The following is a 144,179-nucleotide window of genomic DNA, read 5'->3' as shown; positions in this document are numbered from 1 at the left end:
TCTTCTTCTGCCGCCTGTCGCGGCTCGGAGAAGGGCTCCTCGTGCTCCGCGGGGATGGGTGAGGTGGGCGGGTGGCCAGAACCCCCACGCAGGGCAGCACTGGAGGTGCTGGGCAGCTCCTCGAGGTCAGAACCCTCCGGGCTGCTGGAGGACAGCAGCATGCTGACAGGAGTGTCCCGGGGGGAGGCAGCAGGGCTGGGGGTGGCCTCAGGGCTCTCTTCTGGCTCCCAGGTGTCTTGGGAGCCCTGGAGCTGTGGCTCCCAGGTGTCTTGGGAGCCCTCGAGGTCCAGCTCAGGGCCGTTGTAGAGCTGGCTGGCAGGACGCGGTTCCAGGAAGCCCACGTGCTCCAGGTATTCCTCGCTGCACGTCTGCAGCATGATGGGGATGAGCCGCTGCACAAAGCTCCGCGTGTGGCCCTGCAGCAACGGCCGCAGCTCCTGCACCAAGGCCTGCTCATCCAGCCCGCAGCGGCACAGCCAAGCGATGACGGTGGCCTCCAGCATGTCCTGGTCCCACCAGGCAGCGTCGAACAGCTCCCTGGCTTGCTGTCGCACCCAGGAGCGCAGCGGACCGAGGACTTCCAGGTGCTCCCTGAAGAGGGCCGCCCATTCCTCGGGCAGGAGGCGTCCCACGGCAGGCTGGGGCAGCGGCTCTGCAGCCCCCTGCTCGTCCTGCTGGCTGTCAGCTTGGGCCTCGGCGTCGGGGGCAAGCTGCACCTCCAGGAAGTCATCTTCCGCCCAGATGGAGTAGCGGATGGAGGTGATGTGCTGCCTGCAGAGGGGGCAGGTGCTGCTTCTGTTGGCCCAGCGCATGATGCACCCGAAGCAGAAGTGGTGCAGACAGGGGAGGATGTAGCTGGGCTCCTTGGGGGCCCCCTGGCACACAGGGCAGCTGACGTCCTTGGCCTCACTGGCCATGGCGTCGGCTCGCTGCAGCGGGCTGGGGAGAGCTGCAGATGGGGAGCTGCTTCCCCTGGCTGGCGCCGCTGCCACAGGTGCTGTGTGCTGCAAGAAGGAGAGAGGCCAGGCTCAGTGGCTGTGCCGGAGCGGGCAGCGGCACTGCCCCGGCCCCTCAGCAGGACAAAACCCCAACGCCAGCCCCGGGGCACGTGTCCCCGCACAGCTCACCTGCACTGCTGCGAGCACTCCGCGCACAGCCCCGGCTGCCTGAGCCAGGCAGGGCCGGGGAAACGCAGGCACTGGCTGTGGGGATGGGCACTGAGAGCAGCTGCCAACAGCCCCAACAACAGCCCCACAGCACAGCTCCAACAAATTCTCTCCAGAGATCCTTGCTCGGCACTCCAAGCCTCGCACACACGCTCAGCGGGAGTCCAGGCACGAGCCAGGCTGGGCCAGGCTCTGACGGCGCCCCAAGATAAGCAGCGAGGCCCGTGAGGTCACAGCCCGTTGCCGGCTGACCTCAGAGCCCGTTGCCGGCTGACCTCAGAGCCCAGCGCTCTGGGTGACCTCAGAGCCCATTGCTCTGGGTGACCCCCCAAAACCAAAGCACGTGTCTGAAAGCACTTCCCAGACAGTTTGTGAACTCCAGCACGTTTGCTGCCATGACCACTTCACTGGGAGGCCAGTTTCAGTGGCCAAGCCCCGTGTTGGTGAAAAATCTTTTCCTCACCTGCAGCCAGACCCTCCGCTGGCCCATCTCCTTGCCATTCCCTCGAGTTTTGTCAGTGTCCCCAGAGAGCAGAGCTGAACAAACACGGGGACCTCATGTGCTCCTCATCCATCTTACTCTCCAGAGCCTTCACCACTTCGAAGCCCTCCTTTGGACACTCGCCAAGAACTTGATGTCCTTCTGTTAGTGTGCTGCCCAAAAGTGCACACACGACAGGACTCGAGGCGATGCGGAAAGAGCGCAGAGCAGAGCACAGCAATCCCTGCCCCCGCCCGGCTGGCGATGCTGTGCTGGAGGCAGCCCAGGATGCGGTTGCCCCTCCTGGCTGCCAGGGCCCGTGCTTGAATCACGTTCAACTTGCCGTCGACCCAAACCCCCAGATCGCTCTCTGCAGGGCTGCGCTCCAGCCTCTCGTCCCCCCGACTGTCCGTACCGCCAGGGTTGCCCCTTGCCAGGCGTGGAATGCCTCACTCGCTCTTGCTAAACCTCATCTGCTTGGGGATTGCCCAGCTCTCTGATTTGTCAAGATCTCTCTGCAAAGCCTTCCTCCCCTTCAGGGGCTGTCCTCCTGAACAACCGCTGAACAAACTTGTTGAGGCCCTGCTTCCCAGGACATGCGTGGCCAAACATGGCTCGTTGATGGGAAGTAGAGAATATTTCTTTTTCCTTCTCTCTGTGCTTCCGCGCAGCCTTATTGTTTCCTTGGTTTCTTTTTCTCCCCATTCCCCCTCGCTTTCATTAAACCATTCTCATCTCCAACCTCGAGCTCTTTGTGTTGTATTTTCTCCCCTTTCCTCTTTGAGGAGACGGAGAGTGAGAGAGCGCTTGTGGTGGAGCTCGGCTGCCCACCCGAGAAAAACCACCGCAGTCCTTTTTGGCACCCAACGTGGGGCCCGAGGGTTGAGAGAACAGGAGAATTGGTTGAAGTATTTACAAGTAGCATACACTAGTCACAATGATCGGATTTCTGTTCATCGTCAGCTTGTGAGTCCTCTAGATCAAGTGACTTGGACAGGAACGCTTTTGAGTGAGGCCCCGAGCAACAAGAGGCCTTTGAACAAGTCAAACAAGAAACAGCTCGTGCATAAGCCCTTGGGCCTGTCCGTACTGGGCCAGCTGTGCAAAACACACCTTACACTGCAGCTGGGGAGCATGGGCTCACCTGGAGCCTCTGGCAGAAGACCCCAGGAGAAACTCGAGGTCCACCTCTGGGGTTCTGGAGCCGGGGCTATCAAGGATCAGAAGCCAATTACACCCCAACTGAGAAGGAAATATTAACAGCATATGAGGGGATACGAGCCGCTTCAGAAGTTGTTGGTACAGAAGCACGACTCCTCTTGGCCCCACGGCTACCTGTGTTACATTGGATGTTCAAAGGGAAAATCCCCACTACACACCATGCAACCGATGCTACGTGGAGTATGTGGGTAGCGTTAATTACACAGCAGGCTCGGATGGGGAAACCCCAGTGCCCGGGAATCCTGGAAGAGATCATGGACTGGCCGGAGGGCAGGGATTTCGGAGTGCTGACAGAAGAGGTAACTCGTGCTGAAGAAGCACCAGCGTACAATGAGTTGCCAGAAGACAGGAAGCAGTAGGTGTTGTTCACTGACGGATCCTGCCGTGTGGTAGGGGGCCATCTGAAGTGGGAAGCTGCCGTGTGGAGTCCCACACGACAAGTTGTGAAGGCAGTAGAAGGGGAAGGCGAGTTGAGTCAGTATGCAGAAGTGAAGCTCTACAACTGGCCCTAGAAATTGCTGAAAGAGAAAATTGGCCAGCACTGTATCTGTACACTGACTCCTGGATGGTGGCAAATGCTCTGTGGGGGTGGCTGCAGCAATGGAAACAGAACAAGTGGCAGCACAGAGGTAAACCTATCTGGGCTGCTACCCTGTGGCAAGATAGTGCTGCCTGGCTAGGACACCTGGCTGCTAAGGTACGTCATGTAGATGCCCACATGCCTAAGAATCGTGCCACTGAAGAACGTCAGAACAAGGAAGAAGTGGCTCGAGCTTTGAAAATTGAAGTGGCTCAGGTGGACCTGGACTGGGGACGTAAGGGTGAGCTGTTTGTAGCTTGATGGGCCCATGAAACATCAAGACATCTAGGGAGGGATGCCGCATCCAGATGGGCTCGTGATCGAGGGCTGGGGTGGACCTGACCGTTGAGGCCATCACAGAGGTTACCCAACAGTGTGAGATCTGTGCTGCAATCAAACGAGCCATGAGGGTAAAGTCTCCCTGGAACAGGGGCAGATGTCTTGGATTTCGGTGTGGTGAGGCCTGGCAGATTGACTACATCGCACCACTCCCACCAACCCGCCAAGGCAAACGGTCCATACTTGCCATGGTAGAAGCAACTACTGGGTGGCTGGACACATATCCAGTAAAGCATGCCACGGCCCAAAACACTAGCTTGGGCCTGGAAAGGCAAGTGCTGTGGCGACATGGTACACGAGGGAGGATTGAGGCCGACAATGGGAGTCACTTCCGAAACAATTTGGTCACCGCCTGGGCCAAGAGGCATGGCATTGAGTGGGTGGATCACATCCCTGATCACCCACAAGCCTCTGGGAACGTGGAGAGGTACAATGGACTGTTAAAAACTATGGTGCGAGCATTGGGTGCTGGGACGTGGAAACCTTGGGATAGAAATCCAGCAGAGGCCACTTGGCTAGTTAACAACAGGGGGTTTGACAGCCGTCCTGGTCCTGCCGAAACAAAACCCCTGCACACTGTGGGAGAAGCTCAAGTCCCCGCAGTGCACGTGGGGAAGTGGATGGGGAAGGCGGTGTGCGTTGCCCCTTCCCCTGGAAAAGGCAACCCCACTCGTGGGATTGTCTTCTCCCAACGACCAGGGTGTACCTGGTGGGTGATGCAGAAAGATGGGGATACGAGGTGTGTGCCCGAAGGAGATTAAGCATTGGGAGACAACTAATCTGTAATCCAAGTTATGTGGTGTAGACGGACACTGCAGAAGCAGCGACGGGTCAACTTTGCAAGGAACCTGGCAGTGCAACAGCGATGTGAGCTGAGCTGGGGCTGGTGTCAAGGAAACCAACTTCGCCTGCCCTGTTTGACCACTTTGACAGATGAAGCGGAAACCATCATGTTTCCATGTTTTGAAGATTCTTTTTGGGAAAGACCTGTGGAATGAAAAGAAGTGCAGATGTATCCGTACGTTAATGGCCAGAGAACACTGGTGATGAGTGTATCTATATCCTAATCCGTGTGGGACCTGAGTGTGACACGCATGTTCTGGACTAAGGGGTGGAGGTTGTGCTGGGTCTGTCTGGGCTGGAGTCACCTTTCCCTGCAGCAGCCCACACAGTGCTGTGCTCTGCACTCGTAGCTGGAACAGCACTGCTGTCACTGCAGTGTTGTGCCTATTGCTGCCCAGTGCTGGCACAGCATCAGGACTCCTTCCAAGCCCCCAGGAGCCAGCAGCCTGCGGGTGGGCAAGTGATGGGGAGGGGCCATCGCCAGGGCAGCTGCCCTAAGCCAACCCAAGGGACATTCCAGAGCACCTGATGTCACACTCAGCAATGAAAGGGGGGCTCTCGTGGGGGAGGGGGCTGTCCTCCTGAACAACCGCTACGCGTTTTGAGGCCCTGCTTCCCAGGACATGCGTGGCCAAACATGGCTCGTTGATGGGAAGTAGAGAATTTTTCTTTTTCCTTCTCTCTGTGCTTCCGTGCAGCCTTATTGTTTCTTTGGTTTCTTCTTCTCCGCATTCCCCTTCCCTTTCATTAAACCATGCTCATCTCCAACCTTGAGCTCTTTGTGCTGTAGTTTCTCCCCCATTTTAAAAGCCACTCCTCTGTGTTCGCAAGAAGTGAAATAATTTGAATTCCTACCTTACTTTTTAAATGATTTTCAAATAGCTTCAGCAAGGTCTGTGGGACACCAGAACACCCAAATCATTGCCATCTCCCCTGGCTGATTTGTAGCACCCATGACATGAGTGTGATGTATTAGATACAAAATTTGTGGAAAGGTTTAGGTGAAGTGGTCGGACCGAAGTGCTTCCCCCTGCTATTTGTAGAGGTGCTGATATCTCTGAGAAAAGCAAACTCTTGGAGCTCAGGCAATTTCCCAGACAGACAGCTGATGAGATCTTTGTCTCCACAGAGCTTTTCCCCATAAAAAGAAAGCGGTTTGTGCCTTTTGCAAGGCATTGGCTTCTAGCCAATGAGCTGGTGAATGCGGAGGAGGATACGCTAGTTGGGTTGGAAGTGACTGCAGAGGTTTCTGCTTGAAGCTCCCGCTCAAAGCAGAGTCAGACCCAGTGTTTGAGGGCTTTATCCCGTGCCATCTCCAAGCCCTGCCCTGGATGAGGCTGCACGCTCTTTCTGGGGTCGATGGCGTAGCAGCCGGATCAGTAAAGGAGCACGCAGCTCCCTCACTGTCTGGCAAACCACACGTGTCTGACTGTGGGCCCACATGGCTCTTGAAGGCCTCAGAGGCTGCTCGCCAGGTGCCGAGCAATCCCGCTGCAACCTTGTCGGTTTTAGTTGCGCAATCCCACACCTTGAACTCAGTTTGGTCCCATATTTCAGGCTCATAAACTGTCAGATTGGTAAGAAGGAGAATAAGCTGTAAGGTTGCCAGGACAGTCTTTGTTCCTAAGGACGTCCGATTCCCCCTAACGCGCAACTGCTGACCAGCGAGGGGCAGTTGTGTGCGCGGCTGCGCTTCTCTCAGCTTGAGCTTCTTCCCAGCTCCGGTGCGCCCATTTGCAGCGACTTTCTGGACGGGCTTCTCGGAGCTGTTTGCTGAGTTTGGCTGAAGCCATCTTCATGAGGCGATCAGTGTGCCTGTTCGCATCCTGGTGTGCGTCCCGCTAGCCTGTTCCTTTTCATTCCTTCTTGCTACTTCTCTGTTGATGCCCTAACTTCATCGGGTTGCCTTGTTCGTCTTGAGGACAGGCTCCCCTCTTAAACCCTTCTCCCCACAGCAGTCCTTTTCCAAAACAGCTTTTCATTGGTCAAACAACTTTGCATCTAACAACAACGGCAAACACCCAGCAACATCCATGCCTTAATGGCTGGACAACAAGCAACCCGAGACTGCATGGAGTCTCCTGAATCACCCTTCCGTATCCCCTCTAACCTCTTTTTCATTCCTGATGGCCTCATCTTTAAGAGTCGGATGTTCCCACCAAGCATGGGGCTTGCCGACCCCCATGGCCACACTCCCCCATCCCCCCCTTCTTTATTAATATCACCCATCTTCTTGACACGAATTACTATGCCGTATATCATCACAGTGGCATCCCTGGCCATGGCAGGGGGAGTGCAACTAGGTGATCCTTAAGGTCCCTTCCAACCTGAGCCACTCGGCGTTTCTATGGCTGTAGGATTGCGTGATTCTACGAAGAAGACCAAGACACTGTCTGTGTCAGGGTGACAACTTTTTATTTGTATGACAAGCCCAGATGTGCCCTGCTAAAGGCGCGGGGGCCTCTTGCAGGGCTGGGGAGAGTCCGGGTTGCTGTCGGCCCTCCTCTTCCTCCTCCGCCGGGGCCCCCCAGGTGAGCTGTCCCTGCCCTGGCCAGGAGGAGAGGGCTCGTGGCTGCAGCCCGGCACCACGGCATCTTCTTCTGCCGCCTGTCGCGGCTCGGAGAAGGGCTCCTCGTGCTCCGCGGGGATGGGTGAGGTGGGCGGGTGGCCAGAACCCCCACGCAGGGCAGCACTGGAGGTGCTGGGCAGCTCCTCGAGGTCAGAACCCTCCGGGCTGCTGGAGGACAGCAGCATGCTGACAGGAGTGTCCCGGGGGGAGGCAGCAGGGCTGGGGGTGGCCTCAGGGCTCTCTTCTGGCTCCCAGGTGTCTTGGGAGCCCTGGAGCTGTGGCTCCCAGGTGTCTTGGGAGCCCTCGAGGTCCAGCTCAGGGCCGTTGTAGAGCTGGCTGGCAGGACGCGGTTCCAGGAAGCCCACGTGCTCCAGGTATTCCTCGCTGCACGTCTGCAGCATGATGGGGATGAGCCGCTGCACAAAGCTCCGCGTGTGGCCCTGCAGCAATGGCCGCAGCTCCTGCACCAAGGCCTGCTCATCCAGCCCGCAGCGGCACAGCCAAGCGATGACGGTGGCCTCCAGCATGTCCTGGTCCCACCAGGCAGCGTCGAACAGCTCCCTGGCTTGCTGTCGCACCCAGGAGCGCAGCGGACCGAGGACTTCCAGGTGCTCCCTGAAGAGGGCCGCCCATTCCTCGGGCAGGAGGCGTCCCACGGCAGGCTGGGGCAGCGGCTCTGCAGCCCCCTGCTCGTCCTGCTGGCTGTCAGCTTGGGCCTCGGCGTCGGGGGCAAGCTGCACCTCCAGGAAGTCGTCTTCCGCCCAGATGGAGTAGCGGATGGAGGTGATGTGCTGCCTGCAGAGGGGGCAGGTGCTGCTTCTGTTGGCCCAGCGCATGATGCACCCGAAGCAGAAGTGGTGCAGACAGGGGAGGATGTAGCTGGGCTCCTTGGGGGCCCCCTGGCACACAGGGCAGCTGACGTCCTTGGCCTCACTGGCCATGGCGTCGGCTCGCTGCAGCGGGCTGGGGAGAGCTGCAGATGGGGAGCTGCTTCCCCTGGCTGGCGCCGCTGCCACAGGTGCTGTGTGCTGCAAGAAGGAGAGAGGCCAGGCTCAGTGGCTGTGCCGGAGCGGGCAGCGGCACTGCCCCGGCCCCTCAGCAGGACAAAACCCCAACGCCAGCCCCGGGGCACGTGTCCCCGCACAGCTCACCTGCACCGCTGCGAGCACTCCGCGCACAGCCCCGGCTGCCTGAGCCAGGCAGGGCCGGGGAAACGCAGGCACTGGCTGCGGGGACGGGCACTGAGAGCAGCTGCCGACGGCCCCACAGCACAGCTCCAACAAATTCTCTCCAGAGATCCTTGCTCGGCACTCCAAGCCTCGCACACACGCTCAGCGGGAGTCCAGGCACGAGCCAGGCTGGGCCAGGCTCTGACGGCGCCCCAAGATAAGCAGCGAGGCCCGTGAGGTCACAGCCCGTTGCCGGCTGACCTCAGAGCCCGTTGCCGGCTGACCTCAGAGCCCAGCGCTCTGGGTGACCTCAGAGCCCATTGCTCTGGGTGACCCCCCAAAACCAAAGCACGTGTCTGAAAGCACTTCCCAGACAGTTTGTGAACTCCAGCACGTTTGCTGCCATGACCACTTCACTGGGAGGCCAGTTTCAGTGGCCAAGCCCCGTGTTGGTGAAAAATCTTTTCCTCACCTGCAGCCAGACCCTCCGCTGGCCCATCTCCTTGCCATTCCCTCGAGTTTTGTCAGTGTCCCCAGAGAGCAGAGCTGAACAAACACGGGGACCTCATGTGCTCCTCATCCATCTTACTCTCCAGAGCCTTCACCACTTCGAAGCCCTCCTTTGGACACTCGCCAAGAACTTGATGTCCTTCTGTTAGTGTGCTGCCCAAAAGTGCACACACGACAGGACTCGAGGCGATGCGGAAAGAGCGCAGAGCAGAGCACAGCAATCCCTGCCCCCGCCCGGCTGGCGATGCTGTGCTGGAGGCAGCCCAGGATGCGGTTGCCCCTCCTGGCTGCCAGGGCCCGTGCTTGAATCACGTTCAACTTGCCATCGACCCAAACCCCCAGATCGCTCTCTGCAGGGCTGCGCTCCAGCCTCTCGTCCCCCCGACTGTCCGTACCGCCAGGGTTGCCCCTTGCCAGGCGTGGAATGCCTCACTCGCTCTTGCTAAACCTCATCTGCTTGGGGATTGCCCAGCTCTCTGATTTGTCAAGATCTCTCTGCAAAGCCTTCCTCCCCTTCAGGGGCTGTCCTCCTGAACAACCGCTGAACAAACTTGTTGAGGCCCTGCTTCCCAGGACATGCGTGGCCAAACATGGCTCGTTGATGGGAAGTAGAGAATATTTCTTTTTCCTTCTCTCTGTGCTTCCGCGCAGCCTTATTGTTTCTTTGGTTTCTTTTTCTCCCCATTCCCCCTCGCTTTCATTAAACCATTCTCATCTCCAACCTCGAGCTCTTTGTGTTGTATTTTCTCCCCTTTCCTCTTTGAGGAGACGGAGAGTGAGAGAGCGCTTGTGGTGGAGCTCGGCTGCCCACCCGAGAAAAACCACCGCAGTCCTTTTTGGCACCCAACGTGGGGCCCGAGGGTTGAGAGAACAGTAGAATTGATTGAAGTATTTACAAGTAGCATACACTAGTCTCAATGATCGGATTTCTGTTCATCGTCAGCTTGTGAGTCCTCTAGATCAAGTGACTTGGACAGGAACGCTTTTGAGTGAGGCCCCGAGCAACAAGAGGCCTTTGAACAAGTCAAACAAGAAACAGCTCGTGCATAAGCCCTTGGGCCTGTCCGTACTGGGCCAGCTGTGCAAAACACACCTTACACTGCAGCTGGGGAGCATGGGCTCACCTGGAGCCTCTGGCAGAAGACCCCAGGAGAAACTCGAGGTCCACCTCTGGGGTTCTGGAGCCGGGGCTATCAAGGATCAGAAGCCAATTACACCCCAACTGAGAAGGAAATATTAACAGCATATGAGGGGATACGAGCCGCTTCAGAAGTTGTTGGTACAGAAGCACGACTCCTCTTGGCCCCACGGCTACCTGTGTTACATTGGATGTTCAAAGGGAAAATCCCCACTACACACCATGCAACCGATGCTACGTGGAGTATGTGGGTAGCGTTAATTACACAGCAGGCTCGGATGGGGAAACCCAAGTGCCCGGGAATCCTGGAAGAGATCATGGACTGGCCGGAGGGCAGGGATTTCGGAGTGCTGACAGAAGAGGTAACTCGTGCTGAAGAAGCACCAGCGTACAATGAGTTGCCAGAAGACAGGAAGCAGTAGGTGTTGTTCACTGACGGATCCTGCCGTGTGGTAGGGGGCCGTCTGAAGTGGGAAGCTGCCGTGTGGAGTCCCACACGACAAGTTGTGAAGGCAGTAGAAGGGGAAGGTGAGTTGAGTCAGTATGCAGAAGTGAAGCTCTACAACTGGCCCTAGAAATTGCTGAAAGAGAAAATTGGCCAGCACTGTATCTGTACACTGACTCCTGGATGGTGGCAAATGCTCTGTGGGGGTGGCTGCAGCAATGGAAACAGAACAAGTGGCAGCGCAGAGGTAAACCTATCTGGGCTGCTACCCTGTGGCAAGATAGTGCTGCCTGGCTAGGACACCTGGCTGCTAAGGTACGTCATGTAGATGCCCACATGCCTAAGAATCGTGCCACTGAAGAACGTCAGAACAAGGAAGAAGTGGCTCGAGCTTTGAAAATTGAAGTGGCTCAGGTGGACCTGGACTGGGGACGTAAGGGTGAGCTGTTTGTAGCTCGATGGGCCCATGAAACATCAGGACATCTAGGGAGGGATGCCACATCCAGATGGGCTCGTGATCGAGGGCTGGGGTGGACCTGACCGTTGAGGCCATCACAGAGGTTACCCAACAGTGTGAGATCTGTGCTGCAATCAAACGAGCCATGAGGGTAAAGTCTCCCTGGAACAGGGGGAGATGTCTTGGATTTTGGTGTGGTGAGGCCTGGCAGATTGACTACATCGCACCACTCCCACCAGCCCGCCAAGGCAAACGGTCCGTACTTGCCATGGTAGAAGCAACTACTGGGTGGCTGGACACATATCCAGTAAAGCATGCCACGGCCCAAAACACTAGCTTGGGCCTGGAAAGGCAAGTGCTGTGGCGACATGGTACACGAGGGAGGATTGAGGCCGACAATGGGAGTCACTTCCGAAACAATTTGGTCACCGCCTGGGCCAAGAGGCATGGCACTGAGTGGGTGGATCACATCCCCGATCACCCACAAGCCTCTGGGAACGTGGAGAGGTACAATGGACTGTTAAAAACTATGGTGCGAGCATTGGGTGCTGGGACGTGGAAACCTTGGGATAGAAATCCAGCAGAGGCCACTTGGCTAGTTAACAACAGGGGGGTTGACAGCCGTCCTGGTCCTGCCGAAACAAAACCCCTGCACACTGAGGGAGAAGCTCAAGTCCCCGTAGTGCATGTGGGGAAGTGGATGGGGAAGGCGGTGTGCGTTGCCCCTTCCCCTGGAAAAGGCAACCCCACTCGTGGGATTGTCTTCTCCCAACGACCAGGGTGTACCTGGTGGGTGATGCAGAAAGATGGGGATATGAGGTGTGTGCCCGAAGGAGATTAAGCACTGGGAGACAATTAATCTGTAATCCAAGTTATGTGGTGTAGACGGACACTGCAGAACCGGCGACGGGTCAACTTTGCAAGGAACCTGGCAGTGCAACAGCGATGTGAGCTGAGCTGGGGCTGGTGTCAAGGAAACCAACTTCGCCTGCCCTGTTTGACCACTTTGACAGATGAAGCTGAAACCATCGTGTTTCCATGTTTTGAAGATTCTTTTTGGGAAAGACCTGTGGAATGAAAAGAAGTGCAGATGTATCCGTACGTTAATGGCCAGAGAACACTGGTGATGAGTGTATCTATATCCTAATCCGTGTGGGACCTGAGTGTGACACGCATGTTCTGGACTAAGGGGTGGAGGTTGTGCTGGGTCTGCCTGGGCTGGAGTCACCTTTCCCTGCAGCAGCCCACAGAGTGCTGTGCTCTGCACTCGTAGCTGGAACAGCACTGCTGTCACTGCAGTGTTGTGCCTATTGCTGCCCAGTGCTGGCACAGCATCAGGACTCCTTCCAAGCCCCCAGGAGCCAGCAGCCTGCGGGTGGGCAAGTGATGGGGAGGGGCCATCGCCAGGGCAGCTGCCCTAACCCAACCCAAGGGACATTCCAGAGCACCTGATGTCACACTCAGCAATGAAAGGGGGGCTCTCGTGGGGGAGGGGGCTGTCCTCCTGAACAACCGCTACGCGTTTTGAGGCCCTGCTTCCCAGGACATGCGTGGCCAAACATGGCTCGTTGATGGGAAGTAGAGAATTTTTCTTTTTCCTTCTCTCTGTGCTTCCGTGCAGCCTTATTGTTTCTTTGGTTTCTTCTTCTCCCCATTCCCCTTCCCTTTCATTAAACCATTCTCATCTCCAACCTTGAGCTCTTTGTGCTGTAGTTTCTCCCCCATTTTAAAAGCCACTCCTCTGTGTTCGCAAGAAGTGAAATAATTTGAATTCCTACCTTACTGTTTAAATGATTTTCAAATAGCTTCAGCAAGGTCTGTGGGACACCAGAACACCCAAATCATTGCCATCTCCCCTGGCTGATTTGTAGCACCCATGACATGAGTGTGATGTATTAGATACAAAATTTGTGGAAAGGTTTAGGTGAAGTGGTCGGACCAAAGTGCTTCCCCCTGCTACTTGTAGAGGTGCTGATATCTCTGAGAAAAGCAAACTCTTGGAGCTCAGGCAATTTCCCAGACAGACAGCTGATGAGATCTTTGTCTCCACAGAGCTTTTCCCCATAAAAAGAAAGCGGTTTGTGCCTTTTGCAAGGCATTGGCTTCTAGCCAATGAGCTGGTGAATGCGGAGGAGGATACGCTAGTTGGGTTGGAAGTGACTGCAGAGGTTTCTGCTTGAAGCTCCCACTCAAAGCAGAGTCAGACGCAGTGTTTGAGGGCTTTATCCCGTGCCATCTCCAAGCCCTGCCCTGGATGAGGCTGCACGCTCTTTCTGGGGCCGATGGCGTAGCAGCCGGATCAGTAAAGGAGCGCGCAGCTCCCTCACTGTCTGGCAAACCGCACGTGTCTGACTGTGGGCCCACATGGCTCTTGAAGGCCTCAGAGGCTGCTCGCCAGGTGCCGAGCAATCCCGCTGCAACCTTGTCGGTTTTAGTTGCACAATCCCACACCTTGACCTCAGTTTGGTCCCATATTTCAGGCTCATAAACTGTCAGATTGGTAAGAAGGAGAATAAGCTGTAAGGTTGCCAGGACAGTCTTTGTTCCTAAGGACGTCCGATTCCCCCTAACGCGCAACTGCTGACCAGCGAGGGGCAGTTGTGTGCGCGGCTGCGCTTCTCTCAGCTTGAGCTTCTTCCCAGCTCCGGTGCGCCCATTTGCAGCGACGAGCTTTCTGGACGAGCTTCTCGGAGCTGTTTGCTGAGTTTGGCCGAAGCCATCTTCATGAGGCGATCAGTGTGCCTGTTCGCATCCTGGTGTGCGTCCCGCTAGCCTGTTCCTTTTCATTCCTTCTTGCTACTTCTCTGTTGATGCCCTAACTTCATCGGGTTGCCTTTTTCATCTTGAGGACAGGCTCCCCTCTTAAACCCTTGTCCCCACAGCAGTCCTTTTCCAAAACAGCTTTTCATTGGTCAAACAACTTTGCATCTAACAACAACGGCAAACACCCAGCAACATCCATGCCTTAATGGCTGGAGAACAAGCAACCCGAGACTGCATGCAGTCTCCTGAATCACCCTTCCGTATCCCCTCTAACCTCTTTTTCATTCCTGATGGCCTCATCGTTAAGAGTCGGATGTTCCCACCAAGCATGGGGCTTGCCGACCCCCATGGCCACACTCCCCCATCCCCCCCTTCTTTATTAATATCAACCATCTTCTTGACACGAATTACTATGCCGTATATCATCACAGTGGCATCCCTGGCCATGGCAGGGGGAGTGCAACTGGGTGATCCTTAAGGTCCCTTCCAACCTGAGCCACTCGGCGTTTCTATGGCTGTAGGATTGCGTGATTCTACGAAGAAGACCAAGACACTGTCTGTGTCAGGGTGACAACTTTTTATTTGTATGACAAGCCCAGATGTGCCCTGCTAAAGGCGCGGGGGCCTCTTGCAGGGCTGGGGAGAGTCCGGGTTGCTGTTGGCCCTCCTCTTCCTCCTCCGCCGGGGCCCCCCAGGTGAGCTGTCCCTGCCCTGGCCAGGAGGAGAGGGCTCGTGGCTGCAGCCCGGCACCACGGCATCTTCTTCTGCCGCCTGTCGCGGCTCGGAGAAGGGCTCCTTGTGCTCCGCGGGGATGGGTGCGGTGGGCGGGTGGCCAGGACCCCCACGCAGGGCAGCACTGGAGGTGCTGGGCAGCTCCTCGAGGTCGGAACCCTCCGGGCTGCTGGAGGACAGCAGCATGCTGACAGGAGTGTCCCGGGGGGAGGCAGCAGGGCTGGGGGTGGCCTCAGGGCTCTCTTCTGGCTCCCAGGTGTCTTGGGAGCCCTGGAGCTGTGGCTCCCAGGTGTCTTGGGAGCCCTCGAGGTCCAGCTCAGGGCCGTTGTAGAGCTGGCTGGCAGGACGCGGTTCCAGGAAGCCCACGTGCTCCAGGTATTCCTCGCTGCACGTCTGCAGCATGATGGGGATGAGCCGCTGCACAAAGCTCCGCGTGTGGCCCTGCAGCAACGGCCGCAGCTCCTGCACCAAGGCCTGCTCATCCAGCCCGCAGCGGCACAGCCAAGCGATGACGGTGGCCTCCAGCATGTCCTGGTCCCACCAGGCAGCGTCGAACAGCTCCCTGGCTTGCTGTCGCACCCAGGAGCGCAGCGGACCGAGGACTTCCAGGTGCTCCCTGAAGAGGGCCGCCCATTCCTCGGGCAGGAGGCGTCCCACGGCAGGCTGGGGCAGCGGCTCTGCAGCCCCCTGCTCGTCCTGCTGGCTGTCAGCTTGGGCCTCGGCGTCGGGGGCAAGCTGCACCTCCAGGAAGTCGTCTTCCGCCCAGATGGAGTAGCGGATGGAGGTGATGTGCTGCCTGCAGAGGGGGCAGGTGCTGCTTCTGTTGGCCCAGCGCATGATGCACCCGAAGCAGAAGTGGTGCAGACAGGGGAGGATGTAGCTGGGCTCCTTGGGGGCCCCCTGGCACACAGGGCAGCTGACGTCCTTGGCCTCACTGGCCATGGCGTCGGCTCGCTGCAGCGGGCTGGGGAGAGCTGCAGATGGGGAGCTGCTTCCCCTGGCTGGCGCCGCTGCCACAGGTGCTGTGTGCTGCAAGAAGGAGAGAGGCCAGGCTCAGTGGCTGTGCCGGAGCGGGCAGCGGCACTGCCCCGGCCCCTCAGCAGGACAAAACCCCAACGCCAGCCCCGGGGCACGTGTCCCCGCACAGCTCACCTGCACCGCTGCGAGCACTCCGCGCACAGCCCCGGCTGCCTGAGCCAGGCAGGGCCGGGGAAACGCAGGCACTGGCTGCGGGGACGGGCACTGAGAGCAGCTGCCGACGGCCCCACAGCACAGCTCCAACAAATTCTCTCCAGAGATCCTTGCTCGGCACTCCAAGCCTCGCACACACGCTCAGCGGGAGTCCAGGCACGAGCCAGGCTGGGCCAGGCTCTGACGGCGCCCCAAGATAAGCAGCGAGGCCCGTGAGGTCACAGCCCGTTGCCGGCTGACCTCAGAGCCCGTTGCCGGCTGACCTCAGAGCCCAGCGCTCTGGGTGACCTCAGAGCCCATTGCTCTGGGTGACCCCCCAAAACCAAAGCACGTGTCTGAAAGCACTTCCCAGACAGTTTGTGAACTCCAGCACGTTTGCTGCCATGACCACTTCACTGGGAGGCCAGTTTCAGTGGCCAAGCCCCGTGTTGGTGAAAAATCTTTTCCTCACCTGCAGCCAGACCCTCCGCTGGCCCATCTCCTTGCCATTCCCTCGAGTTTTGTCAGTGTCCCCAGAGAGCAGAGCTGAACAAACACGGGGACCTCATGTGCTCCTCATCCATCTTACTCTCCAGAGCCTTCACCACTTCGAAGCCCTCCTTTGGACACTCGCCAAGAACTTGATGTCCTTCTGTTAGTGTGCTGCCCAAAAGTGCACACACGACAGGACTCGAGGCGATGCGGAAAGAGCGCAGAGCAGAGCACAGCAATCCCTGCCCCCGCCCGGCTGGCGATGCTGTGCTGGAGGCAGCCCAGGATGCGGTTGCCCCTCCTGGCTGCCAGGGCCCGTGCTTGAATCACGTTCAACTTGCCATCGACCCAAACCCCCAGATCGCTCTCTGCAGGGCTGCGCTCCAGCCTCTCGTCCCCCCGACTGTCCGTACCGCCAGGGTTGCCCCTTGCCAGGCGTGGAATGCCTCACTCGCTCTTGCTAAACCTCATCTGCTTGGGGATTGCCCAGCTCTCTGATTTGTCAAGATCTCTCTGCAAAGCCTTCCTCCCCTTCAGGGGCTGTCCTCCTGAACAACCGCTGAACAAACTTGTTGAGGCCCTGCTTCCCAGGACATGCGTGGCCAAACATGGCTCGTTGATGGGAAGTAGAGAATATTTCTTTTTCCTTCTCTCTGTGCTTCCGCGCAGCCTTATTGTTTCTTTGGTTTCTTTTTCTCCCCATTCCCCCTCGCTTTCATTAAACCATTCTCATCTCCAACCTCGAGCTCTTTGTGTTGTATTTTCTCCCCTTTCCTCTTTGAGGAGACGGAGAGTGAGAGAGCGCTTGTGGTGGAGCTCGGCTGCCCACCCGAGAAAAACCACCGCAGTCCTTTTTGGCACCCAACGTGGGGCCCGAGGGTTGAGAGAACAGTAGAATTGATTGAAGTATTTACAAGTAGCATACACTAGTCTCAATGATCGGATTTCTGTTCATCGTCAGCTTGTGAGTCCTCTAGATCAAGTGACTTGGACAGGAACGCTTTTGAGTGAGGCCCCGAGCAACAAGAGGCCTTTGAACAAGTCAAACAAGAAACAGCTCGTGCATAAGCCCTTGGGCCTGTCCGTACTGGGCCAGCTGTGCAAAACACACCTTACACTGCAGCTGGGGAGCATGGGCTCACCTGGAGCCTCTGGCAGAAGACCCCAGGAGAAACTCGAGGTCCACCTCTGGGGTTCTGGAGCCGGGGCTATCAAGGATCAGAAGCCAATTACACCCCAACTGAGAAGGAAATATTAACAGCATATGAGGGGATACGAGCCGCTTCAGAAGTTGTTGGTACAGAAGCACGACTCCTCTTGGCCCCACGGCTACCTGTGTTACATTGGATGTTCAAAGGGAAAATCCCCACTACACACCATGCAACCGATGCTACGTGGAGTATGTGGGTAGCGTTAATTACACAGCAGGCTCGGATGGGGAAACCCAAGTGCCCGGGAATCCTGGAAGAGATCATGGACTGGCCGGAGGGCAGGGATTTCGGAGTGCTGACAGAAGAGGTAACTCGTGCTGAAGAAGCACCAGCGTACAATGAGTTGCCAGAAGACAGGAAGCAGTAGGTGTTGTTCACTGACGGATCCTGCCGTGTGGTAGGGGGCCGTCTGAAGTGGGAAGCTGCCGTGTGGAGTCCCACACGACAAGTTGTGAAGGCAGTAGAAGGGGAAGGCGAGTTGAGTCAGTATGCAGAAGTGAAGCTCTACAACTGGCCCTAGAAATTGCTGAAAGAGAAAATTGGCCAGCACTGTATCTGTACACTGACTCCTGGATGGTGGCAAATGCTCTGTGGGGGTGGCTGCAGCAATGGAAACAGAACAAGTGGCAGCGCAGAGGTAAACCTATCTGGGCTGCTACCCTGTGGCAAGATAGTGCTGCCTGGCTAGGACACCTGGCTGCTAAGGTACGTCATGTAGATGCCCACATGCCTAAGAATCGTGCCACTGAAGAACGTCAGAACAAGGAAGAAGTGGCTCGAGCTTTGAAAATTGAAGTGGCTCAGGTGGACCTGGACTGGGGACGTAAGGGTGAGCTGTTTGTAGCTCGATGGGCCCATGAAACATCAGGACATCTAGGGAGGGATGCCACATCCAGATGGGCTCGTGATCGAGGGCTGGGGTGGACCTGACCGTTGAGGCCATCACAGAGGTTACCCAACAGTGTGAGATCTGTGCTGCAATCAAACGAGCCATGAGGGTAAAGTCTCCCTGGAACAGGGGGAGATGTCTTGGATTTTGGTGTGGTGAGGCCTGGCAGATTGACTACATCGCACCACTCCCACCAGCCCGCCAAGGCAAACGGTCCGTACTTGCCATGGTAGAAGCAACTACTGGGTGGCTGGACACATATCCAGTAAAGCATGCCACGGCCCAAAACACTAGCTTGGGCCTGGAAAGGCAAGTGCTGTGGCGACATGGTACACGAGGGAGGATTGAGGCCGACAATGGGAGTCACTTCCGAAACAATTTGGTCACCGCCTGGGCCAAGAGGCATGGCACTGAGTGGGTGGATCACATCCCCGATCACCCACAAGCCTCTGGGAACGTGGAGAGGTACAATGGACTGTTAAAAACTATGGTGCGAGCATTGGGTGCTGGGACGTGGAAACCTTGGGATAGAAATCCAGCAGAGGCCACTTGGCTAGTTAACAACAGGGGGGTTGACAGCCGTCCTGGTCCTGCCGAAACAAAACCCCTGCACACTGAGGGAGAAGCTCAAGTCCCCGTAGTGCATGTGGGGAAGTGGATGGGGAAGGCGGTGTGCGTTGCCCCTTCCCCTGGAAAAGGCAACCCCACTCGTGGGATTGTCTTCTCCCAACGACCAGGGTGTACCTGGTGGGTGATGCAGAAAGATGGGGATATGAGGTGTGTGCCCGAAGGAGATTAAGCATTGGGAGACAATTAATCTGTAATCCAAGTTATGTGGTGTAGACGGACACTGCAGAAGCAGCGACAGGTCAACTTTGCAAGGAACCTGGCAGTGCAACAGCGATGTGAGCTGAGCTGGGGCTGGTGTCAAGGAAACCAACTTCGCCTGCCCTGTTTGACCACTTTGACAGATGAAGCTGAAACCATCGTGTTTCCATGTTTTGAAGATTCTTTTTGGGAAAGACCTTGGAATGAAAAGAAGTGCAGATGTATCCGTACGTTAATGGCCAGAGAACACTGGTGATGAGTGTATCTATATCCTAATCCGTGTGGGACCTGAGTGTGACACGCATGTTCTGGACTAAGGGGTGGAGGTTGTGCTGGGTCTGTCTGGGCTGGAGTCACCTTTCCCTGCAGCAGCCCACAGAGTGCTGTGCTCTGCACTCGTAGCTGGAACAGCACTGCTGTCACTGCAGTGTTGTGCCTATTGCTGCCCAGTGCTGGCACAGCATCAGGACTCCTTCCAAGCCCCCAGGAGCCAGCAGCCTGCGGGTGGGCAAGTGATGGGGAGGGGCCATCGCCAGGGCAGCTGCCCTAACCCAACCCAAGGGACATTCCAGAGCACCTGATGTCACACTCAGCAATGAAAGGGGGGCTCTCGTGGGGGAGGGGGCTGTCCTCCTGAACAACCGCTACGCGTTTTGAGGCCCTGCTTCCCAGGACATGCGTGGCCAAACATGGCTCGTTGATGGGAAGTAGAGAATTTTTCTTTTTCCTTCTCTCTGTGCTTCCGTGCAGCCTTATTGTTTCTTTGGTTTCTTCTTCTCCCCATTCCCCTTCCCTTTCATTAAACCATTCTCATCTCCAACCTTGAGCTCTTTGTGCTGTAGTTTCTCCCCCATTTTAAAAGCCACTCCTCTGTGTTCGCAAGAAGTGAAATAATTTGAATTCCTACCTTACTGTTTAAATGATTTTCAAATAGCTTCAGCAAGGTCTGTGGGACACCAGAACACCCAAATCATTGCCATCTCCCCTGGCTGATTTGTAGCACCCATGACATGAGTGTGATGTATTAGATACAAAATTTGTGGAAAGGTTTAGGTGAAGTGGTCGGACCAAAGTGCTTCCCCCTGCTACTTGTAGAGGTGCTGATATCTCTGAGAAAAGCAAACTCTTGGAGCTCAGGCAATTTCCCAGACAGACAGCTGATGAGATCTTTGTCTCCACAGAGCTTTTCCCCATAAAAAGAAAGCGGTTTGTGCCTTTTGCAAGGCATTGGCTTCTAGCCAATGAGCTGGTGAATGCGGAGGAGGATACGCTAGTTGGGTTGGAAGTGACTGCAGAGGTTTCTGCTTGAAGCTCCCACTCAAAGCAGAGTCAGACGCAGTGTTTGAGGGCTTTATCCCGTGCCATCTCCAAGCCCTGCCCTGGATGAGGCTGCACGCTCTTTCTGGGGCCGATGGCGTAGCAGCCGGATCAGTAAAGGAGCGCGCAGCTCCCTCACTGTCTGGCAAACCGCACGTGTCTGACTGTGGGCCCACATGGCTCTTGAAGGCCTCAGAGGCTGCTCGCCAGGTGCCGAGCAATCCCGCTGCAACCTTGTCGGTTTTAGTTGCACAATCCCACACCTTGACCTCAGTTTGGTCCCGTATTTCAGGCTCATAAAGTGTCTGATTGGTAAGAAGGAGAATAAGCTGTAAGGTTGCCAGGACAGTCTTTGTTCCTAAGGACGTCCGATTCCCCCTAACGCGCAACTGCTGACCAGCGAGGGGCAGTTGTGTGCGCGGCTGCGCTTCTCTCAGCTTGAGCTTCTTCCCAGCTCCGGTGCGCCCATTTGCAGCGATGAGCTTTCTGGACGAGCTTCTCGGAGCTGTTTGCTGAGTTTGGCCGAAGCCATCTTCATGAGGCGATCAGTGTGCCTGTTCGCATCCTGGTGTGCGTCCCGCTAGCCTGTTCCTTTTCATTCCTTCTTGCTACTTCTCTGTTGATGCCCTAACTTCATCGGGTTGCCTTTTTCATCTTGAGGACAGGCTCCCCTCTTAAACCCTTGTCCCCACAGCAGTCCTTTTCCAAAACAGCTTTTCATTGGTCAAACAACTTTGCATCTAACAACAACGGCAAACACCCAGCAACATCCATGCCTTAATGGCTGGAGAACAAGCAACCCGAGACTGCATGCAGTCTCCTGAATCACCCTTCCGTATCCCCTCTAACCTCTTTTTCATTCCTGATGGCCTCATCGTTAAGAGTCGGATGTTCCCACCAAGCATGGGGCTTGCCGACCCCCATGGCCACACTCCCCCATCCCCCCCTTCTTTATTAATATCAACCATCTTCTTGACACGAATTACTATGCCGTATATCATCACAGTGGCATCCCTGGCCATGGCAGGGGGAGTGCAACTGGGTGATCCTTAAGGTCCCTTCCAACCTGAGCCACTCGGCGTTTCTATGGCTGTAGGATTGCGTGATTCTACGAAGAAGACCAAGACACTGTCTGTGTCAGGGTGACAACTTTTTATTTGTATGACAAGCCCAGATGTGCCCTGCTAAAGGCGCGGGGGCCTCTTGCAGGGCTGGGGAGAGTCCGGGTTGCTGTCGGCCCTCCTCTTCCTCCTCCGCCGGGGCCCCCCAGGTGAGCTGTCCCTGCCCTGGCCAGGAGGAGAGGGCTCGTGGCTGCAGCCCGGCACCACGGCATCTTCTTCTGCCGCCTGTCGCGGCTCGGAGAAGGGCTCCTCGTGCTCCGCGAGGATGGGTGCGGTGGGCGGGTGGCCAGGACCCCCACGCAGGGCAGCACTGGAGGTGCTGGGCAGCTCCTCGAGGTCAGAACCCTCCGGGCTGCTGGAGGACAGCAGCATGCTGACAGGCGTGTCCCGGGGGGAGGCAGCAGGGCTGGGGGTGGCCTCAGGGCTCTCTTCTGGCTCCCAGGTGTCTTGGGAGCCCTGGAGCTGTGGCTCCCAGGTGTCTTGGGAGCCCTCGAGGTCCAGCTCAGGGCCGTTGTAGAGCTGGCTGGCAGGACGCGGTTCCAGGAAGCCCACGTGCTCCAGGTATTCCTCGCTGCACGTCTGCAGCATGATGGGGATGAGCCGCTGCACAAAGCTCCGCGTGTGGCCCTGCAGCAACGGCCGCAGCTCCTGCACCAAGGCCTGCTCATCCAGCCCGCAGCGGCACAGCCAAGCGATGACGGTGGCCTCCAGCATGTCCTGGTCCCACCAGGCAGCGTCGAACAGCTCCCTGGCTTGCTGTCGCACCCAGGAGCGCAGCGGACCGAGGACTTCCAGGTGCTCCCTGAAGAGGGCCGCCCATTCCTCGGGCAGGAGGCGTCCCACGGCAGGCTGGGGCAGCGGCTCTGCAGCCCCCTGCTCGTCCTGCTGGCTGTCAGCTTGGGCCTCTGCGTCGGGGGCAAGCTGCACCTCCAGGAAGTCGTCTTCCGCCCAGATGGAGTAGCGGATGGAGGTGATGTGCTGCCTGCAGAGGGGGCAGGTGCTGCTTCTGTTGGCCCAGCGCATGATGCACCCGAAGCAGAAGTGGTGCAGACAGGGGAGGATGTAGCTGGGCTCCTTGGGGGCCCCCTGGCACACAGGGCAGCTGACGTCCTTGGCCTCACTGGCCATGGCGTCGGCTCGCTGCAGCGGGCTGGGGAGAGCTGCAGATGGGGAGCTGCTTCCCCTGGCTGGCGCCGCTGCCACAGGTGCTGTGTGCTGCAAGAAGGAGAGAGGCCAGGCTCAGTGGCTGTGCCGGAGCGGGCAGCGGCACTGCCCCGGCCCCTCAGCAGGACAAAACCCCAACGCCAGCCCCGGGGCACGTGTCCCCGCACAGCTCACCTGCACCGCTGCGAGCACTCCGCGCACAGCCCCGGCTGCCTGAGCCAGGCAGGGCCGGGGAAACGCAGGCACTGGCTGCGGGGACGGGCACTGAGAGCAGCTGCCGACGGCCCCACAGCACAGCTCCAACAAATTCTCTCCAGAGATCCTTGCTCGGCACTCCAAGCCTCGCACACACGCTCAGCGGGAGTCCAGGCACGAGCCAGGCTGGGCCAGGCTCTGACGGCGCCCCAAGATAAGCAGCGAGGCCCGTGAGGTCACAGCCCGTTGCCGGCTGACCTCAGAGCCCGTTGCCGGCTGACCTCAGAGCCCAGCGCTCTGGGTGACCTCAGAGCCCATTGCTCTGGGTGACCCCCCAAAACCAAAGCACGTGTCTGAAAGCACTTCCCAGACAGTTTGTGAACTCCAGCATGTTTGCTGCCATGACCACTTCACTGGGAGGCCAGTTTCAGTGGCCAAGCCCCGTGTTGGTGAAAAATCTTTTCCTCACCTGCAGCCAGACCCTCCGCTGGCCCATCTCCTTGCCATTCCCTCGAGTTTTGTCAGTGTCCCCAGAGAGCAGAGCTGAACAAACACGGGGACCTCATGTGCTCCTCATCCATCTTACTCTCCAGAGCCTTCACCACTTCGAAGCCCTCCTTTGGACACTCGCCAAGAACTTGATGTCCTTCTGTTAGTGTGCTGCCCAAAATTGCACACACGACAGGACTCGAGGCGAGGCGGAAAGAGCGCAGAGCAGAGCACAGCAATCCCTGCCCCCGCCCGGCTGGCGATGCTGTGCTGGAGGCAGCCCAGGATGCGGTTGCCCCTCCTGGCTGCCAGGGCCCGTGCTTGAATCACGTTCAACTTGCCATCGACCCAAACCCCCAGATCGCTCTCTGCAGGGCTGCGCTCCAGCCTCTCGTCCCCCCGACTGTCCGTACCGCCAGGGTTGCCCCTTGCCAGGCGTGGAATGCCTCACTCGCTCTTGCTAAACCTCATCTGCTTGGGGATTGCCCAGCTCTCTGATTTGTCAAGATCTCTCTGCAAAGCCTTCCTCCCCTTCAGGGGCTGTCCTCCTGAACAACCGCTGAACAAACTTGTTGAGGCCCTGCTTCCCAGGACATGCGTGGCCAAACATGGCTCGTTGATGGGAAGTAGAGAATATTTCTTTTTCCTTCTCTCTGTGCTTCCGCGCAGCCTTATTGTTTCTTTGGTTTCTTTTTCTCCCCATTCCCCCTCGCTTTCATTAAACCATTCTCATCTCCAACCTCGAGCTCTTTGTGTTGTATTTTCTCCCCTTTCCTCTTTGAGGAGACGGAGAGTGAGAGAGCGCTTGTGGTGGAGCTCGGCTGCCCACCCGAGAAAAACCACCGCAGTCCTTTTTGGCACCCAACGTGGGGCCCGAGGGTTGAGAGAACAGTAGAATTGATTGAAGTATTTACAAGTAGCATACACTAGTCTCAATGATCGGATTTCTGTTCATCGTCAGCTTGTGAGTCCTCTAGATCAAGTGACTTGGACAGGAACGCTTTTGAGTGAGGCCCCGAGCAACAAGAGGCCTTTGAACAAGTCAAACAAGAAACAGCTCGTGCATAAGCCCTTGGGCCTGTCCGTACTGGGCCAGCTGTGCAAAACACACCTTACACTGCAGCTGGGGAGCATGGGCTCACCTGGAGCCTCTGGCAGAAGACCCCAGGAGAAACTCGAGGTCCACCTCTGGGGTTCTGGAGCCGGGGCTATCAAGGATCAGAAGCCAATTACACCCCAACTGAGAAGGAAATATTAACAGCATATGAGGGGATACGAGCCGCTTCAGAAGTTGTTGGTACAGAAGCACGACTCCTCTTGGCCCCACGGCTACCTGTGTTACATTGGATGTTCAAAGGGAAAATCCCCACTACACACCATGCAACCGATGCTACGTGGAGTATGTGGGTAGCGTTAATTACACAGCAGGCTCGGATGGGGAAACCCAAGTGCCCGGGAATCCTGGAAGAGATCATGGACTGGCCGGAGGGCAGGGATTTCGGAGTGCTGACAGAAGAGGTAACTCGTGCTGAAGAAGCACCAGCGTACAATGAGTTGCCAGAAGACAGGAAGCAGCAGGTGTTGTTCACTGACGGATCCTGCCGTGTGGTAGGGGGCCGTCTGAAGTGGGAAGCTGCCGTGTGGAGTCCCACACGACAAGTTGTGAAGGCAGTAGAAGGGGAAGGCGAGTTGAGTCAGTATGCAGAAGTGAAGCTCTACAACTGGCCCTAGAAATTGCTGAAAGAGAAAATTGGCCAGCACTGTATCTGTACACTGACTCCTGGATGGTGGCAAATGCTCTGTGGGGGTGGCTGCAGCAATGGAAACAGAACAAGTGGCAGCGCAGAGGTAAACCTATCTGGGCTGCTACCCTGTGGCAAGATAGTGCTGCCTGGCTAGGACACCTGGCTGCTAAGGTACGTCATGTAGATGCCCACATGCCTAAGAATCGTGCCACTGAAGAACGTCAGAACAAGGAAGAAGTGGCTCGAGCTTTGAAAATTGAAGTGGCTCAGGTGGACCTGGACTGGGGACGTAAGGGTGAGCTGTTTGTAGCTCGATGGGCCCATGAAACATCAGGACATCTAGGGAGGGATGCCACATCCAGATGGGCTCGTGATCGAGGGCTGGGGTGGACCTGACCGTTGAGGCCATCACAGAGGTTACCCAACAGTGTGAGATCTGTGCTGCAATCAAACGAGCCATGAGGGTAAAGTCTCCCTGGAACAGGGGGAGATGTCTTGGATTTTGGTGTGGTGAGGCCTGGCAGATTGACTACATCGCACCACTCCCACCAGCCCGCCAAGGCAAACGGTCCGTACTTGCCATGGTAGAAGCAACTACTGGGTGGCTGGACACATATCCAGTAAAGCATGCCACGGCCCAAAACACTAGCTTGGGCCTGGAAAGGCAAGTGCTGTGGCGACATGGTACACGAGGGAGGATTGAGGCCGACAATGGGAGTCACTTCCGAAACAATTTGGTCACCGCCTGGGCCAAGAGGCATGGCACTGAGTGGGTGGATCACATCCCCGATCACCCACAAGCCTCTGGGAACGTGGAGAGGTACAATGGACTGTTAAAAACTATGGTGCGAGCATTGGGTGCTGGGACGTGGAAACCTTGGGATAGAAATCCAGCAGAGGCCACTTGGCTAGTTAACAACAGGGGGGTTGACAGCCGTCCTGGTCCTGCCGAAACAAAACCCCTGCACACTGAGGGAGAAGCTCAAGTCCCCGTAGTGCATGTGGGGAAGTGGATGGGGAAGGCGGTGTGCGTTGCCCCTTCCCCTGGAAAAGGCAACCCCACTCGTGGGATTGTCTTCTCCCAACGACCAGGGTGTACCTGGTGGGTGATGCAGAAAGATGGGGATATGAGGTGTGTGCCCGAAGGAGATTAAGCACTGGGAGACAATTAATCTGTAATCCAAGTTATGTGGTGTAGACGGACACTGCAGAACCGGCGACGGGTCAACTTTGCAAGGAACCTGGCAGTGCAACAGCGATGTGAGCTGAGCTGGGGCTGGTGTCAAGGAAACCAACTTCGCCTGCCCTGTTTGACCACTTTGACAGATGAAGCTGAAACCATCGTGTTTCCATGTTTTGAAGATTCTTTTTGGGAAAGACCTTGGAATGAAAAGAAGTGCAGATGTATCCGTACGTTAATGGCCAGAGAACACTGGTGATGAGTGTATCTATATCCTAATCCGTGTGGGACCTGAGTGTGACACGCATGTTCTGGACTAAGGGGTGGAGGTTGTGCTGGGTCTGTCTGGGCTGGAGTCACCTTTCCCTGCAGCAGCCCACAGAGTGCTGTGCTCTGCACTCGTAGCTGGAACAGCACTGCTGTCACTGCAGTGTTGTGCCTATTGCTGCCCAGTGCTGGCACAGCATCAGGACTCCTTCCAAGCCCCCAGGAGCCAGCAGCCTGCGGGTGGGCAAGTGATGGGGAGGGGCCATCGCCAGGGCAGCTGCCCTAACCCAACCCAAGGGACATTCCAGAGCACCTGATGTCACACTCAGCAATGAAAGGGGGGCTCTCGTGGGGGAGGGGGCTGTCCTCCTGAACAACCGCTACGCGTTTTGAGGCCCTGCTTCCCAGGACATGCGTGGCCAAACATGGCTCGTTGATGGGAAGTAGAGAATTTTTCTTTTTCCTTCTCTCTGTGCTTCCGTGCAGCCTTATTGTTTCTTTGGTTTCTTCTTCTCCCCATTCCCCTTCCCTTTCATTAAACCATTCTCATCTCCAACCTTGAGCTCTTTGTGCTGTAGTTTCTCCCCCATTTTAAAAGCCACTCCTCTGTGTTCGCAAGAAGTGAAATAATTTGAATTCCTACCTTACTGTTTAAATGATTTTCAAATAGCTTCAGCAAGGTCTGTGGGACACCAGAACACCCAAATCATTGCCATCTCCCCTGGCTGATTTGTAGCACCCATGACATGAGTGTGATGTATTAGATACAAAATTTGTGGAAAGGTTTAGGTGAAGTGGTCGGACCAAAGTGCTTCCCCCTGCTACTTGTAGAGGTGCTGATATCTCTGAGAAAAGCAAACTCTTGGAGCTCAGGCAATTTCCCAGACAGACAGCTGATGAGATCTTTGTCTCCACAGAGCTTTTCCCCATAAAAAGAAAGCGGTTTGTGCCTTTTGCAAGGCATTGGCTTCTAGCCAATGAGCTGGTGAATGCGGAGGAGGATACGCTAGTTGGGTTGGAAGTGACTGCAGAGGTTTCTGCTTGAAGCTCCCACTCAAAGCAGAGTCAGACGCAGTGTTTGAGGGCTTTATCCCGTGCCATCTCCAAGCCCTGCCCTGGATGAGGCTGCACGCTCTTTCTGGGGCCGATGGCGTAGCAGCCGGATCAGTAAAGGAGCGCGCAGCTCCCTCACTGTCTGGCAAACCGCACGTGTCTGACTGTGGGCCCACATGGCTCTTGAAGGCCTCAGAGGCTGCTCGCCAGGTGCCGAGCAATCCCGCTGCAACCTTGTCGGTTTTAGTTGCACAATCCCACACCTTGACCTCAGTTTGGTCCCATATTTCAGGCTCATAAACTGTCAGATTGGTAAGAAGGAGAATAAGCTGTAAGGTTGCCAGGACAGTCTTTGTTCCTAAGGACGTCCGATTCCCCCTAACGCGCAACTGCTGACCAGCGAGGGGCAGTTGTGTGCGCGGCTGCGCTTCTCTCAGCTTGAGCTTCTTCCCAGCTCCGGTGCGCCCATTTGCAGCGACGAGCTTTCTGGACGAGCTTCTCGGAGCTGTTTGCTGAGTTTGGCCGAAGCCATCTTCATGAGGCGATCAGTGTGCCTGTTCGCATCCTGGTGTGCGTCCCGCTAGCCTGTTCCTTTTCATTCCTTCTTGCTACTTCTCTGTTGATGCCCTAACTTCATCGGGTTGCCTTTTTCATCTTGAGGACAGGCTCCCCTCTTAAACCCTTGTCCCCACAGCAGTCCTTTTCCAAAACAGCTTTTCATTGGTCAAACAACTTTGCATCTAACAACAACGGCAAACACCCAGCAACATCCATGCCTTAATGGCTGGAGAACAAGCAACCCGAGACTGCATGCAGTCTCCTGAATCACCCTTCCGTATCCCCTCTAACCTCTTTTTCATTCCTGATGGCCTCATCGTTAAGAGTCGGATGTTCCCACCAAGCATGGGGCTTGCCGACCCCCATGGCCACACTCCCCCATCCCCCCCTTCTTTATTAATATCAACCATCTTCTTGACACGAATTACTATGCCGTATATCATCACAGTGGCATCCCTGGCCATGGCAGGGGGAGTGCAACTGGGTGATCCTTAAGGTCCCTTCCAACCTGAGCCACTCGGCGTTTCTATGGCTGTAGGATTGCGTGATTCTACGAAGAAGACCAAGACACTGCCTGTGTCAGGGTGACAACTTTTTATTTGTATGACAAGCCCAGATGTGCCCTGCTAAAGGCGCGGGGGCCTCTTGCAGGGCTGGGGAGAGTCCGGGTTGCTGTCGGCCCTCCTCTTCCTCCTCCGCCGGGGCCCCCCAGGTGAGCTGTCCCTGCCCTGGCCAGGAGGAGAGGGCTCGTGGCTGCAGCCCGGCACCACGGCATCTTCTTCTGCCGCCTGTCGCGGCTCGGAGAAGGGCTCCTCGTGCTCCGCGAGGATGGGTGCGGTGGGCGGGTGGCCAGGACCCCCACGCAGGGCAGCACTGGAGGTGCTGGGCAGCTCCTCGAGGTCAGAACCCTCCGGGCTGCTGGAGGACAGCAGCATGCTGACAGGCGTGTCCCGGGGGGAGGCAGCAGGGCTGGGGGTGGCCTCAGGGCTCTCTTCTGGCTCCCAGGTGTCTTGGGAGCCCTGGAGCTGTGGCTCCCAGGTGTCTTGGGAGCCCTCGAGGTCCAGCTCAGGGCCGTTGTAGAGCTGGCTGGCAGGACGCGGTTCCAGGAAGCCCACGTGCTCCAGGTATTCCTCGCTGCACGTCTGCAGCATGATGGGGATGAGCCGCTGCACAAAGCTCCGCGTGTGGCCCTGCAGCAACGGCCGCAGCTCCTGCACCAAGGCCTGCTCATCCAGCCCGCAGCGGCACAGCTAAGCGATGACGGTGGCCTCCAGCATGTCCTGGTCCCACCAGGCAGCGTCGAACAGCTCCCTGGCTTGCTGTCGCACCCAGGAGCGCAGCGGACCGAGGACTTCCAGGTGCTCCCTGAAGAGGGCCGCCCATTCCTCGGGCAGGAGGCGTCCCACGGCAGGCTGGGGCAGCGGCTCTGCAGCCCCCTGCTCGTCCTGCTGGCTGTCAGCTTGGGCCTCTGCGTCGGGGGCAAGCTGCACCTCCAGGAAGTCGTCTTCCGCCCAGATGGAGTAGCGGATGGAGGTGATGTGCTGCCTGCAGAGGGGGCAGGTGCTGCTTCTGTTGGCCCAGCGCATGATGCACCCGAAGCAGAAGTGGTGCAGACAGGGGAGGATGTAGCTGGGCTCCTTGGGGGCCCCCTGGCACACAGGGCAGCTGACGTCCTTGGCCTCACTGGCCATGGCGTCGGCTCGCTGCAGCGGGCTGGGGAGAGCTGCAGATGGGGAGCTGCTTCCCCTGGCTGGCGCCGCTGCCACAGGTGCTGTGTGCTGCAAGAAGGAGAGAGGCCAGGCTCAGTGGCTGTGCCGGAGCGGGCAGCGGCACTGCCCCGGCCCCTCAGCAGGACAAAACCCCAACGCCAGCCCCGGGGCACGTGTCCCCGCACAGCTCACCTGCACCGCTGCGAGCACTCCGCGCACAGCCCCGGCTGCCTGAGCCAGGCAGGGCCGGGGAAACGCAGGCACTGGCTGCGGGGACGGGCACTGAGAGCAGCTGCCGACGGCCCCACAGCACAGCTCCAACAAATTCTCTCCAGAGATCCTTGCTCGGCACTCCAAGCCTCGCACACACGCTCAGCGGGAGTCCAGGCACGAGCCAGGCTGGGCCAGGCTCTGACGGCGCCCCAAGATAAGCAGCGAGGCCCGTGAGGTCACAGCCCGTTGCCGGCTGACCTCAGAGCCCGTTGCCGGCTGACCTCAGAGCCCAGCGCTCTGGGTGACCTCAGAGCCCATTGCTCTGGGTGACCCCCCAAAACCAAAGCACGTGTCTGAAAGCACTTCCCAGACAGTTTGTGAACTCCAGCACGTTTGCTGCCATGACCACTTCACTGGGAGGCCAGTTTCAGTGGCCAAGCCCCGTGTTGGTGAAAAATCTTTTCCTCACCTGCAGCCAGACCCTCCGCTGGCCCATCTCCTTGCCATTCCCTCGAGTTTTGTCAGTGTCCCCAGAGAGCAGAGCTGAACAAACACGGGGACCTCATGTGCTCCTCATCCATCTTACTCTCCAGAGCCTTCACCACTTCGAAGCCCTCCTTTGGACACTCGCCAAGAACTTGATGTCCTTCTGTTAGTGTGCTGCCCAAAAGTGCACACACGACAGGACTCGAGGCGAGGCGGAAAGAGCGCAGAGCAGAGCACAGCAATCCCTGCCCCCGCCCGGCTGGCGATGCTGTGCTGGAGGCAGCCCAGGATGCGGTTGCCCCTCCTGGCTGCCAGGGCCCGTGCTTGAATCACGTTCAACTTGCCATCGACCCAAACCCCCAGATCGCTCTCTGCAGGGCTGCGCTCCAGCCTCTCGTCCCCCCGACTGTCCGTACCGCCAGGGTTGCCCCTTGCCAGGCGTGGAATGCCTCACTCGCTCTTGCTAAACCTCATCTGCTTGGGGATTGCCCAGCTCTCTGATTTGTCAAGATCTCTCTGCAAAGCCTTCCTCCCCTTCAGGGGCTGTCCTCCTGAACAACCGCTGAACAAACTTGTTGAGGCCCTGCTTCCCAGGACATGCGTGGCCAAACATGGCTCGTTGATGGGAAGTAGAGAATATTTCTTTTTCCTTCTCTCTGTGCTTCCGCGCAGCCTTATTGTTTCTTTGGTTTCTTTTTCTCCCCATTCCCCCTCGCTTTCATTAAACCATTCTCATCTCCAACCTCGAGCTCTTTGTGTTGTATTTTCTCCCCTTTCCTCTTTGAGGAGACGGAGAGTGAGAGAGCGCTTGTGGTGGAGCTCGGCTGCCCACCCGAGAAAAACCACCGCAGTCCTTTTTGGCACCCAACGTGGGGCCCGAGGGTTGAGAGAACAGTAGAATTGATTGAAGTATTTACAAGTAGCATACACTAGTCTCAATGATCGGATTTCTGTTCATCGTCAGCTTGTGAGTCCTCTAGATCAAGTGACTTGGACAGGAACGCTTTTGAGTGAGGCCCCGAGCAACAAGAGGCCTTTGAACAAGTCAAACAAGAAACAGCTCGTGCATAAGCCCTTGGGCCTGTCCGTACTGGGCCAGCTGTGCAAAACACACCTTACACTGCAGCTGGGGAGCATGGGCTCACCTGGAGCCTCTGGCAGAAGACCCCAGGAGAAACTCGAGGTCCACCTCTGGGGTTCTGGAGCCGGGGCTATCAAGGATCAGAAGCCAATTACACCCCAACTGAGAAGGAAATATTAACAGCATATGAGGGGATACGAGCCGCTTCAGAAGTTGTTGGTACAGAAGCACGACTCCTCTTGGCCCCACGGCTACCTGTGTTACATTGGATGTTCAAAGGGAAAATCCCCACTACACACCATGCAACCGATGCTACGTGGAGTATGTGGGTAGCGTTAATTACACAGCAGGCTCGGATGGGGAAACCCAAGTGCCCGGGAATCCTGGAAGAGATCATGGACTGGCCGGAGGGCAGGGATTTCGGAGTGCTGACAGAAGAGGTAACTCGTGCTGAAGAAGCACCAGCGTACAATGAGTTGCCAGAAGACAGGAAGCAGTAGGTGTTGTTCACTGACGGATCCTGCCGTGTGGTAGGGGGCCGTCTGAAGTGGGAAGCTGCCGTGTGGAGTCCCACACGACAAGTTGTGAAGGCAGTAGAAGGGGAAGGCGAGTTGAGTCAGTATGCAGAAGTGAAGCTCTACAACTGGCCCTAGAAATTGCTGAAAGAGAAAATTGGCCAGCACTGTATCTGTACACTGACTCCTGGATGGTGGCAAATGCTCTGTGGGGGTGGCTGCAGCAATGGAAACAGAACAAGTGGCAGCGCAGAGGTAAACCTATCTGGGCTGCTACCCTGTGGCAAGATAGTGCTGCCTGGCTAGGACACCTGGCTGCTAAGGTACGTCATGTAGATGCCCACATGCCTAAGAATCGTGCCACTGAAGAACGTCAGAACAAGGAAGAAGTGGCTCGAGCTTTGAAAATTGAAGTGGCTCAGGTGGACCTGGACTGGGGACGTAAGGGTGAGCTGTTTGTAGCTCGATGGGCCCATGAAACATCAGGACATCTAGGGAGGGATGCCACATCCAGATGGGCTCGTGATCGAGGGCTGGGGTGGACCTGACCGTTGAGGCCATCACAGAGGTTACCCAACAGTGTGAGATCTGTGCTGCAATCAAACGAGCCATGAGGGTAAAGTCTCCCTGGAACAGGGGGAGATGTCTTGGATTTTGGTGTGGTGAGGCCTGGCAGATTGACTACATCGCACCACTCCCACCAGCCCGCCAAGGCAAACGGTCCGTACTTGCCATGGTAGAAGCAACTACTGGGTGGCTGGACACATATCCAGTAAAGCATGCCACGGCCCAAAACACTAGCTTGGGCCTGGAAAGGCAAGTGCTGTGGCGACATGGTACACGAGGGAGGATTGAGGCCGACAATGGGAGTCACTTCCGAAACAATTTGGTCACCGCCTGGGCCAAGAGGCATGGCACTGAGTGGGTGGATCACATCCCCGATCACCCACAAGCCTCTGGGAACGTGGAGAGGTACAATGGACTGTTAAAAACTATGGTGCGAGCATTGGGTGCTGGGACGTGGAAACCTTGGGATAGAAATCCAGCAGAGGCCACTTGGCTAGTTAACAACAGGGGGGTTGACAGCCGTCCTGGTCCTGCCGAAACAAAACCCCTGCACACTGAGGGAGAAGCTCAAGTCCCCGTAGTGCATGTGGGGAAGTGGATGGGGAAGGCGGTGTGCGTTGCCCCTTCCCCTGGAAAAGGCAACCCCACTCGTGGGATTGTCTTCTCCCAACGACCAGGGTGTACCTGGTGGGTGATGCAGAAAGATGGGGATATGAGGTGTGTGCCCGAAGGAGATTAAGCACTGGGAGACAATTAATCTGTAATCCAAGTTATGTGGTGTAGACGGACACTGCAGAAGCAGCGACGGGTCAACTTTGCAAGGAACCTGGCAGTGCAACAGCGATGTGAGCTGAGCTGGGGCTGGTGTCAAGGAAACCAACTTCGCCTGCCCTGTTTGACCACTTTGACAGATGAAGCTGAAACCATCGTGTTTCCATGTTTTGAAGATTCTTTTTGGGAAAGACCTTGGAATGAAAAGAAGTGCAGATGTATCCGTACGTTAATGGCCAGAGAACACTGGTGATGAGTGTATCTATATCCTAATCCGTGTGGGACCTGAGTGTGACACGCATGTTCTGGACTAAGGGGTGGAGGTTGTGCTGGGTCTGTCTGGGCTGGAGTCACCTTTCCCTGCAGCAGCCCACAGAGTGCTGTGCTCTGCACTCGTAGCTGGAACAGCACTGCTGTCACTGCAGTGTTGTGCCTATTGCTGCCCAGTGCTGGCACAGCATCAGGACTCCTTCCAAGCCCCCAGGAGCCAGCAGCCTGCGGGTGGGCAAGTGATGGGGAGGGGCCATCGCCAGGGCAGCTGCCCTAACCCAACCCAAGGGACATTCCAGAGCACCTGATGTCACACTCAGCAATGAAAGGGGGGCTCTCGTGGGGGAGGGGGCTGTCCTCCTGAACAACCGCTACGCGTTTTGAGGCCCTGCTTCCCAGGACATGCGTGGCCAAACATGGCTCGTTGATGGGAAGTAGAGAATTTTTCTTTTTCCTTCTCTCTGTGCTTCCGTGCAGCCTTATTGTTTCTTTGGTTTCTTCTTCTCCCCATTCCCCTTCCCTTTCATTAAACCATGCTCATCTCCAACCTTGAGCTCTTTGTGCTGTAGTTTCTCCCCCATTTTAAAAGCCACTCCTCTGTGTTCGCAAGAAGTGAAATAATTTGAATTCCTACCTTACTTTTTAAATGATTTTCAAATAGCTTCAGCAAGGTCTGTGGGACACCAGAACACCCAAATCATTGCCATCTCCCCTGGCTGACATGAGTGCGATGTATTAGATACAAAATTTGTGGAAAGGTTTAGGTGAAGTGGTCGGACCGAAGTTCTTCCCCCTGCTACTTGTAGAGGTGCTGATATCTCTGAGAAAAGCAAACTCTTGGAGCTCAGGCAATTTCCCAGACAGACAGCTGATGAGATCTTTGTCTCCACAGAGCTTTTCCCCATAAAAAGAAAGCGGTTTGTGCCTTTTGCAAGGCATTGGCTTCTAGCCAATGAGCTGGTGAATGCGGAGGAGGATACGATAGTTGGGTTGGAAGTGACTGCAGAGGTTTCTGCTTGAAGCTCCCACTCAAAGCAGAGTCAGACGCAGTGTTTGAGGGCTTTATCCCGTGCCATGCCATCTCCAAGCCCTGCCATGGATGAGGCTGCACGCTCTTTCTGGGGCCGATGGCGTAGCAGCCGGATCAGTAAAGGAGCGCGCAGCTCCCTCACTGTCTGACAAACCGCACGTGTCTGACTGTGGGCCCACATGGCTCTTGAAGGCCTCAGAGGCTGCTCGCCGGGTGCCGAGCAATCCCGCTGCAACCTTGCCGGTTTTAGTTGCACAATCCCACACCTTGACCTCAGTTTGGTCCCATATTTCAGGCTCATAAACTGTCAGATTGGTAAGAAGGAGAATAAGCTGTAAGGTTGCCAGGACAGTCTTTGTTCCTAAGGACGTCCGATTCCCCCTAACGCGCAACTGCTGACCAGCGAGGGGCAGTTGTGTGCGCGGCTGCGCTTCTCTCAGCTTGAGCTTCTTCCCAGCTCCGGTGCGCCCATTTGCAGCGACGAGCTTTCTGGACGAGCTTCTCGGAGCTGTTTGCTGAGTTTGGCCGAAGCCATCTTCATGAGGCGATCAGTGTGCCTGTTCGCATCCTGGTGTGCGTCCCGCTAGCCTGTTCCTTTTCATTCCTTCTTGCTACTTCTCTGTTGATGCCCTAACTTCATCGGGTTGCCTTTTTCATCTTGAGGACAGGCTCCCCTCTTAAACCCTTGTCCCCACAGCAGTCCTTTTCCAAAACAGCTTTTCATTGGTCAAACAACTTTGCATCTAACAACAACGGCAAACACCCAGCAACATCCATGCCTTAATGGCTGGAGAACAAGCAACCCGAGACTGCATGCAGTCTCCTGAATCACCCTTCCGTATCCCCTCTAACCTCTTTTTCATTCCTGATGGCCTCATCGTTAAGAGTCGGATGTTCCCACCAAGCATGGGGCTTGCCGACCCCCATGGCCACACTCCCCCATCCCCCCCTTCTTTATTAATATCAACCATCTTCTTGACACGAATTACTATGCCGTATATCATCACAGTGGCATCCCTGGCCATGGCAGGGGGAGTGCAACTGGGTGATCCTTAAGGTCCCTTCCAACCTGAGCCACTCGGCGTTTCTATGGCTGTAGGATTGCGTGATTCTACGAAGAAGACCAAGACACTGTCTGTGTCAGGGTGACAACTTTTTATTTGTATGACAAGCCCAGATGTGCCCTGCTAAAGGCGCGGGGGCCTCTTGCAGGGCTGGGGAGAGTCCGGGTTGCTGTCGGCCCTCCTCTTCCTCCTCCGCCGGGGCCCCCCAGGTGAGCTGTCCCTGCCCTGGCCAGGAGGAGAGGGCTCGTGGCTGCAGCCCGGCATCACGGCATCTTCTTCTGCCGCCTGTCGCGGCTCGGAGAAGGGCTCCTCGTGCTCCGCGGGGATGGGTGCGGTGGGCGGGTGGCCAGGACCCCCACGCAGGGCAGCACTGGAGGTGCTGGGCAGCTCCTCGAGGTCGGAACCCTCCGGGCTGCTGGAGGACAGCAGCATGCTGACAGGAGTGTCCCGGGGGGAGGCAGCAGGGCTGGGGGTGGCCTCAGGGCTCTCTTCTGGCTCCCAGGTGTCTCGGGAGCCCTGGAGCTGTGGCTCCCAGGTGTCTTGGGAGCCCTCGAGGTCCAGCTCAGGGCCGTTGTAGAGCTGGCTGGCAGGACGCGGTTCCAGGAAGCCCACGTGCTCCAGGTATTCCTCGCTGCACGTCTGCAGCATGATGGGGATGAGCCGCTGCACAAAGCTCCGCGTGTGGCCCTGCAGCAATGGCCGCAGCTCCTGCACCAAGGCCTGCTCATCCAGCCCGCAGCGGCACAGCCAAGCGATGACGGTGGCCTCCAGCATGTCCTGGTCCCACCAGGCAGCGTCGAACAGCTCCCTGGCTTGCTGTCGCACCCAGGAGCGCAGCGGACCGAGGACTTCCAGGTGCTCCCTGAAGAGGGCCGCCCATTCCTCGGGCAGGAGGCGTCCCACGGCAGGCTGGGGCAGCGGCTCTGCAGCCCCCTGCTCGTCCTGCTGGCTGTCAGCTTGGGCCTCGGCGTCGGGGGCAAGCTGCACCTCCAGGAAGTCGTCTTCCGCCCAGATGGAGTAGCGGATGGAGGTGATGTGCTGCCTGCAGAGGGGGCAGGTGCTGCTTCTGTTGGCCCAGCGCATGATGCACCCGAAGCAGAAGTGGTGCAGACAGGGGAGGATGTAGCTGGGCTCCTTGGGGGCCCCCTGGCACACAGGGCAGCTGACGTCCTTGGCCTCACTGGCCATGGCGTCGGCTCGCTGCAGCGGGCTGGGGAGAGCTGCAGATGGGGAGCTGCTTCCCCTGGCTGGCGCCGCTGCCACAGGTGCTGTGTGCTGCAAGAAGGAGAGAGGCCAGGCTCAGTGGCTGTGCCGGAGCGGGCAGCGGCACTGCCACTGAGCCCTCAGCAGGACAAAACCCCAACGCCAGCCCCGGGGCACGTGTCCCCGCACAGCTCACCTGCACCGCTGCGAGCACTCCGCGCACAGCCCCGGCTGCCTGAGCCAGGCAGGGCCGGGGAAACGCAGGCACTGGCTGCGGGGACGGGCACTGAGAGCAGCTGCCGACGGCCCCACAGCACAGCTCCAACAAATTCTCTCCAGAGATCCTTGCTCGGCACTCCAAGCCTCGCACACACGCTCAGCGGGAGTCCAGGCACGAGCCAGGCTGGGCCAGGCTCTGACGGCGCCCCAAGATAAGCAGCGAGGCCCGTGAGGTCACAGCCCGTTGCCGGCTGACCTCAGAGCCCGTTGCCGGCTGACCTCAGAGCCCAGCGCTCTGGGTGACCTCAGAGCCCATTGCTCTGGGTGACCCCCCAAAACCAAAGCACGTGTCTGAAAGCACTTCCCAGACAGTTTGTGAACTCCAGCACGTTTGCTGCCATGACCACTTCACTGGGAGGCCAGTTTCAGTGGCCAAGCCCCGTGTTGGTGAAAAATCTTTTCCTCACCTGCAGCCAGACCCTCCGCTGGCCCATCTCCTTGCCATTCCCTCGAGTTTTGTCAGTGTCCCCAGAGAGCAGAGCTGAACAAACACGGGGACCTCATGTGCTCCTCATCCATCTTACTCTCCAGAGCCTTCACCACTTCGAAGCCCTCCTTTGGACACTCGCCAAGAACTTGATGTCCTTCTGTTAGTGTGCTGCCCAAAAGTGCACACACGACAGGACTCGAGGCGAGGCGGAAAGAGCGCAGAGCAGAGCACAGCAATCCCTGCCCCCGCCCGGCTGGCGATGCTGTGCTGGAGGCAGCCCAGGATGCGGTTGCCCCTCCTGGCTGCCAGGGCCCGTGCTTGAATCACGTTCAACTTGCCATCGACCCAAACCCCCAGATCGCTCTCTGCAGGGCTGCGCTCCAGCCTCTCGTCCCCCCGACTGTCCGTACCGCCAGGGTTGCCCCTTGCCAGGCGTGGAATGCCTCACTCGCTCTTGCTAAACCTCATCTGCTTGGGGATTGCCCAGCTCTCTGATTTGTCAAGATCTCTCTGCAAAGCCTTCCTCCCCTTGATGGATTCAGTCACTCCTTCCTGTTCATTGTCATGCCTAAATGCACTCCATCTGCCCTCAAGTCCTACATGCGAGTCAGTCAGGACAACCCTGAAGAGAACAGGCCCTAAAATCGAGGCCTGCGGAAGCCCCTAGTGACTGTCCATCAGCCCGATGCGACCCCATTTACAAGAACGCTTGGAGCCCGACCCGTCAGCCCCTTGTTCCCCCATCGCATTCTGCATTGCTCTAGCTGTGTGCTGCCCAATTTGTCCAGAAGGAGACCGTGAGAAACAGTATTGAAGCTGTGCTGAAATCCAAATGGGTGCCTTCAGCTGGCTTCCCTTGGGCAACCAGATGGTTGGCCACTTCATGAAAGGAAATCAATGGGGGTGGACAAGTGATGGGGAGGGGCCATCGCCAAGGCAACTGACCTAAACCAACCAAAGGGATATTCCAGTGCACCTGATGCCACACTCAGCAACAAAAATGGGGGCTACTGTTAGGAAGGGGGCTGTCCTCCTGAACAACCACTATGCGTTTTGAGGCCCTGCTTCCAGGACGTGGCCGAACATCGGTCGTTGATGGGAAGTAGAGAATATGTCTTTTTCCTTCTCTCTGTGCTGCCACGTGGCCGTATTGTTTATTTTGTTTCTTTTACTCCCCATTCCTCTTCCATTTAATTAAGCCGTTCTCATCTCCAACCTTGAGCTCTTTGTGCTGTTTTTTCTTCCCCATTTTAAAAGCCACTCTTCTGTGTTCGCAATAAGTGAAATAACTTTAATTCCTACCTTGCTTATTATTTTACCATAATTTAAGAAATAAAATTTAATTAATTTGTATTAAAATATAATTTCATTTAGAAACCCTAAATGAATCAGAAACCACTTTATGTCTATCCCTGAGTAAGTTGTGAGAAATAAGAAAGAATTTCAGTCGTCATCCAGGTGAGCACATCCTCACCTGGCTACTTTGATGCTGGGACACTGGGGCCAATAGCCAAAAACTAGAAGGCAGTGAAGCCAAGCAGCTGGGATCCCTCTCCAGAGGGTTGCCTTTTTCTTCTTGAGGACAGGCTCCCCTCTTATACCCTTCTCCCCACAGCAGTCCTTTTCAAAAACAGCTTTTCATTGGTCAAACAACTTTGCATCTAACAACAATGGCAAACACCCAGCAACATCCATGCCTTAATGGCTGGAGAACAAGCAACCCGAGACTGCATGGAGTCTCCTGAATCACCCTTCTTTATTCCCTCTAAACTCTTTGACATTCCTGATGGCCTCATCGTTAAGAGTCTGATGTTGCTACCAAGCATGGGGCTTGCTGACCCCTATGGCCACACTCCCCCATCTCCCCCTTCTTTATTAATATCAACCATCTTCTTGACATGAATCATTACTCTATATATCCCATTGAGTACACCTGTTATGTCTTGTTTTCTTTGCGAAGTTGTTTTTCTTCTCTGCTTCTGCACTCTGTACTTAGGAATTCATCTTTTTCTCACAGAGTGGCATAAAAGATCTTTCATGTGGGTGCATCCAATGAAGTCAGCAAAATGTGAGCTAACAGTCAGTGAAATGTGAGCTAACAGCAATGAAATGCTGTGTCAGGCTGGAAGAGCAGCTTTGCTACAGCTCCTGGTCTTCTTTTAGGTCGTTTGAGGGAACCCTGCCAGCATCTCCCTGCAGTCCCACTTCTCCCCTGCTGGCCTAGCTAGGCGAGCATCTGGGAGAACACAGGACCCAACCATCGCCCCACAGGGACACCACCACTGTGCACAGACAGCTTTTGGATATAGCCCCATGCCCCTGAAGCACCACTTTCTCCTAATCCACCACAATGTGAACATCTGCAGAGCACCTGGTATATGAAAGTCAGAATATTTGTGCTGGCCACAAATTCCAGAGGAGGTCTCCTGCCCCAGATAGAAGTGAGGGCCATATCACGGCCCTGGTGCCGATCACTGCTAGGCCAGGACACCTGGCTGCCCCTCGCAGTTACCCCTGAGCGGATTACTGCCACTCAGGGCAGAGACCTGAGCACTGCAAAGCAGTCAGTGTGGCCCTCAGGGCATGGCACAGTCCAAAGGCACAAGATCGACACCTGAGGACAACTCGGTTCTGTAGTCAGGAAGCCAAAGGAGACAAAAACAAACTGAAGGAAATTGAAAGGCATCAGGATGGGAAAGGAGTACCTGTAGTAAATGAGGAAAGTCTCGGGACCCCGAAAAATATTTTACCACAGGTACACACTAGAAAATGACCTCAGGAAGAAAAAAAAAAAAAAAAAAAAAAAAAAAAAAAAAAAAAAAAAAGGAAACAGAAGAGAAGAAACACAATACCAAAAAAAAATAAATAAATAAATAAATAGTAAGGGAGAAAAGGGAGGTGCCCTTGGAGCCTGACACACAAACAAAACTAAAAGAAGCGTGAGCTGCCAGGGCCAGCTCCTCAGGGCCGGTGTGTGCCAGCCGGTGACACAGTGGCTCCCCAGCTGGCCTGGCTTATCGAGCCCTTGGCTGCCCAGGGCCTGGCTGGTGCCAGCTGCAGAAACTGTGCCAGTCGTGGAGCCAGTGGCTGCCCAGTGCTGGTGCTCCGTGTTCAAGCTGCAGGGGCAGGAGGGAAGGCAGGGCCACCATGGGGGGGTATCTCCCTCAGGAGAGGTGCAGAGACACTGCGGAGCTCTAGGCAGCAAGTATTTTTCCTTCTTTTCTTTTTTTTTTTTTTCCACTTAGGGAAGAGGCACATTTTCCCTACTGCCCCAGAGCCAAGGTCAGCCCTCATCCCCCAGCTCAACTCCCTTGTTTCTTCCACACATTACACTCTGTTTTTTGTGCTAAACCAAAAGCAGTCACCCCTTACAGCCACCTTACAGCAGACAGGTGTTCAGCTTCTCCAACAGATCTACAGAGTTGAGCATAGACACCTTTCTGGAGGGCCCAGCCTTCTCTCCGCATTGCTGTATCTATCCAGGGCTGCAAGGAAAATGTAGCGCAGGAGACAATAACAAAAGATGTTCTGTTACTGTAATCCACTAAGAACACCAGCTCTGCGTCCAAGGCTTCATCAGCTTGAAAACTCACAGCAGCCATTTTGAGAAGGATAAAGGCCATGCATTATGTTTTTAAGGTTTTGTTGTTGTGTGGTTTTTTAATTACTTATTTAAATCCCCAAAGAGTTTGTAAACAAATAAATGTCATTTCTCTCCTTGTGCTTGATCATGTTGTGACTACCTAAAAATTAAGCAAGCAGGCAGATTAGTTGGGCATGGAATTAACACAGTTTTATGGTGGCAAATGGGAAAGCAGGTGACTTTTTCATTAGGATTAACTGTGCAGCTCTGACAGACATGTGCGACTTCAAGTGTGTAAAGCGTGAGAGTTATGAGATTGCATGGTTTGTGTGTTTCTCTCATCATTCACTAAGATAAACACTCATCCAGTGAAGTCAAAAGCAAGTGATTCTCTCTTTCCATTAGAACAGCATAAATTGCAAATACATTTATTTCAATAACCACTCATCGGCAGGAATCAGAACAGAACAATTTGTGAAAACGTCAGATTTCTACCTCCTGAGCCCACGAGAGACCAAAAGACTGTGAGAGAAATGCACATCATTGCAGCAAAAGGCTGCTAGACTGTGATGTATTTCTTCTTACAGCAGGAGAGTGGCTTGATTTACTGCTTCTGCAACGAGATGCCACCTCCCCTCCTAACCGCTGCCACTCCTAGTGTCGTATTTATTACTGAATGGTTGATAATTATATGGTGCATGGTTTTCGGGGACGTGAGCAACATGCAGCTTTTACTCTGCTGATAATGGTGCCATGCAAACACATGCACCCAGCATGTGACACCTTCGGATTACCAGCCAATTAACTCAAATTGCTCTAAATTGCTGTGATCTATTAAATGCAATCCAAGGGCTCAAATCATGAGGTTCGTCTGCCGCAAGTCAGAACCACCTTTTCACTCATGCAGAGCTCTCTGTTTTCCGTGGCATCTCCTGCTCGTTTTCCCTCGCTGCTGCTTTGTGCTGGCCCTGGGAGCTGCACAGAGCAGTGCATACAACAGGGAAGGCCGAATCCTGCCTCGCCACCACATTGTGCAGCCGCAGACGATGCCACGCCATCCCAGTGACAGCAGAAGATGCAGCTGACACAACTTCTCCAGTGTAAGAGGCAGCCAGCCTGCCCTCTCCCCTGCCGCTTCACTCCTGCTCGGGCTGCTGCAGCCCCAGAGCCTTCTTCGGCTTTCTTTGCCCGTAGGGATGGTGGATGGGTCGTGGTAAACTCGGTGTCCAGCAGGACCCCCAGGCCCCGTTCTGCCAGGCTGCTGCCCAGCTGGGTGGCCCCAGCCTGTTCCCAGGTGCAGGGCTCTGCTTCTCCTTTTGTTAAATTCCACGGGATTCCTGTTTTCCAATTACTCCACTCATCCTAGCATCCTAATACTCAGCTCCCCAAAGAGGAGCCTAAAGAGAGCTCCTCACCCCAAGTCTGGTGTCAGGTCTTCTCTCGTGGGCTGTCTCTGCCTTTCCCAAAGCCACTACTGACCCCAGCTCCTTCTCCCTCGCCTCACTGCTCCCCTCCAGCTCTGTAACTGACCCGTGTCCAGCTCCTGCTCTCCCATCTCCCTGCAGCACCACGGGTGCCCCGACTCTGCTCTCCCTCCAGCTATGCTCCCGTACAGCACATAGGCACGTGAGCCTATCAAGAAATTTCACCCTGCAGCACGGAAAACACTGGCATTTGCCTTCCCAGAGAATCAGGATTCCAAACAACTTCACAACACTCCTGTGAGATTACGTTTCTTTTATTCATGATATTTGGATTTTATAGCTTCATCCACCAGGATTGACTTGAAAAGCAGTCTTTCACGGTGTCCTTTTCCTTTAATGACTATAGCAGTTAGTGTTGGTCTCTCTTCTCAGACAGCTGAATCCCCATTTAACAACAAGCAGAACAAAAAGAGACTAAGACACATCTAACATCATTAAAAAATATTCAAATACCAAACAGCACTGATGAAGAGGAAAATGAATTAAGCATTTATTTGTTAGAAATATCCCCTTAAAAATAGCAAAAGAAAAATATATATTCTGTGGGAATGTGTGGGGATTATACGCGTACCTATTTACACACCGATACTTCCACCATCAACATCCTCACCAAAACACACATGCACACGCACGCACTCGCACACACACATTAGACTGGAAAAGTAATTATTTTTATTTTTGTTGTGGTTTGTTGTTGTTGTTGTTGTTTTGGTGTGTGAGTGTCTGTGTGTTGTTTACTTTTCCCCTGGGAGAATATTGTTAGAATATGTTAGAATATAAAATAGAAAAGAAACAACTACTTTTAAGAGCTCAAGCTTATTTGATTAATACCCTGAAAAGCACTGCTTTTCTCATTAGCATAAAATACATGAAAAATCAAGTTTAATCATTTTGGATTTGAACGTGTACCACTACCAGGTTCTTACTACTGATTTGGCTTACTTTGCCCTTGGAACTACTTGTGTAATTATTAAAAAATACCTTTAATTTCTCCCAAGATATAGGAAAAAATGTCTGATCTCTGACCACTTGTATACATCTGATCCCCCAGTGTCATCCCCTTTCTAAAGCACTTGAAGCATGTCATATAGTGGCAAACATATTCCTGTTTTATACATAGTGCATTCTGTTTCGCAGTGCTTGAAGGCAATTCCTGCCCTCTGCTTCTGCTCTTCTGAAGAGAAAATGGAAAAACAACCCTTGGTGGTATCTCGTCAGAGGGCGTAGGTGAGAGCTGTCCCTCTGGAGGCAGAGAGGCGAGAAAGCTCATCTTCAACACAACATCATCCTTGGAGAGGTACAGAGAAAATTAAGAGGCAGAAGGTCAGCTCTAAGCCCTCACACCCAAGGTATTTTCAGAAACCCCAAGAACATGTAGGAATGACAAGAAGCAGAAGGAATGGCCTTTAGTGGGTGGCTCCAGAACGTGTAATTTATTCAACCCAAGTGCAAAGGTGCTGAAGACCCTGTTCCATATTTAGGAGAGAAAGCAACCGGAGACCTTGGACCTTCATCTAGATCTCTCTGGCTGAGAGAAGGCCGCCTTTAGCTGGAAACACCCTGGAATCGCCATTGGTAAGAGCAAAGACCTGAGAGGATATTGATAACAGTGACTTGGCTACTTGCTCCCCAGATACCAAGGGCACCATTCCCCCTGTCTCCTTCTACGCAGCCCTGGGAATTTTCCTGTGCATGACTGCTGCAAGGATGCTCAGCGTTCAGCCCTTAGGTCTCTGCTTGTCTTCAGTAGTTGCCTGTAGGTCCCACCGAGTTACATTAACTGCTTGTCTCCTGTCTCCCTGCCCTGTTAATGACGAGTCAGGAAAGTTGAACACCTTGTATGGTGCAAGCTTTGCTGCTTAGAGCTTGAGTTCTTGGCAAAAGCTCATTTCCAGAGGTACCTTCTCTCAAATCCAATGGAAATCATCATTTTCACTGCTATCAGCAAAAAAAACTCCCCAGTAGTCCCTGGGACTCCATCCTTCCTACAGCCCAAGAGAGGTTAAGATCTTTTTCAAGTTACATTGTCACTGCAGTGTAGCACTAACCTATGTTCACACAAAGCAGCAGTTCATTACAAAATCCCTTATTACAGAGACAAATCAATGAAGGCTATTAAGTCTATAATCACTGAAGGCAATTTTGGCATCACAGGAGCCTTTCACACTCTGAAGTAAAGCTGGCTGTGGCCTCAATCAATTAAAGTGATGCCAATTACATTGCCTTGAAGCTCAGCGCTAACAACATCTCTTAAGATAACTGCCAGACTCAAGAGTGTTGTGGTTTTTTTTTGTTTGTTTTTTTTTGTTTGTTTGTTTTTGTTTAATTTTGTTTTGTTTTTAGGCAGGAAAAAAAAAACAAAACAAAACAAAACAAAACAAAACAAAAGACCTAATTGAAAGACTGGAAAGGTGGAAAGGTGAGTAAAAGAAACAAAATAAAACCAAACCAAACCAAACAAAAAACATAATCCCAGAACCACATGAAATGCTGTTAAAACACAGGCTGGGGAATGGTTAGGAACACATATAATTGGTAAGATCAAGCAGAAAGATTTTCTCAGTAGGTGAAATGAGTGTCTTTGCATACAGTTGCATTTAAGCTATGGTTCTCGTAACGTATCCTGAGGAATTGCATAAATCAGGACCTGTGATTAACAACCAAAACAAGACACTGGATGTGGCCCTGAGCAAATTGCTGCTGAAGCCGGAATCTGTCAGATCTGGATCCAACAGGGTGCGGCCCCTCTCTTCCAGGGGAGGAGGAAACCAGGGAACACGGCACTGCCATGCGGCGATGCCACCTTCCGGACATCATTCCTGCCAGGACATCAAATACCAGGCACAGGAAAGGGAGGGATGGCACGAGATGGTGAGGCCATGGCCCAACACCTCTGCAGCAAAGGCAGGGCTTGTTGGAGACAGCTGGGCAAAGGCCCAAGCCCGCCACGTGCAGGAAGTTTATTTCATCACCTGGCAAACTCCAGCTTCCCGGGTTCTCTGCAGTCTCTTCAGGAGCGGGCAGGTCTGAGATGCCCAGACGTGAGCCTGCGCTTAGCCTGGCACAGATGGGAAATGAGGAGGGTGCCAGGAAGCCGCTCCCCTGCCTCCTGGGCCATGGCTTGGGCCAGTGCCCGTCACCACACCACGGGTGCTGACTGCAATAGCTACAGGCTCACGGGGAAAATACAAGCTGGAGCAAAGCACCAGAGCGAGTAACCAAACCGAGCACGTTCTGTGGCTGGTTCAGCTCCTGGGCTGGAAGGGCTTTTCCATGAGACCCACAGGAATTTTGTCCAGGTCCAACACAAGTCCCTCAGGAGTCCTTCCACTCTGCGTTTCCCTCCTTTGCCTCACAACACGTGCTTCACCACAGAAGAGAACAGAAGAGTTTAGGAAACTGAAAGACTCTGTTAGAAGAAGGAAAATACTCCAGCAGTTTTGCAAACACACTGAGATTAATGCATTTACAAGAAGATTATTTTAAAGTAATTAAAAGCAACTGGGAACAAATTCTGCTGTGTTTTCAAACTCCACTACAGCAATTAGACTGAAGACAGCACATGGTAGATAGCACAACAGAATGAAGAGTAGATTATTTTATGCATAAAATGCGATCTTTTTCAATTTATGTAGTGGCTCTGATCTTTTCGTTAATCTTTAGCACAGAGCATGGCAGTGCTGCTCAGCCATAGGACCACCAGATGGGGCTGACTGCAGTGAAGTTCAAGCGCAGCAGGGCAGTGACCGTGCTCTTCGCAGCAGGGTAGGAGAAACCCTGCCACATGCAACTGATGTTGCAAATCCAGGCAGTCCTCATCCACACGTCCTGTGAAGCCTTCTTCCACAGACACATTTATCCTCCGTCTTTAAAATGAAGCAGCTAAGCTCAGCAGCAGCTATGGCAGTGAGTTCCACAAGCTGGTTTTATCCCGCAAGAGTGCCAGCGCCCCGAAAATTATACGTGTATTGCAGTCCCCAGAGAATTAACCTGATTGCAAAGACCACTGAAGGAGGTAGGACACTCCAGACCACTCCCTTGGAAGCAAAGGACAATGCTGCTTGTGTCATCCTAAAGATGCAGAAGTGTCTCCACCTAGCTACATGGGATGTTCACAGACCAAGGCCCTGTGTCCCAGCAAGGACGTGATCACCAACACTTACAAGCTCTGTTTTAAGCAAGCAAACAAATCAGAATACACCACAACATGAGCCAGGAAAGGTTTGCTGTTACGCTTAATTTCTGCTACACCCCTATTTCAAATGTCCCAGACACTGGATGCTTTACGAGATCTGCTTCTGAAAATGCCTCAGAAGAAATAAACAAAACCAACACTCTTGAGGGGAAGGCAGCAACAGGGTTCAGCACTCACCAAGGAAGAGTAATCTCTAACTATAACAAAAATGTGCAAAATGCATTAGAAGGCACAGAATACATAGGTGTATTCCACTTGATCCCCATTTATTCAGCTAAATCTCTCTTGTGATCTGTTAAGTATTGCTTAAAAAAAAAAAAAAGCCTTTTATTGGGCATATTTACATAGAAGACTGGATTTACTGCAATGTAGCCTTCCAGGCTGTCCACCAATGTGTTATTAAGCTGGGCTGGGAAGTGCAGAAAATAATGTGAATTACTCCACTGGGGAAAGGAGCCACATGGTTGGACGTTGTTTAGATGCGACAGAGATTTTCATTTAGTCCCTCCTGCCCTGACTGTTACATTACTCATCTTTATCTCCTGATTACCAACATAAATTTATTTCTCCCTGAAAATATAAAACTTTAAGGTGAATGGGTGGGGTCCTTTCTCTAAGGGGATAGGAGGACATCATTTACAGGACAGATCAGTGCACTTCATAGGGTATTTCATGACAATGCTGACTATGAATTGCTTTTTTATGTAATGCAGCAACACCAACCAGATTTCCTGTCCATTACAGCAAGAATTCAAAGGTAAGACATCAACACTGCAGTGCTGTATCTGGGTGTGCACTCAGGTAGCTGGGATCAGAGGCTGCCCCACTGTCACCCCACTACGAGTCACACCAAAGCACAAACCATCTGATCAGCAAACGGACAGGGCTGTGTTCCTGGAAAGTCACGGCTCGCTGGGATTTGGGAATGGTGGCCAAGCCTTGGGTGGTGGTGAAGGGAGGGAGACATGAAAGGCTGTGAGTCTTCTGCGATTCCAGGCTGCCTTGATAACCTGGAGGTCAGCCCGGGGGGACGAATTTCAGTAAAGCATTAGCAGCAGGAAGGTGTTCTGTCATCATTCATGGCTGAAGAGGTTCTTATCCCTAACGAAGGAGCTGGAACTAATACCAAGTTGATTCTTCTTTTTCTCACTAACCCACGTCGCTCGGATGAGGTTCTAGCAGCATATTCAGGGTTAAGCACACGGACAGCAGTGGGAAGCTTTTGTGAAAGTAACTGTGGTTCCCAGCTTCTCAGCTTTCCTGGATTAACAAGCAGGTTCATTCTGCGAGGGCTGTCATGTTCTCGAACTCTGCAGCAAGACGAAAATTGGACTTTGCTTTTCTTCAGTGGGTGTTTTTTAGTGACACATCCTGGTTGTCATCTCTTTCTGTAAAACAAGAAGGGAGATTAAATAGCAAAGGGCATTTGTTGTAAAGTATGCATATTCCTCTTCCCAATTACCATTTCGGCATCTGTGCAAACTCACCTATTTTTATATGCCACCATCCTTCTGCTCCTCTCTGTCACTTTCAAGGACAATGAACGTAATTGGCAATTAGCATGCTGCTTTCTGTCACTGTTGACAGCTTTAATACCTCACTAATTCCCTAGCCCTGCCATATAAATGGTGCTGCATCCCACACAAAAGGAATAAATCACCTGACAACGTACTCAGAGGTAGAAAACTTCTAACTTAATGTGAGAAAAAGGATTCCACTGTACCTACATCCAACAAGAAACGTGGAGATACATTTCTATCTAATAATTTCTGCCTGGAAATTACGGACACACAGGGCAAGGCTCTTCCAGGACTCGACCAGAGCTGTGGAATTTGACCATGATGGCATCTGGGAGCATTCAGACTGCATTAGGAACTGGGGCCTGGGATCCACAATGGGATTTTATTTTATTTGACTTATTTATGGGCATTTTGATGCACACTGTCTGGTAGCTGACTATCCTATTCTATACAATCCTTCATGCTGGTCAGCAGAAATGCTGGAAAGAAGTATCAGATGGGTCTGTACTTTTCTAAATTTCTGTCAGAATTTGGAGGTGAAAATGTGTCTTGCTCTGAACAAAGGTCAAGTCTTCTGTGGGAACAGGGGCATGTTAAGATCAAAAGTCTGTTATTTTGTATGGGTTTTGGCAAAAGATGTAGGAATAAGGAAAGAAGCCCCAGATTTGAGGTCAGGCTTGAAGGGCTGAAGCACCTACAGGTCAGTGGGGCCATGCAGATTCTACCTTTGGCTCTTCTTTCAGTGTCTCCAGACCTGTACAGCATTTCCTATGGAAATTAGATTTACCAAGCTGGCAGAAGTTTCTAAAAATCGTAGCTTGCTTGAATAATTTGTTATGTGTGTCAGAATATAATGCAAAGGCCTTGGCAGTCTCTCGGCATAGCAGGTAATTTATGACTTAAAACATGGAATTGTAGGATTTCTTTCCCCTTCCAGAGCTTTAATTGGTTTCTGTTCCTGGTTGTTTCACAGACTATCTTACATCACCTGTTATTTTGCTGTCATGCAGGTAACAGAATGGGATATTGTCATTTGCAGCTGCTATAAAGGCAATGCAACTAGTCCAGCAATTTCTAGGGTTGTCTGTAATACCCACAGTGATCCACACAGTAATCCAAACGGGTACTTGATTCTCCCTCTCACTTGTTAAAGGTGATGAAGGTAAACTGTTGTGGAAGGATCTGTCCCCTTTTCCTGTTAAATGTTGGATGTGCTCTGCCACCCGTGAGTTTTGGTGGCACGGCAGTGTCCCCAGGGGCGTTTTTGCCAGCCGGGGACCTGCGGTGTGTCTCTGTGCTCCCAGCTGCCTCCACGCGGTGGTGCCAGGCTTTCAGGCCTGGGGAAGGACTGCCGCTCGCACAGCATCTTCTGCAGGAAAATCTTCTATTTCCCCCATCTGAAGATAGTCTGTGCGATGCAGCACCACCACTCCTTGCTGCAGCTGCTGCCCAGCATCTGCTTGTGGGCAGGCAGCGGCATCTATCTCTGCAAAAGCAGCATGCAGGACAATAAAGCAGCACCAGGGTCCCTGTAAAAAACCTGGCCATGCTTCTTCGGGAGCAGTGGGAGGCAGACTCTCCCTCTCAATGAAATAATAAAGCTTTGTAAGCAACTCATTCAACACGCAAAATGCATTTCCACTCCTAAATAAAAAAAGTAGTGTCAGAGGTAGGAGATGAGACGTGGGTAAATATATCCAGGCAAAGGAAAGAGCAGGAGCCTGGGTTATCTGTAAACCAGAGTGCTTTAAACCAGCTTGCTATGTGAGTGTCTGAAATGTTTCAGCATCAATAAATTGCCCCTGCAAGTTTCACTGCCCAGGTGTCATGACCCATGGAGCTACAATGCCACTGAGCTCCGCAGTTTGGACAGAAATTATCTCTTACTGTAACACAATTCCTGCCCACGGCTGTCCCTCCCTTCACCTCTGTGATACTGCTAGGACAATGGTGTCCACCATCGTCCCCCCAACTCCTATTTCCCCCACCCAACCCTGTCACAACAACGTTGCTGCAGAAGGCTCTGCACGTTTTCTCCCAGCTTCTGCTCAAAGGGTCTTCTTCCAGCACCTGCTTGGTTTTGGTCTGGAAAATGTTCACCGAAGTTACAAAGTCAGGAAATCCTTGAAACCTACAGAGTATCATTATCTTCTGATGCACAGAAACCTCTTCTATACTGACCTAGATTGTTATAGATCACAGTGCACAGAAATACAGAAACACGGTCACATTGCATTCCTGTACATATGTGCACGTTTCTACTTATTTCAGACAACGAGCTGAAAATGCTTTAAAAAAAAAAAAAAAAAAAAAAAAAAAGAAAGAAAGAAAACCGTCAAGAAGTTAATTGGTCCATGCTTTGCGACAGTGACCTACTTCTAGCTGTTTTTTCTGTACGGGAATTTACAAAAAGGAAAGATTTTATTATTATTATTTTTAGAAAGACTGATATAATTATAAAGCTGGCAAAGGGCAAGTTGGCCTCAGCCAAAACTCTGGTGCGAGAGAGGTGAGACAGGGCCCAGCTGCTGAGCCTTTCACAGAGCAAACCTGGGGCTGGGACCTCTCCCAGCCAGGGACTGTAGCAGCCAGCCTCTCCCTTGGCATGGAGCCTGCACCAAAGTCTCCCGTGAAATTTGGAGGTACCAGGGAGACTGACACAGCCCCATGCCAGTTAAATCAGCCCTCTCAGACCTCTCCAGAGATGTGGCTCCTCAGCCGTCCTGGTGGTGCACAGCAGAGATGAGCACTGCCTTCAGCACAAGCTCAAGGCTAAGTCTTGTCCAGAGCTTCTTGAGTCTTTCTTGCTTGTGCTTCTCTGAAACCTAACAGGTTGTTTTAATTTGGGGAAAACACAGAGGTACATTCTTGACTAATGATTACTCATCAAAAGCATGTTAGGAGTACTTCCCAAACTGGGAAAAGGACAACTGGTTGTGGTCTGCCTGCAGACTGGAAGTGCTGAATGCCTGGCAAGGACAAGGACAGCCAGCCCCACTGGAGGATGAAATGTCCAGGCCAGGCAGCAAGTTGAAGGAGTAGGTGTGGAGATAAGGATAGGCACACACAGGCATTTTTTGAAGATGTTTAAAACTTTCAAAGTCTGCCTGTACTGACCAAACACCCAGAACAAGACTAGCAGAAAGCTCCACACCTGAGCTGGTGAAAATAGATCCAATTCCCCTTCAAAAGCAATTACCAGAAATTCTAGAGTTTTATTCTGTACCACAGCATTCAGAGGCTTGTTCCTTCTCCCAGTTTTGGGTCACACAACTCAAAAAAAACAAAGGCAGAAATGAGCGGTGTTTTCAAAGCCAAAATACAAAGCAGATATTAAAGCTTCGACCCAATCTGTGAGATGACTGTGCCCAGAGAACAGCCACCAAAAGACAGCCCCACCAAAGATGGGTTCCCCACCAAAGAACGATGTTCTTCTAAGAAAATGGTGTTGCTACGCGTGTGAGAGTCAGAATTAGAGTAGCCAAAATGTAAGGCGTAAAAAACCAAACGTCACCCCAGCACCAGCATTTAATGGAAGCAAATGCTGGATGTTGGGGGATCCACGGTCTGCAAAAGCTGATGGGAGAGTGGGTGAATTCACACACGTGAACGGCATGAACAACATCACCCTGTGAGTATGCCACTGCTGTGCCAATTGCCCTCACTGAAACGAGCACGGGTCATGACTTCTGCCACTTTTGCTGTTGTGGTTTTCCCCACGAAGATTTCAACAACTGATGAACCATCATCGTGCGGACAAAGGTCTCAGTATCCTGGTCACAAAGGATGCTGTTTGCTGGGAGGAATGCAGATCACGCCCTCCAAGATCCAGCGTTGCACAACTGATCTATATTCAGACAGCTAATTAATCAGGATAGGAATGCTAAAGCCATATTTGTAACAAGTTATTTGCTAAACTCCTTTTTTTTTTTCTTTTTTTTTTTTCCCTTGTGTTTTTAGTCATACCTTTTATCTTCATTTACAAGTTGTTTTCTCCAAAGTTATTTTACAATTTTTTTAGTTGCCACTGTCTCTGCACACCAATAGAAAAAAAAAAATGACAGGCTGGTAATTGCTACTGTCCAACAGGCAAATTGATCATCTGGGTATTTCCTTTGTTACAACTTCTTTTCCTTGAATGAGCCTCAATTATGATGATGCTTAGGACTAGATTAATCCCTCCCACAATCTGCTTGGTTCCAGGGTAGATGTTTCAAAGCTAAGCAAGGCCTGATGATAATCCTCGTTGATCACTCCTGAATTTGTACAGCAGCGTTTGCAGGACACAGATAATATTCCTGTCTGCAAATGTAATCCCTTATCACTGGTGACAAAGGCACTTCATCAACCGACTGCACATGGCAGCAGGACCAGGAGATCGCACTGAGAAACGCACCTGTCAGTGGGGTTGGGTTCAGGCAGCTGATACACACACAACGTGCACTCGGGTGACTGACTTGCTTAAATAAGTCATGTTCCCAGGATGTGCCTTCACCTCCTGCATGTTTGTTTCCTCAGTAACAATGGAAGAAACCTCCTTCTGTGGCTGGTTTTTGTGTGTCTTTCCCTTGGCACTGAGGTCATGCAGACTGAACAAGCAAATGGTGAGGCTATCTTTAGTATAAAAGTTTGCAGATTTTTTTTCAGACACACCAGTTCTCTGCTATAAGCTACAACATGGTTAAGGTTTCACATAAATCATTTTGTACGCTAACAGATCTATAACAAGGGCACAATAAATGCATTTTCATGTTTTCTTCAACTTTTTACAATTACAGATGGAAAAACCTGTTTGATCCAATTCTGGACAGTTTTGCCACTGTCTGGTTCTACCTGCAACCAGAACCTGCAGGTGTGACCTGCAACCCTGCCTCCCATCGGCGACAGGGCACCAGAAGGGGCCAAGGAAGGTGCCCAGCTGTGGTTCCAGCCCAACAATCCTGGCTCTGATTCAGCCAACAACTTAAACACGGGCCTAAACCCATGGGCAGGAAGCTCAAATGCAAGTAGAGGGGACACTTATCTATCCATTATCAAAAACAGAGATTCAGATTTCCTTTTTGTACCACACCTGATCTGGAGTACCCCGTCATTTTTTGTGGCTTTGTAACCACAATTGCCTTTTTCTGTTCTTTTTTTTTTGTTGTTGTTCTTTTTTTATTTTTTTTCTTTGCTGCTGTAACCAGGCCAGCTACACCCCACACTTACTAAATGAGCACACATAATTCACCAGGAATGCAAGATTCACATTAACTCATCAGAAGCATTGCCTTAATTAAATAATTATGGATTTTTTGACAGTCATGCCTATAGCAATATTGTAGGAGTTCCTTGTAACACAAAAATGAAGGAAGAAGTGCAGAAGTACCAAATGGATGCTACTGACAGTTACTTTCTCCTCTAAAGCTTTGCAGGACTGAACACAGTTGGAAGACCAAGCTCCTTCGAAGTTTCCTGTTCTCACTTTACCCTAGACTATTAACCCTAACTCTTTTAATCTGGTATTAATAAATCTCTTTGAAGTACAAACGCGTTGCTGTTTATCACAAAACAGGAAATGTGGGCTAATTTGGAGAAGCCCTTTTTATTCAACAGCCTGTAATTTACATTCATTAGCAAAACTTTAAAACAGGATTCATGTGGTGTCTCACCAGCGAAAGAAAAATATACTTCTGTAACCACAAAATAGACAGAAGTGTGTCAGAGCACAAGATGGCTCAATGGCTAATCCAAAGCACCACACAGAACCACACCAAAACCTCTGGTGAATCACTGACATGCAGAAAATTGTCAGTAGGACTGCCCTTCAGCCTTCCTGTTCTTCGCACCGTACATTTGGATTCAGTGTAAGCAAAGCAGCTGACGTGATGAAAATAGTCATTAAAAACATGCATGCCAGAAAGGATCTACTCAAAAACTCTGGCAGTGCAGTGCATCTTATGACTTTGCTTTTTTCAAGCATCACAGTTGAGAATTCTGCTTTTCAGCATTGTTAAGTCCTGATGTTCTCATCTGTTTCCATAATTTCTTACAGGAAGTGGAGGAGATGAGGAAAAAATATGGCATTTCTTTAGATATCACTTACATATTTTTTGATTTAGTGATCAGATTCATTTGTTGAGAAATTTTGGCAATTTGTACAGAGTAAAAGAAATCCTGCTGTGTATTATCACCATACCTTGTTGAAGTGGAAAAAAGGGACTGGCAGCAGGGAATGCTTGGTTTCTTCTTTTTTATTTTTTTTCTTTCCATTTTTTTTAAGGAAAAAAAGATACTGATGGCTAGTTAGAAGCAGTGACATGCCTTGCCTGAATAGGGACTCTTTTACTACAGCAAACAGCTGGAGAAAATAAAGAAAAAAAAATAAAGAAAAAAGAAAAGAAATAAAGAATCTAATGACTACTTTAAAGCTGACTTAGCTACTAGTTATTTATTTTTGTATAATACCTGGGCAAGTAGTAAGGCAGCCTACCATTCTGAAATGAGTGACCGAATTTATAACTGTGAGCAAGAACATCTCAGGGAAACTACTATGAATTTATACAATAAAACTGACACACAAGTACCTGAGTTATGAGCATTTTTAGAATAGCTGTATGCATGCATTATATGCACGGATAGAACCAGCGAGCACACACACACAGCCTCTGATACCATTATCTGCATGCACACGCATGCGAGGCGTTCGTTCTGCATCTGCTGTTGAAGCACTGGGCTGTTGAAGACACTTTTCTACAAGGTGCATGGCAGATACTCAGTAGGTGAATTCTGTTTGAAGAGGGGCTGATGGTCAATTCCATCTAGCAGAAGGCGTGGCATGCAATTTTGTGGGAGTGCAGATGTCGGAGGAGGGACGGGAAAGTTGGGTGCCAGTTTGTCTATTAGGACAATTTCTTGTTACTGAGAGGGTTTCCTGCCCTCCCTTTGGAAGTCCCAATGCCAATGCATGAGGAGAGCAGAAAGAAAAGTTTTTCACACAGAAGCTTCACTGGCAGATTTCAGAGTCAGAAACTGTTCATGACAGATCAATTAGACACTGACCAGTTATCCTTTCTGGAGCACCACCTATGGCTCTGAACAAGATTAAACCTTATGGGTTCCCTACCTAAAGCTTAAGCCATCTGGACAGAATACAAAACACACTGGAAAGTCTAGAATAAAAAAAAATAAAAATAAAAAAAGACAGAGATACCTTTAAAACAACGTGCTAGTATTCTTCTTGTCTTGCTCCTTTAAGTGCTGCAAAATGGGACAACTCAGAAGGATCCAATGGGCTGTACTTGTAATGAACATCAATATAAAACAGAATTGGGTAGCTATGAAGGATGGTGGTAACAAAAACACAATGACTTAATGAAATTAGTTCTTTGCTTTCAAGCTTAAACTGTCCTTTGCTGAGTGGCAGATCATTTATAAGTCAAGGTTTGAAACTGCTTATTTCACAGCCCATTGATTTATGGGTGCCAACGTTGCTTTCACGATGGCTGGATGTATATATGGAGAAAACGGTCTGGAAAAAAAATGCAAATTCCAGTTTCACCACAAACATAAAAAACAGCCAAGCAGAAAAAGCAATGATTTGGGAAAAAAAAAAAAAGAAGAAAAAAGAAAAAAAAAAAAAGTGAGTTACGAAAGGTATAATTCTGTTTAAAAATCTATGCTTGAGAAATGTATCTGCAGTAGAAGCCTCATTTGATCATCCTGTTTAACTCTGCTGTGTTTCACCTGAGCGTGCCCTTGTTGAAATGCCAGTAGTTTGCCATGTTTTGTTAAGCCTGCTACCGCTGTTTTTTCCACTGTAAGCTCTGGAGGGGGCTACTGACAGATGGGCCATGTTTACAGTTTTTCTGCAACATCTATGGCAATGAATTTCTGGCAATGAAGTGCCTGATGAATAAACATTTTTTTTTTTTTTGTGGGAGACAAAGAGGCAGCAAAACTGCTAATTATTTTGTGAAAAGATGTACTGTTTGCAGTAAGCTGTATGTCTAACAGCAGCTACTTGGGCACAGGAGTGACAGATCTGGGGACTGATTCTTATGCCTTGCTGTACCTACCCCTGGGAAAGCAAGAAGTAAAAATGAGAAACTCATAGTGTTCACCTGAACAGCATTTGCTTCGAGTACTGCTGAATAGCTCATCCTGAAGCAGGGTGAAGCTTGGTTCATTGATTTGACTTTTGTGTGACTCCCCCAGCCAGTGGCTGCACTGGCTCAAGCAGCTGCTGCAAGCCCAAGGTGCCACATTTTCCTGTGTCAGACTGCGCTCATTGTGGCATAAGATGACTGTGAAACCATACCTTAAGTGATTTTTTTTAAATAGATTAAAGAAAATATTGGATGGAAGACCTGGAGGTGGAAATACTGCCTCTTCACAACAATGCCACACGTACAGCAGGCATTTTTTACATCCCAGCTGTATACAAAAATAACCCTTCCTTTTCCTCGCGTCACTTTTGGCCATTCTGCTAAATGTGCGCACAAACCTGTCCATGGGGTACAGAAGCATAAAAACCAGCACACTGTGCAGTACTGGTGTTGGTGACAAAACAGCACATGAATATACCACCCAAGACTGTGGGGCTACAATTTTCCTCTGAATTTTGTGGGAAGATATCAAATAATCCCACTGACTGAGAAGAAAGTGCTCCAGATTTACATCAATGTAATCAGGGCAGCAACGCAGCTCTGAAGCATAAAATATGGGAAGGTAGAGCTTTTACACAAACCTCGCTGTGAAATTTCCTGAATTAATTTTAACTTTGGAATCCTACTGTCACTCAGCCCATGATGGGTTTTTGCAATTAACCTACAATACAGCTTGATAAGGGAGGAAAAAAATACAAACCCTGAACACAGTTTAATGTTTAGGTTGATGTATTAAACACTCATCTCTTTACTTGCTAGACTGCCTGGGTAAACCCTAGAAGTTCCAGGGAACTTTCTCAAGTTCCCACTTGAGAAAGGAAGTTTCCTAGAGAGATAAAAAAACAAACAAACAAAAAACATGTAAGTACTTTTAAGCGACTCGTAATATTGGATGAAAATGTTATCAGAAGCCAATCACGCCACAAGGTCAATGGAAGATTTTACATTCAGAATTATACAGAATAAGGAAAGAAGACCTTACTATCTGTGTTTATTCTGCAGATTAACTCCATCCCCATGGAGGCAATTACCATTTTGTCCATTTTTATGCATGCAGCTCCACTGACTGCCATCACTTCCAACCCTCAAATTATCTATTTGCTACCATAGCTGATTATTTTCACATCAAAATTAAATCACTACTTTAACAGTTATCATAACAACATCTTTAAGTAAAACCCTTCTCTGTTTTTCTCCATCCAAATGTAGTTATTACTTTCTGTTCTCATAAAACAAAATGTTTACCAAAAAAATACTTCTGAGAGAAAGGTCAAAGTTTTCAAGGGATGGGAATTTAAAAAAAAAAATTAAAATAAAAATCTAAAGTATGAGCAAAGCAGATGGCCACATTCTTCTGTCTTTTATCCTTGTCCTCAGAGGGGAATTTCACTGCAATCAATAGTTTTCAAAGTTGCGTAGGAATCTGCTGGGAATCTGACTGGTTTGCTATGTATTTTTGGCTATTTCTGAAAGAGCACAAAAGTTACTCCTTGCTCTGTAAGAGGACACTGTGTTGGTTAAACATGAAAATGTACAAAAATGGCATGTGCTGGTATCTCTATCTGTCTGGCCAATAGATGTGCACATTTGACAATTCCTGGTAACTGAGAGAGAAGCAAATGTACTCAAACCAGATGAACCCTTCCATCATATTTGCCAGTGTTTGACCCCCTTGCTCATCACTTCCCACAGTTCTTTGGCACCAGATGAACTCCTGACCTGCCCACAGTTCTGAAATGTACGTGTTTTTGCCACCTAGATTTGTTATTAGAACGCAAGTTTCAAAGTACGTATCGAATACACAGATGCACAGATTTCCAGGCCCTCTATGACCTTCCTCAAACTTGCAGAGCAAGAAGACCAAATAACACGTTTTTTTTTTTCTTTAGAGTTGTACCTTAAGGTTATGCTAACCAGTAGTGCTCGGTAGTGAGAGAGAAATAGGTCCACACCTCCCACAAGGAAAAAAAAAAAGTGTCTTAAGAACCTTGCTCCTTTGAATGAATTTACACTATGCTCAGATCTTTAAATTTAACACAGAAATCTCACCATGTTTTGGGGTGTAGTTTTTAATTTAATATAACTCTGACAAGCACAAGGCATACTGAAACAGCAGGCCAGTGAAAATGCAGGGATTTAGAAATCAAATCAGGATACTGCAACATACACTAAGAAGTTGGGAGCAAACTGCTGCCTCACCTGTTGTCATGCTGTTACCTGACAAAATGCTTTGCACTGAGGTTCAGCCACAAATCTCTAAGGCCTCTGAACAAGAGGAGAAATACAGCTGCAGGATTCTTTGTCTCTGTGTCTGTCTGGCAGGCACCTTCTGGCTCAGGGGAAAAAAAAACACACTGTGGTTTAATGCCTCCATGGCACTAATTTTATTGCTTTTCAGAAGCCTTTTTTTTTTTCCTTTCCTTTACCAGAGGACACGTTGCTGTGGTTGTGCTGATCCTCAGGTTTCATGACACGATCACTGCCTCTCCAGCTAAGCCTGGAGCACAGCAATAAACAGACTCTGTGATCACCAAACCCAGCATCCAAAAAGAGCCCCCTGCCTTCAGGAGTGGAAGGAGGAATTCAGCTTCTTCGAAGCAGCAGGGCCAGGGAAACTGCTTCTGTGACCCGAGGCTGTGTCATACCTAGCAGCCACTTTCAAAAGATAAACTCCTTCACAGGGAGGCTGCTCCACCTGCAGCAGCACTTTATTCCTGCTAGTTAGCCTTTCTCTTCTGAGATAAGAGTAATGGAAAGAGATGCGTATCAGGGAAGGTACTCACCTCCCTTTACAGGAAAAGCAGATTTATGACTCAGCTCACTGGGCTGAGCTAAAGAAATCAAGAAGTATTTGGAAGGGATTATGTTGCCTTGCATGCAGCAGCTTGTATTCCTTAAAAATACACAAACCGATGATCGACCCGAAGGGAGGAAGATGAACCAGGAGCAAGTTCTACTCTTATTACAGCTCTTACTTGGTGGTACCAGAGCACTTCACAAACACCGATGAATTCAAGCTCACAATACTGTCTAAATACTATATCCACTAAATACTATATCCAACAGAGGAAAACTCAAGAAGAGAGCTATTAGTTTACCCGTTGATAGGTAAGAAACCCAAATTTGAAACAAAATGCAAGGCTTCACCCCACAGTTTGCATATGACAACTAACACTTGCACCTTACTTTGCAGAGGATGCTTTGTACTGGGCTTAACCAGCCGGGTTTTGGTAGCAGAGGGCTACAGGGGTGGTGGGAGGCCAACAACTGCCCTGTGCCACTCACAGCCACTTCCAGCTGGCTCCAAAACTGCCATCAATAACCCACCATGTGCCAGAACCTCAACCAGAGAAGCCTGTGGCTCCTCTGCTCACAGTCAGAAAGAGCAGCAGCTGCTAGAAGGCAAGGACACGGGGATGGAGGCACTGTTAGGGCCTGCATCATCCCTCACCTCACCAAAGGGACTGGCAATGTCTGGGTATAATGTGGAAAAAACAGAGTGAGTAGAGACTCCGAGGAAGGGAGAGAAGGTTTCTGTTAAATTTGAGCCTGGGGAAGAAGGCCCTTCTTTCCTGAGCATTTTGTTCAATTACTAGTCTTTTTTTTTTTTTTTTTTTTTTTTTTTCCCCTTGATATCCATATTAGTTATCAAAAACTTTTTTTTTAATTGGCAAAAAAATGAAGCCGAATTCCCCAGCTCAGGACTGTTTTGCTCACAAGGTGCTTACAAGGTGCTTTGGCGTGTTCTGAAGTCCTACATGCTAAGAAATCAGTTGTTTAAAAAGAAGAGTGCAGGAGAAAAAAGCAGAAGAGCATTGCTGCTTCTGGAGCTGCACTAAGAGTCCCACTAAAAAGCACATTTAGATTGTTTCAAGCGTCCTGTGTAAGCATCTGCACAAGATGAGAATGGGATGGAGGCACAGACATTGCCCAGCTAGACAACTTTCAGCCACCAAAACAGGCTCAGAGGTAAGCTAAGGTGAACTGTGACAGTGGAGGATAAAATCAGTCACTGGGAGCCAGTACAAAGCAGATGCCACATCCTAAACTCAGACCTTTGTTTATTTCCTGATAACTTCCCCGCGGAGATATGCCGTGAGGGTCTTCTGAGACCTCTTGTGGTGCACACTGCCTGTCTGCCTGTCAACTGTGCGAGAGACCAGGTATGTCCTCAGACTTCTTATTTCCTCCCACATTAACCAACTGGCCATGCCTTGTTTTCTTCAGGACCACCTGTGTGGTCAGAAAGCGTGCCAGCTTCCATTTTTTTCCTCCCAAAGCAGCTCTGTGAAAGGCTCAGGGACCTGTCAAATTAACACAGCCTTGGGGATGTGAAAAAGATATGGAGCATTTTAGACTACAGCCCCCACTTTAACTGAAGCTATGCAACTCCTGAATGGAAGGGAGGAACCCTATTTGACTCACTTGCTTCATTTGATTTTACAGCTGCTGCACGGGGTTGCAGAAGGCTGATAAAATCTGTTTTAAACAGACAGAGTAAGTCCTGCCAGCAGGCTAATATTACTATTCATCTACTGCCTGCTTCCCTCATTATTCTCCCTTTTTGGAGATATGTTGATAAGTACGTTGCCTTCCTGTTTATTAAAGCATGTGGCAGTCTGTTTTTTATTTAATCAGCCCTTGGCCTATTTTCTAATTAAGGGAGATAATGTAGGTTTGTTTCCTGCCACGGTGAACCTGACAGGGCATAGGTTGTCCTCAACTACCACACTACAATCCAAGATTATTTGCAATGTCTGCTGTTGTCTGGCAGCTCCTCCCTTTCTCTCTGCCCAGCTGAAGACAAAAGTACAGACTTTTTTGTTTGTTTGTTTTTGTTGTAGTTGTTTGGGTTTTTTTCTTTCTTTTTTTTTTTTTTTGTTTTTTCCTGAATTTCCATGCTGCTGACACCCACCCAAGTGGCGGACAGGGAGATGAAAGAAGCAGGTGGGGCTTCGTCAGCTGGCTCACACGATGCCCTCCCAGTGCAGGTGGAACAGTTTTCTGGAAGACCATGAATCCCAGCTAAGTTCGTAATGCCGCATCCTGTGATAGCACTAAGGGCAGTTTTGTGAAGGGAGGGAATAGTGGAAGGCAGGGGGGAAGCACACACCAGTTGGAGCACATTCCTAGCCTGCTCTCCTGATAGGCTTCAGTCATTACACAGCACGTACACGTACCACCCCTGCAACAGCTCAGACTCCTACAGAAACACTTTGCCACGCTTCCAGGAATATTTAATACCATCTCCTTGTGCGTTTATGTGGAACGATTGAAAACCTGCCTGGAGATGGTTGTGGGCAACCTGCTGTAGGTGACACTGCCTCCAGAGGAGTGGGCTGGACTACAGCGTGTCCACGGGTGCCAGCCAGCCTCAGCTGTTCTGTGCTTCTGCAGGAAAAGAAATCCCAGTGGTTCTAGCACTGCATAAATGAGCTGTATGATAAGTACTTTCCAAACCCTGACCTGTGGAGAAATGTTGCCCTGATCCCTTTTAAAGTTGGCTGAACGACCGCAGTGGGGGGTTGTAGGTCAACTGCTTTCTGAATTGTCCCATGCTTTCACTTCTCTGTCTACACTTTTATTTTCATTTAAGAGCAACAGCAAAAGTGTTTCAATGTCTGAAGTCTTACTTTTGGATACAGGAAGTTTCATTTTGATCCATCTCAGGCCAAAAGGAAGTGTCTGGTTTTGTTACACTGTTAATTGTCTGAACCTCTGTCTCACCTCATCTGTTTCACTTAGATCCAGATCTAACACAGGCAGTACTTTCACAAACACCTACTTAGAGATTTAAAAAAAAAAAAAAATCCCATTTCACCTTTATACAGACCACTGTTCCCTTCACATGTATTCAGGTGACTGCTATGAGAACCATGCTGTTACTAACTAGTGAAAAAAAAAAAAAAAAAAGAATAAAACTATATAAAACATATAGTACAGGAAGGAGCAGAATAAAAATGAACTTTTGAAAAATGACAGCATTCCCCACGTTGCATTTCTCCATACAAAACACATTGCATTTTTATCTTTTGACTGAGCCTACAGAGCACCCCACAAATGCCGCAGCAGATGAAACAGATCTGTGGTCAGAGGCAAAGTTCTTCCTTTCAAATTGCCTGTGTTCAACCACTGACCTTATTCCCAGAGGAAATCCACTGCAACAAGTGTGGGAAAGGCTCAGTGAAGGGCAGCTGAAAATTTCCTAGAGCTTTCTCCCAGACCTTAAACTTACCAAAGGCTCTAGTTCTTTGCGGTCTATCAGGTTGAGCTCTGTCACAAAGTAATAAAAATGCTTGTAACAGGTATTGATGTGGGCCTCGGCCCCCATAAGGATGATACGGTCAAAGTGATGAATGTAGACGTGAACAAACACCCGAAAAAGCCGGCAGAGTATCTTCTTGCAGATCTGAAGGAAGTTCTTTGGAAAGGGAACACCTGTGAATAGAGAAGACAGGGTTGTCACAACCATCCTGTCATCCCACGACAACGGCTTTGGAGCAAAGCATAAGTTTGTAACTACAAAAGAGCCTATGACTTCTTGGGCCTCCTTTCCAACCCATGAGATCACTTCATGAATCTGTTTAGCTTACTGCTAGCACCAAAGGTAACCAGGTACATAAGCATTTTAAAGGCTCAAGACCGATAGGTACAGGATCTTTTTTCCCTTAGTAGTTTAATGGTGGAACAGCCCGTGTTGTAACATTCAGTGATTTTCACTGGACTGCACACTGCCTCATTAACACCAATGGTTTCACGTCCTGAGGTGGCTCTCACATACTTTTATAGACAGAGTTTGTCATAGAAGTGATCGACTGTCTTCAGTGGCATGTTCACCACAGCAGATTTAATAATGAAGAGAGATTAAAGGACCACTCCCTTTGCTTTCACCTTCTTCTCAGTTACGCGTACTGCTATGATGGCTGTTTTACAGAAAAGCTCATAGACCCGCATGTTTCTGCAGATACCCCAAAACAACCATCCCAAAATAACTTGTAAGTTAGACCGCTCTGCAGCTGAAGACTCTGAAGCAGCAGCAAAAGCAAGATTTGCAAGTAAATCATCAACAGTCCACAGTGTAGCACTAACAGTGCCTTCAATGCTCCCCTTCATTAGAGACTTATCTATACGGCATTGTGTATCATGGGGCTGCCACAAAACCCTGAAGGATTCATCTCCTTCTCCGGCTGTGCCCTGGACATGATGACTTCAGTGTCATCCTCAAAACTCCAACGCTACTTTGCTTTTTTGCACATCCTCCTGATTTTTCAGTTATATTCCACGTGTTAGTCAGATCTGAACTACATAACTGTAGTTATTACTTCTTAAAAAAGAAAAAAAAATCTCATAGCTTATCAGCTCCATAACCACTGGAAGACTGGCTCATGTTCTTAGCAAGAAAAATGTTTATTATTTGCAGAAGGAAGATGGAGATATTAAATTAACATTACAACAAACTTTATAGTTTTAAAGTTTTAGTATCCTCTTACATATTGCTCAATACTCCTCAATACTCTATACTCCTCGATACTCAGTTGGTGAATTTTTATTATGAGGACATACAGTGAGAATTTCAATGTTTAAAAGAGAATTTTAACTAAATTGTCAGCTGTGGCTGTATCGCTCTGGGTCCCAAGAGGAAAACACACCTTACTCTGGACTCCCTGGTCCCATGCATGTCGGTATCACAGGGTGAGGTGTATCTGTGGCTGATGTGAGCAGCACTATGCATCTTAACAGACAAGTGGGGAAGCCTCAGCACTCAGATGTGTCCTGATGTCAGTCCTGTGGGCAGACCCTAAAGGTACACTCCACGCCAAGTAGGAGTAGGTCCGAGCAGAAACTATGTTTAGGCCAAACTAATCCAAATAATTCCTTAGTCATCTGGAGGAGCCTAACATTCCCTCAAACTAAAACGAAACAGCCTTTTATGCTATGCACACAGCAGCCTACACACAGTACGACACAAACGAGCACAGCAAGACCGCAGACCCTAGTCTGCAGCAAATGCAGGAGTAAAGGTCTGAGCGTGTGAAATCAAGAGAGCCATCAAGGAAGCTCTGGTGCTCTTTTTCTCACACGTTTCCTGAGCAGTAACAACAGCCAGCAAAGCAGAACTAATGTACAGTCAATTAAAGAAATTCAGTTTACCACGCTGAGGGACAAGGTATGGAAAGTGGGAAGGACAAGACTGGAGGGCAGAGTTCACTCCTACTATTCATTTAACAGAAATGCTCAGGATATCCATGAGCTACATCCATGTTTGCCATTGCTGAGGTACAGATGATGTGCCAAAGTGCCTTGGTTTCTTTGGCCTGTGCTGGCTCATTGGAGGCAAATCCTTCTGACATAATTTCGGGCAGCTTCAAAGACGCAGCCCAGCCTTCTTGCTCCTGATGCACAAACTAGGGTCCAGAGAAATAACTGCATCTGTTGGAGCACACCTACTTTACCTCCTTCAGAAACATTTGCTTTTGGTTGTCACATCTAATTGTAGGAATTAGTTCATCTCAAAGCCAAAGTCAGTATCTCAGGCCACGGAGGAGGAGGCCTAAATGCTCAAGCCATGAGCTTAGACACCTCTAAGCTACAGAAATCACAGTAGGTACAGCTGTCTTGGCAATATTTGAATCAAAATCCCACACAATTAGCCAAACACCTGGATTATTAAAAGTGAGTTGTCATTTCCAAAGGCAAAATTAATATATCCAAAAGATGTAACAGAAACACCAGTTAGTTAACTAGGTGGATCACATTTCTTCAGGAACAGCTATATCAGCAGCCCGATTTACAGTTTTGTTGATCTACCCAAACCAGAATTTTAAAGATGCCCTCTAAAAAATATGTAACAATTAAAAAAAATGGGGCAGGGACGGTTCCTGATGTTGTCACTGCAAGCTGATCTGAGCAAGGAGGGCAGAGTTTCCTAGGCCAAAACATGCACGCCCCAAGTGCAGAACAAGCAGGTCCATCCCCAGGGGCTGGCAAGAACAACACTGTAATGAAGAAGGTCCCACTGCTGCCACAGCTGCCAAAAGCAAGCCCAAGACATCAGACTGGCAATAGGCAGATCCTTGCAGTCCATGAAATTAGACAAGAAGGGTGGCAGAAATGCCATCTCAAAGGAAAAAAACATACCTAATACAACAGAACAGATCCTGAACTGAGTTACAGCAAATTGAACCCAAAGTAATGCCATCAAGACTTGAAAAATCAGAGCGAGCTGGTTCCAGATTTATACTCTGAGGTCAGAATTTGGCCTAATGTTTTCTTCCCACTGCAACTGTTATAAATAAATCAAATACCGAGCGCAATCATTACCAGCGACCCTTGGGAAATGACTAGCTTAGATTTAGATCCTTGACTTGCTGAGGAGCCAACAGTCCTTCAGCTGAGCAATAGTAGCCTTTGCCTTCACCCCCCCCCCAAGTCCTTTTCAGCATGCAGTCTGTGTTTCTTAATTTATTTCTTGGATATTTGAAAAGAATTAAAAAAATCAGTGTCCAAGTATTGAAGTCTGTGTGCTTCCAAGAAAGATGACCGTCTCCATATCTGCAAGGTGATAGGGACAGAATGTAAAACCACCAAATTAGATTGCTAAACCATGTTATTAAAAGGCAAAGGAATACAGAGATGGCAGTGATTTTTTTTTTTTTTTTTAATCTAGCTGCTATTTGCTGAGAAAAAAAAAAAAGTATTTCTGGATATTTCTGGATGCATGAACTGTCAGCCTTGATTCTTCTGCAGGCTAAGACCCAGTGCTGCTGCAGTGCTCCTTTTCTTCAGGGTTATACATGCAAATGGAAAACAGTTTAGTGGAGGATAGACAGGTACAGCATGTCCTCCTGAACAACCACTACGCGTTTTGAGGCCCTGCTTCCCCGGACATGGCCGAACATCGCTCATAGTAGAGAATAACCTTTTTTTCCTTCTGTCTCTGCTTCTGCACAGCCTTGTTGTTGTTTCTTTTGTTTCTTTTTCTCCCCATTCCCCCTCGCTTTCATTAAACCGTTCTCATCTCCAACCTCGAGCTCTTTGTGTTGTATTTTCTCCCCTTTCCTCTTTGAGGAGACGGAGAGTGAGAGAGCGCTTGTGGTGGAGCTCGGCTGCCCACCCAAGTAAAACCACTGCAGCCGTGCAGAGGAAAGGATCAGGAAAGGTGCTGGTCAGTGCTCGCCTGAACATGAGCCAGCAGTGTGCCCAGGTGGCCAAGAAGGCCAGCGGCATCCTGGCTTGTGTCAGGAACAGTGCAGCCAGCAGGAGCAGGGAGGGGATCGTCCCCCTGTACTCGGCTCTGGTGAGGCCGCACCTCGAGTACTGTGTTCAGCTTTGGGCCCCTCACTGCAAGAAGGACATCGAGGCCCTGGAGTGTGTCCAGAGAAGGGCGACGAAGCTGGTGAGGGGCCTGGAGAACAAGTCCTGTGAGGAGCATCTGAGGGAGCTGGGGGTGTTTGGTCTGGAGAAGAAGAGGCTCAGGGGAGACCTCATTGCTCTCTGCAGCTACCTGAAAGGAAGGTGTGGGGAGCTAGGGGTCGGCCTCTTCTCTTCTCTACCTTTCTTAATTTGCTGTCATCAGATTTGTTCCTTTGCGTGCATGAGCCTCCAGACCTAATCCCTTTCCACCAAATGGACATTTAGCCCAGTGTTGACACTACTGGCCTGTGGTCTCATTTCTTTGAGTAATCCACTTACATGGCAACAGCAAACACTGTCAAGGCCCACCTCTCAGGAAACTCACTCTAGAAAAGCAGTATTGTTACTGCATCTGCTAAAAAGGCTTGTGCAGTGTCTACCAGTGAGTTAATGGCCTGTTGGTTTAAAACACGGAGATGTTTTCATGTTGTGATGAAGCCCTGTCAACACAAAACCTGTTCTTAGTGTGACACAGAATATCGGTAGGACAAGAAAGAGATAAGAGACCAGATGTTAAAGAAACTAAATTAGGCAGGGATAAAAGAGGGTGACTAAAGGCCTGAGATGAATACAGCTGTCAAAGAGGCTCTTTCCTTTGACACAAAACCATCGTGACTCCCCTCACCCCAGTACGTGCAATGACCTCCCCCAGAAGCAGGTGAGCACCGCAGGAAGCGAGTCACGACGCATTTTTCTCCTTGCTGCCTTTTTTTCTTCTCCAGGCAAGAGGAAAAACCCATGCAGTCGCAGGAAGCTGGCGCTGAGGAACAGGCCATGCTGCTCGGCCTTTCTGCCTGCAACGCTGCCGTCGGCTCTGGGCTGGCTCACGCTCCTGCCGGCAGCTTGCAACGAGAACGCAGCCCCAGCTAAACCTTCCGTGATGCCAGATCCACGAGCACTTCTGACCTTCTGTGTTTGTGCGGTTTGAAGACTCGCTTTACCCAAGGGAAGATGGTAAGCCCTTTGGCAATTGTGCACAGAAATAGCACCGTGCATTTTAAGGTCCTTTAGCAGGCCACAGTCATAATTCATCCTTTTTTTTTTTTTTTTTTTTTTTTTTTTTTTTAAACACACATATGGGAAAAGTAGGGGGGCTCCTTTCTCCATCAGCAAAAAGACAGATAATATACTACTGCAAATGCTGCTTAAAAGCATGCCACACTGGGAAAGTCGGAAGTTTTTCAGTTTAATAACAGAGAGAGACAGCAGTGTTATCAGAAACCAACAACCTCCTCCCTCTGCGTTTTCCTCCTCCTACCCCAGCCCCAAGTACAAAAATTTGCAAAAGATGCCCTCAGTGGTGGCTAGAAACTTTGCTGCAAAAACACCTATCCCAATCCAAGCAGATGTTTAATGTTACCTCACTGTGTTACCCAAGGAAGGGTCTGTGTCAAGTGCCAACGAAAACAACATCAGTCTTGCAGGACTTCGTTCCTCACCTAAATAAGCTGGCAGGGTGCACAACACTAGGGATAAACTAGACTGCCATGCACCTACATGCTCCTGATACTGACCTCCTTTCTGCTTTCACACCAGAGGAAAGGAAAACACTCTTACATGACATGGCTTTCTAAGATAAATGGTGTTCTTATCTTTTTTTTTAAGCAGTGTTGCCACTAACTAAAGGTACTGATGAGGTGCTCTAGAAAGGGCTGTTTAAGGGGAAAAGGGCACACATCAGAGAATCATTCGACTCTTTGCACTGCCCAAGCATCCAGCAGCTCTCTCCTCTGCTGTACACCAACAAAAGGATGATGGCAGCACATTTTGCCATTTAATTAACTCCACCAGGTGTCTTAGAGGCAGGCAAATACCTGAGTACACAAACCACCTGAACTGGACGCCCTCCTGCTGCCTGTCCCAGGCAAGGTGAGCTCTGTCACAGCCAACAAACGGGCCAAGAAACCCATTAGGGCAGATCTGCAGGCCCACAAGGCAATAAGGAAACTGAGGGCCATAAAAAGCAGCCAAATCATGTTTGTGTGACAGCGCAACTCATCAAACACATCTGTCTGCCCTGAAAGAGCCACCTTCACCATAGAAACAAAATGAGATTTGCTGGAGCTCCGCATTTGGACAACTGTGTATGGCATTAATATATACACAGCCTAAAACAGGCTTGGAGATGCATCAGAGTAATTCATGGCTCTCCCTGCCTTAGCGGAGGCTATATTACAGATCAACAAAAGGCAGCCACTTCTGGGGCAGAAATTGCAGTCGTTTGGCAGAGTAACATGTGACAGCTTAGGGTGGGAAAAGAGAGATTAGCAACTTGCTGAGTCAGTGTTAGAAAAAAAGAAGGTACTAACACTGGAGCCCGACTAAGGCATCGCTGGAAAAACTTTCCTTCCCACCTGGCACAGGTCTGTTAACAGCTTCGTCCCTACAGCACCTACCACAGCCTGACAATTTGTGGGTAATGACATGGTTTCAGCATCCCATGCTGAGTACATCACCACCCAGCGTGGCTTTCATTTTTGTTATTAACTTCTGATATTTTCAGGACACAAACATTCTGGTCTCCCATTTATTTCACGAGAACAGGCTGTTCCGAGGGCCCCTCTTGGGCTTGCTGCTGCAGTACGAAGAGGCAATGTGAAGCATTACTGCAAGCAGCAAGCAGCGTGGTCTTTCTTGGAGAAGCGCTGAGACCGAACAGCCTGCTGTCCCCAGCACACGCTGTGTGCCAGCATCTAACTAAAAGCAGAAGCCTTACACCTGCCCAAACCTACGACCTGACACGACGTTAACAAGTCACTGGATCTGAAAGGTCAACATGGTTAATATCACTAAAGCAATGTTTGCTCCCTGAATGACTGCTGTGTTCAGCTCCTTTCCAGGGGACCATTGAGAAATGTTCAGAGCACAAACAGCTCAGATCACAGCCCTTGTGTCTCTCCCAGGGCAAACCATTTTCTGATCCTCTGATACCTGAGCTGAGCTAGGAGTCAATTACCTGCACAAAGGTATCTTCAGTGTATATTGACAGTTCTTTGGAAAAAAAAGATTTGTAAGTTTTAATGAAGTGATTTTTCTCTGCAGTACGCAGAGAATGCAGAACGCAGCTCTCTCCCATGAGACAGGGAAAGAGAATAAAACAGCAGCGTGCAAGGGAAATTCAGTGGGAGACCAGGAGTCCTGGTCCAAAAAACTAAGTGAAAGCAGAACAAAATCCGGGTCCTGACTCTGCTCAGGTTAACCCTGACTTACAACAGAGCAGCCTCGAGCGAAGCCCAGTGTCCTGGGAGAGAAATCCGCAGGCTGGCAAGCGAGAGTCCGTCAGGGCTTCCCAAACTGCTTTTAACTACTCGTGCTTTTATAACACCACATCCGGGGGTAACATAACAGATGTTTTTTACTACTCTGTTGTTACAGCTGCTGAAGGAGTTGTAAAATCAAATGGACCCACCAGCTGAAGAGACAGCAACCAACCCGACCTTCCTCACCTGCACATAGGTCTGAGGCTGCAGCCTGAGCAATGCTGCCCCCGCTGTCCCCAGCCCCTTCCCCTGCTCCACTGGGACCTCTCCGTGCTCCCAAATTTTCCTTCTCTCGTTTTCTTGGGACTGCCTCTGTAGAAGAGGTCAGCCTCCCCCTCCCTACCTCCCTCCTCCCCTGTAAACACAAACTGATGTGGGTAAAGTCCTGCTCTTAGGAGTGCTTCTGCTTTCTGCAGTAACATGTTTGTCAGGTAAAAGGAAGCCCATTTTCCGTCCTGCTGGGATAGGAACCAGAGCACACTGGACTTCACTCTCACAGAGGACTGCGCTACCCGAAGCTCTACCTGCACACACAAGGTTTCAGGTTATGTCTACAAGCACAACTCCACACACAAACACAGCCATGCATGCTCACCCTGTGAAGCCTGTGAAAAAAAACTCCTAACAGGTTTTGGATCCAGTGTAATTCCAGTGTAATTTTTTCAATAGGTCATAAATAGGTGAGATCTGTCTCTTGAAATGCCTGGGGCTCTGGCTGGTACCTGGAAATTTAATGAAACTTTACAGCCAATGTCATCGAAAATGGGTCTGGAGAATCAGTGAGCAAGAGTATCCTCCTTCCTTTAAAGCATTATAAAGCTAAGCAGCATAATATTATTTTAACATCACTAGCAACGGAGAATTACAGAATTAATTTCAAATGTTGCATTAACTTGACCTTAACCGAATACTTTTGCAAGATTAATGCACTGGTCAAAGCTTTTAATGAGCATACATCAATAACAATCAAATGTTCCACGGGACAAATACTTTTCAAACATAACAAATAAAAGTAGTAATTTAAAACATACCTGCCCAAAAATAAGTTGTTTTGCTGCATTACCAAATTCAAATGTGAATGGGATGCACCCCGATTTCAGCAGAGTAAAAGTTTCTCTTTAAAAGACATTTCACAGGGTTAATGCATCCTTCCCTAACTCATCCTCCAGCGTTCAATTCCTGCTCACCACTGCCTGAAATATGAAAGATTTCTGACAGACTTGAACACTACCTTTAGCAGAAACACCTCAGACCCCACTAATAATGGGCAGCATCAGAATGGGAGCCACTGACAGACCATTTAACTAATATATAAAGAACATTTCTACTTTGCAACAGCTACAGCTGCATGAACTCTTCTTGGGGTCTTGAAAACTGCCTGTAAACATTTTCTGCAATTCCATTAATGCCTAGTGAATGCCATAGAACTGAAAGGAAAATAAGGCAAAGATTATTTTACTTTTGTTTTCTTCCACTGAAGCTCTCTTTCCAACTTCCATTACTTTTATTTCATGTAGAAGAAAACACTCAATATACCTTAAGATTCATAATTGAAAAGCCTAGAGAAGGGCAAAACCAAAACCATAAAGTATGTCTCTTTACGGTATCTGCTTTCCACACAAATTAATAAAATCCTTTTTTTTTTTTTTTTTTTTTTTTTGTGTAAAGACCATTTATTTCTATTTCATCTCACAGACACACAATAGATACCACTTACCCTTCTGTATTTCCTTTTACCTTGTATCTTAAACTGGTCGGATCTTAAGCTGTTCAGATCCCCATGCTGATTTTATTAGGCGAGGACAATTTAACCGAAAGTGATGTATATAGTGCTTTTTCTGTTGTTGTTCTTTTTAGCACAGCTTTAGAAACCTACAGTAAGACTAAGTGCACTTAGTCTAGCAAGGGTAGTCACCGTAGTTCAGCAACAGAACTAAACATTTTTCTCTTTATTGCTGAAGAGACTGATTTATCTGTTTAACATTAATCATCTGAGGAGGAAACATTCATTCATCTTATGTCTACTCTTTTAAAGTCTATATGTCTATATGTTTTTATCTATATGTTTAATGTAAGTTTACACGATCTCTGCCACTGTTCATATGGTATTCAACATCAATCACCTTTTAGGTTTACGGAGATTTATACGGTCACGCTGTAACTAACATAGCTGGAAAGCAGACTAAGATGTGGAAGTATAGATAAAACTTGTGTGTAAAACCTGACAAAGAGTTGGCAGCTTTATGTATCTGGACACCTAAAATTTCCTGTCTGCAAGGCAGGATGATGAGAGAGTGTGGTCTTGGCTCAGCCATTATCCTGAGACATTTCCAAGCCAGAGGCAGACAACAGCACAGGTTCCAGTTGCCACCTCTGCAGTGTTTGCAGGCTTTGAGTCTCCTTGTTCAGGATACGAGTACCAATGAGCTAGGTAAGATTCAGAGCACTTGCACCTGACAGTGCTGCTGAAGAGAAGAACTACGCTAGCACATGGAGTCATGTCTGCTGTGCATTTCTGAAAAGAAAAAAAAAAAAAAAAGACAACCAAGAACTGGGTAGGGAGCTCTAAGCCACTACAGATTCATTTCACTGGCATGCACTCACTAGCACAGGTCTGACAGGTCAAGCAGCTGGAGCAGACCTTCAAAAGGGTTTCATTTTTGTATTTTGAAGAGTATCTGCAGATGCTGGGCTCAACCCATCTCTTCCATGGAACAAAAAGCATGAATAAATCATTAAAAAAAAATAATGTTATTTTCTTCATGCTTACTCACAAGACAGCTGTTTAAATTTTTGATTCCTAAAATCCTAAAGACAGCATCAATACTACTTGCCTGAAGCTTCCTCTCGCCCCAGTGAGGATTTCCAGTTGAATGTTTCTTAAAACTCTAGGTCTTCATGCTGGCAAATGGGGCAGCCTGACAACTGATCCTTTACTGATGTTCCAGGAAGCTGAATGTTATGGAAATAATGTCTAATGGGGTGCAATTTGTTCAGAGTGTGTTTTACAACTGGAGAACTCCACCTGTGATGCATGATAGAGACCAACTGGGTCCTGAGATCACATGCTCGAGGCTCCGTGCCTTTTTCTTTCCTCCTCTCTCCGAAATGAACTCAGAAGCAGATGTAGTTCTGCTGAAAGCAAAAGCTTAGCGTGGTCATGGAAGTGGGACTGTTCGGAGAACAATAAATGTCAGCACACACACGTATTTTCAGAGCAGGGAATTAATTGCTAGTAACTGCAATGAGATAAAACTGACGGTCTGCAAGGACCAAATACTTGACTTTCTCTACTTGGATTGCATAGATCCTGGTCAGGATGAGAGAAAATCAGTGAGCAAAATATTGAATCTTTAACAGTAGCATAGTATGCTCTGTCAGTGCGCTGCAAGAGGCTTCAACATGCAAAGTGGAAGGATGGGAAGACACCCAGTGATGTGTTACACATCTGCAATACAGTGCCTCAACCTGCAAATACACAGAGGATCACTGAACCTTCAGAACGAGATTTCTACAAATACCAACTAAGCAACTGCTCATTTAGACAACATATGCTTTAGACATGTGCATTCCCTGAGATCTAATTGCTAGTAGGGATCTGGCAGGGAATTAATGTATAGTATTTAAGAACTAACACCTGACTCTATGGAAAAGAGAAACTTACTGAGGAGCGTCTGTGGTCCAGCACTCGGATTGAGCATGGATGGATCTGTGCTGGGAAATACACTGGCATTCAAAAAATAATTATTACAGACTGTGTTCAAAAGAGCTGCTACACTGAGGGTAAAAGCCTGGGCAGAATACAAATGGTATGGAAGAGAGAGGGGACTCCATTTGCCCCTAATAGATTGATGCTGCAGCGTGCAGTGCTCTTCAATATGTAGGGCACAGAAATTCACTCAGTAATTTCTGTATCAAGTCATACTTTCTGGCTTTACTATGGTTGGGAATTCACTCATTTCCCAGAAATAACACCTTCTGTGTTACTGAAACATGATAAAATATTAAAAAATCTTCAAAAGCAGCATTGTGTCAGTATGGACGGCATGTTCCTATACATTTTGACTGACTTTGGAAATTCCGAATTTCTGGTTAAGTAAACTGAGCTAAGTTTACCTTGAACCCCATGGATACAACTGCATTGCTCACCATGGACATGAGGTCAGAGCTAGCCTGTTTATTTTTTCCTTGAAAGCGTCACCATACAGAGTCTGCCACTCCTGGTCCTGATTCAGGGAACTTTTTCAGTGGGACTGCTCCCTGGACAAGTACTGACCAAGCTAATTGCTTGGTGAGCATCCAAACACTGCGAAGGCTGCAAGACATTCAGAAGCAACTGACTTCATCCCCAAACCTCTTCAGGAGCTTAGGAGATCATGCTGCTTTTAGTGAGCATGGGAAACTCTTACGGTGCCATCACAACTGCTCCTACACTGGCATATTTTCTGTTGTAGCACGTAAACTCTGGGAATCATTCGGTTATATGAAACATTGGGATGATTTTATACACACATATACACAAGTAGACGTATCGCAAAGTTAACTGCAATGTGTGAGTCTTCTTGATTCTGCTGAAAAGTCTGAAACATGGAACACTAAGGATGGTATCCAAAATACCGAAAAACAAATAAATAAATTTGTTTAAAAAATGTGTTCTTTTGCTGTTATTAAGACAGACTGAAGGTTGCCTTTTAACTTGTGAGTGAGTTCTCATGCAAGATGACTGAAGAGTAGAGACATCCCACTGACCCCCTCCGTGTGTTCATCCATTTGGAATTTTCTAAGGACTGTCCCTTACCAGAAACTCTGCGATGGTGTCACCTGGAGCTCCTTCAGACCCACAATGAGTCACATTTAGTCCCAACAAAAGTTTTGACACTGCTGTGGAGAGTACTGCTTTGCAACCAGGCTAAGGGAAGAGCATATTAAATATAAATAAAAGGAAGCTCTCCCTGTGCATAGATCATGAAGCAGCATATATAGTCTGTAACACTTTCGCTTCCTTCCTAGCAGGAAGCTTTGGTTTAGAATAAAAGCTGCATCAGTCCCTGAAGCTGAGATGTTTGTGGCACCTTGCCAATTCCAGAAATCTGTTTAGAAACTGTGAACATCTCGGTCTGACAAAAGACATAAAAAACTAACCAACAGTAATTTTTCATAAGTGCTTTTGGGTCTGGTTTACATACTTTGAATGTGAGGATTGGCAAGGCAGCAAATGATTCCATGAGCTTATTCTTATTGTGCATACTGAAATTGCCATGAAATTTAACTGCTTCTACAATCCACTGAAAATAAAAGGTTTATGATTTCTGGGTGATCTGTGTAGATAAATGCACCTCACTCAGAAATGGAAAGAAAAAAAATGAGGTTGCTCCCATCACAGGATTTGGAAAAAGGAGAATTGTAATTCTACACAAAAAAAAAAAAAAAAAAAAAGCCCCGGGAAGAACAAGAATAATTATTCTGCATTGAGACTTTCCACATTAAGCTTTTGCAAAGACTCTTTGGAGCTCCCATTTTGATACCACATAAAATGCCAAAGGACAGTTCTTCCTCCAGAAGTGACAAAATTAGTCTGTACACAAGCCCATGATTTATTTTGGACAAAACTTCTTATGATTGGTGCTTGGACATGTCCCAACAAAAAAAAAAAAGAACACTGCCTCCCCCAAAACAATTAATCAATCAAACAAATGTTCTTATCATCTGTCTTTTACAGTGGCAAAACAGATTCCATGACTGAACACATCAAAAGGGGCAGGTGTCCTTCAAGAAGTCCAATAAATTCTTTAACAAGATGGTTGCTTTGTCCCTGTAAAACTGGAGGAACTGCTGCGCTGAATGATGGCAGCTGAAGACTTACCTTTGTAAAATTGCAAAGCTTCTTAAAGTAATCTTAGTGCACAACATGAGGTGACAAGTACAAGTTACATGGGATTCCCTGCTACTGCAAACATCTCTCTGTGTAGCATTATAACATTTCTTATCTATTACCTCCTTTGAAAGTCTAACATGAGTATCAGAAACACAGATAATGCTGATAGGACAACAACAACAACAACAACAACAACAACAAAAAAGCTGTTGCACTCAGTGTACCACTACTTTAATAACTCAAAAGATCCATTACACTGTCACATCTAACAGAGATTTTCAGCTTAACACCCATCAATCTGTCTGTCTTCCCTAAAACTTACAGCCCAGGCAGACACCCCATGGGGACAGCAAATGAATTGCACTTACTGCCACCTACCTCGCCACTTCGCTCGCATACTCTGCTACTGCTAGGGTACGTACACCCAGCCTGTTTCCTGACGAACTGCAGTCAGAGCTGGCACACCGTGCCGAGCTGGGAAGCGTGTCTGTCTGCCTGGCATCACCACCAAACAGCAGTAAGCTGCCAGACACTGCCCGATGTGCCTGCACCAAACCCTGGTGGCCTGCATGCCTCTCTTCTATGCAAAGAGATTACAAACAGCCGTGGGAGAAGCAGGGTTTTACACAATGGCAGAATTGCAGCTTTTCTTCTGTGCCCCACGTAAGGCTGCAGAACTCCACTGCTGACTGTCAGCAGTCCCACAGTGCAAGATCTCAACCATTTACTCCTCCCCCTTGCCTCCCTTTCCAGCCAATAATTCATGCATTTATCATCTGCACTCCTAGTATTGCAAAAGTAGCTTTTAGTATGTAAACTGCATAACTGTATCACGATCAAGAGACCGCTTTCTTCACGGTGGTTCATCAAAAATTTATAAAGAACAATGAGCAGATGGGGAAAATCCTGTGTACATTGTTACACAGCTCGATCAGAACTTCAGCTGTGAACCAAGAAACCTCCCTGCGCATCAGGAGGCGACGTGAGGTAGTTTATAACTGCATCAGTTGATAAGGGAAGACTGACCAATGTCATCTACGTGGACTTCTGCAAGGCCTTTGACGTGGTCCCACATGACATCCTGGTCTCCAAATTGGAGAGAGATGGGTTTGAAGGGCGGACCTTTCGGTGGATAAGGAGTTGGCTTGAAGGCCCCACCCAGAGAGCGATGGCCCATGGCTCCATGTCCAGGTGGAAGCGGTGGTGAGTGGTGTTCCTCAGGGGTCTGTCCTGGGACCGGTGCTGTTTAGTATCTGTATCAACAACACAGACAGTGGGATCGAGTGCACCCTCAGCAAGTTTGCAGACAACACCAAGCTGAGTGGTGCAGTCGATACACCTGAAGGAAGGGATGCCATCCAGAGGGACCTGGACAAGCTTAAGAAGTGGGCCCACCTCAATCTAATGAGGTTCAACAAGTCCCAGTGCCGGGCGCTGCACCTGGGTTGGGGCAATGCCAGCCATGAGCACAGACTGGGAGAGGAACTCACTGAGAGCAGCCCTCAGCTTGGCCTTGGGGGCTCTGGTGGGCAAAAGCTTGACACAACCCAGCAGTGGGTGCCTGCAGCCCAAAGACCGACTGCGTCCTGGGCTGCACCAACAGAGGAGTGACCTGCAGTTCGAGGGAGATGACGGTGCCCCTCTGCTCTGCCCTCATGAGGCCCCACCTGGAGAGCTGCGTCCAGCTCTGGGGCCCCCAGCACAAGAAGGGTGTGGATAGAGCGAGTCCAGAGGAGGCCGCAAAGCTGGTCAGAGGGCTGGAGCTCCTGACAGGCTGACAGAGCTGGGGATGTTCAGCTACAGAAGAGAAGCCTCCAGGGAGACCTCATTACAACCTTTCAGTACTTGAAGGGGACTTCTAAAAAAGATGGAGAGCAACTCTTTGCTCAATCAGATATTGAGAGGATAAGGGGGAATGGTTTTAAAGTAAAAGAGGGGGGATTTAGATCAGAGGTTAGGAGGAAATTCTTCCCTCAGAGGGTGGTGAGGCACTGGATCAGGTTGCCCAGAGAAGCTGTGGATGCCCCATCCCTGGAGGTGTTCACAGCTCTCCTTTTTTACTACACCCCTACAATTTTTTTGCCACCAGAAGTACAGGCTTAGGATTCAGAGACTGTTCATTGCCCTGTACCATGTGCTGCCTCCACTGCACTTGAAGCATCCAGAAAGCAAGGTTTCTTCAAAGGTCTCTAAAGTCTGGCATTCACAAAATGGCATGCTCTAATTAGTAATAATTTCTGATAACTCTGGCAGAAGTAAATACTGCACTGATATTTCACAAGCTACTCCACGCTCATTTTTTCCTTTGAGACCATCAAAGCTAAAAGTCAGCATTCATAATGTTTTGTGCTTCCGCATTACAATGAACATTTTTAAAGCAAAAAGACAATTCAAAACCTGCTTGTGAACATCATCTGATGTTAAAAAATAAATAAAATATAAACTGGGCTCTTTGTGGCTGTCTCTCTTGGGATAACCATGCTAGCAATGAGGCAGCGTGCAGAGTTCAAATGTGGTACACAGATGGAAAGTTTAATAGGTATGTTTAAGTACCATTAGATGATTTTACAGCTGTTGCTTGTCTCTGGCCAACAAGGGGAAGTGGGCCATTAAAGATGCAGTGATAAAAAGGAACCATCTGCCAAGGCCAGCAGAGGCTGTTTGGGTGCATTAGCAGCTGGAGACCACAGCTGAGAGTCCTTACACTCCTTTCTTTGTCACCAGGAATTAACAAAAAGAAAGTCTAAAAAGAAAGGAGTGTCCCTTTTGCTCAGCAGCGTGTTTTGGAAGTTCACACGGAAGATGCACTCCTTACCCTTTGGGTTCACATTGCGAGAAACAGGTTGCAAGTTAAAACTTCAGTCCTAGGGGAACAGAGCTGATGGTGGAAGTGCCCAGCTTTTAGATCACACGTGGGTGATTTAGATATAGATCACATGAAATTATATGTTATAAAGGAACATGCTGGGGACACACAGCAGCCAGCAGAGCCAAAACAGAAATACAAGAAAGATATGGCTCCTGCCATTTTATTCAAGGAGAAAATATTATGAAAATGAAAGTATGGTTTTATATGAATTTTCATTATACTCATTGAAATGAAAAAAAAAAAAAGTCTAACTATTCTAATTAATCTGTACATGCCTCATCTTCAATATTCAATACTTTTTATAATCACCTATACTACAGGAAGGCAGTGTTCAGTTTTAAGTCATTCTGCCTTGATTTGTGATTTGATTCGTAACCTATGTTTCCATCCTGTCTTTCTCTATTGTCCACAAGAGATGGGTCTCTCATACAAGAAATACTTTCTGAACAAGAGTCAAAGGGCATATACAACTAGATTATTTTCTGGGAGATTTTACAGATGCTGATTTTCACTGCTACACCTTCTGTTATCACTCACAAGAGAGCCACCTTTTGTCTCCCAACACAGCTGTCGGCGTTTCCAAATCTCTATCAGCCTTGATATCCCAAGGGGTTTTCAAAGAGAGGGACAGCCATCCATTGTTAAAAGCAAGGAGCATTTCTGCAGCAACCAGATCAGAGGCACTTCAATATATTGGACATATGTAAGTCTACAGCATCTGAAAGGTTACACCTGCAAGTGCTGAGAGAGATGGCTAATGGCACTTAGAGGCCATCGTTGATAACCTTTTAGAGGTCATGGAGACTCCTAAAGGTTCTTGATGGCTGGTGATCATCAGTCCTGTTCTCAAAAAGGGCGACAAGGAAGATGTGGGGAGCTACATGCTAGGCAGCCTCCCTCACTCCCTGGGAAGGTGATGGGGAAAATTCTCATTGCAGGCATTTCCAACCACGTGAAGGACAGAAAGCTGATCAGGAGTAGTCAAGGGGAAATCACTGGTAGTCTTTACAATGAGATGACTAGCTTGGTAGATAAGGAGAGAGCAATGGAAGTAGTTAACCTTGACTTCAGTGAAGTCTGACACTTTGACATTTACACTGTCAAAAGAGGCCAGCAGTATCCTGGGCTGCAAGAGGAAAAGCACGGGCAGCAGGTTAAACACGGTGATCCCTCCCTCTTCTCAGCACTACTACTGAGGCAACACCTTGGGTGCTGTGCTTAGTCCTGGGCTTCCCACTACAAGACATGGACTTACCTGGACTGAGTCCAGTGCAGGGCCACAGAGGTGACAAAAGGACTGGAGCATCTCTCATAGGAAGAGAGGCGAAGAGGTACAACTCTTCAGCCCGACGAAGAGAAGGCTCAAGAGGATCTCATCTATGTGTATAAACTCTGAGTCCTCTGAAGGAATGATGCTGTAATTAGACCTCTAACTGCACAGCTATACATCTCCAGCTATACGAGGTTGTAAGGCAGGCACAGTTCATTACCTGTTTCCTTTTCAGGTTACCTTTTTGCGGGCTTAATTGCAGTATAAAACAAGAAATTAAATAGGCAGCCCTAATTTTTTTGCAGGATCTCCATGGCTGCCAAACACAGAACACCCGCTGGAGCAGAAAGGTCCAGTTTTGTTCTCCCACACAATTTCACCCTAAGCTAGGTTTGGTACACTATGGTGGTACTGGTGTATGTCTGTAGGACAAATTTTCCCAAAGTTTCAGCACAGCTTTGGTTAAGCAGAGAAGACAGACTGCAGCTGGGAAAAAGAATTGGGCTTTTTTTTTTTTTTTTTTTTGTGCATTTTGGCCTTCACAATCTGAATTACTTCCAGTGACAGAAATCCTTAGCTTAATGCTCCCAGTTATGCAATATAGTATCATTTTTCCTTCAAAAAGTTTTATAGAAGGTTCAGATCTTAGATTCAGAAATCTCACTGGAAGTCAAAGACATTTGTCAGAGCCTGACTCTGTTCCCTCCATATTTTTTTCATATCCATTACGAAACCCACCCTGATGATTAAAAAAAAAAAAAAAATCAGAAGAAATTACAATACCAACTAAACAACAAGATCCTAATAAAACAAAGATATCTTTTGTAAATCATCCTTACAAAAACTTCTCACCTGAAGTAAAAGCCTACTCAAAAGACCAAAGAAGGTGTCATGGTCAGCCTGCACTTATGATGAGAATAGCAAGATTTTTTAATGCTATTTAAAAAGGAGCTGTTATGAAACATTTTTAAATGGAGTGAAAAGAAGTTTTGTGTGTGTTAGCAGCCGAGCCCTCACAATCAGAGACATGCTAGGATAAGCTCAGGCAGATGACAAGAGAGATAACAAACAAATCCTTCATTTCAGCTGAAGGCTACATTCCACAAGGCACTTTTTTCATCTTGAATATTTGCATCATCACTTGCTTTACTGTAAAGCTTCTCAGCTCACGTGTAAGCAGCTGCAGCTTCAAAGCGAAGTCCTCAGTGCCCTGCAACCCAAATGTCTGCAGGAGGCACAGAACATGCAAAACCAAAACTTTATCACAATTCTGGTGGCAAATGTCCGCAAATGCATAATAACTGATCACTTCGAGTCAACATGCTTCATGGTTGTTTCCACCCCACACACACACCTTTTTTTTTTTTCACACAGTTTTATTGTAAAGCAATTAAATAACGGGACCTTTCTTTCTGAGTTTATTAACTCATGTTGCTGTGCCTTTGGGAAGTAATGCTTTTGTGGTCTCTGCAGCAAAAATACAAACTTTTATTTAAATGGTAATCAATCAGCTCAAGGTATGCAACCTGAACACTAAAATAAGCACTATTATTTTATTCCAAAATTGCCGTCTCTGGGTATGACAGCTACTGTGGTATAAGGAGTTCTTAAAATAATGCCTATTCCAAGACAACCTATGAAGGATTTAAAGGAACTGCAGGTGTAAATGAAGGACAAAACAGGCATAAAGTTTTACACCCCTGATTTTCACTTCAAAGGAGAAAGGAAGGATGTATCTTTGGCTGTAACCCGAACTTAACAACTACTTTTTTCTTCACCTGGAGAATTTATAGACAGAAATCCTCAACTGCAGAAAGCCCAAACCATTAGAAAACTGAAATGAGCAGAGCAGGGAACCAGCAGGAAGATAAAAGAGTGGGACTGCCATTTGTGAGATGCTCATTTCTGCCACAATCTCCCAGATCAAAGGGTGTTCTGACACCTCTGAGAGAACCTCTAAAAGTGAGCTGTTGAGTGCTAGGAAAATAGTACCTTGCCCTTTTCCTGCATTCATCTTCCAAGGACATTCTCTAGTGGGCTGCACAGACCCCTGCTCTGAACTTGTATGGCCATTTTTCTGCAACCCATGTGCTCAAAATCCATGGTTCTGGAAGAAAATACTCAAAACACTGTCGTCTTGTAAGTCCTGAGTGAAAAAAAACAACCAGGCAAAACATTGCTCTGTTTGCTCTGCGATTTTAATTCCTCCAGAAACTTTGACAAGGTTTTTAATTTGAGGGCTAACAATGCACAGGGTTGGAATCTTTCTGAAGGCATTAGCTTTAATTTTGTTTACTCCAAATTCATACATAAAATGCTAATGTTTTTGGAACAGACAGGCAGTATTGGGAATCCCTAATACTACCTGTCTCTGGACACTCCAATGAATAACTACATAGCACAAGACAAATCACTTACACAGCCTACTTTGATTACCTGAGATTTGGTCTCTTACCTGACAGATGAAATAGTCACATTCACCTTGTTCAATGGGGCCCTTCCAAAATTGGATCTTTAAAAATAATAATCCAGAAGCAAGCCCTAAAACTCCAAAATAAAGGCAGCCATGGTATGCTACTAATTTTAAAGCACTTAAATTCTAAACAGATGTATCGTTTTAATGCCCAAATATTCATTGGCACTTTTCTAAAAGGTCTGATTCCATCCAGCATGTGGTTTGGAAGTGTCTCTGCTGCTGAGTATTTTAGCGTCAAGCTTTAGGGATTTATCCATCACAGGGCTGACTTCTTTCTATTATGGCTGATTAGAGCTGACACTGTACGAACAACCATTACCACCATTTCACTATGCTAATGTTGATAGCACACATTTATTGGTAAGCTGTAACGTTCCTCTGTTCAGCTGAACATCTGCCTCTTAAAACTAAAGGTATTTTTTTTCCATATCCAGACGGAGTTTTGTCTTTCAAAGACAATCTGTTCATTGTCTTCCTTTTTCCCTTCCAACTACTAACAGACTTTTGATTATTCCCTTCTTGAGCATCCCTGATTCCAGATGGCTCGGCAACCTTCCTTTTATTTCTCATGAGTCAAAGTGCCACTGATTCACATTATGAGAAGAAAATAAAAGTTTCCACCATATATTTTTAGGCTTACGAAAGGGCACAGCCCCCCTGGTGCTCCTCAGACATGTGACTCACTGTGAGATGGAAAGAATCAAAAATCCTCTGTGTCAGCACCGGCGGTAAAGCCTGCCCCACTCCTCGCTGAGTTGCTCAGATTCTCTAAACATTTGTGAGGTCTTAATCTTCGACTTTTCTGAAGCCGGGTTTTTCTTCTAAGTCACACAAAACAGTCATCCGTCAAGTACCAAGGCCTGCATTTATCCACCATCCCAAGGACTCTACAGCCCTGAGGATTTTCCAGTTAAAGCAAAACTTCTGAAAAGGGAGACACACGAAACATGTGGTGCATCTTCTGCTGGATAGTGTCCTATGCCAATCTTCAGGGAAAACAAAACCACTTAGACCTTGGCTCCATGGTTTTCCCTACATGAAAAGAACTACTTAAAGTTAAATGTGTTAGCAACAAGACTTTGGGTCTCATACAAACAGTGTCAAGTGCTGAAAATGATTTGTTACTTCCAGTTCTGCTGCACATAAAGTTTTGTAGCACACTGCCTACTATGACCAAAGGTGTTTTTTTTTTCCTGTCGGTTTTCTTGTCTGTGACACAGAGATTACATCCCAGCCCAAGAATGAGTGTCAGGCTGCAGAGCCTTCCTCTGGGGACCCTGCGTCAGCGCGAGTCGTGGCGCGAACAGCAGCTCGGTTTCTCTCAGCACACTGCTCGGGCAGATGGAAGCAGCATGGACCAGCAGCCAAGGAGAAGGGAAATTAAGACACTTCTGTCAACACGGTTGGTAGGTGGCAAAAGTGAAGTTAATTACCTCACTGTGACACGTTAGATCTTTTCTTTCCAGGTGGAAAAGACAAGATCTTGTCCTTTCACAGCTACATTGGTAAGACTGGCCTTCATCTTTTGGCTTCAAATGTCAAAGGGCAATATGCAGGATGCAAGGTTTGTCTCCTCTTTCAGTGTTGGCTGCTTTTTGACTGCGCTGGCTGACAGGCTCCAGTCAAAACCACCCAGCTTAGGGAAAAAACAAACAAACATAAAAACCAAATACTTATGCCAGCAGCTACATATGTTAGGAGGACGTCCAGAATGCATGAGAATGTCAATGAAATCCCAGCCTTTGTTGTGTGCCTGTGCACTGCTGACAGCCAAACAGCAGGCAGACTTTTGTGGGGTAGCAGAGGAGCACAGAAGTTCCTTGAGATCAGTCAGAGGCATCTGGGGGAGCTCCACAGTGCTCTGAAATTCATGAAAGGTTTATGGTTGTATATGTCATGTACGGCCATAGGACAGCTGGTTTAGGAGTAGGACTCAAATCACATAGAAAGAGAAGCTTGCATACACCAGCAGACTGAAAAGTAATGCTCACAAGTACCACGAAAGCCCTCCCCTCCAGAATGCACCTGTGGACATACCTCCTGTTGGACACGCTTACAGAAGCATTTGCATTGCAGCTATGGCAGGCCAGCAGCCAGTATGACTTGTGCTTGCATTGCTGCAGGACATTAACAAAGGTAGATGAAAGCCTTTTCCTCTCTGCTTTGGCAGACCTATTGCAGCTCTGAGGCACGTGCCACTGAAGCTTCCAATTTTTATTTTAATTTTCCTGAAGTCAGGTGGTCTCCTGACCACCTACACGTAACAGTTGGCAGCATGAGAATCAGAGTAGACACACACACACTCCACTGAAGCACAGAGGATAAGCCAACAAGCATCCATTTTTGTTCTGTTGTTCCAGTGTTCTCAGTTACTTTCTGCCACTTGTTGTGGATCGATACAGGCACAAACACATTTCCTCAATACATCATCATCCTCGAGAACGAATGCTGTAGACAGAATACAGCTACCTCCAGGAGCCACACTTTTGAGCATCTTTTTTCTCAGGAAGTTTTTCTTCCCACAACTCCTTATTGACTTTCGTTTAGATGGGCACCTGCTCTCCTCCGTGCAGGGGGCTGCTACATAACGAGGCACAGAAATGTGCCACTCCATCATCTGTCTGCCATGGCAAGTGCACAGGTGACAACCACACATAATACTGATAAAGAAACCCTGATGGTTTTCTCTGAAGCATTCTGAGGATGAAAACACGGTGCTTACAAATGTTTCAAATTATCTGAATGTCATTCTATTTTGTTTTATTTTGTTTTTTAAAGAACACAGGCTCACACATGGCTTTTATCAACACAAGGAGTTTCTAACCACGTAATTTTTTAAGTACATATTTGACTTTCCTCCAAAAATTATCTATAAAAGACAGGAGGGCCTCATTTAAAAGAAACTAATGAGTTTTCTCCTGTTAAGATTTCTAATTTTGCTCTACTAGACACTAACTGAAACGAGAAGGCCAAACTTCTATTCGAAAGAGGAAGGTCAAACTTGAAGGCAGTGTTGGTCGGTGGATCCACCTCTGGCTGCTCATGCCCTCGCTGTAGGCTTTCCAGAAGTGCCCCAAGAGCCACCCTACCTCAGCACTCTACCAGTTCCATGGTGAATTCTCCATACAATTGTGTTTTAATCAGGACTAAATAATTTTCAGACCCCTCTGACCACACGTGATGCTGACCGTTCTTATCACGTGGCTGGGGGAGCTGAAGACCACACTGGCTTATCTCCCTCCTTGGGCAGATTCCGCCTAAAACATGCCCAAAAGTACTGCTGTTGTGCTCAGAAGATCGACCTTGTGCATGAAAATACTTTGTGGGAGTAAAGTGAATTTTCTGAAATCTTTCGGAGCTTAAATAACTCATATTTGGCAAAACAAACATGGATAAAAATTAGAAAATAAAAAAGGTGGTATTTGTGAATCTTACTTCGTTTGGGTTCCAGAAAATCGTTCAGCAAAGCAATTATGGACTGTAAATGCCACTCCCACGTGTGCTCTGCTTTCCAGCATATCAGACAAAGTCTGTTTTATAAGGTTTCATGTAAGGAGCTATTCTCCTTGTTCGCCAGGGAGAGAATGCACACGAGGCTGTGGAATGCCGAGGGATCTCACTTCTAGAAAACCCACTTTCAAGACAAAGCATGTTCAAAGACACTGAATTTCCCACACTTGGAGCTCAGCACAAGCCCAACCCCAGCATCCCTGACAGGACACACAGCAGACTTCAGCCACACAGCAAAGGTTGCTGATGAGATCAGGTCACACATTCAGAGCGGGGAGAAGCTGTGGTGGTGAAGCTGCAGATCCTTCAAGAGACTAATTCAAGTGATGTGCGATCACAGTGTGCTGGAAATCTCCATTCCTGAAGAGCGAGTGGTCTAGTAGCTAAAGGACAGGTGCCTCCAGCTCCCACCAGGGTCACCACACTTGCAGGTGCACCATACTTCTTGTTTCTTGCCTCTGCAGCAGTAAAATCAAAGTGAGCACAGATTCTGAAATCTCTTAGTCTTTACAGACCCAGCCGACACACCCCTCTGCCCAGGAGCTTTCTCTCTACCATCATGCTACCACTTAAGTCTTTATTCCGTTTTCCTTTTTCAGTTTCTGTAGCATGGATAACAGAAGAAGAGATCTGTTTTTCTGCATGCTAGCAAAGATGCTTTTTAGCCCTTATGGATGGCTGTAACACAGAAAACCTGGCACGTGAGGCATCAGCCCATATTCCAGGTGAGGAAGGATTTCTTCATACCAGCAGTGCCAAATCCTTCCTGTGGAATTTGCACTTACTTTCCCTTGCACTTATCTTCTATTATTATCAGAAATAGACTGAAAAATGGGCTAATTCATATGCTTTAGATAGAAGTAAACCAGAACATTCCTGAAATGGCACATCTAGCGTCAGATCAAGAGGGTACACGGGGGAGATGAGGCAGCTTTGGGAGCACAGTCACCTACCAGGTCAGGTACCTGCAGTCTGAAAATGGTATTTGCTGCTGCATCACTGAATTTTTGCACTGTTCCAGGCAATGTGCTTGTTTGGGATTTACAATATTCATTCCTGTGGTGAGATGAATTTGCATTTCTTCAACTCATGCATGAAGACTAGCTAGCGATTTTCTAGTCTGCTTTGAGTGGTGATGGGTAGTAGCATGAATCTGGTATCATCCCAGCAAACCTCCCCATCTTGCCTTTCTCCAAGATAAAGTAATGTGCTATTAGCTGTTACTAGCAACAGACTGCTAAATGCATGCCCTGCCAGCTAAGTTAGGTCTGTAGCACAGGGTGGGGAAGAACATAATACTAGTGGTTGTAATGTAAGAGTTGGGGCAGAGAGCCTAATTTCAAAATTTCAGGTTGAGGTAGCCATTCAAAAACCACTTCTGGAAAATGGAGGAGGCAGTAAAAAATCACTTGGAAGGAACACCTCTGGAACACTTTGAAATCCACTAATCACTTAAAATTGCCTAATATTCCCCGTACTTCCTCTGACACAACGCACTTCCCCACCAGACAAATAGTGGAAAATCCAAACCGCCTATGCCTTTAATCCTCAGCAATTTTAGCCGAATGAAAAAAAAAAAAAAAAAAAAAAAAAAAAAAAAAACTTGATTAAAACTGCACAGCAGGCTGCTGGATGATCTACGTCACTCCTTACTATTACCCCAAGTAATTAGCAGTGATTGGGGTTGAGGACTGGCTAGAGTACTCCTAAGATTCAGTCCCTATTCTTGGATAAGCAGAAAGCCTGGACTGATCGAGGCATTTTAGATTCCAGACAAAATCAGGGAATCAAATTGCTCCAAAGTATAATCAGTCAGTGAGAAAGTAATGCAATGCATAAAAGGCAAGATACTTATCTATCTATTAAATGATATGATTCACCACCCACATGGAGACAACACAATGCTTATCATCCTTCTTTGATGGTACTCTTGAAATGGCAGATCCATCTTCCTGTTTAGTTTACAGAACAGTATCTGTTACATCCTGAACCATGGGAATGGAAAAAAAGGGGAGAGAAGGAGGAGGTTCTGGCATATCAACTAATTTTAAAATATCTGTGTGTTATTTTCCAGGCCCGTATACTTCACGACTCCAAACCTTCTGAAAGGATAATTCTGCTGCTGCTATAACTTAGCCCTAACATACATACAAGCGTGTAACTCACACTGTTTCGTGACTACAGAAAAGCCTCAGCATGCAATAACCTACGTCTTGCTGAACCCTCTCTTTACTTCATTTGCACAAAAGATTACTTAGAGCTCTTGTAAGTACATACGACCCATTCCCTTCAGCCCCAGCAAAGCTTTGTCTGAGATACATCAAGTTTTCAGCTGAAGTCTTAGACATTTTAAGAGCATGCTGCCATTTTGAGAAGCCATAACCAGGCTACTTGATTACAGTAATTTAATACTTTTCAAATCCTACTCCACGCAAACTCTCCTAGCTTAGAAGTGATTTTGCGTTTTCATGTTCACGTTCTTGTTTATTTCTGCAGAACTCTGTCTTCTGTGCCCTCTTTGTACTTGAAGTTATGGACCTGGTGAAGAAGTCATGTGGTGACATTCTCCAGCCTGTGCTATGCCGGAGGTCACATCAAAGTAGATGAAGATAATAATCCCTCGTGGACTCTGTATCTGAGCATCTTCCCCAGAGACTCTTAAACAGGAAAAAAAACATCCCAGTTGCTCAGGAATCTAAACAAGAGAGAATTACTCCCAGTTTAAGCCTGCAATGCGGAGGAGGATAGGCTTTGTCATGTTTAGGAAGCAGGGCCTGAAGGGAGCACAGCAGCAGAGCGCTGCTTTACTTGTCAGCTCCTTCCCCCGACGCTGCCCAAGCCCACATGGTGAAAGCAGACAACTACAGTTCAATAAAGGCTGAAGCTGCCTCAAGGACTTACTGCTCCAAATGACTTCTTCAGCCTGCTTACCAAAGTGCACAGAGATAAAGTAGAAAAACACGGCTTGAGGCAACAGACTACAGAAGTCGTCCTTGTGACCCATGGAAATAAACCCCTTTAAAGGTGTTTAAATAGTGAGGTTCCTAGGTGCTTAGAAAAACACTTAGTATCATGGAAGGACAAAAGTTTATCCCAAAGCTAAACGAAACCCCAGCGTGCTATAAAAATCCATGCTGGGGCCTACCACTGAGAGCTTCACCAGAGTGACCTGAGCAGAGTGAAGTCTCCTCCGCCCTGCTCCTGAGGGGCAGCACAGGTCAGGGTGTGTGGCTGGCTTCATACAGAATGCGTTTCCAGAGCTGTCAGCTGCTTTAAATCCACTTAAAAATGGACAAAGGAAAGGGGGAATAATGGGAATAAGATGAGGGTCATCATCAGTGAAGTACCCCACAGGCTGTGAGTCTGTTTCCCAAAGACAGTCCTTTAAACTTTGCTTCAAGCAGAAATGCTCCTCATATTCAGCACCTGTTTTTGTCACCTTCACACAGCTCTGAACAGCTCCTCGGCTCCTGTAGCAGCCCCCTTTTCTCCTGCCACCAGTTCAGTATTGGCAGGAGAGCGGCTGGAGGAAGAGGCCCTTCACCAGCACGACTGGAGAAAGCAAGAGAGGAGCCGGAGCGCAGGAAGCAGGCAGGCTGGTGAGCGGCCACAGGCCAGAGGTTATGGTGCTGTTTACAAACACCGAGGGGCATTTGTGTTAAATACTGTATTCATAACAATTTATAACTCGACTGCATGTGGTTAGAAGAAAAAAAAAAAAAAAAAAAAAAAAAGGAAAGGAAAGAAACAAAGCAAAAGCACAACAAGCTGGGCTACCCCCATCCCTCTTTAAGCAGTTCGCCAAAGGTATGTCAAATAAAAGAGGGCGATTTTCATAGGATTAGGCTGAGAAAAATGTGTACTAGTTCCTATGGACAGCTCCTATAAATCACTCTAGATCCCAAACTTATCTGCTAATGGAAAGGCCAGCTGAAATCCCATCCAGTGGACATACGCCTTTTCCAGAGGAATTCTCTGCAGGCCATATGCTGCAAAGATTTCAATGCAATAAATTAATCTCCTTAAGTTATAGCCAGATACTATGTTTTAATACTGACGTACTGTTAGTAATGGCATACCTACACCTGTTTTGTTTTGACTTTTGAGTATATCGCGTTTCAAGCTCTATTCCAACTACTTTGAAGAAGGAACAATCTTAATTTTCACCACCATTAATCTCTCTGAATGAAAGCAGAGGTCTGCATTAATGCTGAACGTAACAGCGACCCTGTGGTTGCATTTAACCCAAGGCTGCTGTGGAACAGGCAGGAACAAATGGCGTCCAGCGCCGTAACAAAGCTTCTCTCCCTGATCAATTGTGGAAGGCAGAGCATGTAACAATACACGTGCTGAGCTATTACATTTCATTCAGCTGCTTTACTCACGGTACGTGTACGGGCTGGTAGTACCATTTCCATTTTACAAGTAGGAAACCTGAAAGATTCCTTTGGAAGAAAAGCAGCTTACCCTGGAATGGGTCCCAGGCTCCCCAATGTCTTACCGGTTGAGGCTTCAGAATATTGTTTTTGTTGGGGATATCCTGATCCAAATATCCCTTTGACTATTTGTGTGCCTACTTAGGGACTTGCTGGGAGCAGAGGTACGCAGAACTCCAGACTGAACACGGTGTCCATCTCCTTCTCCTAAGATCTCAGGCCTCCCAAGCAATCATGCCAACAGTTTCACACCACAAATGGGTGAATCAGGAAGATAATGAGAAATGAATGGGCAGGTGGTCACCATGGTATCTGCAATAAAAGCTCAGGAGGAGTGGAAAGTGGAATACAGATGCAAATGCTGCCTCATGGAATACTGATTCAAAGGTTTTATGTAAAAGATCTTTATGTGACTTTCCAGTCACTTTCACTTCTAACACAACCATGGCACAACCCAACACTCCACATCGGCTCAAGCAGTCTCTTCCTCTTCCCTGAGGCCAATTCGGGGGGGGGGAGACAAAGACTTGTAACAGACATCAAGCATTCCTGTTTGTATCAGGGTCCAGCCCCATTGCAGAGACCACAACTCTGTTCCCTTCCTCAGTTTCACCAATCCACAACAGCAGTAGCTGCTGGGAAGAGAAAAATGGTAGAGGATATTTACTGATTCCTTCTTAAGCTTGCAAGAGATAAGAGATAAAAGTTTATCTAGATGTATCTTACTGAAAACATAAGGGGGAAGACACCAGACCTGAAAGCTTGTGCGCTGTATTTTGTTGTTGTTGTTGTTTCAATATGCCTGTGTGTTACTTGCTTACCATGCCCATGTTCAAGCCAGAGATATTTTCTGCATCTACAATCAGCAATAGCATAGAATGACCATGGAATACTCCAAGACCAAAACTTGGTATGACAAAAGCATGCAAAAAGACCAATGGAAGCAAAAACACTTAATTTCACTGCACCCTGACCTGCAGCCCCACCTTCAATTCCAAAATTCATTCATACCAAAGACACAAAAATAACAAATGCTTTAAGAAATCAAACTTATTTTTCACTATACAAAATAATACGGTGCTGCTTCCTGTGAAATCTCGCTTCTTGCTAAATTGGCAAAATATTATAAATCAGGCATAGCTACATCCTTCCTTCTACCTACTAGTTTAGAAAAGAGAAGGGATAAGGTATGGGAAGCAAACCACAAGTCTGGCCAAGCAAGCAGCAGCCAGGGCCAAGAATAAGGCATTTCAAAGGTTAAGAAAGATTACCAATACATGCAACCTCTTGATGTATCATCTCCTAACAATTAGCCAGAGGCTGTAACCACATAAACTGTAAAATATTCTGCTGAACTAATTTTAACATATAATTATTATTGTTTGTTACTGATCCAAGTATTTACATACCAGCTCACAACTCTGACAAATAGCTCCCAGTTTTTGCACTTGCAAAAAGTATATCAGGGCTCATAAAATAAAACTGCTAAAGTTTACCTAATTACACTGACATTGCTAAGGCACAGCATCCTTTCTCATTACCTGCAGTCACATTAAAGATTTAGGCTCTCTACACTACACAATGCACCCTTCTGCAAAGTCCTCCTCAACCAGAGCAAACTATTCAGGCAAAGAGACTTGAACCTACTTGCCTACTCTTCAGAAAAACTAACTATAGTATTAAAAGGAAAGCTGTGCTGATCTTAACAGCTCCCTTCTCCAGGCTGTCTGCTCATACAGTTGGTAGGCTTTGCTATGGTTTATAGAAAATTACTGTTCTTAGAAACAGTAATTTGGAGAATAACTCACTTCCTAAATCAGCTTTTTTGGGTGTGAAGTCACAAGAGGGTGGGAGAGCAGAGTTCTCCCTATTCCTGACTCTCCACTACCTGGTGCTGCACAGCGCTGTACACGCTTCCAAGGGAAGATACCACTCTAATTAGGCTTTGCTTTCCATCCACGCTGCATCTGCTTAAGTGGACAGACAAAGCACAAAGCAATTCAAACTTGATTAGTAATAATACATTATTACTAATTAGTAATAATACATAATACAGTAATAATGAAATGTAGTCCACCTTTAACAATTGACCTGAGAAGCAGAAGCTTACTAGGGACAACAGGCTCAAACAAAAACCTTTTAGGCTACAAACCCCCCTGTTCCCCATATGTAGCAGCCATAATTAACACTTCATCCATTTCAGACTATTCTTGCAAAACTCTCCTGCTCACACTTGCTCTTTTAAAGGCTTGGATTATGCAGTCCCTAGAAGTGAGGTCAGGAAGGAAATGTGCTAAGTACACAGAATGAAACACAGTTTACGGTTCTTCCTTGCACTTACCCACACTTGTAGGAAATATATCCTCATTGTTGATTTGCACCTCAATCCAGTCCATGAGAAGATTCATATACTGGGGTGCTGGCAATGCTGTAGGCTTCTTGTACTTCATGTCATCCTGCCACCGGTACTCGTACTTAGGGCCTCCAGACATCACGGGGCAGGTCCTCTCTGTGCAGAACTCACAGATAGTTCCATAAATGAGGTTGATCCTGTTGAAGAAGTCAACAACGTGGACAGCTACCCAGTCATTTTGGTCTTCTCCGCTGGGCAACTGCACAGCTGCTTTCAAGTCCACACCTGAGTTCAGAGAGGCTTGTGCTCGTTTATGAAGCTCAAACCTCTGGGTTCCAGGTTCAAACTTGCGTTTTGGACGGAAAGTCTTATCCTTATTGAAGACTTGTTTGAGTGCTATGGACATGTCTGGTAATCTCCTGCTCTGCAGCAGATGGCAGAAAAGCACCGTTGAGATTTAATGCAAGTAACTGAAAACAGTTGCTCCCTGTTACAGGTCTTCCAGGTTCTTTTCGTCACTGAAGTTTGTACCAGCTTCAAAGCCGTCTACTAGCTCTTCCACTTGAAAGCCTTCCCGAAAGGCTTCATGTCCCTAAGGATATGGAAACAATATATGTTAATGGTAAGCTCAAGTCTGGACCCATCCGTTTGTTACTGTAGTAATTATGAGCTGAAAAGCAAATTTAGAATCCAAAACAAGCCAGCCTTAAAAACTAGCCAATCCCTAACCTAAATTAAATGAGAAGCTTCATTTTATTCAAAGTATTAAGGAATTAACATCTCTGTCTTTTTAAAATATCTACACACACAAACGCTATTAAGTTATCATAAAGATGGGAATTAAAAGTATCTTGCATAATCTTACCATCTTTATACCATTTTTAAACCAACCCTTACATTTTGCTGTATTTTACAGTGATTGAACACCATACCTAATACATGTATAAAATTAGCAGACGAAATACCACGTGACTATTTAGAAGTCTTATCCAACTGTTCCCAAAGCGACAGATGGTATCTCTCAGCATTCACCATAGATTCAGTCCTCTTCCCCGTAGGAAAAAAAAAAAAAAAACAATCCACGAGCAAGATTTCTCCATATTTGTTCTGTATTTTTAATTAATTGGCTATTTGTTCTGCAGACCTCACAGGATGTAGTTAGAGTGGAGCCTACCTACGGTATTGCACAGAAATAATTACTACATTCCACAGACCGGTACAGAGGTTGTTATCATTCTTGACCCACCCTCAGGAATTCAGCAGCGGTGTTAATTTTCCACTGAACTGCGTAAAATGATTAAAAAGCAATGGTGAAGCTGTCACTTTCTTTATAGCTCTATTCATCTTCTCCACAGGGGAATACTTGGCATAGTGGATCCATGACTCGATGCACAACAGTGCCAGCAGGTCAAGGGAAGGGATTGTCCTGCTCTGCTCTGGGCTAGTGTGGCATCACCTCAAGCATTGTGTGTGGTTTGGGGCAATACAATATAGGAAAGACATAAAAGTGTTAGAGAGTGACCAAAGAAAGGCTAGAAGGGCTAGGTTAAGGGTCTAGAGGTCAAGGTGTATGAGGAGCAGCTGAGGTCCCTCAGTTTGTTCAGCCCCGAGCAGAGCAGGCTGAGGGGAGGCCTCATGGCGGCCTGCAGCTCCCTCACGAGGGGAGCGGAGGGGCAGGCGCTGAGCTCTGCTCTCTGGGGACAGAGACAGGACCCGAGGGGATGGCACGGAGCTGGGGCAGGGGAGGGTCAGGCTAGGGGTTAGGGAAAGGGTCTGCACCCAGAGGGTGGTCTGGCACTGGGACAGGCTCCTCAGGGCAGTGGTCACGACACTGAGGTGCCAGAGTGCAAGAAGCATTTGGACAGTGCTGTCAGACATAGGGACTGGTTTTTGGGTGGTGCTGTGTGGAGCCAGGAGTTGGGACTCTGTGGTCCTTGTTGGTCCCTTCAAACTCAGAATACCCTAACTCCTTTAACAGCCAGCCTGATTGAAAAAAAGTAAATTACTGCTTTAGATCCTCGTTTCTTACACATACTCAGATGTGTAAGAGTATTAACATCAGTAAATGCAGACAATTAGTAGGTGATAGCATAGATAGGAGCTAGCTCAACAAGAATTTTGTTTTAGTATCAAAGGATTTACAATTAAAGACTCAGAGAGCAAACATTTCATGCTGTGCATTATTTAAGTTAAATAACACAATGTTTTACATTTGCACAGTTCTACAAAAATCATACCCTATCAGTGCATAATGAATACTCTCCAAGGGATTATGCGTGCTCCACTGTTTTCCCTAAAAGAAATCACATCCGTGAAAACTCTGCTAGGTTGTGTGTTGAAAGTACTGAATTATTCTGAAGACAGTTGCCCAAAGCTTTGCTGAGGGGCAAGAAAGAACTTGATAAAGGTACTTCTTTTTTCTTAAGCACCACAAGAAAGTTGCACATACCTAAGGAAAGAGAAATCTGATGTGCTAGACCCCATCTCCATGCAGTAGAACAAAAGCACCATGAAAAATACTCTCCCAAATGGCTGGAAGATTAGCATCCACTCAATTTAGCAGCAGGATGCAGCTAAATGAATCCAGCAGAGATGTGTTTGCTTCTCCTTTTACTGATGGCACATCTTTACACTGCCATGCAGAGATACTTCAATCATGAATTCATAAACAGCCATACTTTCAGTGCCAGCAAAATGTTAGACGTTCAGGGATGAACTCCATGCAGACCACTGTCAGATCTGACACGGTCCCTGACAGAGCGTTCAAGCACAGCGCAGAGGTGCTGAAACCTGATGAAGGTCAGGGAAAGACCTGAAATAAAGCTAACCTTGTAACAATTTAGTTAAGTGTCATTGGCAGGAGATGAGGGCACTTTAAAGAGACAACTTTTGCCCTACAGTTTGTTGTTTGTTGCTAAGACCTGAAACTTCCATCTCTCCAATTCTTAGAAGCTCTGTGTCTGTTTATTTAGCGCCCTTTAAAAGGACTGGTGAGTACTGCTGCTCAGACCGAGCTGGTGAGCAGCACACTTTGAGATGGCATCAAGCCAAAGTCCCAGTCTGCAATAACGAGGATGCTAGCAGTGGAGCTTTACAGCTCAGGTAACTAATCTTTCTAGTCTGGCACTCTAATGTGGCCACTTGGATTCCCTTCCTCACCTGTAAACATTCACCATAATGTGACAGGAGTTTTTAACAGAAAGCTGAGCACCAAATAAAACTTGTCTTCAAAAGATATATTTTGAATCTCAGTACTCACTGCTGTTAAACCTTTTCCAAGAAAAACAGAAGGCACCATATTTTATAAGCTATTTTCTACTGAATATACAAACACAATCATATTAAATATGTTCACTCAGCACGCGTTCAGTAAGTTTGCAGAAAAACAATTAACAGACTGTTGTGGTTTAACCCAGCCAGCAGCTAAGCACCACACAGCCATTCGCTCACCCTCCCTCCTCCCTCTCTGGGATGGGGGAGAGAAACGGGAGAGTGAAGCCTGTGAGTTGAGATAAAGACAGTTTATTAACACAGGAAAATAATAACAACAACAATAATAATAAAAATAATGATGATAATAGTACTACTACTACTAATGCGTACAAAACAAGTGATGCACAATGCAATTGCTCACCACCTGCTGACCGATGCCCAGCCTAACTCCAAGCAGTCTGCCGCCCTCCCCCCCCCCCCCCCCCCCCCGGCTAGCCACCCCTATATATTGTTTAGTATGACCCCATATGGTATGGAATACCCTTTTGGCCAGTTTGGGTCAGCTGTACTGTGTCTGTCCCCTCCCAGCTCCTGCTGCACCCCCAGCCTGCCTGCCCACTGGCAGGACAGAGTGAGAAGCTGAAACGTCCTTGGCTTGGTGTAAGCACTACTCTGCAACAATTAAAACAGCATGTTATCAGCACTCTTCTCATCCTGAGCCAAAACATAGCACCCTACCAGCTCCTAGGAGGAAAATTCACTCTGTCCTAACTGAAACCAGGACATACACGAAACAAGAGATGAAGCGACCAAAACATTCACCAAACAACTCGTTATCTTGACTCTTTGTGTACCAAAGCTTGAGTCTTTTCTCTCTCTCTTAAAATGTCACAGAAGGCTGTGCAAAACTAGGGACATGTTACTGGCTTTCTCATATACTTTCACATACAAGACAGAAAAAAGTATGGTCTGAATTTGACAAAAATACCACAGCAAATCAGCCCTCTGAAATACTTTTGTGCATCTTGCTTCCTGAGGGTATTTGCTGTCTATTTAGCCCTGTTCTTCATTCAAAAACTAGCAGAAATGAATGAAGAAATAAAGAATTTTGAGACACCCCCTCACTGCTGAAACAGACGTCAATCTTGCAGGTTATACAATGCCCTTACTGCCCCCACTTAAGCAACCAGCTCAGTCAGGCATTTCTAAACAGTTACAAACAGCATTGCCAATACTTCAATGGAAGAAAGAAGCTTTCATTTTACTTACAAGGGACAAAAGAACAGTCTAAGCTTCAGCTTGTGGCTCAGCAGAGTACCTGATTTTCAGTGGAGATTCACTTTAGGTTTAGGCTCTTCAAAGACTTCAACTAATGGGAAAGCTGCAGCCACAGTCAAGGCTCTAAAAGCATGGTTACTGCTTAGGCAATAAAGTGCTGGTACTTAATAGCAGGATGGCCACTCCTCTGCTTTGGACTGAATCACTAAACCTTTGCAGAAACTCATGCACCATTAGACTTCCAACACCTTGCAGCACTGTGTTTGAATCAAGAACACGCAATGAGAGGTTTGTCATTCCATCATGGATCTCATACTGTCAATTACAACTTTGTAGTGTTAGACGTATAAAGCAAAGCTATTGCCTCAAACTCATGCAGCATTATCAAAAGAAACTCATCAGATAACCTTAACAACAAGCAATGAACAAAATTTCGTGATTTTTAAAGTACCAAGAATGTAACTTGGCTTGCCTGCCATCATTCTCACTTCCATGACAATTTTAATCTGCAGAGAATGAGAAATATTCCCAGTTCCATTATCTGGTCTTGACAGGGATACTTCATGACTAAATGCTCCTTGAAATCTATGGTAGAGTAGCATCCTCCTTCCACATAAAATTAAACGTGACTATTCCTGATGCATTTGGCACTGTTTCATGTTCAACTCTTCTCTCACACCACAGTAATGCCAGCAGAACTTCTGATCTGTACTAGTGTCAAAGGCCGTAGAAAATGGTTTCTGATCCCCTATGACAGATTCTAACTATACATATGGAGACCGTGTTCTGGATGCACTTCTGAACTATACATTTTTGGCTGTCCTGGTATGGGCACTGCAAATAGATAACTCCTTCTAACACTTCAGCTTCTCCTCTTTCCTCTCAGAGTAGTGTATTTGTGAAGAGGTGTGATAGTCACCTGCAGCTTTTCTTGAGTGCCTGTTCCATGGCATGAATGATGTAGTTTGGTGAATTCCTTTGTTGGCAAAGCCATGCCTGAGAATGGTTGCCCCAGATTTGGAGATGGTCTCAGAATAAAGAATTAGACCCACAAAACCTTCACGTGTGGTATCAGCACCACAGTAATCACTGTTGTCCCCAGCTTTATGTAGAAACATGCACATATGGAAATTTAGGCCACGCTCAGGGCAACTCAGCATAAACAGCAGGTATAGTAAGTCAGCACACGGAAATAATAAACCAGTCCTACCTACACAAATACCACACACACAGAAAAAAAGTAAAGCTTGATCACTGTCCTGTCTGAGTCACTAATGAGTTAAAAACCTACTACATCATTTCTTCATATACTTTCTATTAAATCATAGGTAATAACAACATTAAGTGACACACTGTGTACAAACACACGCCTTTCCTCACAGCACTCTAGTGAGCACTACACAGGTCTTAGAGGGCTGCTGGGAATGTAGCTGGTACAATTCACGTTTTATTCATCAAGGAAGTGGAAAGATATGATCTCTCCAGCAACAGTGACACAGTAAGCTGTCTATCCAGCAAGACAGTCTGAAAATCAACTTTTCATCCACTTGTTTTTACATTTTTTCTTTCCAAAATGTAAGCCTTCATTCTGGGCACTTGCACTGCCTGGTTCAAAGACAGCTGAAGCCTGTAGAAAAGCACATATGAAATCAAAATCCCATTGAGCACAAACATTTTGTAGACTTCTCATGTTTGACTTCATATTTCACTATGCATTTTACTACAGCTACATTAGACATCACGGGCAACAAATATTTTAAATGTAGGAGCATGTATATACCAATGCTCCTTTTTGAGTGTACGCTTTCTCTAAATCCAGGCTCCTGTTTGAGAGCCAGTATTATAATAGATAATGAACAGGTTCTCTAACACACTTAAGTATGAAGAATTGAGTGAGCAAAGGCCTGTCTTGAAGTCTGAAAACACCTTTCCTATTTACACATCAAAAAGCATCCAAGTGAGTAGAAACAATAATATCCCCCGTATCTTATTTACATACTTAAATTTGTGCAATTCAGATAAGTTTTATCTGTAATCACAAGGAAAAAATGTAGCACAATCATGCTGTGCAACTTCATGATGAAAACTTCATGCAATGGAAAGAGTTTCCTCATGAACAAAAAGAAACACACACACACACACACACAAAACACCTTACCAACCTGTAACAGATTTGCGTTAGGGTTTTGGCAGAGTCAAAAGAGGAAGAAAAAAGGATCAAGGCAAATTTAGGTTACTGCAAAAATGATTCTTAAAAAGCACATACATGGGAACCAGATTCTGAAGCTTATTGTATCCTTTTTCTACATATTATCCTATTCTCAAGAGTCTTGCAAACTTCATTTTTGAACTCCAAAGTATTGTAAGTCTCAGAAGTAAACAGAAAAGCATAAACAATGACTTTGTTTTCCAGGTGCTCACTTGCATAGCTTCTCCATGGTTTCTACAGCAAAAGCTTTCAGGAAGAGCCAACATTATTAAAGAAAAAAATGTCCTGCTGCAGCTTTTGTCCATGGTTTGTGTTATTTACCTGGAGACATAGAGCATTTTAATTAATACACAAAATAACAACAGAAAATGGTAGCATGCAGTGAAAGAAGTTAACTGATGCTTGAGGACAATAATTTGCTTATGATAACAGAGGTTCCAGCAGCTTTAGAGGAAGTTGCAGTTTGGCTTAATGTCCTTCTCACAAAAGGATTCCTGTGGTTTCTTCACTTCTCTCTAAAGGTACCAGGATTACCTTGCATTAATCCTTATATGATAACTGCAAGAACAACACTGAGGCTTCAGGGTTCTCGGGTGGAAAGTGCAGACTGCGAAGTCAAAGAAATCAAAGGGCTGGCACACCTCTGCTATGAAGACAGGCTGAGGGAGTCGGGGTTGTGTAGTCTAGAGAACAGAAGAGAGATGTCATTGCAGCCTTCCAGTACCTGAAGGGGGCCTACAGGAAAGATGGGGAGAGACTTCTTACAAGGGCAAGTAGTGATAAGACAAGGAGTGATGGCTTTATACTGAAAGAGGGGAGAATTAGATTAGATGTAAGGAAGAAATTCTTTACTGTGGGGGTGGTGAGGCGCTGGCTCTGGTTGCCCAGATAAGCAAGCTGTGGATGCCCCATCCCTGGAGGTGTTCAAGACCAGACTGGATGGGGCCTTGAGCAAACTAGTCTGGTGGGAGGCGTCCCTGCCCATGGCAGGGGGGTCGAACAAAATGATCTTTAAGGTCTCTTCCAGCCCAAACTGCTCTGTGAAAAATCTTCTGTGAAAAGTCTTCCTAAAGTCAGAAACATTTCCCAGATATAGCAACATCCATTTGACATGCAATAGCTAGCCTTTGTGCATGGGGAGACAAAAGAGGCAAGTACTTTCCTGGTACTACTAAAAACTACAAATGTAAAAGATCACAGAAAACAATATAAAGAGTATTTTAATAACTGAGGTGTCCAGGTTCAATGAAATGAATATAAATGAGTTTTGACCTGATTCTTACCTTGTTTAGAGCAGTAACTTCTTTCCTGTCCCTCCTCTACCTCATTTCTAAGCTATAATATCAGAAGGAAAAGCAAAATACAATGGATACCTGTCTATAAATGCTGTGTCCTTCAAAAATGCACATACTCCTATAACATTTGACAAACAGGAATTTCATTGGATCAGCTTCTGCCTGAAAATCTAACCTAAACTAGTACAGTGGCAACATTTGATAACGGGAACAGAATCATGCTTTATGCTTCCAAGAAACTACAGAGATTTTCACAGGGATTAAATTAAAAAAAAATACAGAACAGGGTCAGTCCCTCTGTTGTGGCTGAGTAGCAATGGCTCACACAGGGGTGAGCAGACATACATCTTAGGTGTAAACTTCATTGCACAAATGAAGTAGGCTTTTCACTATGAGGAAATATTTTTCTGTTTTAACAGGGCACTCACTTCTCAACCGGTATCAGTCTTTTATGAGTATAACAGGACTTACATCCCATCTGAAGATCTAAAGAGGTACAATTTAAGGTGAATTTGAAAAGTTCTCTCTCAGAATTACAGTACAGAAACTGCAAAATGTTCATGGTTTAGATTACACTGAAGATTACCCCATTCCTGTCATTCAGGAACTCAAGGGCTTCTACAGACTGATATTCATGCATGGGTATTACTGTAATTTCTTTCTGAAAAGTTCTGTCCTACCTCAACACTCTCTCTCACGTTACTCCTTACCATGCCTTCTATGATACCTGGCCCTGATGCTTACATTCCCTTGCAGGACCTACGTGAGACCAAGAACTAAACCACACTCATTGAAGAGACCACTGATTTTTCATCCCAGTCAATTTATTTGATCCTCTGTTTGGCTATATAGCACAGAGAAGAGGACAGCACGAAGCAAGGTCTGTGGAGGGCAGAGGCTGGGACAGATGGGACAAGAGGGAGTACCTTTTTAGCCACAGCCACTTCAGTGAATCACAGCGTTTACCACTGCCATCTCAGACCTCCCCAGCCCTTAAAGCAGGTAGGGAACTCCCTTTAGTTCAGGCAACTACTGAGGTTGAATTTTGACAGGCTGACAGATCACACAGGGAAGAATTCAGTTCTGACAGTCCCTTCCAATGCTGTTTTTTGGATACACATCCAGGTTCTTCCAGTTCTCTTCTTGGTTCACAGGCTTCAACTGGTCTGAGCTGTGGCTAGCGTGCTTACAAGCACTGCCACGAAACCACATGCTCTGTAAGTACACAAACAGCCTCTGCTTTCAGTTACCAAGTGCTTGTGACCTGCTACCTCCTTCCACCACTAAACAAAACTAAGCCTGTACACATGCAAGTGCGTGGTTTGACCAGCTGGTCCTATAACCACTGCTCTTGTAAACACTTACCTCACCAGTGGATTGCGTGGTTGGGCTGACTTACCGTGGTAGGAGCAGCAACAGAACCAGCTCACTAACCCTGCTTATGCCAAAACCTTTTGGTTTCTGTGGATGGAGTCCTTACCACAACAGGGTGCTGTTTTTACACCTCTGTAGCATGTTATTGCAGAATTTGCTGTGACAGGGAACTGTTATAATCCTTCATTCCTTTAGAAATATTGACAGGACTGGTGAAAGATGTAAGAAAAATATAGCAGCGTTGAGAGAAGAGATACAAATTGAACTATTTGGTGATTCTTTATGATAATACACATCTGTCTCCTTCAGTTTGCTTAATTTCTGACTCCAACCAGTTTCAACTATGCTGCAGTCAGTAGGAGCTCTGACACCGACTAAATAGAGGTAAAATTTTACTTTTACTCTCTGAACGCTCTCCCTTGAGAGGAGAATAAGAACTCATTAAACTATGGTTTAACTTCATAAATCTCTTTGTCCTGTTCAGCTTAACTTGCTCCTTAATCTACATTCTGGCTTTTCAAAGCACTGGCACAACCAGGTATACAGAGCTAAAATATGAGTTCCTGCTCACCCCTACACTCTAAGGCCATCCACGCAATTCCCAAACACAAAAGCCTAAAACCTGAGCTTTAATGTGAATCCACTGAAGTCTACTTAAAAAATGTGCATGTCCGGTCACGTGAGTGATAGGGAACAGCAAAACACGCACATGCAAAAATGTTCCAGTGGTCTGAGATCTGAACTCAGGGCCTCACTCTTGTCGTTCATGTACAGGTTAAGCAGAGGTCCTTCTGTACATGGCAGGACAGCAGCTTATCTGCTAGCAGTAAGCAGTTTATCCCCTGAGACTTCAAGCTCCCTACTCTGCCTCCACTGGCCAAGCTTGTTATTTTTGGTCCAAGACTTAGTTTCTGGAAACCACATATATGTTCAAGAAAAAAAAAAAGTCTAAATCATACATTCCATCTCACAGTGTCATTTCAATTGAAACCACTCATTTTCATGCAGAGAAACAGAGATACAAATGCAAAGTCATGTTACGTACACTACACCGGCCAACACAAATAACTAAGGCTCTGCTGACAAAACAGGGCTTCCTGTAACCATATATGCTGAAAAACAGATGCAACATCTGTTTGACATCCATTCAGACTCTTTAGCCTTAGTCTGGCTTCTTCCTAGCGAAGCTCAAGTTGACGGGCTCAGGGTGGACAGGGGAGAGGCAGGTTGGTGACAGGGAGCCTCAGCAGCAGCCCCACGCAGCTCGGGATTTCAGAGATGTCTTCCACAGCACACATCTGCCAGCAGCACCAGCCAGCGTGCTGCACACTTTGTTAAAGACACTGATAACTCTCAAGACAGCATAGCGATCTTGCATGAAAAGCAATTACCCTTAACACCATGATGCTGAGCCAAAATTTGCCCAAAACCACGTGGGAATTAGTGACTGAGGTGAAGCCTGACCCCATGCAGCCCCTCAGCTGGACCTCCACGAACCCAAAACTGAGGGGGCCTGCTGTGGGCACTAAGAACTGCAGTAAGAAGACAGCAATAGTAGCTTCACTATTAACCATGGGGAGGGGGGAGTTATTTGTCTTTATAAAGCAGCGTGAGCCCAGGCAAAACACACAGTTCTTCACAAACAGAGAAATACAAAAATGATACCTTAATTGCAAATATTTAAATTATTTATGCCATAAGTCTAAAATCTTGTCCTGAAGCGCACATTCAGCAGCCGTAGGGACCAATCCACTGACTTTAATGCACAGCTCTGCATAACTATCAGAAGAGCTAAGTAAGAAAGATCAGAAATCTTTGTTTCCTGTGGCTTGGATCAAAGCACCCGATGTATGGTGGGGTAGTGAGAGTGGCAGCAACTACAGTTAATTATGGACATTTTCAAACTCAGACCAAAAAGACTTAGCGTCGAGGTATTCCTACTCGTGTCTTTTGAAGAATACAAAAGATTTCACAGATCTAAGAGAGATGATTTTGCAAGCCAAGGGTCTGGTGGTCTGGTACTTTGCAACATGGCAAGTCCTGCTGTGCTACAAAAGCACGTAATCACGAAGCACAGCCTTTGCAGTTGGTAGTAGGGTCACGGATGTCTGGTTGTGTGATCCCTGCTTTCAAAATTCAGCAAAATGCATTATCCACAGTGTTGATTTGTATCTTGGTCTTAACTCGCAGGACTAAACTGACTTGAAGGCTGAAGAAATTTTTTCTGCAGAGGACTGTTCTGATCACCACCCTGCAATTTTACCGTGTTCAACCGTATCATTTGGTCAAAATGACCTACTATTATGCACAGAGGGTAAAACACAGAATCAGCTAAATATACGCATCCCCATAAACCAGAGTAGGAACAGAATACCTGGGACGAGGTAGTCATCCACACTCCAGTGCCCTAAGTCTGTAATTTGCAGGATTCACTTGTTTAAAAACAAAAACAGTGCTTTCTTTGCCATCCAGGAGACCAGAGAGATAATGTGAGTGAGTAAGTGAAGTCAGAGACACAATCTATTGAACACTTACTATTGGAAAGAAACCTGAGTATAATAACTACCTCCTCTGAGGACAGCCTTAGTCCTCTCCAATTCACGATGATACAGCTGTTGCTGTAACAAGGATTGCTCATTGCAACAGAGAAAACATAAGCTGAAAACGTCCTTCAGTGCAGTTTAGCAGAGCCTAAGTAGCCCGGACTATACTAACTGCATAGATCTGCAAGAACCACCAGACAAGAGGATAAAGCACCAACTCCAGGGCAGCCACGCACCAGCAGTAAGTTGTAGCAGACACCGAAGGAACTGCCCTCTTCCCCCTACACTCCCAAGAAGCTTCTAGTTTATGGTGCTACTTTATCTCTCCAGCAAACTAAACTACTGAAGATTTCAAAGCCTTTTCTCTGCCACTGCATACTGCTTAATCCATATTGTGCTCCAGAAGCCACTCAACACGGCAAACAAAACTTACACTCACCAGCTGATCTGGAAGGAGAGTTTCAGTGGTTTCCTAATTAGCCCCCATGGTAAGCAGTTTATATGCAGAAGCACAGCATTTAATTATTCTTTACAGTCTGGTTTTGTGGTCAGATCAACCATCATCCGGCACTAGCTCTCAGACTGGTTTTCATGTTTCCCTAAACAGTTTTGTACTCTGTAGTACGCCGCTTCCAGCCACGTACAGACAGCTTTACTGTGAGACCCACAGGACCAGTCTCTCAACAGGTACAAAAAGAGGAAAACTTCCTTCCCTGCAAAACAAGCATCTGGCTTCTCGCAGCAAGGTGCCCACAGCTGTTGCCAGCAAGTACTCAATGCTACAGAAAGAAGGGGAACAAAAATCATTACTTACACAACATGGAAAAATGACCAGCGAGGGAGGGTTAGGATGGGTCCTTTCCCGACCACGATAACAAGCAGTTTACTCTGAAGCAGAATAATTGATTACTCGTTGGGGTCTGTGTGGCTGCAGCAGACAGCTAACAGCGAAAGCACAGCTGACGGTCACCGAAGGGCAGCAGTTGAAGGACTCCAGTCTGAGCTACAGCCTTTCTCTGCCTGGCACGGCTCAGTTCACCTCTAAGTAAGAACTGATTGCTGATTTAATTAAAAATTGGTCTGTAAAGCTTGCACAGTTTTAAAGTGGGAGTTGTCAAGGTGGCTGAGCTTCCTCCTACAGAACTAGTTTATGCAGCGTGTTTCGCACACCATAATTTCAGTACCTCCCACACAAAATCTGACCAGGAAAAAAGAAAACATCATAGCTTCCCATTTCGACTTGTAGACTTGTATGTAGTACACACGGTGATTCAGAAGCAAGGTCTCCATCTGTCTTGCGACCCAGTCACAGCAACTCCATTACAGACACTTATTTGCTGATATAACTCCAAAATTTTAGTAGGGAGGTTCTGTGGTCAGTTTCATAATGAACCCACAAACCTTTCAGGTGGTTTTCTGTCACACCTCATGCCATGACCTCAAATCTCATAAAGCAGGGCTCTCTGCCAGACAGGAGGGTTCAGAGAGAACTGCTACACGGTATTTAAGTCCTGGCACTTTTCCCTAAGGGATGGTAGGTGCTGGGGACCCTGTATCACAGGAGAGGTTGTACTGTCAAACACATCCAAACTGATGGATAGTTACAGTGGTTGTAGCAGTGGAGGAATTCACATCACCTCTAATAAATCAGTGAAAACATATAGACACAACCTGCACATCTGAACAGTCTCATTCTCTCAAAATAAGATTTCATAAGACTCACACATTCATATAACCCTTAAGATGTCAGAGGCTGGTGCAAAGTAATTATACTAAAAAACTCAGAAGACCTCTGAAGAGAGAAAACAGGCTCTGTGAGTTTAGAGCAGGAAAGCCACCAAAATACATGGTATAAAGCCATACACTCGATACCTGACAGACGCTCTGACAATGGGTCTTTTGTCTTCATTAACAACTCCCTCACAATTTGGGAATTGGCACTTGATTATCCACTGATATTGTGCAGCTGAAAAAAAAATATTTAAAATACTCCCTGCCAACATACCAGGAAGGCTGCAAGATAAATTTTTTGCAGATAATTTGGAGAACCACACATAAAACTTAGAGTGTACATTCAGGTTAATTGCATCTAACTGAAGAACATCTACTAGAGAACATCCTCCTAAAAAGATCATTCATGGCTTGATCTTAAAAGGTAATTAGCAACTGAGGTTTCTACCCTACCCAAGCCCACTCCTCACTTTAGTAAAGTCTTCTAGGTGGGAAGCACTTGAATCAGAAACATGCTTTTCATCTGTTCATCTAGACCATGGCTTAGTTAACAGGACTTGCCTCACACCACAATATGAACAAGAGTTACCTGTTACACTGCTGAATGTGTCCATGCCCAAGTTCTGCACCTCTTTTCCTCTCCCTCTTACATCCTGTCAGACCCATACATCCTGCAACATACAGAAAATGGTTCCTTTTCTTTTTTTTTCCATTATGGAGATTTTTTCACAATGGAGATTTTTTTTTTCCCACTATAATAGTTAGCAATTCTGCTACATGTCTTTATTATATTTAATATTTTAATTTATTGGTTAGAATTTTGAAGAGTCTTTAGCATTTCTGAGAATGCTGCTTATGTTCACATGCAGGTTAGCACCAGTAATTTATTTCTAAACTGGCAGCAAGCCAGGACAAGCTTACTTCAACTGCCCTTTAGGATGCCGTCGTCATTCTGGTTGCTACATAAATAAGTGGTTAGGAAACAGGATTGCTACCTTGCAATTGCTATTCTTTATCCCATTTCAATCACATCTTCTGCCATCCACACATCCCATATATTATGGTTTTGATCCAATCCCAAATCATTTGATTAAACCCAGCTGTAGCGCACGCAGTATCTGCCATCAGGTAGGAAGAAGCCATCATCATTTTTGAGGCAGCAATCACCGCAGATCCCAAGAGCAATCCCAAATAACAACACATCTACTCTCTGAGAAGTATGCCACCCAGGTGATTAACAGAGAAGACTGAATCCCTGTCCTACCACAGCTGGGACAGAAGCCCAAGTTTCCTTGTGCTTTTTTTCATCTTCTTCTCCCCTTCTCCCAAGTGTTTCCTGCATTCACGTTCACTACTGCACCATGCACTGGCTCGAATGCCAGCTAAACAGCAATTTAGAAGGCTGACAGGAGGCACTAAAGCAAATGCTGCAGCTACACCCTGTTTTATCTCTGCGTTTCTAGCCCAGGGTTGAACTAAAGAAAATAACTAGGCAAATGTACAAAAAAAGTGTAAACCACCCCCAATTGCTGCTCTTGGTATCACCATGTTCAGGCAAGTTTAATTATTAAATTACTGCACGTGTGTGGGTGTACATACAATTAGGGAAGTATTCTTCTTGCACACTTCCTGTTTTAAGAACAGGACAACCTATCACAAATTATACAGCCTGCGAGACCAGAGCCTATCACCCCATCCTTCTCTGTTTGCTCTAAAATAAAGCAAGATTAGCTCCATTTATGTCAGAGACACACTGATGTGGCACTCCCGAGAATTCAGGACAAAAACCACCACTCTGAGATTTGTTCTTTAACATACCCACTGAAGGTAACGTGAAAGATGCAGCGTAAATAATACATAAATTTAGTGAACACGATCACTATAAAGGGACATGATAAATGAAAGGAGAAAAAACTTCAAGTACCAACTATACCAGTTACAATTAAATGGGAATATTTACTATGGCTGGGAAAATAGGATTTTCCCAGCTCTGGAAATCATCACCACTCTTCAGTTTGTTTCAGCTCCAACTATTTGTTTTTTTTAGAACAAATACAAACAACAGTATGGTACTTTCCAGTACTTACTGAAAGAAAGAAAACTAGTGAAAACAACAGGCAACACTGAAATGGTCTGAAAGTTACAAGAGAAGCTAACTTGCAATACAAATACACATTCAAATTCAGGTACCTTTTTGACCTGGATTGCACACAGGAGTTAAAACCAAGCTTACAGCAGTACAATGATCACACTGGTAAGTTTCAACACAAGATGATGGGTAACTCAGATGTCCATCCAGAAACAATACCTGCCCAACACACTTTAAGCCAAATGAAATAATAACCCCCAGGACTCCCCCAGAATAGGTGCCACCCATGGTAGGCCGGACACACAAAACTCTTGCTTGTTGACAGCACTCTTTGGATATCCTGATTCACATTTCATCCGTGTGGCAGAGATCCTGCATCCAGAGTGTGAAACAGCATAACTCCATACCTAACAGCTCCTCACACAGAAGAGATTTCAGCATACGGTTGCTAGAAGATATGGGGTAACACTTGCTTCTCGCATCACTATTGTTGGGACTGTAGGATTCGTGGTTTATTACCGTTTATTGCAGTATCAGGCAGATGTTAAGGAACAGCTCCACTGAAAAAAAATGCAGGAAACATTACATCAAGAACTACACTTCTTGTGTCTTCGGACTTAGTCATGTTTCTGTTCCTGGAGCACCACCAGGCAGACAGGTCCATGTGGGTACCCAAGGACCAGCAAGTAGCCTCAGATGGAAGAGGTCCTGGGGACTCAATGGCTAAGCCAAGAGCTCTGTCTGCGTGCACGGGTACTGGGACAGCTGAGAAAAGGGGATCTCTGTGGGAAACACTACATCTCAGTTCATTCTTTCAGGCCTCAGCATCTCCAAAAACTGAAACAACCCCTGCTGTTACCCTGCTCTCTGCTTTGAGCTGAAACACTGGCACTCACACAGATGATCTTCAGGAATAAACCTGCAGTAAAAACACATTTTCACTTAAGCTATACTTGTTCTAAGCAGAGCATAAGAACTGAGGTGTGCCTTGACGAGACAGGTGTAATAAGGAGCACAGAATAGCACAAAACTGTGCTAGAAATGCATAAATTTACCCCATAATCAAATTAACACATTTCCTAAAGTAAAGCAGCAGCCTTTTTTTGTAGGAAACATGTTTCCATTTAAGTTCTGTGATTCAGATTTAAAATCCAGTCTCTATGCCAGTTTTTGCAGATTATCAGTCATACCCTGCTATCATAGCCATACGCATTCACTCGTGTTTACAGATCAGAAACAAACACCTTCCAACATTGCAATTCACTACTTTAAATCTTGTGAACTTGAGTCTTAAAAACGCTTGAAAAACAGCTTTTACATCAGGTAAAATATACTGGACCATCATATACTCCTTCCTTTAGTTTAACTAATGAAACAAGACTAACCTGTCTAAAGAGACACTTAGCCTCTATCATTAAGAACAGCATAAATTGTGTTGAATTTAATACTAATGCCTCACAGTATTACAGCAGCAATATGAATGGTGATCAGGACATAATTAAACCCTGGAATTTACAAGCGGCAGGGTGACATGAACAACATGATAATATACTATCTATCAGCTTAATTTACTGCATAGCTGAGCACAAGCCTATATTAAGGGCAACTAATGGCCTTGCCTTAGAAATCTAATAATTACAAATAATAACTCACCAATTCCACCCTTCTGGACTGAACATCAGATTATATGGCATAATAAACAATCACACATTAAATAAGCGCATGAAAAAAAATCCTGATGAGCAATTCGAGCAACTCCCAGCTACCTATCAGAGCTGATGGGGTGGTAGGGAGTGAACCACCTATGCCCCTCAATTGACATTGCCTAAACCAGGCTAAACTCTGACAGGGCTTAGGACTGAGCAAGTTTGGACTGTATGACTTACTGGGACAACACAGGTCCTCCAGGGCAGACAAGCACATCCTGATCAGCTATGCCTTGCTCAGCACCGATGCCTCCTTGCTGCACGTCCTGGTTGGCACCAGGACATGTGGTGCAGCTGCACCACGCTCATCAGAGTGCTTGAGCTGGGGAGCTCTTCTGGCCCTCCTGCGTGCTTGGTCCAGCTCATCAGTGCCCTGTCCAAGAACGTCGGTGACACTAGCATGGATACGTGGACTAGTCTGGTAGGGGAAAGCTGCCACCGCTGTGACTGACAACACTGCAGAAGTTTCAGCTTTCAGATCATGTGTGGGTCACTGCCATAGCCAAGTGCATAAAGCCAGTCAATTCATTGCTCCTGGGAGGAGTGTAAGGCAGCGGTAAGATGTAATGGAATTCGGGATGGAATTCAGATGTCCAAATGGAGGTATTTCTGGCGTAGACTTCAGCAAGTTGGTTCTTGCCTAGACTTCCATCATAGTTAACGGAGTAAAACTCATTTCTACAACATGACTCACCTCATTCTAGACACCCAAATTCCATCAGATACATCAAACTTAAAAGTGATCACCAGCCTCCCCTGACAATAAAAGTATCCTAAGGCAATCAGCTCAGATGTGCAAGTCTTTAAGCTGGAAGCTGCAGATCTCTTTTATAACATCCCTTCTTGCCCTCTCTAGCACGTAAATTATGGGCATGCTGTTTTGTGTTTGAGTTAAGAAAGATGGGCAAAGATGCATACATATAAGACAAGGTTACATTAATATATCTAACATTGTGTGATTCTTTGATGCAGGGCATTTTTACCAAAATAAATAAATAAATAAATAAATAAAATGATGTAAATACTGTATTAGGTCTTTATGAAAATGAATGAGTAATTTTTCTTTACTGATTTTTAATACAAGTCGTATAGAAGTGCTTCCCAAAACTGATGATACTTCTACAACAGACCACAAGACAAAAGATTGGGTATTGGGTTTACATGCCAAGGGCTTGGTAGCAGGGGTATGCAGGGGTGGCCTCTGTGAGCAGAGCCCAGCAGCTGCCCCATGTCAAAGCAGGGCCAGCTCCAGCTGCTCCAAAAGGGACCCGCTGCTGGCCAGAGCTGAGCCATGAGCAACACTGGGTGGGCCTCTGGGAGAGCAGAGTTAAGGGAGGGAAAGAAGTGCTGGGCAACAGCAGCTGGGAGAGAGGGGTGAGAGCCAGCCCTGCAGCCCCCACGGGCAGTGCAGCAGGAGGGCAGGAGGTGCTGCAGGCAGGCAGCAGCAGTTCCCCTGCGGGCTGTGCAGGGAGAGGCCCCTGGAGGAGCAGGCTGTCCCCCTGCAGCCCATGGGTCCCACATGGAGCAGATCTCCACGCTGCAGCCCCCCCATGGGTGGAGGAGCCCCCGGTGGAGCAGGTGGATGTGGCCTGGAGGAGGCTGCGGCCCATGGAGAGCCCCCGCAGGAGCAGGCCCCGGGCCGGAGCTGCAGCCCGTGGAGAGGAGCCCACGCAGGAGCAGGGGGTCTGGGGGGAGCTGCCGCCCACCCGTGGGGGACCCGTGCTGGAGCATGGGGGATGGATGGACCCCGTGGGACGGAGCCGTGTGGGAGCAGTGCTTGAAGAGCTGCTGCCTGTGGGCAGCCCCCACAGGCTTGGTTGGGGAAGGACGGCATCCCTGGGAGGGACCCCATGGGGAGCAGGGGCAGAGAGGGACCCTTACAGAGTGGCAGAAATGAAGCATCAGGGACTGACTGCAGCCCTGTTCTCTGCTGCCTGTTGACACTTGGGGGGAGGAGGTGGAAGAGAGTGGATGGGGGCAAGGTGTTTGTAGTTTGCTTTTAGTTTTTCACTGCTCTAGTCTGCTAGTGACAGGCAATACATATTAATCTCCCTACACTGTGTCTGTTTTGCTTGTGCCAATAACTGGTGAGTGATCTCCCTGTCCTCATGTCAACCCATGAGCTGTTTTTATCATATTTTCTTCCCCAGTTCTTCTGAAGAGGACAAGTGAGAGCACAGTGTGGTGCTGCTGAACTGCCTACTGGTGTGAAGTCACCACACATACACACGACTTAAAATGTAGAGGACAATAAAAAAAAAAAAAAAATCTCTTACATTTTCAAATCCCACTGGGGGCTTCATGGGTTTAATACAAGCACTGGTATCCTCACACATACCACACTGAAACTTTAAAGTCACTCCTTCCAGACTTATTGCTATTCAACAGATGGCAATTCCCCTGGTTTGATACATGGAAAGAAATACAATAAAACAAAGAGTTTGGAAATTCAAACAGGTTAGCCACTAATGTTACAGAGAGAAAATCCTCCTGGCATTCACTGCAGTAACTTTACCTGCAGAAGTCTGTAACACCTGAAATATCACTGGGTGAACATGGTGGGGAGAACTCAGTAGCAATTATTAAGCAACATTTTTAGAAATCTATTGAACAATTTGCCCTCCCCAGAGGACAGTGTCAGAAACTAATATCTCTTTCTTGTTCATCCTTGCTTGCTCGCAGGAAGCTATTTTCGGTCTTACCTACCTGAGGAAACTGACTGCTAAATTCACATGGCCTCCACCCATGCCCTTATAAATTCAGTTTCCTTCCAGACACCTGATTTTAACTACACTGAACATGTTTCTGTGAGGACTAGGGCATGAAATTAAAAGGCTGCAGCCGGTTGAATTCAGAGTCCCAGGGCTAAATCCTTTATCCAACGTATCATAAGCACTCCCTATTACTGTCTGAAGCCTTCTACCGGAACATAAATGAACCCGTTTTACCTACCTTACTCTCTCTTAGAAGACCTCAAGCTCAGACTGCCTTTTAATCCCAACTAGTTCCTAGAAGAGAATGACGTTATGCCTGACTCCAGAAAACAGAAGTTTTATCAGTGGTGACTGGCACCACCCCTTCCACAGGCCTTTACGTATATGATAAGGTTAGTTTTACAGCCAGACAGTTTACAAAGTGAGGAAGAAGATAGTTCTGCTGCCTCATTAACAGACACCCTCTTTTTCATGTACTCTCATCCATCATTGCATCTGCATTTTGCTGCCTCTATCAATGGAAAGTAGCCTTGAGAATTTTGGAAACTGGCTCTGCAGCAAACCTAAGCGTCTGAGTGGAAGGACCAGCTTACACAATTGTCTCCCTGTTCATGCTCTAGTTTTACAAGAAACAGCTGGATCATTAATAACAATATTTGCAATTCTGCCTCTAAAAAGTGTGCTGGCACTTGTGTTTGGGTGAATGTATTTTATAAAGCACTGCAAAGCAGGACTCAGGGCTGTCTAGTGGTAAAAGCAGGAGCAAAGTTGTGCTTCCTCTAATCCCTCAAAAAGAGAGGGGAGCTGCCTAGCTATGTAGTCAGGGAGGAATGCAGAATTCCCAACTATTTTGTATGTAAAGAATTATTTTTACAAATTCCTTTGCTATCAGGACACAAAGGAAATCAAATTGTGTTTCACCTGTGCTGTGCACTGTGGGGATCAGCCACATTTTTTAGAGTAGAAGCCCACGCCTGCAAGTAGAATGAATTGTATGATCCAAGAGGTATTTTCCTCTTTATAACTTTAGTAAAGCCATTAATGTAGTCAAGTTGTGTTTGATGTCTATAATCAGTACAATAAACCAAGAAGAAATTGGATTATAAAAGCTACATTAATAGAAGACCTGGTGTTCAAATGGCCTCTAACAGTCCACCTGTAGTAACTGCACCTGCAACCATCTCTCATTTGGATACTCATGAATGCACCCTGATCAGTCCTGTTCCAGGGACTGTTACGTTGTCATCAATGCATAAACACAGACTTTTGTACACACATGTCATTTTACATGGCATCCCAAACCCTTTGTCTCAAAGAACATCAATTCAATTAACAAGTAGTAATCAGTTATTTGTTTAAGGTAAGCTCTGCTGTAAGATGTAACCACAAACTTCTTATCAAAACCAATCCCACTGCCCCTTGTGTAAAGTGTATTTCCTCAAGCATTTAGAGAGCAGCAGATGAAAGCAAGAACCATGTGAGTAAGTCATCTGCCCAAGGTCACACTGCAGGCCAACAGCAGGCCAAAGTACAAACCCACAGTTGCCTCATTCAGAGGGCTGCCATCTGTTCATAAGGTAGACTCCAAATACATTCCTGAAGCAGACTTTGGCTGCTTTCTTAAACTGCTTTTAAGCTTCTACTTAACTCAGTTTGAATCTGCTTAAAGAAAAAACAATTTCCACTGGACAATGGAGTCCTTTGGATCTAATGGATTCGCACTGGAAATGAAATAAGTCTGGACTCGTAAGATGACAGAAAAGGTAGTGCAAAGTTGTCATCTTCTTACCCCTCAGGAAGTTTTGCCTCTGACCTGCTAGGAAATTGCACTTTGTTTACAGTCTCAGTGTTTTTAAACTAGAATTGTCATGGGTCATAGTTATTAAACAGCATTTTCAACCTGCAGGCAGAGCAGGAAACAGTAGAAGTGAGAGAATATGCCATCTCAGGTTTTTGGGAAAGTATGGGCACGACTCATAAGGCCTCCTGGGGCAGATCAAAGATTAGAGAATGAATTTGATTTACTTCATGGGTTCACCTTTGTCTCCTGTGTGTCCTCTACTCCTTCATTTATTTGGTTGATAGCCACCTCTCTTTCACTGTCTTGTTCATTAGCCCTGGAAACTGTACCCCCCCCCCTCTGAAGAAATAGCAGGATTTTGTATTGAGGGGACTTAAGGCATTAAGTCCCCTCAATCATTAAGTCTCTAAATCATTGTCTGAAAATACAGATTTCTGAGGATCATAAAGACAAACGGTATAAAGGGTATAAACCTTAGAGATGAGAGAAAATGCAAAAGTCTGGCTCCGAGGCTACAGGGACCAGCATCTTCCCTCCCTTACCTGCGCCTCCTTCCAGCACAGCAGCTCTCTCCATCGATCTGTGACTAACAGACAACACAGCAGTTACTCATTCACCGAGGGCACGCAGTGTAAAGGTCTCTGTGTTTGAACTTATGTAGGCAATTCTCCAATTTGTGTGTACATTTGGACTCTTAACACACTGAACAGTTTTCCGGAACTAGATTTTTTTTGGATCAGGAAACTGAAGGGATCCATCTCAACAGCTCTGACAGGTCTGGTAAGGTGATGCAGAGACTTTGTTTTCAATAGAAATACTTTCAGGTGGTTCGTAGAAGTGCTAAGAAATGGCCAAATGACTTGATCCTCAGAGGACTAATTTTATTTAGGGGGTGTGTGAAAATTTAGCTGTTAAGACTAGTTGTGGTAGTTAAGGCAGAACTCTACCTGGAAGCCCCTGGGAGTACTCTTTGCTCTCTGACTTACGACAAATTGCCCACTATGTGTCTAAATTCAGACCTCTCCCAGAAGCAGGGTCTGAGACACCAGTTCTATGCCATAAAACCCAATTCCATAGTAAAATGTGGAACACAGACTAGGATTATGTACAGTCAATATATTATTGACAGTGCCACCAATCTAGGCACTCTTTATACTATTTTGATAGCTTGACTCCAGTTCCTTAAGATCCAGTCTCAGCAGCTCTGCTACCAGTATTCAGATGTCCCTGAAAGGTGTGCAGACCCCTGCACGAAGGACACACGGCCCCCAGGCATTTTGCAGCTGTTCTGCCTTGCCAGGCAGGCTGCACTACTCAGAAGTGGAGGAATAAGCATTTGTTGTATTTTCCAAACATCTGATAAATGAAAATGGGCGCAAGCTGTAACATGGGAGGTTCTGCTTAAATATGAGACAAAACTTTTTTTTTTACAGTGAGGGTGACAGAGCACTGGAACAGGCTGCCTACGGGGGTTGTGGAGTCTCCTTCTCTGCAGACATTCAAAACCCACCTGGACGCGTTCCTGTGTGACCTGACCTAGGTGTTCCTGCTCCGGCAGGGGGATTGGACCAGGTGATCTTTCAAGGTCCCTTCCAATCCCTTAACACTCTGTGATTCTGTGAAATGCACCTCCTCCAAGCCAAATTATCGTTACCCCATTGAAAGAAGAAATCAGGTCTCCAATTACTAATAAACGTAACTGGGGCTGACAACCACAACAAATTTGAGGGGAAAATATTTTAGTTCAGGAAATTATCTTGTCCAAGACTCCATTATAAACATCACAAGTTGTTTCTTATAGAGATGTAACTTATAAGGATATGTATTACATACAAAGATGTTCATTACAAGAAACCAAATTCCTTCAAAACTGCTTACCATTGATCTCTTCTGTTCAATATCCAAAGGCCTAAGTGTATATCCCATCCCAACTCTCTTTACATAGATGCAAAATCTCAATTAATTCTTCCGCCCAAATTCCATCCAGAGTGAAGGAGCTCAGTGCTGAGCGCTCAGCTGGGAGTTCCCCTCCCTTCTTACCCAATGCTGGGAGAGGATAGGTACATCATATAATTACTATTTTTTTGCCAGGCAACCACTGCTGTCAACACCCTTCCTGTGGAGCACTTTAAATTAACCTCCTGCATAAGCTATAGAAGGACAACAAAAGCCCTCACCAAGTTAATGAAACTCTTTGCCGCTGAAATGACACATCTACAAAGTACAGGTAGCCCAAAACAAGGGGATAAGTTGGATAGAAAAAATAAATAAAATGAAATAAAATAAAAGCCAGAACAGCACTTTCCTTCCACTTAGTAAAATATTCTAATTTTTAAAAAATACAAAAGAATGGGAGGAAAATCTTACCCCTTTTAGCACCAAAAGGATTTGATGCAGGTTACCCAAAGTTACTTCCCTTCACAACCTCACCAAGACACAGAAGGTTGTAGACATAAAACGTGTTGCAACCAGAGGTCCTGCAAGTCCTTGCTTTCCTCTGAGACAGGGAGTGGACAGCTCTGCTTACAAGTGAGGGACTTTTAACCAGGTGCAGTGCCCAAACTGGTCAGTCCAGCCTAGTGCTGTCCTGGTTGCCTGGAACCAAAATGCTGGTGAAAAAGAAAGGCATCTTTCTGACAGTAAAGGGGAGGAAGCAGTGACTAAAGGAAAGGAGAGGTGAATGCAAACTCTGCTCTCTCCCCTCATCTCTCTCAAACAACACAGGCACTGAGCTGTCCCTTCTTGCCTATAATCACTGGATGGAAGGAACCATCTAAGTGGGAATTGTCTTTTAAAAATGGGTCTTCCAAATGCAATTTTGCTCCAGAGAGTTACTGAAAAAGACCTCGGGGGAAATCCAGAGCCACACAAATGGTATGCAAGCAAATGACCTACCTGCAGTGCAAACTGTAGCTCTGTTGTGCTGTCCAGGATCAGCCCAGCCTAAAATAAGATCCTACTGCCTTCCTGTTAGGAAAACATTTCAGCAGTCTTGAAGAGTGCTGCTTAAAGTACTAGATTAAACTGAAGACTGCTCTGAGCTCAGACAGGTATTAAAAAGGTCAAAATGTCTATTTCACAGACTTAATAAATTCATAATAAATTCATAATAAATTTCACCTCTTCTCCTACTTCCTGGCTTATGAACAGAAAGATGGGTGCCACACTAACTGCACAGTTGTAGACAAGAACTGAATGTCAAATAGAGGTCTCCAGACCCAGAAGTTCCTGTCTGAGTTCAAAAATGCAGGACAATCAGAATTGTTTTTACATTTTAAGCAATGGCACCGCAAGCAAGGAGTGTGTGCAGACTCCTTTTCTGCACCAGAAAGCCTGTCTGCTGCTTTCTCAATTCTATCTGCTGGATGAAAGTAATTCTCTTTCCATATCCTTAAACTAACACAGTATAAAAAAGGTCTAACTGCTGAACAAGTTTTTCATATAGAACATTTCTACCTTTTTATGCTAACGTGTCATAGCATCAGAGGTAATCAAAACCAACATAAAGCTGCCAAAAGCAGCGGCACATCTCAAGGGTTCTCCTGGTACCACCTTGTGGATTGGGACCTGCAGGAGGAACTTCAGTTGCTTCACCTTCTTGGTACAAGGATGTTGCATGGCAGATAAAACCTGCTGCATTAGCAGCAGCACAAGGTGATTCTCAAAATAAAAACCTTTTAGCCTCCTAAATACATGTATGTTGTACACAGTAGGTATGTGTTTTAAATCTGACAATAAAATCCTGTTATCAGCTCGAATTCTCCTCTCATCACACTAAGACTCTGCTGTAGATCCCTACAAAAGCACCAGAGGCATTTAGGAAGTTGTTAGGGAAGAAGTTTTAGGATGATGTGCACACGTCAGGGTCTCCAGGCCATTGTTAGTTTTAGTCAACAGGAGCACTGAACTACAAGGGATCTTGTTCACTGGGCCCAGTTTTATTCTTTCCCAAAAATCATCAACCTGTCCATGAACCTGCTAACATCACAGTTACAAATAATGTTTGGGTTTTGTGCCCAGAGCTGCGTCCTGCTTGCAGTGCTCAACATCCATCCCAACAGCAGTGCTGACACGTGTCCAGACAGCTAATCCAGATCTGAATCATGGTTCACAAAAGGTGACTGCTAAGTCACTAGCATAACACATTTATCTTCCATAATTTACTCTTACGTGTGTCGTAAGGGCTTATTTTCAGGCCTTCTAGGAAGGGTCTTGTTGCTTCCTCTTAGCCAATAATCCTTGTAGAGTATCGGTATTTCAAGCTGTTCCTCACACAAGTATCTTCATGAGCAGCTGCAGCAGCTCTCTAATGAATTGTTATTGTAAAAGGACTTCGCACCCTTTTTTCACAGGTTCTGTGCAAAGACGTTATATTATTGAATACTATTTTTATGATCCTTTTTTAGACAGCAAGAAGATTACAATGAAAGCAAGGCCTCTGGAGTGATGGGGTGGCTGTTTAGTCAATGCCTGTCGTGGACGTTTGCCACAGTTCCTCTGCTGGCTTAACATACAGGTGTCCAGACAAAAACCTGGCCAACTATTACTCTGTATTCTGTCAGGGGTTTTAGAGCTGTCACTCCTGTATCCTTCAAAACAAGCTTTACAGTGAACTGGTGTGCAGTTTTGGCACATCAACAAGTCCTGTGCTTGGATGCCATCTAAAACATTGATCTGTCATGTGCTCGCCTGCTCGGTTGCCCGTGGTGTGCAGAGCAATTTCAGAACATGCACTGGTGACAGAAGCCTAGACGACTTACTAACTGCACCGTGTTAAAAAGCACACGCCCTAGTCACTAATTCCAGCAGCAATCTCCTCTCGTGTTGTCCAAACAACCTCCTAATAAGCAAAGGCTGATAAAAGACTTAGGAAACCCACACAGCTCTTTCACAGATGGACTTTGACAAAACCCCAAGTCGCAAAACACAAACTACCAATAGCTCTTCACTCTGCAGTGAAAAAAAAAAACAAACTACACAGCAAATTGACTGAATGCCGCTGGATTTACTGTGGGATTTCAAACGGGAGGTCTGAACTACTTCTGATGTGGCACGTGTTGTGAGAACGGATGGACCCCAAACACTCCTGTGTACACGGCAGACGCGGATGTATTTACATGGAGCAATGCAAGCTGCCCCTGGCATCTGTCCTGCTGCAGAAATCTTTGCAAGCACAAACAACCACGGTGAGAGACCAGCACCCTCATGGCCATTTACCACAGTCCTTTAGCCGAGATCCCTAGCGAGACAGGCTGTTGGAGCTGCCGGTAATGGCCATTTTCCTGATACGACCACTTTGTGGCAAACAAAGCTAACTTGACAAACTGACATTTGCTGTGCATGGTTAATAATAATAATAATAAAAAAAAAAAAAAAAAAAAAAAAAAACAGGAATGGGCCTGGTTATTACTTCTGTTGTCCACTCAAGTCAACATCAGTACTCTCTGTCTTAACCCTCGCATCATGTTTGTTCACAAAAACTCCACCGCAACTACAATTGACAGCAATGCTCAATTCCAGATACATGCTAATGATATTAATGCATGTTTGTGGCCTCTAATGCTCACACAGGCTAACATGCAACACTGATTTTTACTGGCATCAACTCTGTAACAGAGAGGACAGTAGCAAACATTTCACAGTCAAAAACTTTAGGTTAAATTTGGTTAGTTTCTTCACTTCAGCTGCTTTGATTTAAAATGGCTCGGAGCTGTCCTACATTCTGCAGCCAGTTTCAGACCCAACCGCGTGACACGAGGAACTAAGACACTCTGCAATATAGCTAAGGCTTCCCTGTCCCAGAAAATGGGATTTGTGGATGTCACGATGAGAAAAGATGACACAAATGCTTCAGGTTGCTTTCTACCCAGCCCAGGCTCCTCAATTCAGAATACCAGCTTTTCAGCCTTGTGGTGCCTCAGTGTCACATCTCCTTTTAAAGAAGTTTGAAGGCAAAGAGACCCGATCCAAATTGCCAGCATCACTCCAAACACTGGAGACCCTACCATGAGAAATAAATAACCTAAAATAAATAAACCTAAACTTACCATCTCAGTGACCTGATGAAAGTACATCCTGCCCCCATGCTAGCAGCCATGCTAGTCTTCCCTACGTGTCAGCACCAGCTCTGCTCTAATTAGCCTCTTGAAGATACAAAGTTGTTTTGTTTTGTTTTTTTTTTTTTTTTTCTCATTATTTTTTTCCTCAGGGAGAGAGAAGAGGATTGACTTGTCTGTCAGATTAATTTCCTGGGCTGAAACAGTCCTAAGGCCAAACAGGAGATAGAGAGAGACCCGACTACATCTCTGGGTATACGCTAACTATCAGATCAGTTTGGCTGTGTGTCGTAAAACTTCACTCTCAGCTCTACATCGCCTGTGCCCTGTTAGATGATTATTCCCAAAAGTAATTTGACTGACAAAGATCTCTAAAAACATATGAAGCATGAAACATTTCCGCTGCAGCTGGGGGTAAATAAGTTGGCTGGGTGGAGCTTTCCTTATCACATTTATTGGATTTGGTGATTCAGGTCTGAGGGTTTTTCACATCTGAGACAAGATATATAGAAATGTTTGCAGTCTTCCCAGAAAGAAAGAAAGAAATGGGAAAAAGAAGTGAGTCTGTCTCCTGGAAAACTGTCTAGCCTCTTGGTTTCTCATCTGCTACAGGAACATATTAACACATGACTGAACAACTTTAAAGACTAGTGGTGATTATGGCAAGTGAGAAAGCATTAGGAACGTTGTATCTGGCATCCTTGTGGAGATGCTTTTTTCATGTTATTTTACTGGCTGCCAAGATGGATGAATAATAATGTTATGCTAACTGTTTATTACAACTGATTGCAAGCAGATGAGAACAGCTAAGTCACAGAAATCTAACACGAAGAATTTGACAGAGCAGCCAGATGGAAATTCCCTTGGAAGAACAGTCTCTGTAAGGTATTCCACCTCTGTTTTCCCAGCAGGGTATATGTGGCCCTTTTACCTTCTCCATGGCAGATTCTCCAGTAAAGACTGATCCCTGCAGGTGTTCCTTCACTTGTACAGCCTTCAGTAAGGTAAATACAGGGTGAGGTGGGTATTTCATAAGCATTTAGATGAGACTGTGGATTTCCTATTGGAATTGCTGGTCCCCAGCTGAGAGAAAATTACCATAATTTGTTAGGGTGGGCAGAATCTGGCAGCCCCATAGAGGCAAGGCTGCCAGAGCTGCGTGCCTCCAGGTCCAACCTGCTGCAAGGAACACACACACACAAACACGTACACAGTACCCATGCACACACACATGCTCACTGAACACCCCTTGGTAAGTCCCGTGCAATCCTGAAATGCTCAGCTCCTGCATCCCATAACGTGTCCCATACCTCCAGGCCGCAGTCTGTAAGGTGCTCCAGCTCTGGTCCTTCTTGACGGGTTCTTCTACCAGCCCACAGGGCTGAGGCTCTGCTGGGGCAGCTTGGAGGCAGCCCTTCCTCACAGTCCTTAATTTGGGTTCCCACCTGCCCTTAGGATGGGCCTTGCTGGGCTGATGGCTCCCGTGATGGGCCTGGGGCAGCCCACACAAGTGTTACGTGGACTCTCCCTGACACTGCCTCTGTGCTCTGACGCTGGCAAGCTTTTGGCATATAACCTAACAGAGTTAGGTTATCACCACTTCTTCAGCAAGCACACAGGCCAGTATTGAATGAAACAAGGATAATCCAGAAATTCATGTAGCCTCTCTCTAAGGACTTACAGCGTCACCTGGATTCAAAACAGACTTGCTCTTGGCCACTTATTTCCCCCATTTTTCCCAGCATTACACATGACACACCCACCAGACAACCTTGACACAAAGCCTGGATAAAGCCTGACAAAATCCCAAGGCATGTAGTAGCTAGGTATGTTTACCTTGTAAAGATACATTTAAAATACAGGAAAACTAAATGGCAATTTGAATGCAGGCATCATCTAGGTGAATTCAGATGGGGATCTCAGTTTGATTCACTTGACTCCTAGACATTTGCACTGGACCTGTTGCTTCAGCTTTAACTTCTGAATTTTGTTTTCAGCTCCTACTTGAGCCACAAAACTTTCACATCCTCAGCTCCTAGGGCACAAAATAGGATCTACAGTACAAATAAAGTTTTTTAGCCATTGCTGAAGGACAGCTGAGCTTGTGTGAGTACAGCCACCAGACACCCTGCTCCTACTTCTTACAAACATACAAAATCTATAATGGAATTAAACTTCTTTTTTAAAACAACAAAAACATTTTTTCTTTCTGTATTTCTAGAAAATACAGTTCTTCCACGGACTCTAGTTCCTTTGACCAAACTCCAGATGAGTGCTTGGGAGGAAAGAATGTAATGCGAAGTTTCAGAAAACCTGGAGCACTGAAACAAAAACACAGATTCATAGCTCCTGCTTTGTTCATTCAAATCATTTTTCTCATTTCCATGGGGAAAGTATTTGTATGTCTGCAGTAACAGCCAACAACACATTCAGAAATGGCCTGTGTGATGAGACTGGTCTCAGAGTGTATGGTTTGCAGTGTTTCTCTTCCTCTCTGATTTTTGAGGAGAGGAGAGTTTTAATTCAGATGGCAATCTTCCTGTGGGTAAACAGATGTCCTCCAAGAAAGGCAGTTGCACAAAACATTGTGTAGAGACAATGTAACTTCCCCAGAGAGCAGCCATCTTCACTTGTGCCTAGATAAGAAGCACCAAGCCAACATGCCAGTGATCTCTAACCAAGGCCAAAATATTCATCCACAGTGAACACATCTCAGTCCTTCACCACCTACAATCAACTCATCTGGAAGTGACTGTAGATGGTTTTTTCCTTGCTTATTCTTCTGGGAAAAAAGGAAGTTTCTTCGGTTACTCCTATGACACCTAAAAGACTTTTAATTATTGCTCAATCTCCCACTGAAAATGTGATGTTTTTCACAACAGCCGTATAGGTCATGGATCATCTATGAAATCACAATGCAAGGAAGACAAAGGATGAATGGGGATGTGATTATTCACTCCAGTGTGTAAACAGAATACAAAACCAAAAACAAATAAACAAACAAAAAACTCCATTTAACAATGGATCAGATCCATTTCTGCCTCGCAACACTAATTTGTTTTTCTGTGTTGCTTTTGATTTATGCCAATGTTGTTCCACTTAATGCAAGAGAGCAATGCATATATATGCCAAATTGAAGTTTTGTGTAGGTCTGAGATTTTCTCTACAAAGCTTGAGCCAGTGTGAAGGTGAAATGAATTGGCACATAATTCTGAATTGAGCCACCAAAACCATGGCCACATTAAAACTGCGTTCCTGATGGTGAAGTGTTTGGGCCAGACCCTGGTCCCTCCCGTGTTACTAAATGGAGGTCTCTCCTAAATGCGATTACTCCAGCTGTACCTAGACCCGGATCCAACTTGTTTTATTCCCATATGCCACCTTGAATAAACGCACTTCAACACACTTAACTAATCTCTCACTACACACTTCCAGCCATGCATCAAGGTCTGTTTCAGTCCACTACTTACTTTTGTTCTGCTCAGTCAAGTCAATCAAGCCAGAATCCTCTGACACTTTAACTTCAATTGAAAAAGACATGCTCCACTGCCTTGTTTTAGCTCTCACTTTGTGTCAACATAAAAAAAAGTCAAAGCAGAGTAATATTTGCTACTGATTTAGACTGTGAGTTGTGACTTGTGTGTGTGTTGTGACGGTGTCCTGCAGTCTTTTGTGACAGATGCAGTTTCAGAACGTACGGTTATTCCTCCAGCACAAGCTTCAGTAATCTTTTATGACGATTAACTTCAGTTAGATGTTTTGATCGTCAAAACACTACATGGTAATTACAGGTTAGCTTAAATCATTTTGATATGTGCACAGACTTCAAGAAAATGTAAAGATATACGACAAACGCAATGCCTCCAATTAAGTTTAGATCCCTTACATACTAGAAGCCATATGTCTGTGCTCAACTATACAGATACAGCATAGAGCTAGAGAAATGAAATAACCCTTCCTTTAAAAAAATAAGAACAGTGGAAAGATAAAGCAATTGAATGTCTCACTGATGGGTTTCTGTGGCATATCCATGCATTATACCTGCCATATCCTTCTTCTGTGTCCAGTCTTTCAATCACAAAACCATACTTACCACAGCTTCATTCATAACTTCTCTGAAGATCTCCTACTCTTAATAGTTTATGACAACACCACAATTATTACTACAGCATCACCATAAGCAGTAGCAAAACAAGGAAAATAACCACAGGAGCACTACCACATCAGTAGGTAGTATACCTGCTAAAGTCATCATGGAGCTTGCTAAAGAAACTGCTCATCCATAGCAATCTTTCAGTCTGTCACACTGTAACAGATCCTCCCAAGCATTAATTTTAGGAAAATATTTTATAATCTCAAGAGCATCCAGGAGTTCCTTTGCTGCTCACACCAAACATTCTTGCACTTCGCCATTTTCCATATCCTCTTTGAAATATCCCTGCAATTAAGCAGGCTGAATTAGATGAGGGCACATCCCCCGGCTTTGCAAACTGTATGCCTCAGCGACCAGATCAGGTCAGTTCACATACAGATTTAGCAATCCTCAGAGATTCCCACAAGAGAGGAAAATCCGCCGGCTAAAATGCCCTGTAACTTCTGCTCATCTTAATACCCAACCCAGTCGTCCCACTCAATCTCCGTTGAGCTCCCATACTGCAATCACAGGAGCCAGCTAAGCGGGCTGACCGCTGGCTTCATGGCACCTCCCTGGTGCATGTTCAGGAGCTGACACACCAAGCGAGCCCTCCCCTGCCAACCCGCAGTGCTCCACTTACGTAGGTTGGTCTCTGAACTGCCACCACAGCAGGATGAGGCTGCTGGGGCACTTCGGTTAGCACAGCCTCAGGTAGCCCTGCTACCAGCTGGCCCACAGCCTCGACACCCACAGAACTGCACTGGAATTGCAGTGGCCTGACGCTGGGAGACCCATTCCAGCGTTATTCTGGCTAGGATGGTCCCAAAAACAGGGCATTTTGCTACCAGCACAGGGAAATTTCAGTCTCCCTGAGAGCTTATCTTCACAGGAGGAGGCTTCAGAACAGAAGCTGCCTTCTCTGCATGATAAAGAACTCCTCTTCTTTACCTAAAAGAACACTTGATGGTGTCAAAAATTTAGTTTACGGTGTCCAAAATTTTGACTAAATTACGGATTTAGTCAAAATCTAGGCTCGTTCACCTGGTGGTAAAGTAGAAGAAAGCTCTTCTGAGCAGCAGATGATCAGAGATACTGGGGAAAAAGGCATCTGCCCTAGGAGTTGTACACACTTCTTTTTGCCAACATTGTGATAGCAACAAATGCCCTAGTGAGTCGATGCTGTTGTGGCAACAACAGGGTTCTTTTGCTAATAAAATTTAAGCCACTCCCCAAACAAAACAATTTGTCCTACAAAAAAAAAAAAACACATCTGTTTTTAAATCGACAAAATTACATCTTGCTTAGGGCACATAACTGTTAGCTAGGGATGCGATCCTTTTTCAGACTGTTTTCCAACTTAACCATAAAAATAAAATTTCTCAGCATAAAGCAATTCTAGTAAGAATAAGAAGACTAAATGCCATTATCAGATGCTGATCTGCCCATGTCCACTGACTAACCATACTGATTCACTTACTCTTCTTTTAATGAAATGAAGTTAGAGTAGAAATGAGCAAGCCTTTGCAACTGAAAGCAACAGCAAAACTTGGCCAGAATCACAGTTGACAGAAACACAATTCCTACAAAATGAGTAATACCCAACATGTCACACAGGGGAAATAAATTCAGAGTCACGAAAAAGCCGCATGTGAACACAGAAAAGACGACCGAGAAACTGCAGGCTTACAGATCTGCACAACGGCAAGTAATGCTGACCACTTTGTCAGCATGACCATCTTGGTTCAGAGGAGCTTGCTGCAACTTTGCATTGCCTTGGCCTTGTGCTCCAAAATCTCACACCCCGTTTGCCTTTTCCAAGGAATCGAAGCAAACTACCAGAACATGAACTTTCTGCGCAAAATGGGTGGATATTTTTCTCAGCCGTGTCTCAACGAAAAAACTGATTTCAGGTTTCCCGTGTTGATTACGAAGGTCACAAAGAAGAATGTCACAGTGGTTATCTACGAGTTCCTCCAGCAGACCTTCCAGCTATTCAGCAGAAACCTTCCCAAAGGTGCTTGGAGTACAAGCACTATTGAGAAATTCCAAAATGGAATTCATCATCAAATTGAAGAACTGGAGACATGCGTGCTAGAAGAGATACCAAAACCAAGAAACAGCTTTCAGACATGGATCCTAAAAAGCACAGGTCTCAGTGTGAAGAAGTACTTCCAAAGAATCTTCAACTTCCTAAAAGATAAGCAATACAGCCGCTGTTCCTGGGAAGCCGTGCAAATGGAACTGATATCATGCCTTATAATTTTTGACAGCCTTATGAAAACCACACATCAGAAAGAGGTAAAATCTTTTATACTTGGCTTCTTTGTGGGAATCTGGTAATTTTCCCATTTTGGTAGGCTTTAAATTCCTCAGTCCAAACATTTCTCAAATTGGTACTTGTTTACAAAAAGCACTCAGTGGTCTAAGTTAAGCAAGTAGAGTACTTCAGTGAATGTTGGTATGGATGTTGGGGTGATTGGTATCACCACCTTCTGTTGAAGATGACCTTTTTGAAAAAGGTGTGGATAGTGCCTCTATGTATTCTCTCTCTGCACTGAAAAATATTTTGTGGTCTTCCCACAGAATATGCCAGTTGCATTACAATCTGAAACTCTTGCATTTAGACGCTGCATTGATTTTACTTCTCTAGTTACTTCTCCTATGCAGAAAGAGGTCCAAGGTGCAGAGATGCATAAGACAGACAGACCTTCCTGGAGTCCTGTATGCTACAAAGATTTTAACTTACAAAACAGAAGAGAATATAGCATGACTCATCTGTCTGACATATTAATGTCAGAATATAACAACAAAGCTCCTTAAACTCAGAAGTAAAAAATAATGGTGCTTAGAGCTCCCAAGATCAAGAAGTCCATTTCCAGCCTTGATCCTTATCTTGCAAATAGACACATCCCTACGAGACACAGAACCCATCTTCCTCTGCAGCATATTTAATAACTACAGCATGGCTTTTTACAATAAGTTGGTTGAAATTATTATCGACAACATCTCTCTCTTCTATCAGCTTTCAGTTCATAACCAGACAAGATTAATCTGAAAATACTTACAATACGGACATAGATCTAAAATTTATTCCACTCCCCTACCATCTTTGCTTTCTCTGTACAGGCAGAGCCAGGCCGTGGTTTAAATCAACATCTGTCTTCATCGGTTTAACTGCTTCCCAAAAGACCTTGAAAGCCTTGGGCCTCCATGCCATTCCCTACCTATGACAACACTTCTCGACATGGATTTTTCCCACTTCAGATTTCTAAGAATATCTGATTCCCAAAGTATGTTCACCATAATGGAACATGTTCAATCAGAATGCAAGAGCTAAAAAATACATCTGTGGCTATATGAGAACGAAAAAGAGGGAAAATTCTAAAGACGAAGAGTTCAATATGCTGCTGCTATTACCTGAATCTCAACATTTTGCCTGAGACGTGAGGGGCTGGACAGCAACTGTCAACCAGTATCTTTCCCTTATTTAAATGAAAGACGTATGTTGAAATCCATTCTCACTCAAAAAAAAAAAAAAAAAAAAAAAAAAAAAAAAAAAACCTGTGGGGGGAAACTAAGAGAGTAGCTACAACTGCCTAATTTTATTTGTGTAAATCAGACATAGAACTAAGGTGGTCAGGCCCACACCCATCACTCTTGTGCACTCCTGTTTGAGAGAAATAGGAAAAAGGGAATGGATTTCAGACTCCCACATGTGTCTGCTCTCAATCACCAATGTAAAAGGTCAGTTCTTTCACCGGTTGTATAGGGAGCTTAATTAGGAATATTCGCAATGAGCTCGTTAATCAATCTCTAAAGTGGAATCTCTCTTTTGCTAATTCAAGTACTTTGCAACTAAATTGGGACCACAGATGCTTGAAGTTTTTTTGTTGCCATCAAGCATTCCATTCCAAATTTTTCTCAATTTTTGCATTTAATATATGGTTACTGTAGGCAATTCATATAGCCCAATTTTGGATAACCAACTAAGTAACTTGATGAATTGCAGCCCATGAACTTGAGTTTTCCCTGCGCATAATACAAGATGATGCTACTCAAATCTGCACTTGGATTTCAGCCTCAGAAAGGCCAAGAGTCAGCACAGGGTACAGCAGATATGACATGACACAACCTTACACATCCTATTAGATTCCTTTAATTTTTTAAGGGATTAAAGGATATTTTGTGCAGGTAATGAGAGCCCATGAACAAAAGCTCATCCCTGGCCAATGCAGAAACATTAGCCTCCTTTATCTGCCCTTCTGGGGAAGAGCTTTCATTAATTTTAACCAGATATGCCTATTAACTCGTGTGTGCTTTATTATCAGTTGTGACTGACATTTCAAGATGCAGTTTTATTTTGAAAAGGATGAACAATGAGATTGTTAAGACACATACTTATTAGGTGATAGTTCGCAGTATCCAAGTAACCTTAACTCATTAGTGCCTGTTAATTGTAGGGAACAGGTGTTGAAGAAGTATCCATGCCAGCTTTCTGCAAACATCTTCGCTTTTACAAGTTAAAGTCAATTCTATCTTAGAAGAAAAAAGTAACTATTATAGCTTATAGCCAACACCATTTTCACATTTCCTGTTTGCAATTCAGTACTAACCCTCAATGAGGACACATACGCAACTTTCCATTCTTGTGGAAAGAGAAGACCATAGTTAATCTCAGGCTGTGTAATGATTATTTCAAGTCAAAGAGCTTTGAATCTCTATCTTTTCCTTTAAAGGATCATTTAGAAATGAAGTACCACACTTTACTAAGAAAAACCCTAGAGTTCTGTTGTTACATGTAACTTCTACAATTACTGTAACTGAAGACTCAAAGAATCAAAAATATATCTGTTTTGTTCAAATTTTCTTAAGTTGTGGGTTTTGATACCACTATAGATACACACCACTTCAATGCCTTCCTTTATCGAGCACTCTATTATCACTGTCAGTGCCACTCCAGAACAGGACAAACAAAGGCATTTAATTGTGAAAGCAAAAATGGCGTTAAAACCACTGAGGGGTTGGAATTGGGTGATCTTTAAGGTCCGTTCCAACCCAAACCATTCTAGGATTCTGTAAGACTGTCAGAATCCATAGAGAGATTTAAAGTCACTTAAAATTTCTTTTAAGGAAAAACCTAACTATGTTTCCAGATCCAGGAACTGGACCATTTCTTGAATATTTTCTTCAGTAAAAGAAAAAAAAATGGTATGATTGTGTATTTTGCAGAGAAGCACTATCTGAAATGTTGACTACTAACTTTTGTGCCATGCAGTACTGGTTAATGAATGCTTGGGTCACTCTGAAATATAGACAGCTGTCTGATGGAGAAGACAAATTGCAGTTTTCCCAAGATTTATAGGTGGAGTAAGTTTTGTATGACTGAAGAGTGAGAAATAAATCAGGACTTCATTTCTTATAGCTCTCAGCCATGTTTCTTTGGTTTCAGACACAGAGTGATATTTGGTCATGGGCTGTGTCAAGCCTCCCCCAGCTTTTTTACGCGTCTGTTGAGCACTCATTCCAGTCCCTGATTTACAGACTGCATTCATCTGTCTGCCTGCATTTCTTTTAAAACATCAAAGCTGCTTAATTAAGATATGTTTCTTTTTTTTTTTTTTTTTTTTTTGTACTCCCAAATGGTAATAAATTACAAGTTACAAAACAAGTTAAAGTTACAAAAAGAAAAATCAAAAACCAACCAACCTCAGTAGACTGAGGAAAGGCTCGGCTTTAAGTCCTAAGGGGCAATCTACTACCAAGTACCTGGATATACTGCACATTACTGGCCAAGGAATTTGCCACAGACCTTCTGCGTTAAACACCTGTCTCTTATAGTAGCTCGACCATATGGTCAACCTTGAAACAAAACCAGAAAATGCATTTTTTCTGATTGTAGTGGCGCAGCAAGAAAATGCCCTCAACAGCAAAAGAGGCAAATATTTTAAATCAGATCTGAACACATTTTTTAGAGCAAAGTGATCTTGGAAGATCTCTAATGGTTAGACTGGAGGGTTAGACTGGAGGGTCCCCTGCTCATAAGAAGCATGTTCCCATGAAGATGTTTGATTAGGCTAAGTCACTCTTTATCTTTTCTGAGGAATATCAAACTAAAGTTACAGTTTACAAGCCAGAATGACCCTATTTAATATCCTTCTCCCATCCCCAACTTTTTAAATCCCACTCTCTGGTCCTGCTCTAACATTTATTGAATCTTTTCCTCAGCTCAGCAGAAATGAGAAAGTGAAATGTGGCAGCAAGACTTCTTAAGTACCACAGGGAGAAAAACCTTTTCCTCTGTTATTGTGTGATCTGAAATCCCTTAAATGACAGCCTCTCAGTCTCTCTCTGAAATATTTACTCTTAGACCTTCAGACATTCCTGTCGTTCCTTTGTGACCATTTGACCTTTTCTTTCCTATTAATATGCTGATTACCCATCACCAAATAAACGTACTGCAGTAGTATGCTGCAAATTTCCCCAGAAGTAAGTTTAAATGTACACCAGCTAGCATTAAGATGCCAGTTACATCCTACTCATCTCAGCTTCCTGTACCCGTCTTACCTGCACAGGCCTAAGTCCACTGCTCAGAGGAGGCTCACAAACTCATGTCTGTCCAAGGTACCTCTGAAACATCAATGATTTCCTAAAACAGAAAAATGAAAATAACGTTGTTTTTTTCTGTATTCTGAGAACTCAGTTTACCTGACTCACGGTAAAGATTAAATATTGAACAAAGAATTATACCACATGGTTTTCCTGTAACATTTCTAAACAATTAGTACTCCAAATTACTCTGAGATCCACATTTCCAGGGTACTCAGCCCTTTCTACTTTTCTTAGTTTCTGTTCCAGAACACAAGTACCTTCCTCTGGGATCTTGAATGATGCTGAGTAGCTTGCTGGCAGCTGATAAAGAAACATTTATTGTGACAAAGTATCAGCAAAGGAGCTGAAGTGATTTGGTCCAGTCCCAAGTTTCACATTGCTCAGTAATCTGTTCTAAGCAGCAGGGGCTACTACAACAACACTGTAGCAAACATTATTAAATCCTAATTCCTAGCTGCCTGGTGCCAAACAACACCATACTCTTCTGCATCCCCCACTTTTTACTCTTTAGCACTTTCTGGAAGCCAGTGTTGGTTGACTGCACCCTGCATACCTTGTGTTCCTCTTCTTTCTGTCCTGCCTGCTCTGAGATCTGCACACTGTCTCTGCTACAAAAAGCACAGTCTCTTCCTCTTTCATGCCAGGAACACTTTTACCTCCCTCCTCCCCAGAGAGGAGAAGGAAACAAAGGTTGGTCCACTCAGGAGAGTATGCAGATGAATAGGAAACTTAGGATAAGTTGCTTGACTATGGTGGGAGAGAGGGCAACAGGTTCTCCGCCTACGTCCTGAAGAGCACCCGGACTGTGAACTCCTCAGTTCAAGAACGTCCATAAGATTTTCTCCTTCCGTTCCTCTCTTTACAAGCAGTGACAGCACCCCTTGTTATAGATGAATTATACCTGTGCAAATTATCTCTCTGTCCTAGCTGAAACCAGGACAGTAAAAATGCAATTAAATGGCTTGAGGAATAAAAACAACCCCGTTGTCTGTATGAGAAATTACTGCAATCTGAGCAGGGGCGGGAAGGATCCTCAGCCACCATTTATGCCTCCGATAATCAAAGAGGCAACCAGTTCTTGCTCCGACTTGGTTCAGGACACACCCCAGCATCATTTGGAACATTTTGTTTATGAGTGCTGCCCACAACCAGCCTCAGAACAGGCTGATCTGACCACCAGGTTGGAGCAAGAAGGCTTCTACATCTTTGGATGCCATCTGGCAGTGCTCTTGCCAGAAGACAGGCAGACGGTTTGCAGGACCAGCTGCAAGCAGGACTCCCCAGGAGCCCCACCAACCAGGACCTCTCCATGCTTGAGCTGCAGCTCTTCAGCCAGCAGCGGGTACCTCTAGGGTTTGCTGGTCCTTGCACCAGCAATTCCTCAGTTCTCCGCAACAAGCCTCTTGGGTAAGCCTCTGGGACACCAGCTGTCAGGTTGTCACACCGTGACGATGCAAAGACGTGCGCGGAGATCTCAAAATCCGCCTCCCTCCAGTGCGCGAGGAAGTTTTGATCACAAACCACTTCTCGAGGAGCAAACCAAGCACAAAGCCGGGCACGCCGAGCCTGTCCCTCAACCACGCGGGTCCGCAGCACGGCTGCTCAACTCACCAACCTCGTCCCTAGCGTGAAGCCAAGCGCAGCCACCGGGGCGTTAGCCAAAAAAAAAAAAAAAAAAGAAAAGAGAAACAGAGGTGAGCGGGTGAGCCCCCAGCCTGCGGCGCTGCGCCCGTCCACATGCCTCTGCTCTCACCTCTCCCTCGGCGGTGCGGGTGAGAGGGTCGGGAGGGCGACGCCAGGCTGGGGGTTTTCCAAACCTGCCTGGGTTGCCAGCAGGGTGGCCGAGACACCCAGACACCCCGCCAAGCCCAGGCAGCAGGTCTGCGGGACCAGCACCTCGCCGAGCAAACCCCGCAGCACCTACCTGCGGGGTGCCGGGGCTGCCGAGCACAGCACCCCCCAAAACCCAGCGGGCACGCACGGAGCTCGCAGCCAAACCCGGCCCGGAGGAGAAGGGGAAGCTGGGGTCCCGCAGAGGGAGTGTGTGTTTTGGGGGGGCACCTCCACTTGGGCTAAAAACAGGGGAAATCGGGCCGGGGGGGGGGGGGGGGGGAAGGAAGGGGGGCGCCCGCTGCCGCCGCCGAGGGAAGTTCGTCCCCCAGCCCGGCACCCACCCGCCGCCGCCCCTGCCTTACCTCCGCCTCTCCGCCGCCCGCCCGGGTGCCTGCCCCGCCGCACAGCCGAGGTGGAGGCGAGGAGGCGGCTCCCCCGGCCCCTCAAGCCCGGCTGGGCTCGGCACGGCTCGGCCCCGGCACGGCTCGGCTCGGCTCGGCTCGGCCGCCCCCTGTCGGGCTGCGGGGCGGCCGCGCGGTCGCCGAAATGGCGGCGCTGCCCTGAGGGGAGCCCTGAGGGGAGCCCCGCGGCACCGTCCGCCTCCCGCGGGGACCTCGCCTCTTCCCGGGGGAATTGGGTCAGTCATTAGGCAGGGAGGGCCCCAAAACCTCCCCCCGGGGCTCGTCGTAGCCCTGAAGGGGTCAGTGTGCGGCGCAGGGGGGTGTAAAGTGTGCCCAGGGCAGCGCAGAGTCCGGGACATGACACGAGCCCCTCTTCCCTCGAGGTAGCAGGATGTGGTAAATCACGGTGTGCCTACCGTCGTTTTGGGGTTGTCTGGTCCGTGGAGTCTGTGGGACTCTGCTGGTCCCATTGTACAGCTAAACACACTTTTGCAAGGCCCCCAACCCAAAATAAAACGGCACCTCAGCCTGGTTTGGCACTCTCATCACTGTTATCTCATGTTGCCACATAGGAAACCGAAGACAGTAAAATAAGTGTACAAAAAAGTTCGTGGGATTAGATTCCTAAAAAGAAGAGAATCGAAAAGAAAATGCTCTACTCAGAAGTTCCTAAAATATTTGGAAAGACTTTTTGACAAGCCAGGTAAAAACCCAAACAACTTTGGCTAATGGAGAAGACCGAGTAAAACTATTTTCAAGCAAGTAACCTGTTAAAAATAACTGAACCACCTGCACAAGCTATAGTCTTCCCATTGTACCAATACCCACAAAGTTTAAAACTTGGATCCTGCTAAACCCTATGGAGAAGGATGTTTTAGAAATGCAGCAGGTTAGGCTACTATATACACTCAAACAAGGATAGACAGTGTCTCTCCTTGTACAGGATTCTCCTTTCTGAGAATCATTAAAGCATATCAAGTAACCACCAGCTTTGCCAAGGCAGAAATTATTTTTGGTGACAAACTGTGGCCCCAAAAGGACAAACTACAGACACGATTCTTCTCCCGAACCTCAGTCCCTGACACCCTTGCTCCTTTCTAATCATCACAAATCACTGGAGGTGTTAGTGTACTCCAGCCAGAGCAAGAAGTGAAAGAGATGAAGTGCTCAAGGGCACGTGGAGGACAGGTGGCTTTCCAAGCAGGAAGACGTGAGCATCTCCCTTACGAGCAGTCACGTTGTCCACTGGAACATGATGACCCCACAGCCACACTTTAACAACCAAGGTTTGTGCTGCTGGCAGAGAAGCCAGTGACCACGACCATGAGCCCCATCAATCAGTTTGCTCCCCCAGAATTTAGACAGGAATCGATTCAGTTGTATATGCCACGTTATTCTAAGCAAAGACGCTGAAGGCAAGGTTGTTTCTTCTTCCTACAATACAAAATGCGCAGCTCAAGAAATAAATGAGCAGGTCTTCAGACTAATTATTCTCAGTACAAGCAAAATGAAACACAATTTAATTCAGCATCAAATGTGTGAGGATAGCTGTTTGTCTTCCACTGCTGGGGCTGCAGAACAGAGGAGGACACAGATGGCGCAGATCACGGTGTTACTATAATAATTCTTTTCAGAGTTGATTTCTGCCTTATTTTTCTTCCTATCCTCTCTCTTAAATGGCATGCCCTTTGAGGAAATAATGCTTAGTCTGCAAAGAAAGAATGAGCTGAGAAGGGCTAATTGTATTCTAGGCTCTGCTCCTACTAAAGCCAGAAAACCTCTGTCTCTACCATAGCATTGGTATAATTTCACAGCAGGTGATTTTACCTATTAAAGGATAACAGTGGGCTCAAGAAAACCTCTTTTGTCTCACGTCACAGTAATAGGAGACCATACCAGATAATTGCCCCTCAGTCAGACATATTAGAGATTATTGGTAAATCTCATGCAAACTATTATTTTTCTTTTAAAATCAAACACAAAAAAATGTTCTACCAAACTGAAAAGTGAGGAGGGACAGATATGGAGAGACATTTCCTACAGGAAATTCATTGTAGGTGAAGTCCATTGTAGGTGAGGTCCAAAACCAGCAGAAATATTCTTGCAACTTGTGATTGGGTCCAGACATGGCTTTCAACGCAATACCTTCTAGTAAAGGAAAGAAGCAGGAAGGTTTCTATGGGAATATATCAATATTTAGAAAATGAAAGTCACGAACAGGGAACAGAGGGACAGGTTTAGTTACATATTAGCAACAATAAAACTTGTTTTCATCTAATGGTACTACTTCAGTGCAGCTAGCATTGTATTGAGTGAAAGGACATTTTTATTACACTTTCAGCCTGGACATGGTATACGTTTTTTTTGTTTGTTTTGTCCCATTAATCATGGCCACTGTAGGCACATACAGGCTGCTCAGCATCCTGAGACAGCCTGTAGACCTGCCAGTAGAGGGTGGGAACATTTTACAGCCCCTCGCTTGGAGTTCACACGCACAGAACTGAAAGGTCTCATCAAGACCAGGCAGGTGGCACTTTATAAAACACACACAAACTTGCAGGCTTCCCAGGAGCAAAACGTGCTTTACTTGTGAACAACATCAACTAGCAAAAGCAGCCTGTGCTGGTAGTGTTCTGCTTGGTGTTAGATGTTCTTGGTGCTTGGATGTGCTTAAAGAACCAAGATCTTGCAAGTGGAGCTAAAACACTTTTCCTGGGGCTCTTTTCTCTCTGGTTATTTTGTGCATGATACGATTAAACTCATGCTACTTCCTTGGCGGATCACTAAGTTTACGCACATCTATTTGCCTACACTGATGTATATTTGCACAGAAGTTGCTGGAACTTTTTGTCTTTGAGACCTGTATCCCTTAACCAACCTATTGAAACCAGCTAGAATTTGACCTGGGAACAAGTAGATGAGTAGAAACATGGATGTAACCAAAACTCTATCATAAATCCTGCTTTATCAGGAGAAAAAAAATAAAAAAATAAAAAATAAAAAAATAAAATTAGAGCCTGCCTCATCCCCTTTCCTTTTTCAAGTGGCCCACTATGGTTTTGGCTTAAGACTGGAAGAAACAACTGTGGCTTTGTTAAACCCAACTTAAATTAGGAGACAATTTTTAATCCATTCTAAATCAACCCCTAAAACCAAGTTTTAGATCAAGGTCCAGAATCAGCTTAAACCAACGCAACAGAGGCCATTGCTGGATGATCACTGGCAGAATCAGCTGGGGCTGTTTAAGAAGTTAAGAAGTTACTATCCACAGCAGCTGATTGCCTCCCATTTGGGATGAGTAACATACCCAAAGCTGACTCTGCTTTACTTTTTCATTTAGGTCAGCCACCATCAATGGCAGTTCACGCCTGCTGATTTTGCAGTAAAGTAGGTTGTAGGGGCTGTAGACACGTTAAGCTGCTAAATGATTAAGTAAAAGCCTTGGAATTACAACTTCAACAACTCTGTCTCTGAAGGAAGTATGTCTTTGTGTTTACCAACACTCAATTCTGCATACTTTAGGACTGGCCCTGTGACTGAGTGTAAGTTACAGAGCTTTTCAGAAAACACAGAACTGTGCCAGCCTACACCTGCTGAGCATATGGCCAATGACACGTAACTAAGCTGTTATCAGATATATTGTGTTTGGGGGATTTCTTAAAAGTTAAATAAATAATAATAATTAAAACAAACAAACAAACAAACATAAACACTAAGTCCTTTTTTCTGCTATTAAATCTAATGTTATGCAGGGTACCAAGGGTGTGACCAATGTAACCTTTATATCTGCAGACCATGTCTTTCTGTACAGCCACCTTCAAAAGACTGTTCCTCCCTTTAGTCACCAGAAGGATTTTTCTCCCCTGCCAAGTCTACAGAAAGATGATTTTGTAGAGAAATTGAAAACAAAGAGTCAGCACATACAAAGAACCAGTCAATGAAGTTCTGAATAGGTTACAGCCCACAGTTCACAGCACAACCATCCTCCATGCAGCACCAAGCACTAAGTCCCGATTTAGCCCTGAATTACAAAGGGCAATGAGGGCCAGCTGCCCTTGAAAATCCTGTACCTGGTGCAGATCTAGCATGGCTGCATCCCCAGCAGTTATGTTGACATGCAGAGCATCCACCAACCTAGGCATAGCCACAGCAGGCAGAGCCCCCAGCAGTCAGGAAGCATCTCTCCTAGTTTTATTTCTGTTCCCTAGCCACCAGCTTTGCATGGCAAGAGCAACCCTGGAGGTTTGGTCACAGCAAGACCCTGCCTGTGCCCCTGTGAAGCTTGGAGCCGGCTCTTGTGCAAGCCATGCTCCCTTCACAGCCCTCACAGTGAGGCTGCCAGCCAGGTGAGCACAGGGAGGGCCCACAGAGACACGTTATGGTGGGAGAAGGAGAAGAATGTCAGATAAATTAATACAGTTTTCTCGAGAAACACATCTCCCACTGATAAGCCTAGCAAAAGAACATGGTTTGGATGCGGAAATTTCAAGCAGTGTCTTTTGTGTCCTGAGTGGACACAGGATCAGCTTTTCCATATTATTGACTTATTTTCTCTCTCTCTATTTGTATTTAATTTAGGAAGGCATTCAGCAGTCTGGAGATATTCCAGCATACTCACTACTGTGGCAAGCAGCAGCAGTGAGTGTAGTGGTAAAAACGCCCTGTAAGACCAGCTTTGCCATTCTCACAGGTGGCCCACAGAGCACCCACAACCAGCTCCAGTGCCACGGCTCCTACCTGCAGTCAGAGCTCCCAGTTCCCAGTGCTGGTCAGAGGCAGGACACAAGAAGGGACGACAAAAGAGCTCCGAAAAGAGAGCAACTGGATGTCCCCACGGCAGCTTCATTAGGGCAGGAAGCCCTTTTTGTTGATGTTGGCTGGAGATTATGATGATCCTGTCAAAAGCCTATTTTCTGGTTCAGTGGCTCAGAAAGACAGCTATTCCCTCCACTGACCCTCCTGGTAATTATAGTTGCCTGCAGAAAGATTCATTTCCAGCAGCTGAATGGCATCAGCAAGAACATTTGGCGGCCTCTGTGCGGTGCCAGAGGCCTGAGCACATTTTGGTGCACTGAAGTCACTGCTTGCCTGCCTCTTCTCCAGGTCTGTCATAACTGCCTCAAGAGCACAGCTTCTGGGCTGAAAACTTGGTGAGGGGGAAAGAAAACCTCCCCGTTCATCTCTGCTGCCTGCCTGCCTCTGCCCACCTCCAGGGTACGCTGACAGGTTCCTGCTGCTGGCAGCGGATGGGAGAGCAGGACACAAGTGTTCCTGCTGTAGCACAGCCCCTTTGGTGTTCTCTAAGCAGAGTGAACAATGCTAAAATTAAGCAAGAAACAGAATATCTCAAAGGAAAAGGCAGCATGCGACCAAATCATTAGCCTTGCCTCTCTCTGCATTAAGTATCCTTTCTAGAGCTCCGCAGTGCCACATGTAACTTTTGTGCTGGTGCTCATAAATCCTTCCAGATTTTGTCTTGAAGTACATGGAAACAAGTTCTGCCCAATCTTGGCAGGATACACCAAGAAAAGCTTCCACTCCTAGCAATGAAGAGGTTATAAACTTATATGAGGGTGACCAGGAGTGGAACTCAGTGCCCTTTGTCCCTTTGAGATTATTGTTTGCCATTCCTACCTAGGGAAAAGTAAACAGCAAAATCCAATCACAGTTTCCTCTAACTCAAACACTGCTCAAGGCTTCCCTCAGAACAATGGCTGCATTCAGGCTGCTCTCTGGGCTTAATTCTGCTCTTAAAATTGCAATGTCTCTTTGATACAGATTTGCCAAAAATGCGTGGATCAAAAAGTGCTGTAATCTTACTGCATTTTGACAAAACAGAAGTCCCCTCCTTTTATTTATTAATTCACTTCTGTGAAATCCTTGCTTCCTCTCCCCTTCCCCTCCAAGACAGTAGCTATAATTTCAGCTCAGGAGAAAAAAAAATCGAATTTGTATCAAAAGCTGGTAGAGGACACTAAAGTTAGCTGTCAAATGCCAATGCTTTTCAGATAATGTGACTGCCTAAATGGTTAAGACTGCTTGAGGATAAACAGCAGAAACAGTTCAATGCTTTCCTGGAACAAGTGGCAAAATTATATCTCCTCCTGGGACTGCTTCAACATTAATGTAACACGAAGGCACTCTGGCAGATCCACAAAGCACACACTGGTTCAGTTTCCTGCTCCATTAAGAGCTGTTTGATTAAAGATGTTGGTTTCAGAGACTTCAGTCACATCAGCGGTAATGCCGTGGCCAAAACCAACTTCCATCAGTGATCCCGTACTGCTGAAGCCCAGAGCTGTCACCCCTCAGCAAGTGTCCCGCTTACCACAGGACACACAGAGATGACAGAGATAGCTACAGTGACAGGGATAGCCAGCAAGGCTCCAGCACGGCTCCTTCCTGGTGTACAAGGGCTACTTGACATACTCTAAGTGTGGCTGTTGCTGCCTCTCTCTCCAGGTTTTCTCCTGGTCTATCTCCCTCTGCTTCCAGAGGTTCCCCGTGGATCTTCTCCACTCCTGCTCAGAGATCCCACGGTCCCCCTGCCACCTTAAAGCTGGTCATCAAAAGACCGTATGCAACATCCTGCAGGCTGCCCTCCTTGCCCAAGTTCCCAGTAATCCCAGCATTTAATAGGGGTTATGCCCTTTTCCAAACACATTCTGCATTGTTTCATGCAAAACCCAGTAACTCTGTGCTGTATTATCCTGGCGTGCCACTATGGGGTAAATACCTTAGAAAAGAATGAAAATTGTGGAGATTTTCGGTTGTCTAAATATTTTAGCCACGTTTGTGAGAAACAAAGTTGTATTTTTGCAGTAGAGAATTACTTTTCTGTATTCCAAGGTAGTTGTGTAGCCATAATAAGGAGAAATGTTAAGTAGGTAAGTGGACAGTAGAAGGTCTCACTGTTCCAAAATAAGGTAGAAGCTTGAGGAAAACAGTGTGAGAACAGCAAAACAAAGATCACAAGTTCTCAAAACATAAGAAAGGAGAAATTGAAGGGTTGAAAAAAAAAAAAATTGTGCATATATGGTATAGAGGAGCATTGAGTAGCTTGTGAACCTGTTGTACTCACCCAATGAGGAAACAGGAGAGGTGATCAGGTGTCGGGTAATAGGGAATAAAAGGCTATTATTTGTTTACCAAAATGCACTCCTGATTGACAGGACACCCGCCATTGCAATCACGAATAAAATAGCTTTACAGAAGAGCCTGTCTGAAGAAAATGATTTGAGGTTTTTCTCACACATTTCAAAGGGAGACCCTCAGTGAAGCCTGTTGTGTTTTGCAGCCAGACACTTGACAACAGTTTGCACATCTCTGGGGCGCAGAAAAGTTTGTGTCTCTTATACAAGCTATAAATTACACATCAGAACAGTTTGGGTATGAATATACACATTAAAAGACACCCCTCCCCCTCATCCCCCGAATGATAAATATTATTATATTATTGCTTGTCATTTAATCCTCCCCATTGAGTGCTGACACAGCATTTTAGCAACGTTCAGAAAGATGTATACGCAACAGAAGAGATGTGGATTAATGTTGTTTCAGCTTCAGGCTGGCCTATTCCCTGTCTGGCTGTAATCTCTCCTTTTTAATGATGCTGTTCGGATGCCAGGGCTAATTTGGAACCTGGCAGCCCACTTACGAAGTGGGACTGTATGACAGGAGAGCATTACGGTGCTGCTCAGGCAGCTGCACTGGCTGCTTGCAAGCCTCCAGGGAGAATTCAAAGCTTTCAAAGCCCTAATTGTTTTGGATCTGGGTTATTTTGTCAGGAGAAGAGGCACTCCACTTCGAGAAGCCTTGATATAAAAGAGAAGTGGGTGTTAAGGGCACTTGGATGTTCAGGTCTGTTTCTCCCCAGATTAAAATCCCAGAGGTATTATTAAAGCCTATTTTCCAGCCTGACAATTGGGATAGGGGAGGTTAGGAGAAGCTCTTTGCAGCATATAATTAGTTTATGTGCTGGGTGCAGTAGCATCAGCTGGCAGAATACTTTGAGGATGAAATTGTGCTATTTTGAACATTACCATAAGTTAGGAAGACTATTCAGTCCTCGGGGAAACATTTCTGGTGTGCGTGTCTTGTAAAACATACCTAAATAAAATATACTCTTGGGAATTGTCCTCTGAGACTGGTGTCGCCAGTTCGGTGACAGAGATGTACTCTCATGAACACCAGGTCCCAAGAAGAGTGGGCTGATGCCCCACAGAAGGTCTCAGCCCATAGTACCGGGGCTCCCATGTACAGCTGTGGGACCAAAACCATCAGATTTTGCATTCAAGGTGCCACCAGATTGCCTGCTTTGGACAGGACAAAGCTGAGGTCCACAGCCTGGCTGCTCCTCAGCTGTCACAGGGATGTCCTGGCTAACCTTGCGTGAGCTGGCTAGCAGGGTAGAGACATTTATTTTCTGCCTGCACTCTGTGTTTCACCGAGTGGATCTGTAGGATCACCCAGATGAACACAGGAGCTCCTCCTTGCACATGCAGTAGTCTCCCAAGCCCTGCAAGTTTTGCAGTTACTCCTACCACAGTCGCTGAAGGACAAACAAGTGCCGGGTACCGACCTGAGACGTACACAAGATACTCCCTCGTGAAACAAAGGAAACCAGCAAATACAGCTCCAAAACACAGCTACACCACAAAGGCTTATGTTTTCCAAGGTGACTGTCTCCTTCAAACAATGTCAAGGACTCACTTGCTAATAAAGGCAGAATTCTTTGTCTAAAATCTCATCTGAAAGCACACGACTTCCTTTTTTTTTTTTTTTTTTTTTTTTTTTTTTAATTAAGTTGCTAGCTTAATAACAGCCCTGTCTCTCAAAGCACCAATTTCATGTCTGTAGATAAAATATGATGCAGTTATTCATTAAAAAGCAGGTAGCAGCACACCCCTTCATCTCCACGAGAGATGGGAAATGCAGGCTAATCCATCACGAGATAAGACAGCACGCTGCAGCGGGCGCAAAGGAGTAATGGAAGGGACTGGGGAAAGCATTTCCAAACGCATAGCTGGCCTAGTCATCCTTGTGTATTGTCTGCAGTAGTGCAATTTATCCAGGAAATACAATTTGTTCAGGAGAAATGGAGGGGTTTGAATAAACGAAGGGAGTTGTGCATAAGTGGGCTCAGTCTACGTGCAGAAATCTTGGTGTAATGCCAGCAAGATTATACAGATCTGAGTGTGAAGCCCTGTCCAGATACTTTAATTTGGTGTCACGGTGACTGCCTTGCCAGACTACATAAACTGATCGCTGGTTGTCTGTCTCCAGACGGCCACACAGCCTCTTACATCAGTTTAGTGGCAGGGACCTCCAATCACACTGACTCTTTGCATCCTGGCTGTGAAAGCTCTGTCACTGCTGGCTGCTCAATGCAAGCACAGAGAGGAGGCAACGTGGTCACCCATCCACATGCACGTGACACAAAAGAGATGGTGCCTTCTGGCACTGTAATCCTCCACTGGCCTCAGTCAGAGACCTTATTCTCTAGAAAAAGTGTCAAAATAGAAGAGAAAATATGTCAGCCCCTAAGTTTCCTTTTGTATAAATGCCATTTGCGTCTTTAATCACAAACACATTCTGCTATTACCATTTTTCACTGGACTATTGCAACATGTTCCTGTGCCTGTTGACATGGATTGCAATCTCACAGCTTCAGTCTCTAGGAGGTCAACATGGGACCACTCCTTTTGCTCACCAAGTTCCAGTATGTTTTTCAGATTCATGCATCCCCTGAGCCTCCCTAAATCTGCTGAGACCAGAGAGGCACGTCTTTTCAGGCCAGTCGAACTACGAGTTCATGAGACAAAGAGGTGAGTCGGCCCATGACAAAATATTCTTGACAGGTACCTCCAAAGTGAAGAGAAGGCAGTATCTGAAACCCCCTGAAAGTGATGTCCATCCACGCGAGGCAAACCAGAATCCAGACAGTGAAATCCCAACTCCACCTCCCATGGAGGAACCAAAGGAAGAACTCAGTTCTCATCCAGAAATACTGCAATTCACTCCCGTTTTGCCTCAGAGACAAAGCTTTTTGGTATATTTTTCCAGGTATGTGTCACTCTGGGCTGTTTTTG

General features: G+C 47.1%; 2 protein-coding genes across 3 annotated transcripts; one reads left to right on the top strand and one right to left on the bottom strand.

Annotated features, from left to right (window-relative positions):
• Positions 1-44,053: 44,053 nt before the first annotated feature.
• Positions 44,054-134,182, bottom strand: MOB3B (MOB kinase activator 3B). 2 transcript variants are annotated; one of them, XM_082783369.1, is made up of 6 exons: positions 134,050-134,182; positions 131,810-131,891; positions 100,336-100,484; positions 93,090-93,693; positions 62,875-63,077; positions 57,391-57,465 (listed from the first exon to the last, which is right to left on the bottom strand). In XM_082783369.1, the coding sequence occupies exons 4-6, from the start codon at positions 93,505-93,507 to the stop codon at positions 57,415-57,417; spliced, it is 672 nt and encodes a 223-aa protein (XP_082639495.1). In that variant the 5' UTR covers positions 93,508-93,693; positions 100,336-100,484; positions 131,810-131,891; positions 134,050-134,182; the 3' UTR covers positions 57,391-57,414. The 2 variants fall into 2 exon arrangements, with proteins under 2 accessions (XP_082639496.1, XP_082639495.1); XM_082783370.1 differs by lacking the exons at positions 57,391-57,465; positions 100,336-100,484 and adding an exon at positions 44,054-48,360.
• Positions 126,974-138,978, top strand: LOC309890236 (interferon alpha-4-like; the record flags this gene model as incomplete). The annotated part of the gene is made up of 2 exons (XM_082783921.1): positions 126,974-127,543; positions 138,667-138,978. The coding sequence occupies 2 exons, from the start codon at positions 126,974-126,976 to the stop codon at positions 138,976-138,978; spliced, it is 882 nt and encodes a 293-aa protein (XP_082640047.1).
• Between the last annotated feature and the right edge of the window lie 5,201 nt (positions 138,979-144,179).

The sequence above is a fragment of the Aythya marila genome, assembly GCF_965140915.1.
Source record: "Aythya marila genome assembly, chromosome: Z".
Classification (NCBI taxonomy): domain Eukaryota; kingdom Metazoa; phylum Chordata; class Aves; order Anseriformes; family Anatidae; genus Aythya; species Aythya marila.
Note: the sequence above shows the minus strand (reverse complement) of the source record. Positions and strands in the feature narration are given on the sequence as shown.

Excerpts from the sequence above, each read along its gene's own strand:
- MOB3B (XM_082783369.1), bottom strand. The coding sequence starts at position 93,507 with ATGTCCATAGCACTCAAACAAGTCTTCAATAAGGATAAGACTTTCCGT. Across the intron at positions 63,078-93,089 it reads TATATTTCCTACAAGTGTGG|GTGTTCCCTTTCCAAAGAAC; the intron begins GTAAGTGCAAGG and ends CTCTATTCACAG. Across the intron at positions 57,466-62,874 it reads GCAAAGAACTAGAGCCTTTG|GAAACTTCCTTTCTCAAGTG; the intron begins GTAAGTTTAAGG and ends TTATCTCTCTAG.